General features: G+C 36.5%; 6 protein-coding genes across 13 annotated transcripts; 1 reads left to right on the top strand and 5 right to left on the bottom strand.

The window, feature by feature from the left end:
- Window positions 1-28,018: 28,018 nt before the first annotated feature.
- Window positions 28,019-38,763, top strand: LOC306855212 (speckle-type POZ protein-like B). 5 transcript variants are annotated; one of them, XM_079393722.1, is made up of 14 exons: window positions 28,066-28,227; window positions 29,698-29,813; window positions 30,353-30,401; window positions 30,476-30,605; window positions 31,559-31,683; window positions 31,776-31,897; window positions 32,996-33,147; window positions 33,324-33,451; window positions 33,537-33,714; window positions 33,904-33,959; window positions 36,163-36,285; window positions 36,398-36,540; window positions 36,905-36,958; window positions 37,751-38,763. In XM_079393722.1, the coding sequence occupies exons 5-14, from the start codon at window positions 31,606-31,608 to the stop codon at window positions 37,893-37,895; spliced, it is 1,179 nt and encodes a 392-aa protein (XP_079249848.1). In that variant the 5' UTR covers window positions 28,066-28,227; window positions 29,698-29,813; window positions 30,353-30,401; window positions 30,476-30,605; window positions 31,559-31,605; the 3' UTR covers window positions 37,896-38,763. The 5 variants fall into 5 exon arrangements, with proteins under 5 accessions (XP_079249845.1, XP_079249846.1, XP_079249848.1 ...); XM_079393719.1 differs by lacking the exon at window positions 30,353-30,401 and having other exon boundaries at window positions 28,019-28,227; XM_079393720.1 differs by lacking the exon at window positions 30,353-30,401 and having other exon boundaries at window positions 28,058-28,227; window positions 31,536-31,683.
- Window positions 38,764-38,779: 16 nt separating this feature from the next.
- LOC306855211 (neurexophilin-2-like) lies at window positions 38,780-43,446 on the bottom strand. The gene is made up of 3 exons (XM_079393718.1): window positions 43,377-43,446; window positions 42,719-42,840; window positions 38,780-40,054 (listed from the first exon to the last, which is right to left on the bottom strand). The coding sequence occupies exons 2-3, from the start codon at window positions 42,761-42,763 to the stop codon at window positions 39,308-39,310; spliced, it is 792 nt and encodes a 263-aa protein (XP_079249844.1). The 5' UTR covers window positions 42,764-42,840; window positions 43,377-43,446; the 3' UTR covers window positions 38,780-39,307.
- A 1,381-nt stretch (window positions 43,447-44,827) lies between these two features.
- On the bottom strand, window positions 44,828-52,551 carry LOC306855210 (uncharacterized protein). Of its 2 annotated transcripts, none has more exons than XM_079393716.1 (6): window positions 52,397-52,508; window positions 51,974-52,034; window positions 51,360-51,879; window positions 51,158-51,236; window positions 50,491-50,604; window positions 44,828-46,195 (listed from the first exon to the last, which is right to left on the bottom strand). In XM_079393716.1, the coding sequence occupies exons 1-6, from the start codon at window positions 52,450-52,452 to the stop codon at window positions 45,517-45,519; spliced, it is 1,509 nt and encodes a 502-aa protein (XP_079249842.1). In that variant the 5' UTR covers window positions 52,453-52,508; the 3' UTR covers window positions 44,828-45,516. The 2 variants fall into 2 exon arrangements, with proteins under 2 accessions (XP_079249842.1, XP_079249843.1); XM_079393717.1 differs by having other exon boundaries at window positions 44,834-46,195; window positions 52,503-52,551.
- Window positions 52,552-52,893: 342 nt separating this feature from the next.
- Window positions 52,894-72,888, bottom strand: phka2 (phosphorylase kinase, alpha 2 (liver)). Its single transcript, XM_079393187.1, has 31 exons — window positions 72,505-72,888; window positions 71,547-71,705; window positions 69,462-69,509; window positions 68,619-68,787; window positions 67,644-67,726; window positions 67,486-67,566; window positions 67,311-67,409; window positions 66,935-67,081; window positions 66,797-66,850; window positions 66,582-66,704; window positions 66,350-66,445; window positions 65,979-66,086; window positions 65,692-65,770; window positions 64,679-64,813; window positions 64,424-64,533; window positions 64,160-64,304; window positions 63,999-64,077; window positions 63,762-63,895; window positions 62,784-62,954; window positions 62,592-62,692; window positions 62,365-62,498; window positions 62,074-62,230; window positions 59,390-59,469; window positions 59,198-59,276; window positions 58,986-59,115; window positions 58,794-58,895; window positions 57,988-58,106; window positions 57,460-57,513; window positions 56,760-56,987; window positions 54,639-54,839; window positions 52,894-54,115 (listed from the first exon to the last, which is right to left on the bottom strand). Exons 1-31 carry the CDS (start codon window positions 72,580-72,582, stop codon window positions 53,942-53,944), a joined length of 3,657 nt encoding a protein of 1,218 aa, XP_079249313.1. The 5' UTR covers window positions 72,583-72,888; the 3' UTR covers window positions 52,894-53,941.
- A 777-nt stretch (window positions 72,889-73,665) lies between these two features.
- Window positions 73,666-91,563, bottom strand: LOC306854650 (collagen alpha-2(VI) chain-like). Of its 3 annotated transcripts, none has more exons than XM_079392832.1 (28): window positions 91,389-91,563; window positions 88,585-88,668; window positions 87,397-88,004; window positions 87,195-87,215; window positions 83,956-84,021; window positions 83,777-83,830; window positions 83,601-83,645; window positions 83,396-83,422; window positions 83,273-83,299; window positions 83,116-83,160; window positions 82,977-83,030; window positions 82,838-82,900; window positions 82,668-82,730; window positions 82,534-82,587; window positions 82,411-82,446; window positions 82,265-82,327; window positions 82,010-82,072; window positions 81,825-81,887; window positions 81,153-81,215; window positions 81,015-81,065; window positions 80,800-80,898; window positions 80,605-80,667; window positions 79,624-79,659; window positions 79,502-79,547; window positions 79,267-79,419; window positions 78,620-79,075; window positions 78,485-78,523; window positions 73,666-75,150 (listed from the first exon to the last, which is right to left on the bottom strand). In XM_079392832.1, the coding sequence occupies exons 2-28, from the start codon at window positions 88,658-88,660 to the stop codon at window positions 74,549-74,551; spliced, it is 3,036 nt and encodes a 1,011-aa protein (XP_079248958.1). In that variant the 5' UTR covers window positions 88,661-88,668; window positions 91,389-91,563; the 3' UTR covers window positions 73,666-74,548. The 3 variants fall into 3 exon arrangements, with proteins under 3 accessions (XP_079248958.1, XP_079248957.1, XP_079248959.1); XM_079392831.1 differs by having other exon boundaries at window positions 91,393-91,563; XM_079392833.1 differs by lacking the exon at window positions 73,666-75,150 and adding an exon at window positions 75,312-77,413 and having other exon boundaries at window positions 91,393-91,563.
- A 10,421-nt stretch (window positions 91,564-101,984) lies between these two features.
- On the bottom strand, window positions 101,985-140,569 carry LOC306854870 (collagen alpha-1(VI) chain-like). Its single transcript, XM_079393150.1, has 35 exons — window positions 140,315-140,569; window positions 139,028-139,157; window positions 137,164-137,364; window positions 136,923-137,082; window positions 136,480-136,593; window positions 135,638-135,658; window positions 135,520-135,540; window positions 135,388-135,432; window positions 135,175-135,228; window positions 133,037-133,081; window positions 132,903-132,929; window positions 132,732-132,758; window positions 132,592-132,636; window positions 131,327-131,380; window positions 129,964-130,026; window positions 129,741-129,803; window positions 129,494-129,547; window positions 129,340-129,375; window positions 129,148-129,210; window positions 127,748-127,810; window positions 124,399-124,461; window positions 124,239-124,301; window positions 124,091-124,141; window positions 123,619-123,654; window positions 122,718-122,780; window positions 110,498-110,563; window positions 109,513-109,548; window positions 108,226-108,262; window positions 105,805-105,813; window positions 105,562-105,686; window positions 105,165-105,274; window positions 104,796-104,982; window positions 103,739-103,910; window positions 103,613-103,642; window positions 101,985-103,531 (listed from the first exon to the last, which is right to left on the bottom strand). The coding sequence occupies exons 1-35, from the start codon at window positions 140,400-140,402 to the stop codon at window positions 102,930-102,932; spliced, it is 3,024 nt and encodes a 1,007-aa protein (XP_079249276.1). The 5' UTR covers window positions 140,403-140,569; the 3' UTR covers window positions 101,985-102,929.
- Between the last annotated feature and the right edge of the window lie 3,610 nt (window positions 140,570-144,179).

The raw sequence follows: 144,179 nt of genomic DNA, 5'->3' as shown, positions 1-144,179 counted from the left end.
AATTCTATGGGCCAAGCCCAGATTGTTGTATTCCTCTCATGAATTGTAATTAGAGTGTGCATTAGTTGCAACAGATGAGATCAAATGAGTAAAACGCAGGTGCTATACAGCTGCCTTCAGGTGCATTGGCCAGTAGGTGGCAGTAGGATACAATTATAGAAACCCTAACTGGTTTTTGCTTGATTCTCATATGCTGATATGATGCTCTATAAGTATACAACAATAACAAGGAATATCACGGACATCTTAAGAAATCATCAGAGTTTTAAGCATTAGTGGCCATGTAATTCACAATTAACTGGACTATATTTACATTTACAATTAGTCATTTAGCAGACACTTTTATCCAAAGTGACTTACAAATGAGGACAATAGAAGCAATCAAAATCAACAAAAGAGCAATGATATGCAAGTGCTATGGCAAGTCTCAGTTAGCTTAACGTAGTACACATAGCAAGGTTTTGTTTTTTTAATTACATAATAAATAAAAAACAAACAAACAGATAGAATAGAAAAAGAATAGAGCAAGCTAGTGTTAGAGGCCTTTTTTGTTTTAAAAAAAAAATTCAACATTTGTCATGTATAATATTAACAGAACTGTGTGTGTGTGTGTGTGTGTGTGTGTGTGTGTGTCTGTAAACATATGTTTTTTTTTTAGCCTTTTAAGGTAGATATTGTTTCAATATATTGATTATAATAATAAAATTTAATTATATTAAAAATAAAATAATACATTCAAGTTAAAAAATTACTTCTTAATTTAAAAATACAAAAAAACTATTAAATATGCATCTGTCTTTTTGGCTTAAATTTAAAAAATTGTTTTGGAGCTTAGTTTCCACATCAACTTAAATTTTTCAATTTTTTCAAGTTTCTAATTTCAAAAATGTTGCTGAATTATATTAATACAGGTATAATAATGAATCAAACCCACGATTTCCATGGAACAAAAGAATGAGAAGTTTAGCAGAATGTTTGAGTTGTTTTATACAATGAATATTGTAAACAATGATTTCTCATTCTCTATCTTGTTTGTCTTGTTCATATATAGATTCGTCAGATATGCCTTGACAGGTTTGATGTCAGTGATGCCAAATGTAAATGGTAGTTTCAAATTTTTTTTAAAAATGCATCTTTTTATTTTTGCATCAACTATTACTTTAAGAGTGCCTATAACATTTATATCTTGGCCTCTGGTGGGTGAACCACCAAGCCAAGTGGAAAACAAAAAGTTTTGCAATCTTTTTAGCATCTGCATGCAATTAAATACTGGATTGTTGGCATAAATGCATGACAGAAAATTCAATCAGCAAATGTGATTGATTTGGAAAGTTGTTGATCGAGCGCGAGGTGTTTGAGAGAGTTTTCTTCACACCTCGCTTTGCATCAGGTCACTGATAAGGTTTTCCAACAGCCCAGATTTCGAAATTGGATTCATTGATTTACGAGTGGAGGTAAACGACTTTTTACTACTCTCAAAGGAAAATATTGTAGGTTATTTGGACCTTGAATTATTTTCTGTCTAGCTAAATTCAGCCAAAGATGATCAAATTACCCATTATAGGCAAATGGGCGGCCCACAGCAGCAGTCTTTTTGCATCAAAATGTATTTAGTCTCTCACAATCCGGTTACTGTTGAAGGACGACATTAATTTTACATGTCCGTTTTTGCAACACTGGATCAGATATTCCAAGACCTTTTTTGTAGATATGTGGTTGTTTTAGACACAGTTTACTAATTTAATTTAGTTTTCGGTCAAACAGAAGACCTCTCATCTCCTCATTCCTCCACTCTCGTACCATCTTCTCCCCTCCCCTCCTTTTCGCTCCTCTATCAGTGAAGAAGTGCATTAGAGAGCTCTCGTTCTCGCTCGTGTCTCTGTGTGCCTTATCAGATGAGATAAGCTTGAGTGCTGAGGTTCTAATAGGGTTCCAGCCCAGCGGGATTCTCCTCACGTGCCCAGAGAACAACAAACACATACATCACTGCACCTCGAGATCAGCTCCACTTCACAACAACACAGACGCTGCCCAAATCAACTACTTTCTTAACCATTAAGATCCCAGTTGCCATCTGAGATTGCCCCGAATTTGCACTTAAAGGGATAGTTCACCCAAAAGATTCTTGCCTAATTTACTCACCCTCAAATCACTCCAAACCTGACATTTTTCATGTCAACACATGCATTTTAACCTAAATCGATGCATTATCACTGATTCAGCATGAGCAGCGTTAAAAAAAAACATAAAATGTTACAATACTAATATTGATAGTTGTCTTAAATCATTTCCAAATGTTAAACCATCAAGCTTTTATTTTGCTGGAAAACCACAGGATTACAAGCACATTGTGAATAAATGCAATCCCTCTGAAACATGCAGCGCACATATTTGCTTATTAATTGTATGGAGGCTTTATTTCTGCTACAGAAAAAATATATATATTTCCCCTAAAAAGAAATTGAATTCTTATCTCACATTTCAGACTTTTTCTTGCAATTTTGAGTCTCATTTTATATATATATATATATATATAGTGCATAATATATATAAACTATATATATATATATATATACAGTATCTCACAGAAGTGAGTACACCCCTCACATTTTTGTTAATATTTTATATCTTCTCATGTGACAACACTGAAGAGACACTTTACTACAATGTAATGATTTCAGTTTTATTCTGATTAAAAGGTCTAGTGCACATGGACTAGTTTCATGGTGCTTTGTTTTTTTTATTATTAATTCTAGTCCCTATTCACTTTCATTTTATGTAAATTAAAAATTAAATTGTGTGAATGTTGTTCAAAATATTTTTTGTGTGTGTTCCACAGAAGAACTATATGGGTTAGAAATGACATGAGGATGAGTGTCAATTGTGTCAATTTGTCTCAATTGTGTTCCTACTTGCAAAAAAATGATCTCTATGAAGAATTTCAGTCAGGTTTCAGGCCTCGCCATAGCACAGAAACTGCACTTGTTAAAATTACAAATGACATGCTTCTTGCTTCAAACCAAGGCTGCATCTCATTGCTAGTATTACTTGATCCTAGTGCTGCGTTCGACACTATAGACCATGACACACTCATAGATCGATTACAAAACTATACAAGGGCAGGCTTTAAGATGGTTTAGATCCTACCTATCCGATCGCTACCACTTTGTTCATTTAATTGGGGAGTCATTTCAATTATCACCAGTAAAGTATGGAGTACCACAAGGATCTGTCCTAGGTCCTCTGCTATTTTCAATATACATGTTGCCTCTTGGTAATATTATTAGAAAATACGGGATTAGTTTTCATTGTTATGCTGATGATACTACATCTGAACTATATATCTCAACAAGACTAGATGAAACTTCTCAACTATCTAAGCTAATAGATTGTGTAAAAAAATATAAAAGATTGGATGACCAATAATTTCCTCCTATTAAATTCAGATAAGAAAGAGATATTACTTATTGGACCAAAAAAACAGTACACAGAATCTCTTGGATTACAATTTGCAACTAGACGGATGTACTGTTACGTCCTCTAAAGTAAAAAATCTGGGTGTTATATTAGACAGCAACTTGTCCTTTGAAAACCATATTTCCCATGTTACAAAAACAGCATTCTTCCATCTTAGAAACATTGCCAAACTTCGAAACATGCTACCTGTTTCTGATGCAGAAAAGCTAGTTCATGCATTCATGGCCTCTAGACTGGACTATTGTAATGCACTGCTAGGTGGTTGTCCTGCATCTTCAGTAAACAAGCTACAGATAGTCCAAAATGCAGCGGCTAGAGTTCTTACCAGGTCAAGAAAATATGATCATATTACCCCAATTTTACAGTCTCTGCACTGGCTACCTATGAAGTTCCGTATTATTTACAAAATATTATTACTTGCCTATAAGGCCCTAAATGGTTTAGCTCCTGCGTACCTAACTCGTCTAATACCACGCTACAATCCAACCCGCTCCCTAAGGTCACGAAACTCTGGACTTTTGGTAGTGCCTAGGGTAGCAATTTCCACTAAAGGAGGTAGAGCTTTTTCACATTTGGCTCCCAAACTCTGGAATAGCCTTCCTGATAACGTTCGGGGTTCAGACACACTCTCTCTGTTTAAATCTAGATTAAAGACACATCTCTTTAGCCAAGCATTCACATAATGCATCTTATAATCTTGTACTGCAGTTATATCTGATCAAATGTACATTATTATTATTCTTTAGCTTGGGTTGAACAAATCATTTTTGCTTAGATGGAACAGCAGCTACGCTAATTATGTCTCTACTTGTTTCTCTGTTTCTGCCATGGGATTAACATCCCGTGGTAACTAGGAATTACAGTAGCTTCAGTCTGGATCCAACCCTTAAATGATCTGAGATGACCGAACACCTGAGAAAAGATAATGCCAACCCCTCAGAGGACCTCAGAGGATGCCAATGCTCAGGCAACATACAGAATTACCCAATTTTGCCATAAGTTAAATATATTAAGGTTCTGCAATATATAAATATATTGTGGAAACTTAATTTCCTGTAGAGTTGCTTTGCAACGATTTGTATCGTAAAAAGCGCTATACAAATAAACTTGAACTTGAACATGCGTAAATGACAGAATTATCATTTGGGGGTGAATTATTCTTTTAAAAGCTTGTCTTATTGTCTTTAGTCTTTTACCATTTTAGTCATTTTCCAGTGAAACAGATAGTCCCACCCCCAAACTCACACTATTGGTTAAGTCAGTGTTGCTGTGTTGGACTGGACAGAACACTCAAACAAACAATATCTTAAATTTTACATCCAAAACATTGACCAGGATTTTCCATAAAGTGCATAAAACATTTAAAAAAAGTCTACCTCAGCAACAACGAGCTTCACCAGACACTTTCTAGAGGGCAGCTCACCTTCCAAATATTAGTAAACCATTATAAAACACAACATTAAGTGGAAGCCCAGTAATGAGAGAGATAAAAAAAAAGTGGCAGAGCGGAAAATAAAGGCGAGTGTTGGTGGAGATAACTCCTGTCTCTTCATTACTCCCTTCTCTCTTTCATTAAAAGCTTTTTCCAGCTCCTCTGCCCCCGGCTGAAGACTCTGAAGAGAAAGTGTAATTGTGCATGGGAAATTAAGTCTGCGATTTGCGACACTATTTAAAATACTGAGTCCCCAAGGGTAAGGAAGTCTGCTAGAAAATGACAACCAATCTTGAGGAAGCTACTTGAAAAAATCTAGCTTGTCAAACTAAAAGCTCCTCATGACTTAGTAGTTGAAGTAATTTACTAGAAAATGAAAATTCTGCCATTGTTTACTTACCCATATGTTGCTACATTGCTTGCTTTCTTCCAAGGAACACAAAAGGTAAATTTTTAATAGATATGGCAACTGTTTTGAATTGAGCTAAATTGACTTTAAATGACCAGAAAATTACCACAAAAGTGGTCCTTATGAAACATGAACTGTATATGCTACACTGTAAGTCTTTTAAAAGTCATATGATAGCTTTATGTGAAAAACAGACCTTAATTTAAGTCCTTAAATTTGTTTTGTTTGTTTTTTGACAGAAATAGAGCTCCTGAGAGAAATAGCGATGACATAATAGAGATCCATAAATGATTTATTCTTTTGAGTTTGCCATTTCAATGAATCTGTTGATCCATCTGGAGTTGATTTATTAAAAAATCATTTGTATATTTATTTGTTATTTGGGGAAATTAAACGCAATTAAACGTGGTCTTACAAATGAAGAAGGCTTGCTCCCTTGGTCAAAATTGAGGGGTCGAGGTATTCTAAACAATTCTCAAATTTAACTCACATTGCCACTTCTATGATGAGTTAACTTCCTTGAAAGAAGTGGTCGATCCATTTCACTGATCTTTTAAAAGAAAACTTCTAAATGAATCAACTGCACAAAATTATTTATTTACAAATTAAACACACCCATTTCTCGAGTTCAGTTCATATACCTCTCTTATGAAATGACTTGAGAACCAGATCAGTCAACAAACTTCTCTTTTGAGTAAAATTCTTTCAATGAATCGGTCGATCCACTTCACCGTATGGACTGATCCGAATATCTAATTAAACTCAATTCAGTCACAGAGGTTAACGGTTCATCTTACAACTTGAGAAGACTTGGAATATATTTTTAAGACACTTTATAGACTAACTAGTTATACTCCTCTTCAACACATTGTCACTCCCAACTCGTCACATATTGATGTTTGGTCAGGACCCCTTGGCGTCATTTTTCGATGCACAAGGGTATCCTTTTAGCGTCACTTTTCAACATGAAGGGTCCTCCATCGTTTTCAGTTTTTTGTCTTAATTTAATGGTTTTCATGCATTTGTAAAAAATATAAATAATTTTATATAAATTTATACTTTCATTGGCGCACCTAACCCCACACCTACCCTAAACATACCCACTTCTGAACAATATAAAACAACATAAAAGTACTTATTTAAAAGTATTTATTACAAAAACTGACCATAAAAAAGCAGTATAAAAGCATTACAAACAAGTCCTGTTGCATTCCAAGTCTTCTGAAGGCATACGATATCTTTATGTTATGAAGAGAATAAAACAGTTTTAATCACTGAAAATGATCCCACTCCGTTAACGCGCTCACATCTCATTCAAAAAGATACTTCCGTAGCATGACGCAATCATCACAAGACACAAAAGAGCCAATAGCATTTCACAACCAAGGCTGATATAAAGACTTGGAATATTAATACTTTTTGAATAAATTATGACTGTAGCTGTATCTACCTGTTATATCTTGTGTTTTATTGACAAATGGTAGGTTTAGGGGCAGGGGTTGGGTTACGTGCTCATAAATGTGTAAATAGTGTAACATTAATATAAATAAAACTGTTGTGACTGTTTACATTGAAAACTTACACCCCAACATATATGCAATAATGGCGATATTATTACCCAATATATCATTTAATCATGACGATAACATTCCCAATGCCTTTCGCGTCCTGACCAAGCGTCAATATGTGACGAGTTAGGAAAATGGTTTTGTTTGTGAGTGCAATATACCATTTGAGCAGAGTTTGACTGCTTGGATCTTTGTCCAAGCCATTGATGGGCTTATTTAAACAATCTGCCAGCAAGCTTTTTGGGGGGTTTTTTTTACTCCATAATTAGTGCAAAAAAAGGAAGTACATCATCACATTATTTTCTGTAGCAGTGTGACTCATGAAGCATGAATAAGAAACCTCTTATCTTGATGACAGATTGCTTTAAAACTGCTGTGCTTTCTCCTCCAATCAAATCTTGCATTTGTTCTCTTGTGGTAATTTTAATCAGTTAGTCTGGCAGAGTTCACAGGCCAACATTTTCCCCTTGGAATCAATAATTGTACTGATGACAGTCCCGATAGAGGCAGTTCAAGCAACGCATCTCCACAGAGCCACATCGATTTCATTTTCTGCAATCCATTCGAATCAGGTGGTTGCCAAACGCCATTGTGTTTCACCTCGCACCGGACAGGCATTATCAATCACACACAGAGAATGGCCTGTCCGATCAGGCCAGAGTTATGTGCAGTCGGTCTTTCTCAGGGACATTGTCCCTGGCCTCCACTCTTGAGAGATGAGATTCACTGGGGTGCTTTACACAAATGCAGACAGGTTGCAGTGCAGCTGTTGTGTGCTGGCCATAGGCAGAACTGTTCAATCTCTTGTCAGACTTTTGCAGCGTGATGGTGGCAGAATCTCTCGTCTTGTATGGTGAAAGCTCTACCTGTGCTAATTAGATTTAACAGGAGATAAGGGTATATTCTAACTTGTATCATATCCCCCTTAATTCTTATATTAATTGCCCACTTATATTGAATTGCCATATCAATTGCACGCTTCAATTGCCCCCTTCCAGTACCACAGTGCAGTGATTGTATCAGATGATGGTACAGTGGTAATGAATTATTTTAGTATTATTTGTTTAATATTATGGTAATTATTAAATATTTTGAATTATCTTTATTTTTATATTTTTTATATTTAAAGATTTCTATTTAGCTTTAATAATTTTTTCTTTCAGTTTTAGTAATTTTGTTCTTTTAATCAGTGTTATTTTAGTGTCATTGACATACTATTATAGTTTTTGTTAAAGGGGTCATCGGATGCCCATTTTCCACAAGTTGATATTATTCTTGTAATGAGGAGTCCACTGAACGGCGAGCGTAGTGAGAACCCAAGTGCAGTTTATTTACAGACGTGATCCAAAATACAAACACAACCCGAGACTTGACTTGAAACAGACTTGGCTAGACTCACCGAGGTTACAACATCAACACACGACCAGGAACAATGACAACAAGATGGCTACTTATAGCAGACAATACAGGTCACATAGTCTCAGCCTCAGACGTCACGCCCACAGAACGTTGGCTAAACGTCTGATGCATATGGCACACTTTTCTGGAAACACTTCAGGAATGTCGAAGTCGTCATCTGACTGGTTGAATTAAATCGGATTTCTGGGAGACGCGAGTGTCACATTTATTTTCAGTCCACCAAGAAACAAAGATGCTGTGGCGCCAAACCCCATCACGAAAGAAGAAACCGTCGTGTTTACAAATATGACAACGAACGCTTATCAGGGTCAACTAAATGCTGGATTTTCAAAAGTATGTGAAATATTTCAAGTTCGCGGCATAGAATCTTTAAAATACATCGAAGAGTTTCACACACCGGTTTGTTGTTGTGGCGACATTTCCAAGTCCCGAAACGTGACGCTAAACGAAACTAACTTTGATTGGTTGTTTGACATGTTGGTCAAACGGCCTCATGGGCGGGCCTTGGCCAATGAAAGCAGATATCTATTCCAGACCTTCAGCCGTCAGTCTGAAGGTCTCGCTACGCGAGACTACAGGTCACATGACAAGAATCAACCAATGAGGAAACAGAACTGAGAGTAGCATGACAGGACAATAACCAATCAGAACATGACACAAAGAACAAGAGAACCAATAGGATGAATACAAGAGGGCAAGGGAAGCATGACACAAACAGGTACCATGACTAAATTCCAAAATAAAAGACATGGAACCATGAACATGAAACAGAACCCAAAACAGACCTTACAGTTTTTTATGGTCTTAATGAAAAGTCTATAACATACTTTGGTTAAAATTTCTCAATGATAGTGTAAAATCTCCCTTTTTACCCTGTCAAAATCAGCTGTTTTCAGCAAGCTGTTTTTTGTCCGTCACTTTAAATGCTAATGAGCTCTGCTGACCCCGCCCCTCTCTTCCGTGCGGTGATGAGCAGAGTGTAAACTTAAGCCGCAAAACTGGCTAACTAGAACATTATTAGGAAAGGCGATTTGCAAAGATTCATAAAAAACCCTTATACTCACTTCTTCTGTAGATGAAGCTGGTTTACGAATGATTTTCGTGAACAAATCATTTAGACGCATTTAGGCAGATCAGGATCGGCGCATTCCCTTCAAAAACGAAAATAATGTCAATTCTCTGCGTCTTCAGCGGCTCAGATGTCAGGAGTAAATGACGACTGCTATATTCATTATCAGGGGCAGGGGCAGGGCCGGCGCTAGCTATAGGCAGAGCAGGGAATTGCCTAGGGCAGGGGTTCTCAAAGTCTACGTTCAAAGGTCCAAATCTGAATTTTTATCAGTGTCAAATGTCCGGACCGGAACAATTGGTTATTACAACACTTGTTTTTAATAAACATACTACATAACATGCATAACAAATCAACACTAATTTTTTGAAAAAATAAAGTGCCCTTTGCATTCAAAATACATTAATAACAAGTGCAAAAGTGGCAAAACAATTCATTTAAGTGTCAGCATTATAGGTCGACCGATATGGGTTTTTTTAGCGATCCAATATATGATGCAGATTTTTTGGGCCGATATATTTGCCCTATTTTCTTTTTTCCCCCCTTCATCTCAAAAAAGAGAGTAGAGTAATTGTTTATTGCAGGGCACAAGATGGTAGTAGTAGGAGTAGTAGTAGCAGCCTAATTCATAGTAATAATACATAGCTCAAAACTTGAGCGCCTTCTCAAAACAGTTCTGAAGCTTTTTGTTTATGTTTGCTGACAGACAGCAGTGTTTCCCACAGACTTCCAAATGCAAATTGATTGACTGCCAGCAGGAGGCGCTGTTTTTACAGTCTATGGTTATTACGGTTGGAGCGCAGATATAATGGTTTTCCCTGGTAACAGCTGTAATCAAATGAGCACTGCGCTCACAAACACAGGAAAGACGAAACGACATCGAGCTTTTCTGAAAACAGTTGGCTCTTTTCAAAGATACATTCATATAAAAACCCCTGCGCCGTATTTGTATTTTGAAACGCGTAATGCTCATGTTTCAACGAAGTATAAGCCTTTTGGAAAATCAATTGTGCCGGTCTGTTTTGATATAGTGACAGACCACCACAAATAACTCAATTTATGGGAAACACTTGGACGCTGCTATAAGTCAAATGGCCATATAAGTGATAAAAAAATTTAATTAAATAAAAAAAAATTTAAAAACTCACTCGGTGAAATGTCACCCGATTACGTCAAACATCATGCTCACTGGATGTCAGACACCTAAGACCATCTCCAAAGAGACATTTAACAAAAATAAATAAATAAACAAATGTTTTACAAATTTAACATGCATTTATCAAAGTAGGAAATATAATTAGTGCTCTTGAGATATGAAATGGAGGCGGGTCCGGATTGAATTGCCTCCGGGTCCGGATCCAGACCGGAGTCCGGCCTTTGAGAAGCACTGGCCTAGGGCCTCGGGCTTTGAGGAGGGGCCTCCATAACCGTAACATCCCCTATATGCCAATCCACCAGTCAAGACGGGCAGCAAATTCTAGCCTCATTGTTCATTGGATATAGTTGAATTGTCACTCATCTTCAATTAAACCAATTAATGTTGCAGTTTAAAAGCGGGTCCCACCTTCTGAATGTTTGCGTAACGAATGCATCTTTCAGGTCCTGCGAACCATGAGATGCAATGCAAACGGCTAAACAGGCACGCAAAGAAGTACAGCTCCTAATGCAGGCATGTGAGTTGTTGTCATCTATTTTGGAGTGATTGCAATGTATTGTAAATATAAACTTGTTCTGCCGATCAGCGTCATTTCTGGAAAGATTTATGTAGGATCATGTGAAACTGAAGTCTGGAGTAATGGCTGATGAAAATTCAGTTTTGCATCACAGAAATATAGTAAAATATCAAACCATTATTTTAAATAGTTTTTTTCTTTTTTTTCTGTATTTTTTTATCAAACAGACTGAATCCAGGCTTTATGACCATAAGAGACTTCTTTCAAAAACATTTAAAATAGTAATGTTTCCAAATTTTTGTACTGTATAAGTAAAAATATACAAAATTAAAAATTAAATGTTGTATACATAAAAAGGTTAGGAATCATATTTGTTTCAAGTGCTTTTTATTGGGGGGGTGGTGTCTCCAACATGAATTTTGCCCAGGGCCTCCTAATGTCTAGAACCGGGCGTCATGCACTCATGATTTTTTAGGGGGCACGAGTGGGGTAGTATATTTTATACTAAAATATAATTAGTGTTGCTTCACACACAGCAGCCACAATAGCACTGTATAATTGATATAGGCTTATGTTTTATTTATTATTTCCTTTTTATTTGAACTATTTTCAAACATGTTAATTATATCAGAAAATATCTCGATTCTCAAACGTGTAAGTAAATGCGTTTTGCACCTTTATAGATTTGATCTATAATGGGTGATGGGCAAAGTAGACTAATAGTGTAATCTATTAACCATGCAGAGTTCAGGCACTCTCAAAAACTCCCATTAAAATCACTGAAGCTGTTTACACTGTGAAATGAATATCTTACATTTGTATGCACATCTGCACTTTGTTGTTTCTGATGAGAGATTTTGCCAGATAATTCAGTCAGCGAGCAAGTGAACAAAACACTGCGTTTCAGCGATGACTCATCTGAACGTCTCTGATTGGCCATTGCATTCATAAGCTCAACAGAATCCTGTGTGATTGGTTATAATGCAGTGCTGTACAAATGCTTCTATCTCTGGCTCAGTGCCAGCCAGCGAATGCAGATTTGAATTTAGCAGCTGATGCTGTGCTGCACTGAACGATCTGAACGTGTGATTGTACTGGGCACGTGCCCCCTCACTTTGAATGGGCATGATGCCTCTGTTCATTATTACATCCAACAACTAAACACCTCAATTGCTTAATCGGAGACATTCTTGTCTTCCCCTGCACCGGAGCTGACACAATGTCGGACAGCTCTCATTTCACTCAGGGTGGGTCTAAGGTAAGACGGCCTTGCCAATCAACTATCGTGGGAGGGGCCTGTGCAGAACTACTTCATTCTGACAGGAATCTCAGAACAGCCTGATTTGAGAAATGGGATTTTAAAATAGGGACTTTAAAAAAAACAATGGGTGGATTTTTATCATTATAGGATGGATGTGTACACACACTTTCAACACACATTTATCTTCAAAAAACTTGAATTTGAACATAAATGTGAATTTTGTAAAAGTGAATTTTGCATCTGATGACCCCTTTAAAGGGTAACTAAACCCCTGGTCAGAGCCTAACTCCACCCACTGGCAATATTTGAAAAATGCTGGAAAAGTGGGCAGAGCCCAGCAGAGACAGAGGGGACGTGGTGAGCTCGTGCAGGGGCGTGGTTAGTAAGTGCCATCATACTCACAGAGGTATGCAATGTCCAATAGGAAAATTCAACTGCAGTAGCCGTTCAACCTGAAGAGGGCACTCAGATGTTTTTACACCATATATTGTAGAATTAAAACACTTTATAACCAAATGTCAAAACATTTAGTCCAATCAATGCACAGCACTAATAAAGACACAGTCTTACAGATCATTAACTCAAAAAAGTTGTTTTAGGGTTTAGTTACCCTTTAAGTATATTAAATTAGATTTAATTTTTATATATTCTCTTTTCATTTTCATTTTAAAGTCTTGTTGCTTTTTTGTCCTTTTTTATTAAAATTTTCCAAAAATATGCTTATGTAGTTTAGTTTTGGTTATTTTAGTACTTAAACTAAAACAAACTAAACTAACTTAAACTAAACAAAACTGAGCCTTGTCAACTAGCTAAAATAATATATGTTTGTTTATATATTTATTTTAATCATGTTTATTTTATATGAAGTAATGCAAATGTTTTCTAAGGTTTTAGTTTTAGTAACAATTATAACTTATTTTCAGTTATAGATTTTTTTTATCTAACATTTATATATATTTTTTATATATTTTGTTATTCTTTTATTTATGTTTTATTTTTATAAAAACACTGTTTCATAGCACAGTACATTTTATAAATTATACCATCACAGTAAAAAGTAAGATTACTGTAGTTGATTACTGATGTTGTTTTCACCAATTGGAGAAAAACAAATCCAGCCTATTTTGCAGCATTAATTATCTCATGAATCCATTTTTGTCTGTTTCTGTACCAACACATCTGGACATTACTGTGGTTATGTGCACAACCAAACTAAATTTCCGGACACACTAAACTATTTTCAACACATTTTCAACAAAATAAATAATTTCTAACTTTCCTAAATAAGATTTCTCTTATCGTTTTTGGTTTAACTTCAGACCAGAGGACATGATGAAGCTGTCTGCTGGTTCTTAATGGACACTCTGCGGTATCACAGCCCTAGGCAACAGAGGGGACTCACTCAATGCAACACTCGATGCCACGTGAAGTGTTTCACGTATAAAATTTATCGCTGGACCGCCTCTTTGTCAATAATACCTGCCAATGTGAATGTCAGGGCAACGCATGAGAATCCATTAGACACGGCTGCAGTAGCCTGACCTGTGGCATCGCATTCAGTCACTGTAGCCTACTGTCATTTCTTTAGGTCTCCAAAGAAATATTCGGAATGGAGTGTTAACCCTGGATCATAAAACACGAGAGACTGCCATGGGCCATTTTGACATCAGCCTCTGATGAAGCTCCTCAGACACGTGTAGCTTTTGTGAAAACCTATGGAGTTAATTTAATGCCATATATATTTGCAAGAGAATGGAAGCATTGCAAACGAAAATGAAAGTATTGAGAAAAAATAAATGTGCTTTTTGTAAACAAAAATAAAGAATTGCAAAATATAAATGAAGCAATGATTTTGCAATGCATATTTTCCATGGCCATATCTACTAATTTATTTTCAACGCTGCTTTTATTTTGCGTTTCAGTCAAGTTTGAGATTGCGATACCGTTTTTGCGCTTCACGTTTCTGCACATATCACTTTGTGGCACTGCTTTGACATGGGGGTGGAGTCAAGGGATGGGGAAGTGTGTACAACAGGCCTGGGCATGCCTCCCTGGAAGTGACGTCATCGGCCCGAGACGCAGATCACAACTGATCCAGTCATTGAGCAGTTATATAAAATTATAAATAATAAATTATAAATAAACAAATATATATTACATTATTATATTAACACCACCATGGGGTAATTTTACCCATGGCTGTCAAATAGGCTACATAATATATTTTCAATAAAAAATATCCAAGTCTTACAGTCATTGCCTTTTATTAAAATTGTGTTATTTACAATCCCCTGTTGTTACAAAAAATAGTTTAGATAAAACCAGAATAAAAATGGGGCATTTATACCTATAAGCGCCATCGGGACATAATTCCTTTATTGTTGCGCTGTCATTGTACGCGTTACGCACGTTCAAATGAAGATGTTTTAGATATTTATTCCTCTACTCATAAACGTTCAAACTTTGGATTAATTATTAATTTTTGTTTTGCAATTTGTATTGTTTATGGTTCGCTACTGTGTTGCTTATTTATTCCTGAAAAAAAAATTATGATGTATTGAATAAAACAATTTTAGTGATTACCCCATGTTTATTGGTGTTGTTGTCTTATTCAAATTATAAATGATATAACTAAACAAGTTAATAATTAATTAGGTGAAACTGTGTGCTTGAATTTGTCATTGTATCATACATCCTTTGCAGTGTGGTGAATTATTATTGCTTATAATAGTCTATTAAGGGTATTTTAGTCATTTAAATAACATGGGTTATCTTAAAACATTTTATTAGTTATAATATTACACCACCCAAATATGTATTTATTTCCTTGTAATTCCCGTTGTCATTGCAGGTTGGTGTAGAATCATCATTAAGAAAAGTGATTAGTGTAACCTGCTTAAAAATAGCTGTGAACTTAAAACAACAGGACCAAAACATAGCTGATGACTACAAATAATCTAATTTTATGACTCTAGACTAGACATTGTGAAGACAGTGACATAATACGTTTTTAGCCATATCAAAACAGTAGTCATGGCATGGGTAAATTTTACCTGTTGGCACTTTTAGGTATACAGCGACCTCTGGTGGTTGAAGTGTTAACCATAGGCTACCGGACTGTATTGCACGCGATGTAGACAGCAACAAGGAAACATTTTTATCCATCCCACAAGTCTTGTAAGTCCATGTATTATTATTATTATTGGTAATATTTTTATATTCATTGTTATGTATTTGATTTATTCTCCCTTCATTTCGATCTCTTAACATTCAGGGCTGTATAATAATAATAATAATAATAATAACAATAGCCTAATATACACATATATTACATAAAAAGACACGACCAACGGACTGTGGGATGGATAAATATATTTTATCAATCTCTGATAATCCCAGATTGCTATGCGGGTTTGTTTATGCATGATTAAAATCGTGACATACACGACACGACATACAGGATCCTATTAAGGGAACAACATCAATTATCACAATAATTATTACTTTCCCACGACTTAATATCTCGTGGCCACGACAAAACTAAACCAAAAAGACTCATGCTTCGTTATTTTTAATCTTCCAGTGACAGTCATTTCTTAATTTATGCCAGGAGTTATGTAAATGAAAAACAAAGTCGAGATCGATATGAAGCTTGAGTCTTAGACCTTTTTAATGATGTATAGTTTATGAAGTTAATTGCATTCTTTTACATTAAAACTAGCAGTAACTCTGAACTAATGTAAACAAAGAATGCTGTGCGCTGACGTCCTCTCACAAACAAGCACTGTTAATACACATTTAGTTAACCAAATGAAACAATACACATTTTAATGCTATAAAAGAGTGCACATTGAGAGAAATAAACAGCAGATGTTCATATTAACATCTTCTCGATCCACCCGCATTCTTCTGCTGGATGACTGGATCAGCTGTGGTCTGTGTCTCGGGCCGATGACGTCACTTCCAGGGAGGCATGCCCAGGCCTGTTGTACACGCCCCCCGTCCCTTGACTCCACCCCCATGTCAAAACAGTGCCACAAAGTGATACACGCAGTAACGTGAAGCGCAAAGGGGAAAACGGTATCGCAAGCTCAAACTTGACTGAAACGCAAAATAAAAGCAGCGTTGAAAATAAATTATTAGATATGGCCATGGAAAATATGTATTGTAAAATCATTCCTTTTGCTCTGTTTCATTTATATTTTGCAATTCTTTATTTTTGTTTGCAAAACTTCTTTTCTTCTTGCAATACTTAATTTTCTTGAGCAATTCTTTATTTTTGTTTACAAAAATCTAATTTATTTTTCTCAATACTTTCATTTTCGTTTGCAAAACTTTATTTTCTTTCGTAATGCTTCAATTCTCTTGCAAATATATATGGCATTAAATTGACTCCATAAAACCCACAATCTGCAGTAAAATGAGGGTGTGAAATGCTTTTTTTTTCATTTACTTTGTTTGTTTGTTTTTTATTTTGGGGATAAATGTGTCCTCGACAGGTTGCAGTGTGATTCACCTTAAAATTCATTTCTGCTGCTGGGTGTTTGAAGTAAGAGCTCTAGCCTAATCTTAATTAAAGGGCTTGATGGCAAAAAGGCAGGGCTGAAAAATCCTGCAAAAACAGATTCTTTCACAAGGAGAGAGAGGGGGAGAGAGAGAAGAGAGAGAGACAATAGGTTCCTAAATCCCGTGCCGGATTGATCTTCCAGCTTGTGGTGTTGGGAGTTCTGTAATTATGGCTGAACTGAGTCCTTGACCCACTTTTGCAGTCTTATCTCTCTCCCTCTTTCTCGTTTTCTTTCTTTCTATCTGCATTTGTCTCACTCTGTCTCTCACTCTGTATTTTTCCTCTCTTTCTTGCCGTCTTTCTCCTGCTCGCTAAACTGCTAAAGAAGTGCATGTGAGTAGAAACAGCCGTGTAGATGTTGTTGTGTGAGACGGAGATGGCCGAGTGCCTGGGGTGTTTAAACTGTGAGAGGTCGCTCCAGCGGGGAGAATTACTCTCCTGCTCTCTCTCAACACCACGTTTGACACCTGAGGCCTGCCCTGGCAAAGCACCGCATCATCCCACACCCCAACCCAGACACAATTCAGCATGGCACCGCAATCCGCTTGGTAATGCGGGACCTCAACCGCCGCTGGCTGCAGGGAACCATTTGATCCATTTCTTCTTGGAGACGAGAGTCGATAGTCTTGCTCGGGGCGATGTTTGGTGGTAAAGATGTTCTCTTTTAATACTACACAGCAAATGTGCCGAGACAGAAGACTCAGCTCATCTTTATTCCGGCAAAAGCGGGATGGGCTGAAGGGGTGAAACGCTTGAGTTTAACTCTCAGCCTCATTTCACGTGTCATACTGGATCATTTTTATGGCATTGCGGAGTTTTTTGATTCAGAACGGTTTTGGAAAAAGCTTTATAAAATGCCAAGGTGTCCCACTGTCATCATGTTTAATTTTTAACGAATGCATATCACTAGCTTGAACTGCAAAGGTGAATCTTATGAAAACACGTCCAGGTCAAATATATATATATATACCGGCCCCTGATCACATCATCATCCAGTCTGTCTGGAATTACATAAAAAAACTGAGACTGTCTAAATCCAGAAGAACTGCACCAACTAAGATGGTCTCTTAGATGCTTCAATAAATATAATTATATAATTTATAATAATTTATATAAATATCATTTATAATGATATAATTATCATTATATATCTTATATATAATATAAGTCGTGACGTATTGTCAAGTATGGTGACCCATACTCGAAATTGGTGCTCTGCCTTTAACCCATCCAAGTGCACACACACAGCAGTGAGTAGTGAACAAATCCACACACACACACACACACACACACCGTGAACACACACCCGGAGCAGTGGGCAGCCATGCTGCGGCGCCCGGGGAGCAGTTGGGGGTTCGGTGCCTTGCTCAAGGGCACCTCAGTCGTGGTATTGAGGGTGGAGAGAGCGCTGGACATTCCCTCCCCCCACCTACAATTCCTGCCGGCCGGGGGCTCGAACTCGCAACCTTTCGATTACGAGTCCGACTCTCTAACCATTAGGCCACGACTTCCCCTTCTTATATATTTTATAAGATATATAATTTCTGGTAATACTTTAGTGGGGACCAATTCTCACTATTAACTAGTTGCTTATTAACATGCATATTACTTGCATATTGGCTGTTTATTAGTACTTATAAAGCACATATTTTGCATCACTATATTCTACATCTTTAATCAATACCTAAACTTAACAATTACCTTACTAAGTATTAATAAGCAGTAATTAGGAGTTAATTGAGGTAAATCATATTTAATAGTTATAGTTAATAGTGAGAACTGGACCTTAAAATAAAGTGTGACCTAATTCCTTTTGATTTGGGGATGAAAATCAATCTGGACATGTTATTGGCAGGTTTAAACTGTAAACATTATTCAGATTTGTATAAAACATCTATGTTTTTGTTGTTGTTTTTTTACACTAGAGCATTCTAACCAACAGATTCAGCAGAGTTTTCACGTTCAGGTTGCCAAGGTAATCAACAAGCGAAGACTGCTCAGCTCCAGGAGCCATACATCACTGTCAACCCACCGCTCCTATCCATGACGACCATTCCAAAGCACTATCACGGCTCCTCAGCCAGGATGCTAATCACATCTACATCCTCCGTCTACACATCTTGAAAAAATGGTCTTGAATACATCTGTGTCGTCTCATAGACATGGCTAAGGGCCAGGGTATAAACATCTTTTTTTAGTCCCTCTATCAAGGTTTGTTTAATTATTTTATCTCACAAAGAAAGTATGTTTCTATAGGATACTGAACCGGCTGCAAAATGAGAATCCGTTGTAATAAATGGTTGGAGTATTTCTCATCGTCTTACCCCATGTCTTGCCTAACGTTGGCTGACTCATGATAAACTGCTTACAATGTTCCTCATTTGTAAATCGCTTTGGATAATACCATCTGCAAAATGAATAAATGTAAATGTAAATTACAATATTTGCCCTTCTCTCTTTATCCATTGGGTCTCATAACAGCATAAAAGTTGTTCAAACAGCTCTGGCAGAAAAAAGCACCTTGTATTTTCCACTGTGTGCATTGACAGCACCATTTATTCTCTTCTGATCGTGCTGATACGAAGCCTGATGTTACTGCTGTTTTCAAGGCATCATGCAAAATTCCTTTGCTAAGAAAAAGCACCTTGGAGCGCAAGTCCGTCCGGAGAGATAAAGATGCCTTGGTTTTGGGAGAGATATTTTTAAAGCCAGTTACATAGACGGTTGTTTGTAATTATATTTTTGACAACCACAAACCAACAAAGACATACTAACCTTTGTGGTCACTTTATTGCGCATACTTTCTTTATTGGCATGTTTCTATTTCTAGATCCATATACACTGTAAAAAATACATACATCTAAGTTGTAAATAAAAGTATTATTGGAGTACTTTTTACAATAAAATAGTAAAATAAGCTAAAATGTTAATCCAATGTGATACTTGTGTTTATTTGTCATTATTTGTGAAATTTACTTGCAATTTCTGACTAAAAAACTTTTTTTCTTCAGAGCATATACATCTGACAATTCTATCATGTTCTATCATGACAATTCTTGGAGGGTTTAGCATGGTACATGACAATGCTAATGTATTTGGTCTTGGTGGAATAGATCTGCTACGCTGCTTTGGCAGAGCAAGTACTGTGAGCATGTAAGAGATACTGCTGCTGCACATATATATGAAATTACCCCTATATATATAGCATACACGAATGACCCCGTAGCATATCTATACAGGTGGCGCTGGGGAAGGTGTAGGGTTTCTGAGTTTTCAAGTATTTAAATGTTGAGCAGCAAGCTCATTGGCTGCTGATACAAAAAGAACCAATCAGCCGGGCCATGTGATAATGATGTCATTATGTCAGATTAAGTTAGACCTATCGGACTGCGCCATCTAGAGTTTCGTGACAGGACTTTGGATAAATGAAAATTGATTTACACTTCGTGTTGCTAAGAAAGAAACTGCTACAAATACACTCTTATTTGTTGGACAAGTAGACACACAAATTAAATATCATAACTTAAAGGGTCAGTTCACCCAAAAATTTAAATTCTGTCATTAATTACTCACCATCATGTCGTTCCAAATCTTCGGAGCACATATATATATTTTTAAATGATCCCTTTAAGACTACTTTTGAAGATAACTTCCTCATTTCTATTTCACAGTGACAAGCTTTTATTGACTAGGAAAGAGTCTCATGCATTGAACTGCAAGTGTTCAATGTCTTTCAAGTTTATTTAAATAATTTATTAATTATTATTGAGCTTCTTGTGAAAAGACATTGTAATTCTAAATCAATCAGAGCATCAAGGAAATGCCACTTAATTAATCTTTCCGCTTCATTAGATTTTCCGATCATAATTAAATGATTAGTAGATATGAACTTTGTATTCAAGCATTCCACTCATGCATTTCTCCCCACTGACAATTAAAACAGCACAATGTTCTCATATGATTGGAGGGAGATTGAGGACTTGGGGCTCGAGTGTTTCTTGAGATAATATTAGATGAAATTCATAAGTTGAGTGTGTGTTTCACATGCATGCGTGCAAATGGCTTAAGTGTCATTATTCTCGTGAAATTTCATGTAATATTACAAGGAATATTTTGCTTTTGCAGCCCCCTGTGAGCCGTTCTGCTCTCTCTACAGAGACACCCTTAGCTTTTCCTGTTCCTCTCGCAGGGTTTCACGCGCACCAGAATGTGCCCTGCAGCCACGGTGTCTGAATGTCACAGGAAAATTAAAAACTTCTACCTTCGCCAAGGGCCTGAATCTTAATATAGACCCTTGCTAAATCCAATACATTTGAGATTATGACCAGGTGACAGGGTCAGTAAGTACTGATTAAAATTGAGGTCAGTAAAAGGTGGCCTTTGAAAAAGAGTGAAGAAAGAGAACAAAATACTCTTCTGAGATGCTCCCTTAACAAATGCTTAAGGTTGCTCTTATGTCAAGCGCTGTGGTGTTGCTCACATTTCTATTTCATGCAACCCAGACCTATAATAATTGCTCAGATATGTGTTGATGTCCTCTCTGATATTGCTGAAATATTGTTGGGAATAGAATTGAGTGGTATGATAAAAGCTAGGTTAAACTTGCTATCTCTGCATGGACAGATATCGGATGATATGTTTATTTGGCTCAACGGCTCAATAAGGAAAACACCCAATTTAAACATTTTCACAGCAGTCAAATTAGGCATTGTCTGTGACATTGTCAATAAGTGTTGCTATTAGCATAGATTCAACATTTTAGTGTAAAGATTAGTGTAATGATTACCTGTGAAACATCACTGTTGGCTAATGACCTTCCATAAAAGACAATCCACAAACACACAAGGGCGAAATTTCCCCTTATACAATCCTGTTTTTGTTTTCTCCATGAGGAAAACAGGTGAATGAGTTTACAGTGGTCTGAAAATAAAAGAATAAAATTAAGAAATTTACGATTACAACAGCATTTTCATAGGCTAAACAGAATATGGAATTTAATATTTTGAAATATCATGACACTTTCATAGTACAGCTATATGATTTTACCAGTGATACTAATTGTAACTAGAATTTAGGTGAAATGATTCATATTAAATCTGTTAGGGAGTTTCATTATTACCTGACATAAATAGGTTTCTATGGCAAATGTTTACTGTTTATAAAAACAGATTACATTAATTTCAAATAACATTAGAATTATTTTATATAATAATTAAAACAATAATTTTATAAATAATTATAAATAATTTTAAAAATCACATTTCCATAATTCAAGAAGTTTAACTAGTCGTGAACCACTGAACTATAGGCTACTATACAATTATATTTTTTTAAAACGAATATTATTGATTAGGCTAGTGTTTGAGACAAATAACAAAATGGAGAAAATACTGAATTAAAAACACGTGTCTATTGTTTGATGACTAACTCTTTAAGTCCTTAAATTAGCCTTGTGTGTTGCCTAAGTACTTTTCACCTCAGATCACAGCGAGGCTTGTGAGGTAAAAACAGCGTTTCATCCGTTCCCTCCTTCGCGAGCCCATGAAAACATGCCTTCCTGCTCAGTGACTTCTCATTCCAAAAACACAAATTTAGATTTAAGTACAAAAAGAGCTTTAAACCGCGCTGTCAACGGCGGAGATGAAAGGGAGTAGCGCGTCGGAAGCCTGTCAAACCGTTGACGTTCCCGCGTTATCTGCACAGCGCGAGCTGCTGGAAGCGCGGGAATCTGTGTCTGCTGACCGCCTCGCGCTCCCCTCCTTTCTATCCTTTCTTCTGACAAGCAGTGGGAGAGGCGGTGATGTGTTTTTCTTCTTCTTTTTCTATTTCTAAAGCGAAATAAGGATAATTTCTTGGAAACCCAAGACAAACAATGTGGTTTTGTGTCTGTACATTTTCTCTGAGGCCTTATCATTAAGGCTAATGTTGATTAACTTCTTACAGCTCTCTCTCTCTCTTAAGCTGTGTGCATTTGGCAATACATTCCTCCCAATTAAACCAATGTCTTCTCAAGCTTTTGTGCTTTTGTTGATAATTATGTGTTTTTGAAATAGCCAGCCTGACAGAAGTGCAGACAGGCTTCAAAATTCTGCTATCTGCTCTCTGTTCCCGTCTCTCTCTCTCTCTCTCCATCTCTGAATGGGATATGTACACTATATGCAGAAGACCGGTGAAGCATGAAACCAACCTTTATAAAATGTTATACCACTGCACACATTCATGGTACTTTTCACCTCAATAAATTTTCATTGGTCACATAAAGGTGCCTGCAGCAAATGGTCGTCATCTGAATGAGTGATCCGACATAAAATGAAATAGCATACAAGTTTTGCTGACCTTTGCACACAGGAACATGCAAATATGCACTAACATGCTAAATGTACAAATACTCAAAAATACACAAATCCTAATGCAAAAATAAACACGTATCTCAAATATACAGTCTTCCATCACATCCTACAGGTCAAATGTTTGGAAGATTTTTTTTTTTTTTTAAGAAACTGTCATCTCTAGTGCTCACCCAGGCTGCATTTGTAAATTTATATCTGTGATGGCAAAACTGAATTTTTAGCATCATTACTCCAGTCTTCAAATATGCTGATTTGCTCAATAAATATATATATTTTTAAAAATGCAACCTAATATTTTAGGCTATATGCATCTATTATTACAAAATATTTATAGTTTTCTATTCATCAAACTGCCCTGAAAAAAAATATATCACAAAAATATTAAGCAAAAACTGATTTCAGCAATGATCATATAAGAATCATTATTAATTACTGGGCCCCAATAAAAGCTGATAATAACTGAGGGAGGATCATGTGACAATGAAGACTGAAGTAATGGCTGCTGAAAATTCAGCTTTGCCAGCACAAAATTGCATTTTAAAATATTAGAATACTGATAGAAAACTATTATTTGAAATTGCAATATTTCACGGTATAACCGCTTTTAGTATATCAAATAAAAGCAGCCTTGTGAGCATAAAAGACTTCAAAAATATGACAAAATCTTAATTATCCCATTTTTTTTTTTTTTTACCAGTAGTGTATAGTACAAAAATATATATTTTAAATACCTAACTGAATGTGCATTTTTAGCAGAAAAGAGTTTGAGTGCTTGAAAGTTTTATGTTTGTATATGACGCCATTGCATTTGCAGCAAAGATCACTGTCTTGGTGAGTGACTGAGTCTACTTCTTTTTCAAAAGACTGAGAGAGAATTTAAGAGAGGATTCTGTATTCATATTCATTTTTAACTCTCTTTTGTTGTTTCACTAAACTCTAGTTGAAGAGTTCAGATGCAAAAGCCTATAAGTGCTGTTTTCTTCTAAAATGAGCATTTCCTATGTGTTCAGTTGTTTCACTTTAATGGCAATGAATCGGTTCTTTTCATTTGCCATTAAAGTCAAATAACTGAACAACTAGGAGCTGAGAAAAATGCTTATTTCAGAAGAAAAAGGCTTTTGCATCTGAACTTTGTGATCATGCTGTAGAAACTCAGGAAAGATGACATGAATGAATCTTTTGCTCGAAAAAATGTCTGTGCAGTTTGACTTTGTGGAATCCCTCTTGTAGACCGGGTGTTAATCACTTTTCTCTCTCTATCCTTTCCCCCGTATCTCTCTCCATCCTTCTCTCTGTTGCCAAAGGTTTTAAAACTCATTACTATTTCCCGGATTAGAATTCAGAACTCAAACAATGAAGTTAATTATGACAGATGATTACTGCTGTAAGAGCTCTGGAGTTCTTAAGACATTAGTTGCCAGGGGGTACTTTGTAGGAGTGTGCTGCAACCGAAACCAGCTCAGCTAATCGACTGTGAACTATTTTGCTTTTTGTCAAAACAGAAAAAAAAAAAAATCTGTTAATAGTAGTGCATAATTAAAATTATATTTTATTCAAAATAAGGAAAGAATTCTGGAGAATAGGCTACAGTGTGGCTTCTGCATTTGATCCAGAAATGGCTAATAGGCCTATGTCTAAAATAATTTACATTATTTTTAGGTTGCACTAATTAACTGGCAACCTCACACGGCATCTGAAAATTTCTGAAAAGTCAGTCTATTGATTTTATTTATTTATTAAGTTAGTTACCTGTTTTATATTCCACCAATTTGTTCAAATCACTCTGTGAAATAGCAACAGAATGCTTGGCGCCACATGCACCGCTAATTATAACAGAAACACAGGTCAGAAAAAATGTGTCTATCGCATTCTCATGCAGCATTTTAGGCTGATAAAACTGGCTAACAGCTGTTTCCTTGTGTGTTAACAGCAGTGCTTTTAACATAAAAAAGACAAAAAGGCAAAAAAAAAAAAGACAAAGAAATTCTCAATTATGATAAAACGTTCAAACTATTATTGATGTTATAGCAACACTGATGCTGAAAAATGTGATCAAGCATCTTTTCTGTCAGTCTCATGTGCCGCTACCTGACAGGGAGTTTGTCTCATTATAGGGAGAGCCAGAGGGGCAAACTCAACAGAGACACTGTGCAGCAACATCATAGAGTTGTTTCTCTCTCTCTTTTTACTTTTCTCTCTCATTGGCTGTCTTTCTCTCACTCATGCATCCTTCTTTTCTGTATACTTGAACTACTACGTTCTGCTTTATACCTCATAATATACGGAAAACCACTATAATAATAACATAAAACAAACTGTAAAAATATTTTACTTTCACTGTATTGTCTTAAACTATATTGCCAGAAGTTTTTGGACACAGTTCCCTAGAATATCATTTTATGCTTAAACGTTTATAGATTTGTACTCATGGAAATTACTTAATAGTCAAAACTAGAGGGGGGGTGTCCCAATACTTTTGGCTATAGTGTATAAATCACAGTGAAACAAAGGTAGCTCCAAATCTCTTCTACCATATTGTGACATTATTGTAAACGGAAAAAAAGGCTGGGGACCCAGTTATTCATCTGATTTCACAGTAAGATTGAGTTGTGATGTTTTTAAAAAAAATGACGATTAAAAGTTTTAAAAATAAAAATAAATAAAACATGCCTGCATAAATGATTCACAGAAACATCAGTAAAATACATTTAGCAAATGCACTCTTAAAATAAAGTATCCAAAGCGGGTTTTCACTATGATGCCAGAAAAATGTTGTGTTCTCCAAAGAACCTTTCAGTTCTTAAAAGACCCATTTTTTTTGGTGTGAAGAACATTTAAACAATCTAAAGAACCTGCTTCCACTATATCCTATATAAAGGTTTCATGAATTTTAAAAGTTCTTTATGAAACCATCAATAACACTGAAGTACTTTTTATTTTTTAGAGCAGTGCATGCTAACTTTAACTGTAATTTAAAATGATTTTTACATACAAAAATAAATGAACTTTTTTTCACATTTGACTAATTAAGGTTCAGAATTTCATTAATTAAATGGATAGTTCACTCAAAAATGAAAATTACTCCGCAATAAGCCATCCTAGGGATATATGACTTTCTTCTTTCAGACAAATACAATAGGAGTTTTATTAAATATGACCTGACTCTTCCCAGCTTTATAATGGCAGTGAATTGTGGTCGAGATTTTGAAGCAAAATAAAGTGCATCCATCCATCATAAGTGCTCCACAAGGCTCCGGGGGGTTGGTGAATAAAGGCCTTCTGAAGTAAATCGGTGCAATGATATACATATTTAAAAGATGTAGTATATAAGCTCCAGTGAGAATATACTAGGCTCGTGAGAACCAAGTTTTGTTTACAGCAAAGGAAAGCCAGCCTCCTCTTGGCTTATATGGAAATCTGATATTTTTCTTAAAAAATCCCCTAATTCCTCATTTGCATTCAACTGAAAGACGAAAGTCATACAGGATGGCTTGAGGGTGAGTAAATCATAATTTATATTTTTGGGTGAACTATCCCTTTAAGATTTAGAATCTTTTATTTTTAAAATTACCATTTTTACTGTGTACAGTGTCTTAAAGAGAAGTTGTTTATTTGGCATCTGTTCCATATGAAGACCCTTTAACATCCATGGAATGGGAGCCAAATATTGTTCTTCAATGGCATTGCTGCGAAACCCCCCTTTTGGAACCTTTATTTTTAAGATATTAAACCAAGATCCCTGTTGTAAACAAAGCCCTGTTGTATTTTTTTAATATAATGATTTGTATGCAAGGCTGTTGTACGTGTAATCCAGATATACATTTTACCTCTGACACTGAGCTATAAAAGGCTTTTTATTAAACTTTCGTCTGCGTTTGATAATAGAATATTTTTTCCACACAAATACCAGTTCATCCACCCTCATCTTTTTCATTTAGTTGATAATCCTCTTACTTTCAAACATTGATAGTGCTATGCAGCAGGTCACAGAGCATTGAGACTGAGGTTTTGTCATGGTAATGAAGCAAGTGAGACAGCTTTTAATTCGCAGACGATGAGCTATCTTTTAACAGAAATAATAGTTTTGTTTTTTTAAACCATTCAAAACTTATTATTTCCATGTATATCTCCCCTGGCTTAAAGGATACCTTTCATATTTCATTGAGTGATAGCCTGGATTTGTTGAGGATCATTACCATTACAACAGCCCCTTCAAAAATACTGTTATCTTCTGCATGATATCAAATGATGATATGTATTTCATTCAGTCCTACAGACATGATACGATCAGCATGCCACGAGTTTATAATGATGAAGTAGGATAAAAATATAATTTTAGTCAACCTGCGGGGGGGGGGGGGGGGGGGGGGGGATAGGCTATTTGCTTATGCCCAGTCATATATATACTTCCCTAAAAGTGTAACTTTATTTTGTCATACAGATCTGAGGGATGAGTTATTTTCATCAAGTTTCTATATGCAAAAAAACACAATGTTTACATGCATGTGATAGAATACCTATAAATCTATTATATCTGCCAACTATCTAATGTAGGTTCACGTCTTCGTGTGATTTAATTATTTGGCCTCTCATTATGGGAACTGCTATGTGGCTATGCAGTTTAAAGTAACTTTGCAATGCTTCATAAATGTAGTAAGTACTAAAATGTAGATGCATGTCTTATCGAAGCTGACTTAATTAAAAAACACGATAATTACTCCATCAGTAGTGGTAAACCGCATTTCTAGTCATTAGAATTTAGTGTACGCTGCTAACTAACTGCGCTTGTTATTAGAACAGATGGTTTGAGAGGAAGTTGTGTGCGCATGCGCAGAGCTGTGAAGCGCAGACAGCGCTATGAGAGACAAGAGAGAGAAAAACACCCCTTATCTGTAGAGAAAAGCTCAAAAGTTCACTCGTTTCGCACAAAATCCTTTCTACGACTCACTCAGGTCACATATCGTACCGTGTTTCTATGTCTGTGATGCGGAGTGTCTGAGAGGTTTGTAAAATTATTATTTTTCTTGTATTTTAAGCACCGCTCTGCGCACTGACACAAAGACAGATGCTTACTCGATCTACAGCATTATGTGCTGCTTTGGGACAAACAAATCCGATTCGTGCGGGGTTTAGTAGAAGGATCTTTCTTTGTTTCGGCCGTAAAGCAGCATTGTTGACTCGGCTTTGTTATGGTTCTGTCTCTTGTTTGGGCCGTGCATGAAATTTAGGCCAAACGAGACGAGCCTTGGTTGGCTAACTTGGTGTCTTGACTCTTTTTCTCGTCGTTTTCCGCATCAGTTGCACTGCAAGCGGATCTATCAGAAAAGCGACATGTGTACGGCGCTCACATGTATGTAGAAACTTGCTTGAACGCGGTAGGAAACGCGGTAATCGAGTTACAACACAAACTTAGGACGGATTGGGCTGGTTTCGTAGCGCATTACAGCGATGTCCGATTCGCCAACGAATCACTGAGTCGGATCTTATTAGTGAATCGATTGATCTGGTTCACAAAACCCGATTCGTTCGCGATTACGGAATCGTTCTCAAGGACTCACTCGTAATGACTCGATTGACAATGATTCATTAATTCGAGAACTTCTCTTTCAAATATGAATTAGTATTAGTTCAAATGACATTTGAAATGGTGTACATTTACTAAACTTAAAAACAAAGCTCCTAAACTGAAACAGGAAAAGGGGGAAAAGCGAGAATTGTTTGCTTACTGAATATGGAGAGAACATGTGAGATGTTGTGAGGCTTTCTTGTAATAATCTTAAGAGTGGTGATATGCTGAATCATAAATCGGTCAATATTTTGAACATTTTTTTAAGAGAATTCGTTTCGGCCAATAGCCACACAGGGTTCTTCCTATTTGAAGTTATTCTACTCCAAATTCTGCCAGAAACCTTGTTGGTTACAAAAACAAAACAATTTATTTCATGCAATTTGTGTGATTTGATTAAGCTATTAAATAATTGTTCATTTCATCTGTGGTATGTGCATCTCACTGTACTTTCATTAAGGTTTACTGTATCTGTCATCATTATATCAGCCATCCCCCATGGTCCAGGCATTGGCTGTTGAAACATTAGGGGCACTGCGATGTGTGTGTGTGTTGTGTATATATGTACATTTTTTCATTTATGCATAAGTATTTTGTGTCTGTTTTAGATTTGATGTTCTCTCTTTCACAATTGGCTTGTCCCTTTCTGTGCTCTGCATCACTTAAGCAAACATCATGATGTCCTTTGCACTTTTTTCTTTGCTCTGCTCGTTCTTGGATGACAGAACGTTCCCACATGTTTTTTCAGTTGCTTCTAGATCATCTCGTTCACCCAACTCCACATTTGCATGCCCTTATCAGCGTTATGATGTCTGTAGTCAGAAGTGTAGGCTGCGAAACAGAACGGACAGAACCTGATGCCGTGCCAGTGTAGATGTAGTGTTAAAATGCTGTTATTCCTGCCAGGGTTCATTGAGTCTCTGCTGAGAGTGGCATCCCACAGAACTGCCCTCATCTGCCAAGCTCTCCGCTCTGGAAGGCTCACAAAACTCCCACTAGTGAGATTCAGCATTCTTACTGAGGTGAGTGTGTGCGCTTTTTCATGAGGTCAGTCATGGCGTGTAGATGAGTTAAATGATTGTAGAGATTGGTGTGAATTCTGATTTGTCATGTACAAGTTTCATCCTATACAAGTTAAGCTCATATTATTCGGAAGTAATCAATAAATCATCTCATCAGCTTTACAACTGAAGTAAATGGGGGGCCAGAGAATAAACATTAAAATATTATAGATTATGAGATGTTCTACATAATAGTGATAGAATTGTTTACTCTCGCCTGTTTTGTTTGTGTTATCAGGATTATGTAAAGCTGGTCATAATCTGCATATGTTCACAATATGGAAATATAATAGTTAGAAATCGTCCCAGTGAAATCAGTTTGCCAGATCACATCATAGCAGCATTCACAGATATTAGTTAAGTGACTAATAACTAGCAGATCTTTCACATAGAAAAATAGTTTTCTACCTACAAACAAATTTACAGCTGAATAATGAATTTAACAAATTGTTTGCATTCCTTTCTCTATTTTTGCAAACTACTGGTGAAAAAAAAAAAAGTGCTGGTGGCTGAATATTTTGGAAGCTCTATGTGTTGTACCAAGTGAAGGTAAATGCTGTAGAGTTTTGTTGATTTTCACGACATGGATGCATGTTTGGTTAATTGTGCATCTGTGTGTTTAGGATGGCTTGTTTCGAGGCTGAGGCCAGTATGCACTGTTAGTCATTGTTTCCGGTCACACTGACGGCTGTGTCTCTGAGCTTGAGCCCAGGGATGACATGGAAACACAACCTGCTGATCTCTGAACACAAGGTATTATTTGACATTATATATTCTCATTGTATTACTCCGTTTGTGCTGTTACTGTTGGTCATCTGTTTCTCTTAACTGTGGCCTCTACAGTAGCATTCAAAAGATTTTTTTGTTGTTATTAAAAGAAATTAACGCTTCGCGAAAGTGACAGATTTTTATAATGTTAAAAAAAAAATCTTAAGTGATGTTTACTGAATTTTCTACTCTTCAAATAATCTACAAACAATCTGTTTCCACAAAAAGTTTAAGCAGCACAATTGTTTTCAATATTGATAATTATAAGAAATGTGCCTTGAGCAAATCAGCATATTAGAATGATTTCTGAAGGATCATGTGACACTGAAGACAAGAGTAATGATGCTGAAAATTCAGCTTTGCATCACATGAATAAATTTCCATTTTAAATGTATTAAAATAGAAAACTTCTATTTTTTATATATATATATAATTTTCACAATATTACTGTTTTACGGTATTTCTTGTCAAATAAATGCAGCTTTAATGAGCATGGGAAGACTTTTTGTTTTTTTACAAAACATCTTACAGACGCCAAACTTTTATACAATACTGTAACATTTGAAATGTAACAAGTCACATGATTTGTGGCTTTTCTATGGCTATAAATCACCCTTAACACCTTATCGTATGTTGTATTCTTCATTTGTAAGTCATTTAGGATAAAAGCATCTGATAAATGTAAATGTAGTGGGGGGTTTTTCAGTTAATGCAAAAGTCTAGTTTCTTTGTAGGCTAAAGGTATAATTGACTGCTTTTGGTGTTAGCAAACACTATATATAAACTTTGACCTAATAGTGTACCTCAGTTGTGATTATTTATAGACCTCTGAGAGAGCTGCCTTGTGATTGTAACCAGTTCTCGTATTGGGAAATCATATTGACTCCCAGACCTGTTTTGACAATAGTTGCACAGTTTTGTCTTGTTTTTGTGTGCAGGCCGAGCAGTGAGCTAAATCAGGGACGTGGAAGGGTGAAAGCTGGCCATGTCACGGGTTCCCACACCCCCTCCCCCGGGGGAAATGACATCAGGACCTGTGGCGGAAAGCTGGTGTTATACACAGGTGAGAGTGACTGGCTGAATGGAAAATTTATCTTTACTGAACACAAAAGAGAAGAAACTAATATCCCTCTTTTGTTTTTTTTGTATCGACAGGTGAAAGTTGTAAAGTTTTCTTACATGTGGACGATTAACAACTTCAGCTTCTGCCGGGAGGAGATGGGAGAAGTTGTAAGGAGCTCAACCTTCTCCTCAGGCCCCAACGACAAGATGAAATGGTGTGTTTCATCGCTTTCTGAGTGTTTGTCGAAAGCTCTCAAATGGCCTCTTAATTCTTCTCTGTAATGCCTCACCATCCTGCCCAGCCAAACACACTCACATACACCCAAGAAATCAGGCTTGACCTTTCCAAATATCATTGTCTGTGAAACAACAGTGGCCCATTTTGATTTAGGTTGTTTTTTCATTGAGCCATCTGGGACAAACTTTGAGATTCGCAAAAGATTTCTTTCATCACTGACAGCTGATTAATTGCTTTACGATGCATCTTGTCTCTGATGAAGATCTGACTCTAGCAGACATTTCGATCACAGTACTGCAGTGGCAGTGATTGCTCCTACGATGGCCGTTCTCATACTAAAAAATGGCTGAAGAGCCAATAAAATTACACATTTATGAGTCATAACATACTGTATTTTAGTTGCCAAATTACAGAATTGTGTGGTTAGGGATGTTCAGAAGCAGCGTTGTACATGCTATTTCAGTGGTTTAAAAAATAGATCTATACATGGTACACTGCCGGTCAAAAGTTTGGAATAATTAATATTTTTGTTTTATTTTCATTTTTTTATGTTGTTTAAAGAGAGAGTCTACATTTATTTTATCAAAAGTGACAAAGATTTCCACAAAACTATTAAAAAATAAAAACAAGAAAATGTTTTTAACCATTATTAATAATTGCCAATGATAATTGTGCAGCAGATCAGCACATTAGAATGATTTTTGTGAAACTGAAGACTAGAGTAATGGCTGAAAATTCAGCTTTGCCACCACAGGAATACATTTTAATTACTTTTTAAAATATATTAAAATAGCAAATTGTAGTAATGTTTTACAATATTCCTGTTTTACTGTATTTTTTATCAAATTAATGCAGCCTCGGTGACTATAAGAGACTTCTTCCAAAAACATTAAACGTCATTATATATTTAAATGAGCATTTTATTGCATATGTACACACACAGTATTTTCCAATTATTATACATTATTTTAAATTATTAAATTAGGTTTAGATTTTAAACTTTTTTTTTTTTTTGTAACGCTACAATTTTTTTAACATGCTCTCCTATTTGATTTATTTATTTATTTTTCTGCAGGTGTTTGCGAGTGAACCCAAAGGGTCTGGATGATGAGAGTAAAGATTATCTCTCTCTATACTTATTGCTTGTCAGTTGCCCAAAAAGTGAAGTGAGAGCAAAGTTCAAGTTTTCTTTACTGAACGCCAAAAGAGAAGAAACTAAAGCCATGGGTAAGAGTTTTCTGTACATTCACAGGGTTGCAAAGGGGTGGAAAATTTATGGTAAAGTTTCAGAAATTTTCTGCCCTTTTGCAAGTCCAGACGTTCACAGGATTGAGTTTGGTAATGTGGAATAGCAAATGTTTAATTTGTATTAATACTTTTTATTTTTCCTCCCCACACTTCAGAAAGCCAAAGAGCCTACCGCTTCGTCCAGGGAAAGGACTGGGGCTTCAAGAAGTTCATCAGGAGAGATTTCTTGCTGGATGAAGCTAATGGACTTCTTCCTGATGACAAGCTCACTCTGTTCTGTGAGGTACCGTATCATGTAACGTTTCATGTAAACTAAATGTTTTGGTGTAATAATGTCCTTGCTTCAAACCAGTAACTCTTTTGTTTAGGTGAGTGTGGTCCAAGACTCCGTAAACATCTCTGGCCAGTCAAACACAAACATGCTGAAGGTTCCGGAGTGTCAGCTTTCCGACGACCTGGGTAACCTGTGGGAAGGGTCCAGGTTTACAGACTGCAGCTTGTTCGTGGGAGGGCAAGAGTTCAAAGCGCACAAATCCATACTGGCAGGTGAGCTTAGTCATCCCAACACGCCATTGACAGACGTTTGGGGTAGACCCAGATTTGCCTTGCTAAAAAGACAAGTTGCACAGACAATAGAGAATGCTCAGCAAAATGATAATGAGGCACATGATGAATTTGGCAGTATTTTGCACGGATGATTCACTTGAAACCTATAATTCATGTTTCCTTTGACAGCGAGGTCACCAGTGTTCAATGCCATGTTTGAACACAAAATGGAAGAGAGTAAAAAAGTAAGTGATCAGATATACACTACTAGTCAGAAATGAACAAACCTACCCTTGATTCTTTAGAATTACTGTTTAGCACATTTTAGAATAGTAGTAGTTATTATACAGTCGTGGTCAGAATTATTGGCACCCTTGGTAAATATGATCAAAGAAGGCTGTGAAAATTAATCTGCATTGTTAATCCTTTTGATCTTTTATTTAAAAAAAATCACAAAAATCTAAACTTTCATTGCATAATAAGAATTTAAAATGGGGGGAAATATCATTATGAAATGATTGTTTTTCTCTAATACACATTGGCCACAATTAACGGCACCCTTTTATTCAATACTTTTTGAAACCTCCATTTGCCAGTTTAACAGCTCTAAATTTTCTCCTATAATGCCTGATGAGGTTAGAGAACACCTGACAAGAGATCAGACACCATTCCTTCATCCAGAATCACTCCAGATCCTTTAGATTCACAGCTCCATGTTGGTGCTTCTTCTCTTCAGATCACCTCACTCATTTTCTATAGGGTTCAGGTCAGAGGACTGGAATGGCCAGCAGAAGTTTGGTTCTGTGCTCAGTGACCCATTTTTGTGTTGTTTTTGAGGTTTGTGTTTGGATTATTGTACAGTTGGAAGATCCAAACATGGCCCATTATAAGATTTCTAACAGAGTCAGTCACTTGTTGTTTTTTTTATCTGATGGTATTTGATAGAATCCATGATGGACTTTTAGTTTAGGACTTGGCTTTCTGCAGACCAGTCAAGTTCTTCCACACTGACTGAATCAATCATGTCTTTTTGAACCGTGCCTTACACACAGAGGCACTGTCATGTTAGAATAGAAAAGGGTCCTATCCAAACTGTTGCAATAAAATTAGAAGCACACAATTCCCTAGAATATCATTATATGCTTAAACATTAAGATTTGTACTCATGGAAATTACTAAAGTAGTCAGACCTGTTCATTAGAAGGGGGTGACCAAATACTTTTGGCAATATAGTGTATATTTTTTGGTTTTTCTCATTGTGATGGATGATTAAGGGAATTTGGACTTTGTTTTCCCTCCTTTTTATATTTCTGTGAATCTGTGAAACAGGAAGCCATGGCTGGATAATTTCATGTTCATAATCACCCTAGAGTGCTCAAAATTGTGAATATGAATGGGAATATACTTCAGAGATATTTTACTCAGAAGAATTTCTAGGGATACCAATAATTGTGTCCAACGTGTATTTGAGAGAAATATTTATTTCATAATGATATTTCCCCCCATTTTCAATTGTTTTAGCTCAATGAAAGGTTAGATTTTTGTTTTTAAATAAAAGATCAAAAGGATTAATAATGCAGGTTTATTTTCAGAGCCTTCTTTGATCATATTTACCAAGGGTGCCGATATTTCTGACCACGACTGTATATGTTGTAATAATAATATTTAGTAGAATTTTAAACTTATTTTAGGTTATTTAATTATTTTTAACATTTTTCTTTATCTTATTATTGAAATATAGAATATATAGAATAAAATGATATTATAAAATACACTGCCATTCAGAAGTTTGGGTGAAGTAAGCTTTTTAATGCTTGTAAAGAAGTTTCTTATGCTCAAGGCAGTATCTATTTGATCAAAAATACAGAAACAAACTGTCATTTTGTAAAATGTTATTGCAATTTAAAATGAGTTTTCTGTTTTAATATACTTTAAAATATAATTAATTCCTGTGAATTCAAAAGTGAATTTTCAGCATCATCACGCCAGTCTTCAGTGTCATATGATCTTTCAGAAATCATAATAATATTCTGATTTATAATCAATGTTGGAAACAGTTTTGGGATCTATGGTACTTTTTTCAGAATTCTTTGATAAATAAAAAGTTAATAAGAACAGTGTTTATGCATCACAGAAATAAATTATTTTAAAGTATATTAAAATCGGAAACCAATATTAGAAACGGCAATAATATTTCACAACGACATTAAAAATCTTACTGATCTCAAACGTTTGAACAGCAGTGAGTGTATATATTACAAAAAATACACAATGTGTAAAAATTTTTAAAAATCTGGAAATTTATTATATCTAATGTAATATAGTATGTAGTGACAGTGTGTGTAAAATAAACAAAAGAGATACTTATTTATTTATATTACACACACTATTATTACACACTATAATTCTAAATCCGATTTTGAATTTTTTTTTCCAACCCCGTCACAGAACCGTGTGGACATCAGCGATGTTGAACCGGATGTATTTAGGGAAATGATGGTATTTATTTACACTGGTAAAGCTCCTAACCTGGAGAAAATGGCTGACAACCTGTTAGCTGCTGCAGACAAGGTAAGACGCTGCTGCTCTGAAGGAAAAGCACTTTTGTTTTGCGTTCCTGCTGCTGTTTTGTGTGAACACTTCCTGTGATTGACCTGAAGCTAATTTTCTTCTTTCTTTTTAGTATGCTCTGGAAAGATTAAAGGTATTATGTGAGGAGGCTCTCTGTAACAGTTTGTCTGTAGAGAATGTGGCTGACATCCTTATTCTGGCTGACCTGCACAGCGCAGAGCAGCTTAAAGCACAAGCCATAGACTTCATTAATAGGCAAGTACACACTCCGTTCATACTCACTCAATATTATAAGAATCCTTTGCATACTTTACAATTCTTTGTTTTCCGAACACTTAAACATAATTGTATTTACATTGTAAATATTTGCTAATTTAATGACTCGCAGGTTTAATTGGGCTGTTTTAAAAGGATACATGATGCTAGATGCTATTATTTTATTATTATTGTCTTCCATCAATCAAGCCTTCATGAAAATACTTTTGTTTTTGTATAGTCCCAACTTCACTTTGCACAATGACTGATTTAAAGCCAAGGCAATTATATTAATTGTTGATGGGCTGTTGAATATGTAATAGTGACCGCGGTGGCTGGATTCTGCTCTGGTCTCTTTCCTCAGATGCAGTGTTCTTAGACAGCTGGGCTGTAAAGATGGGAAGAACTGGAATAGCAAGTATGTGTGCCAACATGCTACCATCTCCCAGAGTCCTTTGCAAATAAAAAGCCCCAAACACATCTGTATTTAACAGGAAGATCCAGTTTGCATAGTAATTATGTGACTAAGATATCTGTGAAACAAACTGATTCATGGCACAGCTTATAGTTTTTTTTTTTTTTTTTTTTTTTTTTGTGCCATTGTATGATCATGTTTAAAAAAAAAATGTTCTGGGCTCGATGCGGTCTAGGCATTGTCGACAGCAAAACGTTTTAACTGTGATAAAATCACTGTAACATAAAGCCATGGGAAGCAGTAAAAATATAAAGCAGTAAAATATATTTTATTTAAAAAATACATAAGCAGTATGATTTATTTTTTATTATAACCTTTTAAAAGATTGGCGTTGCTAAGCTTTTTATTTGAATAGATTTTAATGGCAAAACTGTATTGTCCGCATCATTACTCCAATCTTCAGTGTCACATGATATTCCAGAAATCATTCTAATATCTAACATAATTGCTCAAGAAACATTTCGTTTGATTATCAATGTTGAATTTTTTTTTCATTTATATTCTCCAGATCGTTTTGCACCGTTGTTGTACTGTATATGCGGGATTTATTTTTACAAGCCACAGATGCAGTGGATAGAGCTTAACTTGTTTTGAACCCAGAACATTCCTTTAATTAGTATGATTTCCCTGAATTAATAAAATTCCCAGATTATTTTTACTCATTTCATCAGCGTGTGACGAATGTTATGTCATTTATAGTTAGTAACCTTCAGGCTTGTTTTTGCTCATTCGCAGTCATGCCGCAGACATAATGGAGACCGCAGGTTGGAAAGCGATGATTCAGTCCCATCCTCACTTAGTGGCCGAGGCGTTCCGGGCTCTCGCTTCAGCCCAGTGCACCCCTTTCGGTCTGCCTAGGAAACGGCTAAAACAGTCCTGACCTTTGCCCTCACAGACTGCTTAGAACAAAACGCATGTGGAGGCAACTACCCCATTGAGCCCTACTTCCCCTTCCTTTTTGCCCCCCCTCTTCACTCACCCGTCGCCCTTACCAGAGACCGGATAGAGGAGCTAGTTCATACCACAGTGCTCAAAAAGAAATGGACTTCGCCATGTTGTTTACTCTGGGCGTCATTTGAAAAAATGGCCTTAAAGGATCTGCCCCTCCGCTCCTTGGTGTCTCTACGTGTAGCTACGTGCCTGCTGCGACTGATCCCAGACCTGTCTGGATTGCACTAGCTCCCACATAATGCAGTAGTTTTAACATGGTGGTGTTTAGGACCTTATATGTTACATGTTCTCGAGGGGGGAGGGTTGCATTAGACCTTCTTGTGAACTTGTGGTCTGATGTTTCAAAACAAATCAAGTATACACTCACTAAATGCATACCCACGCACACGCATCGAGTGCAAAGATCGTCTCCACTGACACTTTTAAAGTGATGATGTTGCCTATGTTGCTGGCAGAATGTCGCATTGTATGTTTATCATTAAAATTGGCGTAAGTATTAACCGAGGTCGTGCTGTAGAATACTTGGTGCAATGTGATGCAATTCACATTATGAGTATTACACGAAAACGGCTCAAGACATCGATATTTTGCACCACCTTAAACTAATGGTAAATATGAAAATTTGTTTACCGTGTTGTTTACAGAACTTGTTTTCCTCCTTTTCGCACAGTTAGTTCTGACTTTAGTTGAAGTTATTTTCCATGGTTTAACAGGAGAGTTCTTTGTGTTTGAAAAACTGTTTTGTGGTTCAAAAGAACTTTGATTTATTGCTTTGGAAATAAAATGATGAAAAAATGTCCTGATCTTATTGTGATCTTAGTTACTGACAATGTTTCTGTAAACACAAAAATATGTTGGCATGAAAAGGAGGGCATCACAAAAAAACCAGCTTATGTTGATTGGGAAATTTGTTTAGGATCTAAAACTTCACACCGATGACATCACAAGAGTCACTGAGAAAGGGTCAGGGGTCACTGTGGAAACCATAGATGTGTTGGTCTTGTCCAATCTAAATGTCAACCACACGAATCAGCCTTCAGGAAATCAGGTCTTAAGCCTGGATTCACCCAAAAATAAAAGAAAATAGTCACTCGCATCCTCATTTTGTTCCAGACCTGTTTGACTGACTTTTTTCTATGGAAAATTTCTTTTTTGGGGTGAACTCGTCCCGTCATCGACTGCCCAAGGAGGACAAGATAGAATCAAAAGAGTGGTTCCTCATCTGACCTTGCTTCCATTTATCCGGTTCTTTATGGAACAGAACAAGGAAACTACAGGCTAGAGAGGCTGTGGAAACGAAATGACACCTCAGTTACATTAACACATTCAATCTAGGCTGTGCTATCCCACAGAGGTATAGGGAGTGTCACTGTGGTAGTTGTAGTCTGGGCAGACCTTCTGTACTAGCTTGTAGTCAGCACTGAAGAAGTCAATGTAGATGCAGATGACCTTGAAGGGCTTGGAGCAAAGCCAAGACACATGGCTTTGGGTCTGTTCATGGAAACATACCCTGTTCGGGAAGTTGCTGCAAACAGATGTCCTCTTGCTGCGGTCCGTCTTCTCATATTCCACTCGACAATTGAAGGCCTTACTGTCTTTGGGTACCTCTATGGTCTCCTGCTGAGTGATCTCAAAATCGACAGCCTTGGAGGGCGGGACCAGGCTGACGGACACGTTGCCCAGGCCGGTGGAGTTGTGGCGGAAATAGACGCTGAAGGTTCCGTTGCCATGGTCAACGATTTTCCCAGTAATGAGTAGGTTTAGCTTGACCGTTTTGATGTTCGAATGGAAGTCGCCCCAGCCAAACATCTTCTTAAACTTGCCCGTTTTCACATAGGGGCGACGTTTGGCCCTCGAGAGGGTTCCTTCGGGATCAGTGTGGTTGGATAACCAAGCCCACAGATCCAGTGCCCCAGGATCCGGAGCAATTTCACGGCTCTGACTGTTAGATTGGGACGTGTGGGAGAAAAGCCGCAGGGATTTGAGAATCCCTGAATGAGAGCCGTAAGGAGAGACACTTTCCTCTTTATCGCTCTCTCCCCAACCCAGAGGAGACACAGCTGCTCTGAGCTCTGCTCCACATGTCACCTTCAAAGACAAAACCAGGAAGAGAAATGTATCTTAGGAAAAATAAAGATCCAATACAGTACAGTGGACTAACATAAATGTTTTTCCCAAAGTCAACATTACAAGATATTCAAAAACTACTCTACTTCCATATTTCTGCAGAACTTTATCTTTTGAGTTTTAACTGTGCAAATAAAGACATTTCAGACACACTTTGGGGTTTCTCTGATTATTATACTAGTGGGACCCTTTGGAGAACTGCTAGGAAACCTTCTGAAGGTGTTTCAGATATGCTAGTGTGTACACAAGGAACTTTCCCTAATGATGGGGTTTCTGGAGGTTCCACACTCTTAAAAGTTCTTTACTAGCATTTATGATTCCATGAAGAACCTTTAACATCCATGGAACCTTTCCATTCCACAAAAGTCTGTTTACAGTGGATTTTTAAACTGTTTTTCAAACTAAGAAAAAAAAAAAAAAGGTTCTTTGGGGAACCAAATGGTTCTTCTATGGCATCGCTATGAAATCTTTACTTTTAAGAGAGCAATTTGTTAAGAATTCTTGCAGGAACTAATTTTCATTTTGAATGTTCTTCAGAGAACTTCCATTTTAGAAAGTGTGCCTAGAGGTTCTCCAGAGAGTTCCACCAGGAATCTAAGAAACCTTACATAATGCCTCAAGCATCTTTACATGAAAAGTGGTCAATCCATAACAGTTAAAATGAAAAGATGCTTGAGGCATCCTGTCAAAACAGAAAAATGCTCTAGTACAGGAAATTATAGGAACACTTTTCAGGTTGCCTCAAATACCAAGACAACAAATGTGTACTAAGAAAGAAATTATTGTTTTTATGAGTTGCATTTACGCATAAACATTTATATTAGGTTATTAAGGTTTTAAGAATTCCCCAATTACAATAAACTGATGTGCATGTCCACATTCACACCTCACGTGTGAAATTATAAATCTACAGTATAACATGAATAATATAACAGCTAGTATATAGAAGAAATCAAAGTAGATGCATCACTACATAAATAATCAAAACATAAAGAGGGGATGGGAAACTGAAAGCTGCATGAGACAGCCCTGTTTTAAATGATGCAAACAGGATGTAACATCTCCAAAGTATTAAAGTGTTCACTGCAATGCAAGTTTACTACTGATACAATCAACACTATCTACCACAAGCTTAAGACAGTGACACCCACACAGTCACACACCCAGCAAAACTGGTTCCTAAAACACACCCATGACTCCTGCTAGCTTTTTTTTAGTCTGGAGTTTCATATTATTACTACAGCCAATCAATGTGATTACTTTGTTTTGCACTGCAGGCATGGTGAAATATGAATGAACAGAAAACAGCACAGGAAAGACCAAAAGGAGGAAGATCAGGGAGGAGCTGCCCTACTCTCATTCTCTCCATCTTTCAACGAAGCTCAAAAGCCTCTCACATATACTTTCAAAGGCACAATTTGATAGAACGAGATATATGTCCCAAAAGCTGTTTAGTCCCCATCTCCCCAAGTCTATCTTCAGCTTTCTCCATCATTCGTCTTTCATTTTCAGAAAAAAAAAATCCAAGGGGGGTATATTTAGGAGTTACAGACAATTTATGCGGTACACTTCATAATTCAAACCCGTGATAGTGAATGAGAATTAAAACCTGTGCATGAACAAATTTGCTGTTTGTTCATTTCAATATCGTGCAAATTCATGATCCACAGAACAAAATAATTACCAATATCCTCTGGAGAGACTTAAAATGCCAAATGTGTAAAAAATAAAATAAAAAAAAACTGGTTAATTTTGGTCAATCATAATACATCTCTGGAATAAATTAAACAGAAAAATAAAATATAGTAGGGGCCTTTTGGGGCCTTAAACGACTTTTTTTATTTTTATTTACTTATAAATTAAGAGATCAGGGACTTGTATTTAATCTGAAATAAATACATTTTATTACGGTTCAAGGATGGAAATAAATTAAGGGGAAAAAAAGAACTAATGATAAAAATCTGACTTTTTGACTGCAGTGAAAAAGTCTCTTGAGAGAGGATTTAGGGCTGAGCCATCACACAGGTCGTCATTTCATCTTCAACTGGCTTAAACTGGTTTCTGGGATCAAGTCTTAAACGTTATGTTGGGCTTGTGAAGTCAATTCATATGCATTAAAATTAATCTTTGGAAATAAAAACACAATCACACACACACATTTTGTTCTCCTTTGAGAAATAAGCAAAACTGATGGATTAAAGCCCTGCGGAAACTGGATTATTCAAAGATTATTCACAGAGACGACAAAAAGCCAAGGCATATTCTAAAAGCATATTTGGATTATACAAACTGTTTATTCTCTTTCAAAAAATAAATAAATAATATAATATAATGTATTATATATAAAAAAAAAATATATATATATATATATATTTTTTTTTTTTACTCATACCTACCTGTTTCGCAAATACTACAAAAAAAGGACAATGAAGATGATTGGTTGTTATAGAGATAAGTATTAGTTACAGAAATAATAATAATAATAATATACAGTGTCTTTTTCCATCTTTCACCAGTAATACTCCCTGTGAGAAGAACTGGTTAATTAACTTTAGCAAATTAAATACTGCAGTAGCCAAACATAAAACTTTGCTTTAAATAAAATAATTTATATAAAATTCATACCATGTGTAAGCAGAGCATAAGGAGGGCAGAGTAACACTGGCACATCTTCTTGTGTTTTTTGAGTCCAGATCTGGCTTAGTAAAGATCAGGTCGACTCGTGGCAAGGTCTTCTGTCAGTATTCCTAAAAACAAAAAAGCTGTCATGCTTGAAGATATGAGAAAATACGTCAAATTAGTGTTAAGAACAAACAAATAACAAAAAATGGGCATTTACATTAACGATATAATCATGCTAGCATGTCACTGACAAATAACAGGTTTGAAATGTACATGAATGTATACAAGAAAGTAAATAAAACTGGTCAAGTTTACTAGTTTAATTAGGCTTCTACCATTTTATTAACCTATTAACTTTTTTGCAGATTCTGTGGTGTGAAAAATAAATGATAAAATTTACAAACACACCATGAATTGCAATGATGTTGTTTAAATGAGTTTTAGAATGAAACTGCTGAAATGTCAAGTACCCGGCAATATTGTCAGTACTGAGAAATACTGTATTAATGAACACACAATTATTTTGAGAAGAGGATTCTTTGTTATATAAATTAATTCACCAGGGGCAACAAACTACGTAATGCAAAGGAGTTACCAAATAAATAAACAAATAGTAAATTGTTTAATATTATTAACAATAATTCGTTTCAGAGTAACTCACCCTATTACTGTAGAGTTGGAGCCATACATCTCTGTGCGGTGAGCATCCTTACAGTGTAGTTATCGTAGTGCTTAAAGAGATGAAGACAAACATCACTCCTCGACAGTCCAAACTCAAAGTGACCAGCGATAAAAACTTCTTCGCATTTGATTAAAACAATATAATCTTCTTCTTTACTCAGCGTGGCTCGTGTCCAGCTGCATTAAATCCTCTTAGCTCTGCTCATCTGGCTGCATGCCTTTCCTCTGCAACACTCACATATCCTAACACGATTATGCGTGGATGGGATTGTCCATACAAAAGAAAAAAATAATAATAAAATTGCTCTCTAAGCAGTCTGCTGTGTAAAAGTCCAGTTTTGCTGCATCCTTGCCCGCTCGCTCTTCCTAAACTGATGTTGTGTGATGGATCAGTGCGCTTTTGGGTTGTGACAGTGGAGTCACTGAGCCCAACCCCTCAACATCAGCACCAATAACAGCACACATCACACTTTAAAGCTTTTTTATGTATGTAAAGCCATTTAAAACCACTGTGTGTTAACTTAGTGCTAAGAAGCACTTTGATGGCTCATAAAACAGCAGAAGACTTGCCTTGTGGCCAGAGTTTATATTTTTGTGACTAAAGTACTATTCAGAAGCATTTTGGCTCTTTTATCATCATGAGACTGCAAAAAAATAAAAATAAAGCACATCAAATCTTTAGATTTATATATTATTATATTAAGCTTTTTAAAATATTGGAATAGTTTTTGGGTGGTCTAAATTACAGTGAATGTTTCTCAGGGTGGCTTGGCTTGGTAATAATATAAAAAATTAAATTGAACAGACTACATAGTGTGCAACTGGGGCTTCTTGTCTCACTTTATGAGCTAAATTAAAATGATAGTAATCAAAAAAAGAATAAAAACTATGAAACACAGAACTACCAAAAAATGTAAAAGGTAACATTTAAAACTATTGTTTTGCCAAACAAATTATAAACGTTTTCAATTTCACTTTTAAATTTGCACAAGTTCATAACATTTAATTGACGTTAACAACTTGTCCTAACAAGTATGAAAAAACACCAATTAATACAACTCTTCATAATATAGTTGGCCCTTACCGACTTCAAGTATTGTCAACAGCTATGACAAAGCATTATATTAGAATTTTGGTTTGGATAGAATTCACACAAAACTATACAATAAATGTTTGGTGGGGGAAACATCTTTTTACCTTTTCTATATTATTATATTATATTATCCACAACCTCCTTAGGAATATCAGAGAAATGCCAGGACAGTATTTAAAACGGAGCCAATAGTTGTCTAATAATCATTAAATAAAAATTGTCCATTACAGTGAGCATAAATTAATAGCTGTATCTAAATAATTTGCATTATTCCAATAGAGGTTCCAAAACAGGGGTTTTCATAGCGGTGCAATAGAATAACCTTTTTTTTTTTTTTTCCTCAGGGTGAAGAATATTTTAATAATCTCAAAGAACTTTTTTCATAAGGAACATTTTATGCAATTAAAATGTTTTATGGATGTCAATGGTTCTTCATGTAACCATTGATTGCATTGATCCATTGATTCTGAAGGATATGTTTCCATTTAAAATAGTGATAAAACCATTTTTGTTGATGTGCTGAAAAATAGAAAAATAAGGACTGCATTATGCACACTCATGTTAGATGTCAAAATGTGACTAAAATAGGAGAAAGTATATTTTTTATTTATTTAGTTTTATTTCATTTATTGTTATTATAAAAAAAAGAAAAAGTATTGTGTCGTAATAATTTTAAATGTTTTATAAGAAACTAAAATGACTAAAAAAATATTGGGTTTAATATGCAAGTTTGTTTGGAAACAGCTCCACTCTGTGGTTATTACAGTAACTGCAGTTCAAGCCACTCAGGAGTTAACAGCACAGACAAAAAGATGTTTACGCAAGATTTATTTAATCATGAAAATGAAAACGTTAGAACACAAAAAAAATGAACAATACAATAAATATCAGCAGACCTTTTTTTTTCGAAATCAGATCTATTCATTTAAACAAGTAACAGAATGAACATATCTTGACAGCAGCGATGCATGTCTCTTCATTTATACAAAATGACTAACAAATCTAATTACAGAACTTTCATAGAGACTCATTTGCAGGACTCTTTAATAATCTGGTTCTGATTCTTCACCAGAGTGGCTAACATGGTCATGAAGTTGGGCTTCTGCACGGCAGGTTTTGTAACACCAGCGGCAGAGACTTTCTTCTGGTTCCCTCGTTTATTCTTAGGCTTCACGCTGAACAGATCTGTGGGTGTCCTGAACCCATCTGAATCCTCAGAAATCTCTTCCTGCTGCTCATTCTGGAAACCATTTTGGCGAATCTCTCTGCGTTTGTGTTTCTGCCGAGGGCTTTTCCTCTGTTCCACAGTTTCCACAGCAACAGTTTCAGGCGTGTCATCAAACTTCAACACCCGCCGCGTTCCGTCTATGCCATCAAACACTTCCTGTTTGTTCAATTTGCCCCGGACATTAGTCGTCCTCTGTTCGCTGGAGGCATCTGAGCTCTGCTTCAAATCTGCATTTAATCTTGAAATCTTGTCATCTACAAGCAGTTTGTCCTCCTGCCTCACACCGACACTAAGGTCGAGAGGAAAAAGCTGCTGAGATAATGTTTTGTTCAAGGAAGGCCTCCTTTTCACTGAAGATGTCCAGCCAGCAATGGGTGGCCAGACCACAGATCGTGACCTCTTTCGGTGCCGTGGCTTTGCTTTGGTAATGGACAGGTTGGTCTGAATGGACAGCAGATACTTGCAGCGACGTAAATTCCTAGATATATGCATACAAAAATTATTTTACTACATATATACGCACAATACTGGAGTATTTTTATCTTTCCTTGAATGGGACACTTCATTTTTGGCAATACCATCGACTTGTTTCATCGACAGACTCTATTGGAAGAGAGTTGAACTGAGCTGGACAATGATTTAACTATTGTCCTCTTTTTAGAGCTGCTTTACAGCATTTTGTTTTGCACTATTGACACATTATTTTTCTGTTTAACGCTGTAAAGCTGCTTGGACAATTTTGCATTGCATAAATCACTATACAAATTAACTATTAACATTTTAAGATATTGTGCCACCATAGAAACAGTTATTTGTCATTTTAAGTTACTTTGCTTTAAAGCAAACTGCTCTGAGTTCACTTGATATTCACATTTGCTAGTACGAGCAGCTAGAGATGCATCGATTGCAATTTTGCTTCCGATTTCTTTGTAAGTGTGACCTGCCGATACCGATTTTTGCCAATTCAGATTTTCTTTCTAAAAACTATAATTGACAGCATATACAAACAAAAACCTATACTTTTTAATGAAAAAAAATAATAATTACATAATAAAAAATTATTAAACATTACAATTCCCCCAACTTGGAAAAAGTTACAGATGTTCTCTCACTTAAACAACTCTATGACTAAAAAAGAGGTAGAAATAACAACTGAAAAGGATTTGCTGTACTGTTTAACAAAATGGATGTAATTTGTTTCTTAAATTGTCATTTTTTCACTAACCTTATTAAATGTGTCGTCTTTCACATCAAATTTTTATATTGTTTCAATTAATTCAGTTAGAATAACAAGAAACTGTACAGCTGTTACCATTCAACTGAAATCAGTATTAGCAAACTCCATCTTTCCACTGCAGGAAAAAGTGACATTAGATGTATTTACACAGACTATTTGATGAAGCTGAGGTGCCATAAATGCATTTACACTGTAAAATTTTGAATGTGTAAAGAATTTTATAAGATTAATGTTTCAATTTAAAAAAAAAATACAAATAAGAAATGTTGGGGAAAATGCAATGATAGTTTTAAATATGAAACCAAACCAGTAGGTGGCGGCAAATGACTGTTTGAATGAGTGTCATTTAGTCCTTCATTCAACAGATTTGTTCAAATGGCTGATTCATTCAGAAACAAACAAGTGACTACTGTCTTTATGAATGGGTTACTGAATCACTGACTCGATTCGTTCAAAAACGTGGATTCATTCAGTAATGAAACACGCTGTGTTGCTCGGAGACACTAAACAGTTCTGCTGTGGCTTTGATTGGAACTATTTTCATCAGCGAAATCGAGCAAAAACTGTCAATATTGTGTCTAAAATAGGGTTGGGCGATGTCCACAAAATTGGCATCGGACGATGTCTGTAGTGAAACACTGCGATGGACGATGACATCGGGGGGCGGGGGGGGGGGGGGGGGGGGGTGGAGTTAGGGTGTGCGCCTGAAGCTTAAATCTGTATTCAGAACGGCAAGGAGAACAAATAACGATTGCCAACGGTTGCCTGTTACAGTACAGAAAATTTCACTTACAACATAAACAGACAGAGTAAGAAGAGATGACTGAATCTGGTCGCACACTGGACGAGAAGAGCAGCGTTGCGCCACATCTTTAAAATTCAAACACATTTTCTATGAATGAACGCACACCGGCGGTGCCATTCGGCGTCTGTTCGCGGCGCCTAGCAATGATTCAAAACCATGTAAAGCTGAGCTTCTCATCCAGTGTTCGACCAGCTTGAGACGATGGAAAATGATTTGCAGATCCCGAGCATAACTGACAAACATCTGATCTTGTAAAATGTGTGCTAAGTACTGCCTCTCCATAGTATAAACAGAGTATGTGCAATCATGAAACTCAAAAGTGAAAGTGATACTAAAAAGGGATCGTGCAAAAAGCAGTTTCAGTGCCAGGCATAATAGCGGCTCCCTGATGCCCACAATTTAGGCTATATACAGTATAATTACCCAATGATATAACTGCGAGAGAAATTGGGCTACTGAAATATATATTTTCCTCCCATCATGTATTTATTCCCTTTTGGGGTCCCGTAGTAGTCTACATGGAATTTTCTTTCCGAACACGGTACTGGGATGCGGCGGATTGTGGGGGGGAATCACGATGCCGGCTCAACATCGTGATGTCTATCAGCCATCGGCGATGGACGATGGCATCGTCTATCGGCCCAACCCTAGTCTAAAATGTAAGTCACTTAAATTTAACTTATTGTTTATTGAACTACTATTGTATAAAATCACATTGCAATCATGTTGAAACATTTTGGTCATGCAATGTTGCATATCTAAATCATATATTATAAATTTCTTCTTATTTTCCTACTGCAGTACGCATCTATAAGTTTGTGTGTGTGCTGTTGCGTTCATTTGTTTTGATTTCTGCACGAGTCTTTCTCACACACTCACTAAGGCTGTGCAAGCCTCATCTGGCACGACATAAATACATTATCAGTCGCCGTAAGTGTGACGTCAAAATAGACCGGCTCGGAATCGGCAGACTGACCGGCCAGTCACTGGTCTGAGCCAATCATGGGGAAAATCGGCTGATTCCAGTCCCTGGCCGGTCGATCGTTGCATCTCTACAAGCAGCTTCTTCAATGTTCAATAGAATAAAGGCTCCAGGATTTAATCATATCACCTTGCAAAGTCATGCTTATATATATATATATATATACAGTGCCCTCCAAAAGTATTGGAACAGTAAGGCCAATTCCTTTATTTTTGCTGTAGACTGAAAACATTTGGGTTTGACATCAAAAGATGAATATGAGATGAGAGATTAACATTTCAGTTTTTATTTACAGATATTTTCATCTGGATCTGATACACAACTTAGAAGATAGCACCTTTTGTTTGAACCCACCCATTTTTTATGTTACCAAAAGTATTGGAACAGATAGAATTAACAGATTAAATTGAAAAAGTCTTAATATTTAGTTAATATTTAATATTTATATATAATATTTATTTGCTTTCAAAAACTGCATCAAGCCCGTGACCCATTGACATCACCAAACTTTTGCATTCTTCTTTTGTGATGCTTTTCCAGGCTTTCACCGCAGCCTCTTTCAGTTTTGGGGGGTTACTCCCTTCAGTCTCTTCTTTAGCAGGTAAAATGCATACTCTACAGTGTTTAAGTGTGGAGATTGGCTTGGTCAGTCTAAAACCTTCCACTTCTTGCCCCTGATTAACTCCTTTGTTGTTTTGGCACTATGTTTTGGGTCATTATCTTGCTGCATGATGAAGGATCATTCAGTGCTATTTATTGTTTGAATAATCAATTAATAGGACACACCAGGGCAACAAAACACACCTGTCAGTCACATGTTCTAATACTTCTGGTAACATAAAAAATGGGTGGGTTCAAACAAAAGGTGCTATCTTCTAAGTCGTGTATCAGATCCAGATGAAAATACCTGTAAATAAAAGCTGAAATGTTAATCTCTCATCTCATATTCATCTTTTGATGTCAAACCCAAATGTTTACTGTCTACATCAAAAATAAAGGAATTGGCCTTACTGTTCCAATACTTTTGGAGGGCACTGTATATATATATATATATATATATATATATATATATATATATATAATATGGAAATATAATTCTGCAAATGTTTTCAATTTCAAATTATTGTACACACTATTCTTTTGAAATTTCTATTCATCAAAGAATACTGGAAAAAAGTATCACAGTTTCCACAAAAATCAGTGTTTTCAACACTGATAACAATAAGAAATGCTTCTTGAGCAGCAAATCAGCATATTCAAATGATTTCTAAAGGATCATGTAACACTGAAGTGAAGATGGAAATAATGGCTAAAAATGTACTTACATTTTATATCAACATAGTACTACTTTATAGAAGTATTAGTATTTAAAATATATTGAATTGTTCCTTTAAATTGTGATAATATTTCCCAATATTACTTTTTTTAGGGTTTCTGATAAAATAAATGTATCCTTGGTGAGTATAAGAGTAGAGAACAGTATTGTATATACTGTATTTATTAAAAAATAAATTAGATTGTACTACAAAAATCTGCCATACTACTAATAATAGCCATAATGTATATATGAATAAATAATATTATATTACAAATATTCAAGATTCAAAAACAACAAAACAAAACACATAAACTGAATGAAAATTAGACAAAAATAGACCACCATTGATGAAGCGGACAAAAATCTTAGCTTGTTTTCAACCCCAAATCATTATGGAGCTAATTCTGATCATGAATGATATATTGACTCACCTCTGCTGAAACGCATGAGGTCTGGAGCAGCTTGCTTCTGTTCTGTTGACGGCTGCAAAATCAGAGCCTCCTTCTAACAGCTTCCTGATCCGACTCAGGCTTGTCCACAATAATCTGAAGATCAACATTCACACAATTCACATGCTACCTAATTAACATGTGATTATTAAAGCAGTAATTCACCGCTGGCAAGATGGGCTTTAAATAAAACTTGACTATCTAGGCAGTAAAAAGCTTAGCCTATTTTTTTTAAACCCTCATGTTGTAACAGTTATTTTGACCCAGAAATTATCTCTTTTTTTCCTGAAAATGCTAATGTTATTGTACTGGACTAAAATCTACTGACTTTGCTGATAATTCTTGTACTTTTCTGTGATTTTTACCCCCACCTCGTTATATTATATTCCCGGTTGTTGTTTTTTTACTTTTTTTGAATTGATTCAAAACTTTGTGGCTCATTGATCTGAGCTAAAAAAAAAATTGTGAACAGCCAAAATTATCCACAAATAACGTTGTTGTTTTTTTACTCAAGTGCATAAATTCAATGAGGCCTAAGACCAATGAGTTCTTAAAAAAAAAAAAACAACTCTGGGCTTTCTATAAACATAGCTCTATTCTACTGTCTTCTTATTATTACAGTGTTATATTAATATAAAAGATAACATACCCCTTTTCACGATGACGGCGTCTCTTAGGGAGCCACTTCTTAAGAAGAACCCACACATCACAAGATAAAGATGCTGGATCTAATATACAAAGACAAACCAAAAAATATTTTTTGTAACACGATAACAGGTGCTTAATATTACAAGCTTTATGTTAATCACTCAGAGTCTCATTTCTACAAACAGCACATCTGAAATATTTACCTGTATCTCTGCTTTTCTTTTCTGGGGTCGGCTGTTTTCTCATCTTGGCGAAAAGTTTCTCGCATTCTCTGCATCTTACAGTATCGCCAGGATGACAGGGTGAGCTGGGACCCGATACCACTGAGAGATCCAGTACTGATTCATTCTTGGTCTCAGAGGTATTAGCCCTCGACCTGAGCTTCTCTAGAGTGTCCTCAGCCATTGCACCTGGAGCCAGGGAGATCTTCTGAACCGTCCCATGTTCTGGTTCCACAACAGAAAGCAGCCTCTCATCTTCTTTTCTCACACGCCATGATGAACCTGCTCTACTCTTCCTTACTGGCCGCTTCACATCATGAATAACAGACACATGATCTTTGATTTCTTCCACACTGTCTGACTGACTAGAGTCAGTGTCACTCAACACCACAGAGATGCTCTCAGAGTCCTTCACATGCTCTCGGCTCCTCAGGACTGTGCTACGCCGCAGTTTCATAGAGACAGATTTGGTTGTAACCTCCTTGAGAACCAAGATGTTCACCTGTGATGAAAAATTAAACAATTTATCAAACAACATCATATGCAAGTTACTAGGCAAAATATATATTTTTTTTACTTATTAGAGTGATTTCTACCTCACTGTAGTATCCTGACTCTTGTCTTGGAGGAAAGTTAGTGAGGTAGTGGTAATTTGCCCTGAAAACAATAGCCATTAATAACTAAATCGCAGTTTGTTTCATGATTAACTAACGTTAGTCACAAATCCAAACAACATTAGTAAACTAGCGCTAGCACATTTGATTCACTAATGCCCAATATTGTTTTCTAGGGAAGCATATCTTACATAGTGTAACTTAGATGTTATTAGCTCTCTTTTGAAGAAACATTAATACAAATAACTTAATAGGATTGCGTGTAATGTGTAAACACGAAATCTCCTCACAAACAGCATGTTTTCGTCGTTTTATTTAAATTTGTATCGTTACTTTGTTTGTTTTGGTTTGCCTGTCTCGTGAAGCAATGGCACTCTTCGAATAACGATAACACATATTTCTTACGCTCTCTCGAAATGTCGACAGTCTGTTTGCTGTACTAACATGTCCAACATGTCCATCGCTTTAAAACCGGGTTAGAAGCGGAATCTGTTTTTGTTTACCTCAGTACCTCAGCAGGGCTGTTCGCGCGCGACCCGTCATCAACCGGAAACTGTAGTTCAAGTGGAGCAGCCATAAGGGGGCGCTGCAGTTAAATTAAATGATGTTTGCCTTTAGAAAACCAACATACAGTACTGATATTCTGTTTAAACTTAAAATTATTATTTTTCTGACACTTACTCCTCTTAGAGCTTATCAAGCTACCATCAGTCGGCTCAGTCTGCCCTAAAACCTCACAATTCTATGATTTAAGTTTCTCTTGATTAACTTTTTTTTACCTAGTTCTTAAATTAAATCTCAAGGTATTCTCTTAAGACACACATAATGCGGAACTTAAGATTTGTTTAAATAATGACACTTTGTATGTCACATTATAACATTAAAAACAACAACTGAAAATACGGCATGATTAGATGTAGTACATTTTATTTGTCTGTGGTCATACAAATGCTTAATGGAGACTAAAATACAGTACTTTCCTTCAAAAGTAGTAATTTGTCGTAAACATGAGAAACAACAGGACAAAATGAACTAAACTCGACACTCTTGACATCTCTATTGTCATTGTCCAAAATGAAGACAATATCAAATAACCCCTTTGCTCTTTCAATGTCGAAACCTATAACAAAACGTAAAACATTTTCTCTAACAAATCTTAGTCAAGCTAAGCTCTCTTGATTTTCTTCATTAATTTAACTGACCTCTATGAAAAAAACTATTCTGATTTTAACCTGTTTCACCTGAAAACAAATCACTAAAAAAATGATTCAAATGCATGATTTGCCAGAATCGCACATGCTTGGCTTTGCCATAAGTCAGAATGTTGCATGTTTGCATGCAAAGAACAGATTATGAGTTAATTTTACATATGATTTTTATGAGGTATTACATTTTGTATTGTATGTTTCTTTGAATAAGAAGCACATATTAAATAACACATTTCAGAGTAGTTTTATAATGTATAGGATAATATTAAGTCTCAAAGCTTACAGTAATATAGCAGTGTTTTGTTTAACTAGAGACATGGTACAGATCAAACTATAAGTGCCCTATAGACAAACAATTGAAGCACCAATTTAAACATATTTCTATGAACATAAAATTATAAATTATTTAAACGAGTTAGCCAACACAAAAAGTTAATTAAAATAATGTAAAGTGTTTCTGTTTAAATTAAATATATATTATTTTATTAATTAGTTGTATTTTGCAGGTCTTAAATTATAACTGCATACTTAAAATACAGAACGGCACAGTGGTCCATTTCCTGCAGTCTGTTAGCTTCACAACATATCCTGTGGTGTTTTTTTAGTGGCTTCCCTGTTGATGCTTGTCCTTTGCTACTGAGCTGAGGGCAGCTGATTTATTTATTTTTTTAACTGTTAGATTTAATAAAAACCAGTCATAGATCCGTCCTGAAGGTCACCGGTTTTCTGGGAACTGCAGTCATTACTGCATTAGACAGCTGTTGCTTGGCAGGAAGTCTTGAACATATGTGACCACAGCCTTGGAAAGATAAGTCATAGTACCATAGCTGCCGCTAGGAGCACTGTCAAAAAAGAAGTTACAGATTCCTGTGGCAGGATCTTTGTCCAAGAAATACTCATTGGCCCCGTTGGATCTCTGAAATGAAAACACATGAGACACAATGTCCAGAAGTGCAAAATTGGAATCTACACAAAACATGCACACTTTGATGAAGTTGAGATAGTTTTGATACGTTTAACCTTTTTCATCAGTACATAATTACCATAATTCTATTTGTTTTATTTCATAGTTTCGATGGCATTACCATTATGCTAAAATGTGAAAAATTGTAATAATCAAGAACAAGCAAGTGTACACATACATGTGAACATACCAACTGAACATCATATGATTATATATGAAGAGTTTACTTGCAGAAACAGATAACTCAGTTTTTTTGAAGAAAACAAAATTATGTTATCATATTTTTATTGTGCTTTATTGTGTTAGTTAGCTGTATTTTTTAGTCATTTTTTACAATCAAAATAACCCAACTGCGGTTTGATTGAGATTATTTGAAATGCACAATGAAAAAACATGATTATTGAAAATAGTTAAAAATGGAGTTATCTGTTTTTGCAAATAAACTCTTCATATAACAGCATGTGCATGATGATACCTGATCCTGTTGAAAGAGATCGTTGGCCATGTGAACAATGAGGTCAATGTGAATAATTCCCCCAATACTGGGAATCTCCATGTCAGCTACAAGGGTCAACACCATAATGGCCTCCACCAGCAGCTGTCTGTACTCAGGCTGTGGGACATGATTCAGTACAGACTCCACGTGCACTGCAAACTTGATCTCTCCTTCTGTCATCTACAAAAATACACAAGTTACCAAATTAAAGGGATAGTTCACCCAAAAATGAAAATTCTGTCATTAATTATTCACCCTCATGTTGTTCCAAACCCGTAAGACCTTCGTTTATCTTCGGAACACAAATGAAGATATTTTTGATGAAATCCAAGAGCTTTCTAACCCTTCATAGACAGCAATGCAACTACCACGTTCAAGGCCCAGAAAGGTAGTAAGGAGATCATTAAAATAGTCTATTTGACATCAGGGTTTCAACCGTTATTTTACAAACCTAAGATAATACTTTTTGTGGGCAAAGAAAACAAAAATAACTATTCAACAGTTCTCATCCATATCAGAACTCGACGCGTGTTCATGACAGTACCATGACCATGCATTCGACTCTTTGCAAACAAGGCGCAGCACATCCGGGTTCTACGTCAGAACGTCAGCTCCTGCATCAGCAGCACCACCCGCATGCGTTGTAGTACTCTCGCGAATGCGCGTTGAAATCTGACACGGAAGAGAAGAGATTGTTAAATAAAGTTTTAGTACTCTCGCGAATGAGCGTTGAAATCTGACACGGAAGAGAAGAGATTGTTAAATAAAGTAGTTTTTTATGTTTTCTTTCCTCACAAAAAGTATTCTCGTAATTACAACTGATGTCACATAGACCATTTTAATAAAAAGTGAAGTGAAGTGAAGTGACATACGGCCAAGCATGGTGACCCGTGCGAATTCGTGCTCTGCATTTAACCCATCCAACGTGCACACACACAGCAGTGAACACACACACACACAGCAGTGAACACACACACACCGTGAACATACACCCGGAGCAGTGGGCAGCCATTTATGCTGCAGCGCCCGGGGAGCAGTTGGGGGTTCAGTGCCTTGCTCAAGGGCACCTCAGTCGTGGTATTGAGGGTGGAGAGAGCGCTGGACATTCACTCCCCCCCCACCTACAATCCCTGCCGGCCCGAGACTCGAACTCGCAACCTTTGGATTACGAGTCCGACTCTCTAACCATCAGGCCACGACTTCCCACTTAATGATGTCCTTACTAACTTTCTGGGCCTTAAACGAGTCAGTTGTGTTGCTGTCTATGGAGGGTCAGAAAGCTCTCGGATTCCATCAAAAATATCTTCATTTGTGTTCCGAAGATGAACAAAGGTCTTACAGGTTTGGAACGACATGAGGGTGAGTAATTAATAACAGAATTTAAATTTTTGGGTGAACAATCCCTTTAAAGTTCAATGTAATATAGCTGGGGTGGCGAATGTCGGTCCTGGAGAGCCGCAGCCCTGCAGAGTTTTGCTTCAACCCTAATCAAACGGTTGTAGGAAGCTACAGGCAGGTGAGTTTTAATTAGGGTTGGAGCTGAACTCTGCAGGGCTGAGGCTCTCCAGGACCGGAGTTCGCCAAACCTGTAATATAGTATAGTATAGTATACTGTATATATACACAGTTCAAAAGTTTGGGGTAGGTTAAATTTTTCTTAAAGAAATTTCTAAAAGATGCTCATCAAGGCTGCATTCATTTGATCAAACTATAGTAAAAAATACAGTAATATTGTGAAAAATTAATAAACTTTTAGGTAACCGTTTTCTATTTGAATATATTTTGAAGTGTATTTTATTCCTGTGATGGCAAAGTTCATTTTCAGATGCCATTACTCAGAAGCCATTACTACAGTCTTAAGTGTCACATAATCCTCCAGAAATTATTCTCTTAAGAAACATTTCTTATTATTATTAATGTTGAAACATGCTGTGCTGCTTAATATTTTCTATTGAAACTGGTACAAAAGGTTCAGAAGAACAGCAATTATATGAAATGTTTTTTGTTTGTTTTTTTTAATAATATGAAATAATTTACTGTGATTTTTGATCAATTTAATGCATATACTGTATATATATATATACAAATAGGTGGACGCACCTCACGGGTGGTGGAGGAAGGCAAGACATATCCGGCAATGGAGAGGCCATGACATTTCTGGAGAATCTTCCAGACTTTCTGGTAGAAGCCCATGGGAACCCTGTTTATGGCCCCGTCCAGTCTACGTCTCCTCAGCCACTGGCCCTGGCGCTCCTCCCACTGCAGGTGTGAGTCTCCTGTACCGGTCGGAGACAGAATCCCGCTGGGAGTGGAGGGGCTGCTGCATCGCTACAGACACGCACACATTTTCATCGTCAGTATATCATAAAAATATGAGGAAAAATTTGACTAATGGGTCTAGTGCCAGTAATCAGCACATATAACACACTTAAAAGCATGCTTCAGGTTCAGAAAGCAGAAATTATGACAAACAGCTAAAATGTTACAATGTCAGCCCATGCTAAGAGAGTGAAATGACCACAACAAGACAAGACTGACTTGACACACGTTAGAAATGTTAATTGGCTGTTATGGCTGGAAGTTTGTCCCATTTCAAATCGGTCAACTAATCTGAGGCACTGAAAAATTTCATTAGATTAAATTTATATTTATTGAGAACCAATGAACTGAATTCACCCCTCCAAGTTAAAATTATTTTTAATCTTCTGAACTGACTTGTGTAAAAAAAAATAGTATTTGACAGTGGAGAGCAGGTGTTAGTGGAGAGGCTTTTGGTACAGTAGGTTTTTCTGCACGTTACCGTGGAACGAGGGGATGTGAAATTACTGCTCATGGAATGACTGCTGGTAAATATCTATGAAAATAAAAGCAGAGCATACAAACATTTAAAATGGACATAAAAATGGAAAGTAATTCTGATGAACATCAATCATACAGAGAGACATTAACATGACAAACTATCACCTTCACAGTCAAAAAGATGCTTCATATGACTAAAAAAGATGTGTATGACATGGGCAAACTGAATATTACTCAGAATTGTCATGCTAATACTGCTTTCATGGTCTCGACAAATGTGCTGTGACCTCTAGACAGAATGGGCTCTGCACAAAAAAGCTACTCTACAGTATTAGAACAGCATGCCAAAATTACAAACTCAACCCACACTTATGGGTCTGGAGTCATCGAGCTGAAAGCAAAATAATATAAAAGCCATTAAAGGTACAGTAGTGAGGAAATCTGTTTATAATCTTAAACTTCAGTGTAAATTATTTCACATTTTACATTTGATAAATCATGTACAGCCATGTCTTCTCTTTCACTTCACCTGTTTGATTTCAGTCTTGAGTTTTCTGATGCCCGTGCGCTCTGTCTTGGTGGGCCCTGTGTGTCCAAGCTCATGGATAGAGATGGCAGGACTGGTGGCAGAAGACTGAATCGGACGCACTTTCACACAATACAGAGCGATTATTGAAGAACAGACCACACAAGAGATCACAAGAGTAGCTACATTATACCTCTTTTTAAATGAACTGTACAGAAATCTTTAAATAATATTTGTGTAGCTATTCAGGTAGGATGCATTAATTCGATCAAAGGGAGAGTAAATACATTTGTTACAAAAGATTTCCATTTCAAATAAATACTGTTCTTTTTGTGAACTTTCTATTCATCAACAATTCCTGAAAGAAAAGCATATTTTACAAATATGCTTTTAATTCGCCTGTGTCATCACAGGAATATATGGAAGCCCGTTTCTGCCACTGAATAAAAAAAAACAAATTCTGAGAAAAAGTCAGAATTTTGAGATAAAAGTTCACAATGACCTTTTTTACTTTTTTATTCAGTGGTGGAAATGGGCTTCTATAAGAATATATTACATTTTAAAATATAACAGAATAATGCTATGTTCACAATATTACCGTTTTTAGTGTATTTGGATCAAATAAATGCAGCCTTGGTGAGACAAGTGACTTCTTTCTAAAACATAAAAAAAATCTAAACTTTTGAACAGTCATGTAGATATACTACAGAAAATGACTCAAAAATAAAATGATAAACATTACACCTAAAAACCCAAAGAAATACTCGCTGGAGTAAAGAGTGTAAAAACTAAGGTTGATTGATACTCACTGCTCCTCTCTACACCAAACTCTTTCCCGCTCAGGATGTGATGTAAGAGATTCTTCATGTCAAAAGGACTGAGGCTCATCAGGCTCTCTGATGCCTCCTCACCTGTAGACGTCACATGGACAGATTTATTGCACATAATGCAAGCAAATATAAAGATTTGCATTGTAGAGCCAAAACTCTGATTGGCTGTACCTGAGCAGTGTAGACTGCGAGCAAGTTCTGTAGCCATCACTTGCATGATGAGTCCGATGCGCAAACGCAGCATGTCTCCAAACAGAGAAGGCTGAGAGCGCACATACATGGCCAGATACACCATGATCTCCTGAATTGAGAAGTTTAATAGATCAATTTAATGGAAAAGCAGAAGATAGCAACATAACTTGAAGGCTTAAAATTAGAACTACCTGTGTGAGGACAGCAATGCTGATGTCTTGTCCACTGGCCTCATAAATCAAACAAATCAGTTCTTCAGGAGGAAGAGGACTAAAAATCAGAGAATCGGTGAAGTAAAAGGAGAACATTAAAATTATTGCTTTATAAAAAAATAATGATTTAAAAAATAAATAAAATGACTATCAGAAACTAAAGACACTCACAGTGTGATGACCTTCTCTCTGGGTTCGGGAGGAAGACCCACTGTCAGCTGTTTATGATGTGAGATCAGATCTGTGCAAGACTGAGTGCATACAAAAATAATTATTAGAGGCAAAATTGTTGCCACTAAGGGTTAAGCTGATAGAAATTATTTTTACTATTATAATCTCTTTAAATCTATAAATGTATATTTTATGACAATTTTCTTGTAAAAAAAAAAAGTTAATAATGAATAAACAATACTTTCTATTGTTAAATAAATGTTTTTTAAAAAAACTTTCCATTAATCAAAGAATCCTTAAAAAAAAGTATAAAGGTTTCCACAAAAATATTAAGCAGCCCAACTGTTGTAGCATTAATAGTAATAAGAAACGTTTCTTGAGCAGCAAATCATTTACATTTAGTCATTTTGCAGATGCTTTTATCCAAAGCGACTTTGGGGAATACATAAAGCGATTCATCTTAAAGAGGCAAACAGACACAGAAAGTGCTTGTAATACCAACCAGCATATTAGAATGATTTCTGAAGGATCATGTGATCATGGTTATTATGTGAGTATAGGAGAGCATAAGTCTAAGTGGACGGCCATGGCATGCGGAGTCCCACAAGGCTCAATTCTTGCACCGCTCTTGTTTAGCTTGTATGCTAAGTCAAATAATGAGGAAGAACCAAATTGCCTATCACAGCTATGTTAATGATACCCAGATTTACCTAGCCTTATCTCCAAATGACTATAGCCCCATTGACTCCCTCTGCCAATGCATTGATGAACTTAACAGTTGGATGTGCCAGAACTTTCTTCAGTTAAACAAGGAGAAAACTGAAGTCATTGCATTTGGAAACAAAGATGAAGTTCTCAAGGTGAATGCATACCTTGACTCTATAGGTCAAACAACTAAAAATCAAGTCAAAAATCTTGGGGTGATTCTGGAGACAGACCTTAGTTTTAGTAGCCATGTCAAAGCAGTAACTAAATCAGCTCATCATCTCAAAAACATTGCAAGAATTAGATGTTTTGTTTCCAGTCAAGACTTGGAGAAACTTGTTCATGCCTTTATCACCAGCAGGGTGGATTACTGTAATGGTCTCCTCACCGGCCTTCCCAAGAAGACCATTAGACAACTGCAGCTCATCCAGAACGCTGCTGCCAGGATTCTGACTAGAACCAGAAAATCTGAGCATATCACACCAGTCCTCAGGTCCTTACACTGGCTTCCAGTTACATTTAGGATTGATTTTAAAGTACTTTTATTCGTTTATAAATCACTCAATGGCCTAGGACCTAAATACATTGCAGATATGCTCATTGAATATAAACCTAACAGACCACTCAGATCATTAGGATCGAGTCAGTTAGAAATACCAAGGGTTCACACAAAACAAGGGGTGTCCGCTTTTAGCTATTATGCCGCCCGCAGTTGGAACCAGCTTCCAGAAGAGATCAGAAGTGCTAAAACATTAGCCACCTTTAAATCCAGACTCAAAACTCATCTGTTTAGCTGTGCATTTGTTGAATGAGCACTGTGCTACGTCCAAACTGACTGCACTGTATTTTATGTATAATCACTTTCTATTCTTAAATTAATTTTAAATAAATTTTTATATCATTTTAAAAGTTTAAACAGAAGGCTAAAGTAAGTGCTGTGATGGTAAAGAGAATGTGGGCAAAGAAAGACAAGTGTGTTGGTTAATCAGCTTAAAGTAGGACCTCTGAGTTCTATTTGTTTGGTTTCTGGTTAGGGACTGTCTGTAAGCGGAGGGAGTGCGGGACGGGAGAGCGATGGACTCACTCAGACGTGAGTGAGGGACACCAGCAGAAGAAAACTGATATCATAATTAAGGTACACCAGTAATTGTACGAGTACACATCTATAGATTGAGAGATGTGCACAGTCCGGGGGGTGGGGGTGGGGAGCAAAATGCATTCTCTAAGGCACTAAGAGCCGTAGAGGCATATAGTGCATTTGAAGGTATAGGAAATACAGGTTCTAGTCGTGAATCGCTCTACCAACTCTAAATTTCAACCATTACAGACAGGGGCATGCCCCGAGTTTTAGCAAATAGGTCAGATATGATGGTCAAAGTAAGTAGGGGGTGAAGTAGTGGAATAGATTTTGAACAAAGCTTGAGAATATATCTTTTTAAAATTCTTGCTTTTATTATTATTATTACAAAAAAAATATATATACATATATATATTTTTTCTTTTCAATTCCTTATTTTTATTGTTGTGATCAATATTATTATTATTATTATTTTATGACTATTTTACTTTCTTTCATGTAAAGCACTTTGAATTACCATTGTGTATGAAATGTGCTATATAAATAAACTTGCCTTGCCTTGAAGACTGGAGTAATGATGCAGAAAATTCAGCTTTACCATCACAGGAATAAATTACACTTTAAAATATATTAAAATAGAAACCAGTTATTTTCATTTGTACTAATATTTGACAATATTGCTGTTTTTACTGTATTTTTGATCAAATAAATGTAACCTTGGTGAGTATAAGAGACTAAATTATTCTACTAAAATCTGACTCCACACTTTTGAATTATAACATAAACATTTAAAGTTTTAAAATTTAAAAATTACAAATATGTAAGTTTATTTATAAAAAAAAAATCAACCAAGAAACATAAAAGTGTTATGAAACAAGCACTGATAGATATGGGGTCTCACCTCGGCAAGGACTTCCACCCTCTTTTTCAGGATTCCAGAAATGTAGCGGATGAGGCCCCATTCCTTACACGCTCCTGCCCGAACATACAGCTCCTCCAGCAGGGAGCGAACAGTTGCCTCTCCTTGTCCTGACAGATTTACTATCCAATCTGGACCCCTAAAACACACAAACAGCAGGATGAGAATGATTTAATGATTGATTTTATACTTTAATTAAAAAAGTAAATTATAACAGATTTTTAAAATAAATTATAATGGATATGCACAGTCAATTTGTACAAACGTTCTCACTTCATAGCATAGAGGACATAGAGGATATCTGCCTGGTCCTGAAGGGTTGGACAATGATTTAGCTGATTGACCAGATAGGCAAAGTCTGTGTTCCCATGAGAATCCCGTGGCAAGTGCAGGTCAACACTATCGGCCTAGTGTGTGTTTGAAGACAAAAACAGACATAAATCAAAACTATGGGCCATTTATTTATTTTATCCACTTTATGCTGGAGTGTGTAGACTTGCCTTGGTGTGATGAGAAACACTGTGCTGAGAAACATCCAGCAGATTCAGAGACTTCCTGTGTTTGCTCATGATGGGAACAACAGGCAAATACATGGAAGGCTCTGAAAAACATAACAGGATGAGATGACTAGCCGTGCTCTAAAAAAAGCATTTAATCCACTTAACTATTAACGATCGCTCTTGAGAGCTTACTGGGCATGTTGTGGCCCTGAACCTGGGCCATGAATGAGAGGATGTCCCTGGTGGTGTGTTCAGCACTGAAAACGTGGTGCTGCCCCCTCTGGATGGGAGGCAGATGACATTTTGTAGCAGTGCTGTGCAATAGATCTGTGAGATACTGGTCAAACATGTTTCCTGAACCTCCTGTGGGAAAACAAACCACCACTTATTAATTTAGTTTATGTGGAGTATTGTGCATATGTGCATACAGTATGTTGCTTTTTGGATGCTGGTGTCACCAGTAGACTTATTAAACTAGTTTAACCAACAAGATCAGGAATAGAGAAGCGCAGATAGTTTAATTCTAGACGATAATGATTCATTCAACACTATTTTGAAATAATCAGTTCAAAATAATCACAATAATGTACATTATTAAAAATGGATATTCACTTTGAGATTACATTTCAAAGTGCTTTAATCTTTAAATGAGTAGATAACTAATATAGTGTTATTTTAGAATTATTATAGTATTTATTCATATTTTGAATTAGCTTTTTTTTACTCTAAAAATCATATTTTTTTATTTTAACTCAAAAATTTCATGTTTTTGTCTTTTTTATTAGTTTTGCGTTTTTTTATATTTATATTTAGTTTTATTTATTTTTTTATTTTATTTCAGTACTTCAAATTCAACTTATTTTATTTCAGTTGCCAATGCCAAATTTTTATTCACATTTTTTAAGTTTAAGTGTTTAAGCTAACATTTATAATTTATTTTAGATTTATTTCAATTTTAATAGTTTAGTTAACAATAACAACACTGCTGATATGGTACCCTAAGAAAGACCATTCTGGTCCATCAGCTTGACCAACAATAACCAGCATATTGTAAATCAACCTTGAACCATCAACACTTAATCTGGTCTGAAAACCCTGGTTTTCAGCAGGATATGAATACATGTGATTTTGGGGGAGAGATGCTTTCCAAAGCAGCTATATGCAAGAGACCTGAAGGCCCAAAACTCTCTTCCTCTTCCTCTTCCTCTTCCTCTAGCATATTGTCTTCAGAGTCAGCATCCATGAAGCTGAGCTGGGTGTGGAAGGAGGTTGTGAGGAATGAAGAGAGGTTTGCCATCTGCACCCTAAACAGCAAAGGGATTTGCGATGTCAAATAAACCATATTTGTGCCTCAAACATCATACTATATATAGCTCTTTTTATTGTTATTGTCACAATTTTTTTGACCTTGCACCCGCAAAGTAGCCATCTTGAAGCTTCCGGAGGGTGGAGAGGACACAGGGGTCAATACTGTCACCATCCTCAACTGGCCCAATAATAGAAACAAAGAAACTGTCAATATTAATTTGTGCATATTGCAATATCTTCCATCGAACGAGAGGTTTTACCCAGCATGCTCTGTGTGATAGGGAATGTAAGGGTAGGTCTTCCAGTCATCCGCCAGCAGGACGAGAGATAAGCAAGCTCTGTTCGCAACATCTCCACAATCATCTGGTTATCCAGAGCCAGGTAGAAGTGATGCTGGTCAATGAACTATGGGAAAAATGTATTGTTATAATGCTTTTTTAGACTTATACAATATATACATACATTTATTTGTAGAATAGGTTTTCTACCATAAAAGACTACCATGTGAGATAATTTTTATTTACCTGTGGAGTGAATGTGTAAGTACCATTTCTGATCTCATAAAACTTTGATGTTCCCAAGACACCAATGTGCCTGTATGGTCGCCCACTCAGATTCATTTTTTTACAGTTACCTGTGCAATGGAAAATTTATGGTTTTAATTCAATTTTGTATCCCAGAACCTTCAAGGCCTTCTTCTAAATGCAGTTTTACAGATGTAGCCTTTGTTTACACTGTCCGGCTCTGTCCTATTAGTCATTGTGGATCTAAACACTTACCTAGTTTCACGTAAATGTGGCTCAGGATGCGAGCTGGCATGACCCGGATGGGTGAAACGTCAGAGATGGTCTGAACCTCAATCCCTTGGTCCCTCAGCAGCTGCTGGATCTGCACTGACTCAGCCACTACACTCACTAAACAGAACAAATAGAGCTGCTGGTAAAAGGTCAGTCTTCTCTGTTTAGCAAATTATAGTGTCAAGATCTAATACAAAATTGAGCTTCAAGTAATGAGTTGAATGAACTTCAGCCCAACACAACCAGCTGATTCATTCCTACTATGTGGTAGATTTTCATATCTCCTAATATCAAATATTAAAACGATATTAAACTCACCTTTTATAGATGTAAATCATACTACATAGTTTTCATATATAGTTTATGCTATACACTTTTAACATAATACTCAAAGTATATATTCAGTTTATTCTTTCTTTAACCAAAATCTTTCAAAAGATGCTTTTTGGCAGTATTGTGTTCATTGGGATTCAACCTACATTTTTATTCCAGTATATAAAAAAAAAAACAATTGTGAGAAAACCATTGGCTAAATCTAAGTATTATTAGAAATTAATTTAATAATTTTTGGTTTTATTTTTTCTTGTCTCACTCAAACACACTGACCATTGCTCACATTGTTAGGTATTATAGAAATTTGTATGATAATATCATAATTTCAAAAGTTTTAAATCATGTCTGGTCATGAGCCAATTGTCACTCCCTTTAAGATCAACGTCTGCCCTTTATCTTTTTGTTTACCTAATATCTCTCACCACTTTATATCTTGTTAATTTTGTTGTAAAACTATTGTGTAAGTTATACTGTAACTGAAAAAGCATAAGTGACTGAGTTTGACCAAACATATTTCTAAAAAAAAATCTGGCACATCCTTTTCCCATAAAAATTACAGAAATTCAAAAGGTGATAATAACACAAATTAAGAATGGGTCTGAATAGGTACTGTCTATATTCCTCATAAAAAGGCAAAAATGAAAGCAATAAAATTCACAAACCTTGCACAACAACATCAGGCTTGAATTCTTTAGAAAATCGCCTGTTCAGAGGATCAATCTCTCCAGGGGCCAGAAATCCCTAATTAAAATCAATAATTTGTCAAATATCAGAAAAAAGGAGCAGAATAGATAAAACAAAGGATTGCTTAAGAAACACTGGGACTACTCTGTTTTGACATTTCACATGTGCACTTAATCAACAAAGATACCAAAGTTAGCGCTTTGACACCTGACATCATATCTGATTATATACAGTATAACATGGAAGTAGATCCAGGCTTTAGTACCTCTGCCAGCAGACAGCCCAGGATATACAGAGACTGGCCCCACATGTGTGGGAGCTGGCCAGCGGCCACACGCTCCACGGAATGAGGGTTCCTGTACTCCTCTTCAATCTGAACAAGAAACAAACACACAGATGAGCAACAGATCAAATCATTTTACCCAGGATTGTTTGTGTCACAGTTACTGAGCAGAGTCCAAACACTCATTCAACTTGAATTGATCTTCAGAACTGGCATAGTTTAGTGCATATTATGTATTAGTATTTGAGGTGATAAATGTGCATGCTGATTCAGAATGATAAATGATCATTTGTTGCTGATGAAAATTAGACATTGATGGTATTGATCAGAGTAACAAAATGGTTTAAACTCACTTTGTCAGCAGGTACAGCATAGAGTTCAGGCACCAGACGAATCCCGTGTTTGCCTCTGATCAAAACTCCGTCAAGAGCCTCTTTGTATTCCTGCACCTGAGGAATGACACAGCCCTTAGTCATTACTACATACTGCCTCCACGAGGACATGAGTGGGAGTTATTATTTATTAAGAGCTACTGCCACTCCTTTCAGAATCCAAGTGAGTATTTATACAATGGCCTGTTTGTACCTGCTCATGGTCTTCACTGAAGATGCCATCGAGTATAAGATAAGTCCAAAACACTGGCCACTCACATTCAATGTTCTCAAAGAGCTTCAGCTCAGCAGGATCATAGTGAAGGCGAGTGGGGTCCTATCACAACCATAAAAACATAGAATGCAGTCACACTATGAGAAAATTAGCCACAAAATACTTATTTTGTGTAAAATCGAGTGTCTGATTACCTCTTTTGGGGTCCTGTATCCATCTCTGATAAATCGACAACATCCATAACGTCCCTAAAATGATTGCTTAAGATTGTTACAAAATGTAGCAACTGCAGTTTACAGCACAGCACAGCTGTTTCCTCAATGGCCCAGTACCTGCAGCTTGGTGATGATTTCACTCTTGGTGATGTTGACCAGATCTGCGTCCTCCACTGCAAACGCAGGAAAAGAGATGACAGAGAGCAGACCGGCATCTATCTCTTTGGAGGTGGAAGCTCGAGGAAGCATGGAGCACAAGATAGACTAGAAACACAATGAGAAACAAGATGTTTGACTCACGGATAACTTTTATTGATTGATTTGGAAAAAAAGATCACTTACTTAAATACTAAAGAATAAACCTTCCCAAAACCTTTGTAAGTATAAGTAGATCATACAGTATACCATCGGTGCCAATGATGCTTTTGAGAAATGCAGTCCTAGTCTGTAAAATAATAACCAACGAAGAACCACATTCAATTGATTAATTCACCTGACAATGTTCTACTTCATCTGGGAGAACATGAATCACCGATTTTGGGCCTCCATGAGCTCCAAACAAGTCAAGCTCATCAATGGCCTCCAAAGCTGCCTAAAACATGAACAACAAACAAAAGTCGATTTCTGAATGAGCAGAGAGACTAAATGAGACCAGATGACTCTCCTACCTTAGCCATTCCAACAGAGCTGCCGTTCAGTTCAGGAATTCCTTGATTGGTTTTGTCTCCTCTCTCCCACATCCCATAATCCTGCAGGGGAGAGTGAACTGTAATGGCAGTTCAGTAACTCTATTATCTAAGAACTTAATAAACCAATGAGAACTCACAGCCACTTTGTACGCTGCCTCGATGTAGAACACTAGGTTCTGGATAAAGACCACCTCGTCCAAGTTAGATATGATACGTAGACCTGCAATGTAATTTCAATGGTAATGAAAATGGTTGCTAAAAATAGGAAACCCCACAGCACAACCCAACCAATGGAGGCTAAATTTAAAACCCCACGAAAGTTTGTGAGCACGTTTGATTGATTTGAGGCAAATCCATACACACTCTGTAGACTATTTTGACATATTCATCTCTAGTTTTTGGGGAAAATCTATTGAATTCTGTGGAATGGAATTGCTAAACTGTGTGCTAACTATACTTTGTAGCTGAAAACATTTTTAAGTGTACCACAGTAGTAAATAAACCAAGTCGTGAGTAATGTGGAGAACTTTATTTGTGAATGATAGACATTTCAAGTTAGCAGAAATCTGCATTGTTTTCTGAAGAGTTCTGTAAGGACAGATTCAGTGAAGACTTGGCTATAAATACAAGTAAAATAAGTTACACAATTTATTTTTACCACATATACAAGTTTAAAATTTGAAGTAATTTTCAGGAAAATTAACTATTTTGATTACTACATATTTTTGTCCAATCAAATGTGCTCTAGAATGAAAAATTAACTACCTGCATCTGACAAGCAATAGCAAGCAGTAAATCATTTGATATCATAAATCATAAAACCCACCTGAGATTTCAAGGAAATTATCGCAGAAAAGAAAACTGGGCTGGTCAAGAAATTTCAAGGGGTCTTATAAAAAATAAAATCATTTTTTCACCTTCATGTCATTCCGAAACTGTATGACATTCCTCTGCACAACACAAAATCATGTTGGAATGTTGGAAACCAAGCAGTTTTGGTTGATCACTGACTTCCATCAAATAAAAAAAAACAATTCATTTTGTTTTCAATTTCATTTTTGGGTGAACTATCCCTTTATGGGTGAATCCACTCTATAGATAGTTCGTCTCACCTGAGGCGGTCATCTGCGCCAATGTGAGCAGGTACAGTGATGTGGCATCAACCTGCAGGTGCCCCCACTGATCATCTCCAACCACTGTGGCACAGGTAGGTGTGTGATATTTGGCATGCAGGCAGTCCTTTGTGCTCTGTGTGTGTTTGAACTTCTCCACCTTTGCCACCTGCAGTAATATATGCACATGCTTAGACAGGCCGGAGAGGTGTGTGTTCAGATATCTGCAGACATAAGCTCAACAATTAATAAATTAAAAAATATAAACTATATAGCTCAGCAGATGGGTTTAGAAGAGTCTTGCATAGTCAGACTGACGGCTGAAGGTCTGGGAACTTTGGCCACTTTGAATGGCCAAGGCCCGCCCAAGAAGCCATATGACTGACAGGTAAAGCAACCAATCACGTTTTGTTTTGTGCTGCGTCATATTTAGGGGAGTGGAAATGTCGCCACAATAACAGACCGGTGTGTAAAACTCTCTGACATATTTTAAAGATTCGCCACGAAATTTACATTTTTCACATACTTTTGAAAATTCAGTGTTTAGTTGATCCTGACAACCGCTCGTCGTCAGTTACACACACAATGGCTTTCTTCTTTCGTGAGGGGGTTTGGTGCCACGGCATTTTTGTTTCCAGACGGAACGTTAAAGAACGCAACTCACACGTCTCCCGGAAATCCTGTATAATCTAACCAATCCGATGACGACTTCGAAACTCCTGAAGTGTTTCCGGATAAGTGTGCCATATGCATCAGACGTTTAGCAAATGTTCCGTGGGCGACTGAGGCTGAGGCTAGGTTTAGAATAACAAATGAGCAAGACCATAGAGTTAAATGCCGTACCTGTCTCATCATACACTGCAGCAGTCCCTGCATTAGTTTAACCACACTCTGAAAAACAAAAATGTTGTTAAAGGGATTGTTCACCCAAAAATTAAAATTCTCTCATTAATTACTCGCCATTATGTTGTTCCAAACCCGTAAGAACTTCATTCATCTTTGGAACACAAATTAAGATATTTTTGATGAAATCCGAGAGCTGTCTGACCCTGCATAGACAGCAACACAACTGCAATGCTCCCAGGTCCAAAAACGTAGCAAGGACAACGGTAAAATAGTCCATGTGACATCAGTGGTTCAACCATAACTTTATGAATGAAGATCTTAAGGGTTTGGAACGACATGAGGGTGAGTAATTAGTGACAGAATTTTCATTTTTGGGTGAACTTTAAAAGTACAAGTATTGATTTCTGGAAATAAACCAGCAGCACAATATTCTGGATAAATGTATACTCACAAATAATTGCCAGAAACTATATTTATATACTACACGCAGTACAAAGAGATTTTTTTGAAATAAATACTTTTATTCAGCAAGGATGTATTAAACTGATCACAATGTACAGTAAGCCTTTTATAATGATATTTGTATATTTTTTGGGGGGTTAGTAAAATTAAAGGCTTTTTTTCTTTTTTTTTTACTATCCCCGAACAGCACATGTGACACTGAAGACTGGTGAAAATTCAGCTTTGCCATCACAGGAATAAATTACATTTTAAAATATATTCAAATACAAAATTATTTTAAACTGTAGTAACATTTCACAATATTATATATTATATTACAATATTATATACTGCTTACAGTATATACAGTAAATAAGTATTTGATCCCCTATCAATCAGCAAGATTTCTGGCTCCCAGGTGTCTTTTATACAGATAAGCAGCTGAGATTAGGAGCACTCCCTTTAAGAGAGTGCTCCTAATCTCAGTTTGTTAACTGTAACAAGGTAAGAGGGAGGATCTTGTCAATGATCTCAAGGAAGTTTGGACCAAAAAAAACTATTGGTAACACACTACGGCGTGAAGGACTGAAATCCTGCAGCGCCCGCAAGCTCCCCTGCTCAAGAAAGCACATGTACAGGCCCGTCTGAAGTTTGCCAATGATTTAGAGGAGAACTGGGTGAAAGTGTTGTGGTCAGATGAGACCAAAATCGAGCTCTTTGGCATCAACTCAACTTGTCGTGTTTGGAGGAGGAGGAATGCTGCCTATGATGCCAAGAACACCATCCCCACCGTCAAACATGGAGGTGGAAACATTATGCTTTGGGGGTGTTTTTCTGCTAAGGAGACAGGACAACTGCACCGCATCAAAGGAACAATGGCATTGAAGCCAACCAGGGCATTGAAAATGGGTCGTGGATGGGTATTCCAGCATGACAATGACCCAAAACACACAGCCAAGGCAACAAAGGAGTGGCTCAAGAAGAAGCACATTAAGGTCCTGGAGTGGCCTAGCCAGTCTTCAGACCAAATTCCCATAGAAAATCTGTGGAGGAAGCTGAAGGTTCGAGTTACCAAACGTCAGCCTCAAAACCTTAATGACTTGGAGAGGATCTGCAAAGAGGAGTGGGACAAAATCCCTCCTGAGGTGTGTGCAAACCTGGTGGCCAACTACAAGAAACGTCTGACCTCTGTGATTGCCAACAAGTGTTTTGCCACCAAGTACTAAGTCATGTTTTACGAAGGGGTCAAATACTTATTTCACTCATTCAAATGCAAATCAATTTATAACTTTTTTGAAATGCTTTTTTCTGGATTTTGTTGTTGTTATTCTGTTTCTCACTGTTCAAATAAACCAACCATTAAAATTATAGACTGATCATTTCTTTGTCAGTGGGCAAACGTACAAAATCAGCAGGGCATCAAATAATTTTTTTCCCACTGCATATTATTGAGCATAAGAGACTGAAATATCTTACACATATATACACATGATTGCTTCAACTACTCACAACAGTTTATATATTTCAGTCTTCTTTTATGTGTAGTTGAAGCAATCATCCAGCAACCTGTTACAGTACTCAATGACATTGTGCTACTGAACAATGCCACAACAGGTGGTCATGTTTTGAAGTTCTAGTTACCTGTTCAAGCTCGTAGGCTTTAGCTTTGTCCTCATCACGGTCTGCATTTTTGCGGTACGCCATGCCAAGCCCCCACACTGCCAAGATGCTGTAAACATTATCTCTGACCCAGGCATCCTTCTGTTGTTCGCTAGCTGGCAGTAGACCTGTCACTGGATTCTATATGGAGAGGTCAACCCCATCTTTATCAATTCAAATATACACCATTTCATTAAATACAAGCTTGATCTGATTTGTTATGCTTATTCTCATTTCATGTTTTAAACGCCAGAAACATACTGAGAAAATGTTAATTCATTCAATCAAATAATAAAAAAAAATCAAACATTGATCACTTATTATTCCTTATGCAGTTTCTTGTGTTATGCATAAAGCATCAGCTCTGCTTTCAAAGGGGATTTACATGCTGTAGATAATACAAATATTTTCCTCACTCATGGGTTATTTAAAGGTGACCTTTGTTCAAGCCTTATTTATTTTTAGATTTCTCCTGTCAGAATGGCCCCAATGGTGCAGAAGAATCTCTACAACAAGAAATTACTGTAGACAGAGGCCTATGTTTTTATTTGAGCTGGATTTTTCTTTTTTAACATAATATTTTAATAATTCATTACGAGCAATATAGATTGTATAGAACAGAGATTTGCAGAACACATTAGGATTAGAATAGATCAGAATACCGAATTATTAGAATAGATTAGAATATATTAATTAGAACAATGGAGTAAAATAGAATAGTATGGAATTATATAGTACATCCGAACAGAATAACACATAGAGCTAAATAGAACAGAATAGGCTGTATAATAGAGCAGAACAGAAAAGAATGGAGTAGAAGAGAATAGCATGATATATGTAACACACTAGAATAGAATAGAATAGAATAGAATAGAATAGAATAGAATAGAATAGAATAGAATAGAATAGAATAGAATTCTAGATTATGTTTTGAACAAACCTGGTGGCATAATATTGTTTCTTGGACAAGTCTGGCAAATCCATCCAACCTCACTCCTGAATTACTGCGGCTCCTCATGCTGTCATCTATTTATGGTCTTGATATAGAATTGAAGAAGATATGAAAGAGAAAACCTGTTTCCTGATCGATTAGAAGAGAGCCAGATGCAACTGGCAACCAGATCTTTACTGTATTACTTATTCATAACGGCTTGTCAAGTCATGTCAATGTTGTCCATTCATTTACTACATAATATCAAATAAACAGGCCCACAACACAAACAGGCTATTCAAAGACAATATACGCCCTTCTACCATTTTAAGGAATCTGTAAAGCTCTGTATTTTAATTAAGCATTGTACATCCCGCATGAATTCCGATGTTGACAGGAAACGAGAGCCCGCCCACATCATGACGTACGGCTGTAAACCCGGAAGTTCAGTAATATATCGCCAGCATCCAGGGACTGACGGAAGATTTATAGTTATTTTAAAACAAGCATTTTTTTGTTTTTGTTTTCTAATCGTTCACGCCTGTTTCTCGTGCTAAGCGCTACTAAAACGTTAATTAAAACGTCTTGTTTGGGGGTTTAAAAGGGAAACGGCAGTGTAGGGTTCTGCCTACGGTATGCGCTCTGGACCAAACGCGATTTGTTTTCACGTAGAAGCTCGTCTTCTGATTGGTTCAACATGAGTGCTTTGGACTGGAGTACATTAGGGGCATTGACACTAAAAGCCAAATGTAAAGTTTCTCTAGTTTTTACGAGGCCACTGTGATGTTAAGGAACAGTTTCATTAACATGTTTAACTATTTTAAATAATATTAACTTTTTTAACAACAAAAGGGCCACTCATTTCTAATCTGTAACATTCATAGACTTAAACCAATAAACTGAAGTATTTCTACTTCTACTCATAGACCAATCCAAAGTACAAAAATCCATTTGCATTTAGTGATGCTAGCCCCCCAAAAACCACAGGCAGCTGCTTCTCTAATGCATAATATAGAAGAGAGCAGAATAGCATAGAATAGAACAGAACAAAACGAATATACTAAAGTAGAATAACAGAATTAGAGTAGAAATGAATAGAATTCTCATTCATTTTAAACAAACCTGGTGACATAACATCGCATAATAAACAAAAACCACAGACTCCTCAATTGTGTTACCACAGCTTGATTTATTGTACTACAATTTCTTTTGACAGCAACTATGGAAAGCTTCATTCAAGTGTCCAACAGCATGTCAAATATTCAAATGCTCCTTTTTGGTTCTTAGAATTTAGAGACTGATTGTCGTACTAATAATTATCATAATTGTCTCATAATTATCCTGTAAATTAAAGTGTAGGCGAAGAAGCATCTATATTTCACTGTTAAATCTGAAACACTGGATCTCTAAGCATGTGTTGGCTCAAGAGTAAATGTGCTGTGGAAGTGACATGGATTTATTTTAGCTACTGCAGGCACTTTTAAGTCAATGGCAATTTAAATTTAACAACGTTTTTAGACAATTTTATCTTAAGTGATACAGAATGAATGTGGCAAGTGTGTTTTTTCAAATTCTTGTACCCCTGAATCAGTGCACTTTTTACAAATGTGCATCTGATAATGATATGCAGGAAAAACTCCAGTCTTACTCTGGTTTAGCACCTTGTGTATAGGAATATATAAAACAAAAAATCAGCCAGAGGCCTTTCAGAATAAAAAAAAATACAGTTGCAACTTTGTCAAAATACACATTCAGTACATATTCTTTGGAGTGCTACTAATAACTTGGCCTCTTGGTTTACTGCAGCGTCTTCCTGTACCCAAAGCCCATCCCCACTGGTGAAATCATTGAGTTAAATCCAATGAAAGAGTTGCAGGTTATCCTAAGCAGTCATAACTCTGTATAACAAACAATTTTTACCACAATACAAGTGCATAAATTGCATAGATTTAGTGTAATAAAATGCATCAGTTCTATTCTAACCATTGTGCTGAACCCTATGACACACCAACCCCCCCCCCCCCCCCCCCCTTACTAAAAACCCACCCACCCCTCAACAGATCCACCGAACGAATCGCTCAAAAAAGCTAGCTTTGTTCAGACTAGCAAAATCCTGATCCCTGAAAATGGCCGTCTGGTCTCCCAGCGAAAGTTTCGCTATGATCTCCTTGTCAACGTCGCTGCCCATGGCAACCACAGTGGGAACACCCTCTGCTCTGCGCATGGCGCTAATGCCTTCCTCCAGGTTCTTGTTGCTGGTGACCCCATCGGTGATGAAGACGAACGCCAGCTCGGCATTTCGTCTAGCCAATCGTGTGCCTCTGCTCGTGATGATGTTGTTGACAGCGTAGATAATACCGCTACCCACACTGGAAGTAGAATCCAGGTACCTCAAGTTGGCCAGGCCATCAGTGATGAGGGTGAAGTTGTTGGTGAATTTGAAAGCCAACTGATGTTGGTTTTCATCACCATACTGCAGAAGAGCTACCCTGGCATTGCGTTCATCGTTGTCTCCCTGGGCGAGGGTCAGGCGGTTAGCGACGTTCTCCACAAACTCACGTGCATAGCGGAAATTCTCCTGACCCATGCGCTCTGAGCCATCCAGCATGAAGATGAGATCAACAGGCCGCTGGATGCAGTTGGCTACAGCTGGCTCTATAAGATACAAAAACAGCAATAATTGTCTAGGTTGACATGCTTGATTTGTTCGGTGGAAATTTCCGGAATTAAAATAATGAATTGTGCAAAATAAATGCGTTAGTTTACAGAGATACGGTTCATTTAAGAGCAAATAAAGCTAATGAAAATAAACATTTAATTGCTAAAGATATTTATTTGTCAGAAATAATTCAAGTTACATTTCTTGCAGTCCAAGAGCTTGCCATTTTTTCATTGCACATTTCTGATATACAGTATACATATATGTGACCCTGGACCACGTCTTAAGTCGCTGGGGTATATTTGTAGCAATAGCCAAAAATACATTGTATGGGTCAAAATTATCAATTTTTCTTTTATACCAAAAATCATTAGGATATTAAGTAAAGATGATGTTCCACGAAGATATTTTCTAAATTTCTTAGCGTAAATATATAAAAACTTTTGATTAGTAAAATGCATTGCTAGGAACTTCATTTGGAAAACTTTTCTCAATATTTAAATTTTTTTCCACCCTCAAATTCCAGATTTTCAAATAGTTGTATCTCGGCCAAATCTTGTCCTATCCTAACAAACCATACATCAATGGAAAGCTATTTATTCAGCTTTCAGTTGATGTATAAATCTCATTTTCGAAAAATGGCCAGGGTCACATATAATACTTACTACTAAATATACATAATCTTGCATTACCAAGAAATATCTCATTATTGTCTATAATGGCAGACTGAAAAACATTCTTAGTCCATTTTTCTTTCACTCACGGATAGTCAATATCAGGATGCTCATAGCTAATTCACATTGATATGTATTAATCATCAATCATAAATGGCCATTAACATTTATATAAGGAGGCTACAAAAAGTATTACTGAAATGCCATTGTAGTACATGAATGATATTATAGAGATATGTCAGACACTATCAAAATCAGATGAACTTTTGGGGGCAATTTAGAAAATAAATTTAACCAGAAAAAATATTGAATAATTTTTTTTAGGAATAAAACAATATGCTATAGCAATGGTAAAGCAGGTTATAATTTACAATACCAATTATTTGTGTAAAATGTAGTGGGTATTTGAAAGTCGACCATGGTAAAGCAGCACTAAAAAGCTGATATTTCACTAAACCTATGCGAAGCTACAGCCTTGTGAATTCAGCCTTAATGTGCAAAGTGCAAAACTGATATGAATATTATCTAAAATGAATTGTTCATTAATTTACAGATCCTTTAAAGGAATAGATCAAGTAAAAAACTAAAATTCAGTCATCATTATCTGGTTCTGTCATTAAAAACCTGTATGAATTTCCAATTTTCGATGTACTACTTTACGACACGTTTATGGAGTTTTTACTATCCTTTCCGGAGTTTGACAACCCCTGGTTTTCATTTTTAGAAAAAGATCACTGTTTAAAACATTTCCTTTTGTGTTCCATTGAAGAAGAAAAAAAGTCATACAGGTTTGGAACAATGTGGGTAAGTAAATGATGACCCTTCATTTATCAGTTACCACTATCTTTGATATTCACAACACTAAAGCATTTATAAAGATTAAAATGCCTTCAAATCCTAGAAGCCCTGAGGAATCAAGCAAAACAGGATAAGCTAATGAGAGCATGCTATGCAAGCAAAGTGTCGCAAAAAACGGTTCATCTATTCAAAACGTGTTCATTTTGCATATTTGAATGCAAAACATGATTACAGAGCAGCAGGCATTGAGGTCAAGAGGCAAAGGTTGCCATTTCACATTTTCGTAGCATAGAATTGCTTTTAGCAGAGGCTAGAAAACAAATGTAAGTGGTTGATAACTGGCCGTGATGTTAAATATTTTACATGCTATTTCTTGCAAATTAAATGTTACATCTTTATTAGCAGCATTCGATTATTAACGCAAATACTATATTCATGCATAGACCAGTTACCTTTTTACTTAAGCCAAGTGTATTTGTTTGAATATCAGTTTGAATTTTTGGAAATGCCCAATCCCATGCTTCCTAACACAAGCCAAGAGCTTTGTTTGGGTCTCCCATCATATCGGAATAGATCACTCTAAACGAGTCAATGAACAGATCGGTCCATCTCTGTTTGTCAGGTTCAGAGGACAGTTTAGCCATCTGGGCTGCGTAAGCCAATGTAGCTACAGCCTTGGTGTAGGAATCGGGGTGTTTGGCCTCTTGTGGATTGTTGAATAAGTTTGAGACGCTTAGTACAGTGGTTGGGATGGGACTGTCCTTCCACTCCTCTGCAAGGGCGTCATCTGCAAGTGAGTGTTGAAACAATAGTTTTAGGGGCCTCCTAGCAACTGGCTCTGCCTAGTTGCTGTTTTGATTGACTTTAGTTTTTGATTTGATATCTTTTGCATTGATCATTGTGCATTTTGCTGACACACTCATAAGGAAATTTCCATTGTGGGACTTGCTATATCACACATAACAAGTGTATGATTAATATTCATAACATATACATATGTGATATATAACTCAACATACGTATAGTATTTGTTGTGTACTGAACCATTAATGTATTAAAAATGGCTTTTTATAAATACAGTATTTTTATAATTTTCCTTGCAAATCTAGACAGTTCTGTGGATTTTATATTATTTTGCAGAAAAAAAAATTATTATTATGACTTTAATAAGCCAAATACAACCTGATTTTTTTCTTTTTTTAATTAACATGCTGGCTGTTATGTCTGACACAGCAACTATTAGTGTCATCTAATAATTGGCCATGAACAATATTGTATGCAGTGTTGTTATTGGTAACTTAAAGTGAAAAATAAATTTGGTAATTGAAATAAAGTGAAATAAAAATTAGATGAAAAACTTAAATTGAAAATGTTGCCTTAACAAATAACTGAAATAAATGTTTGTTGAAGTACTAAAATGACTAAAACAAAAATGCAAAAATAAATTAAAGCTTAATAGAAATATTAAAAAACACAAAAACTAATAAAATGACTAAAACCGCAAAACCGCATAACATGACTAAAACTAAAAAATAAAAAAAACACGAAAACATAAAAATAAAAGTTAAATATGAATGAATGCTATAATTGTATATAAATAATATTAAAATAACACTGATTGTATGCATCGTATAGAGTATTTTCCCCATATTTAAATCCATATATACCCTGTGAAAAAAGAAAATTATAAAAAATTATAAAAAGATTGCACTAATGTAAAGAAAATAATACAAACCATAAATACATGTATTTTACTGTATGCATTAAGTTAACTGAAAGAAAAAGATTCAGAATGTTTTTTCAGCAATTAGGAGAGTTAATCATACACATCTTTGTGTATATTGACAACAACACTTACCACTTTTACATGGAAGATCAGGGCAAACGATCACTGGATCTAAAACAAATAAAGAAAATAAAAGTAATTAAAAGAAAATTATTTCTGGATTTCAAGACAGCAAGCTAAAAACAGTAAAGTCAGGGCAGGACTCACCTGGACAAAGTACAGTCTCAATCCTATCGATGAAATCCTCTGCGACCAAATCAGCGAAACGTCTCATTCCCATGACTCTTCCATCTTTTCTGCAAGCAATGGACTTGAGGCTTTCGTTCTCCTCCGGCTGGTCAAACATGTCACCAATACCGATGGCATTCACATCAATGCTGGTGTCTGTGCAGAGGTAATTGAGCAGTTTGTCGTCATCACGGGGGTCGTACCGGCCGTCTGTGATCACAACCACTGTCACATTAGCCTTCAAACGACGGCTATCGCGAATCAGGTTATCGTAGGCGAACTTCAGGGCAGAAGGCGTCCACGTTCCTCCAGCGATCCACTCAAGCTTCTTCACGGCGTCTTTGAAGGCGGACATTGAGTCGATCTTGGAGTCGTTGAGGCGAATGGCCTGGAATGTTCCATTGTGACTGTACTGGACAACGCCGACTCGAGTCCCTGAGATATTTAGCAAACACAGGTTTTGTTAGATTACATCAAACCACTTCTGCATTGCTACTTAAAGTATTTAAAGCTAATTTGGATTTTTTTACAAAAGAGATTCCAGAACAAACTTTAAAAAAACAATTTGACATTTTCTAAAGTAAATATGAATGGTGCTTGCGTTGGCCCTTCAATGTCTTTTTTACCTGTTTCAGAACTGGGATCTTTTGCTATTGAACCCAGTCTGTTAATGGTGTTGATCACGAAGTTCTTCTCCAGGGTGAAGTTGGTCAACCCCACACTTTCAGAGCTGTCAATCACAAAAACAATATCCAGGGCACCACACCTCTTTTCACAATCTGAAACAGACAAGAATGTTTACTGAATATACTGCAGCAATACATTTATTTTTACAGAAAATTTACCGCATGAGAATCTTACCACAGCATCCACAGGTCTCTCTGATGTAGTTCATGACATCACATTCCTGAAAAAAAAAGAAATGATAAATTCAACATTTTTCCATTAAGTAATTTTGAGCAATTTAATAACTTAATGCTTACAGTAAGGCCAGGGTCTCCCTCTGATCCGGGGTCACCCTGTTAAGTACACAATTTGAAATCATTTAATAAAAAATTCACTTAAATCACACTACCAAACATTCAGAACTTGGTTTAATGTTACAATTTACTGTTGTTTAAGGACATTTTTTATAGACAAAAAAATTAAATACATCCCAAATATAGGGCTGGGTGATATAGCCGAAAATGTTTTTTCCATATCAACGATATCATGATATTAATTTACCATTAATGGTGAAGGAAATCCTTTCCACATGTTTGTTAGACCTTGAGAATGAATGTAAACATAACTTCTTAACTGTTCATAATTAAACTCCACAGATTTAGCTACATTTTAATTTAGAGCCCTATTCAAATCAATTTATTAATTTTTTTCTCTCTAAATTATGTGTTTTCCATTATAAAATGCTGCTCAACAGCCTCTGCAGTCTCAATATATGAAGATATGAACACATGAACTTCATCTCCAGAGCTGCTCCAAACGTCAGAGAGTATGTGTGTGTGTGTGTGTGTGTGTGTGTGTGTATTCAACAGTATTTTTTTCTCAAATGTAATTGTGAAATGACTCTCGGAGCAGCTCTAGAGATGTGTACATGTGTTCATATATTGAGACTGAAGGCTGAAAATGTATATACTAGATGAAAGAGAACAAGCAGGCTTATTAGCAACATGCACTGACTGACTGTTGTTGCTCTAATTTCTGCTGTGTGATATACTGTTAGCCCAGACAGCAACATAGTGTTGGCCCAGATCCGGCCCACATCTGGCCCGTGTGAAATCCATGCAGGACAGATGTGGGCCGGATTCAGGCCGACACTGGTTGCTGTCTGGGAGGTTAATCCATATCAAGAGCTTATCATCGTTAGACAAAAAATTGATTGTGATTTTGATAGGATATCGTTTATCACCCAGCCCTACCCAAACATCATTTAAACATTAATATGCACTAAAAATTAAACTTGCATCTCTTCCTGGGTCTCCTCTAGGCCCCCTTGTTCCAGGTTCTCCTGAATGCCCGGGCTCTCCCTGAAATACAATGAAAAAGTATTATCACATTATGAAAGTAAAACTGGTTGGAAATGGCATTTCATTTTGATTTTACAAAAAAAAAAACTTCTGAACAGCAAACATGCAACAAAAATGAGTCAATTTGCTGACCGGCACTCCAGGAGTTCCCTTTTGACCTGGGTCGCCCTTTGAACCGCAGTCTCCTCTACTTCCCCTGGGACCAGGTGTACCTTTATCACCCCTGTCACCCTGTTAAACACATATTTATTATATTTATTTGTAAAATATAAAATATGATGTGATCTAAAGCTCTGAAAATTGAAATTTCTTTATAGTACAAGTACAAATTTAACTCATTACGGTACCGTAGGTCCCCTTGGTCCAGGATAGCTGAATCCAGGTCTGCCAGAATCACCCTAAGGCAAAAGAATCAGCATCTTGTATTTACAACAGACATGCAAGCATTGATTCTGAAACCATCAGATTTGTTGTGTGTGATGTACCTTTGGTCCTGCAGAGCCAGGATCACCTCTAGGGCCAGAATCACCTGCGTCACCTTGGGAACCCTATAAGAGATTATTATTATTATTATTATTTAGTCATTCAGCAGATGTTTTTATCCAAAGCGACTTACAAATGAGGACAACAGAAGCAATCAATTGTAATATTAAAACAACTAAAAACAGATCCAAAACTAAAAGCTAAAACTTTATAAATACTACCTATACACATTTTAAAAATAAAGAAATTAAATCAAAATGACAAATGCATACAACAAAATTTAAAAACTTAATATTTAAATGAAAAACAAAAAATAAGATGGTCTTTACACTCTTCAAGGAGGCCTTCACACGACAACTGCAGCGGTAAACTAAGCTTTTTTATACCCATCTATCAAAATACTAATTGAATTTAGCTGGACACACTTTTGTTATTTTTCCACAACAAATGGCCAAGCAAGCACAGACACTGACAAGATACGCGAGACAGAACGAGACCAAAATAAGATATATAACACGTTCTTTGCTGGCTATTCATCCAGCTAAATAAGTTCATCATCTGACGTAAGCAGTGAGACAAAAAGGCAGCTGTTTTTGGTTTTGGAGATTTTCAGCCAGTGTGTACTGTGAAATGGTTGGCAAATATGGCATTTAGCAAAATGTTGTCATTTTTACATTTCTGCCTGGTTCTCCAGAAGCTCCTGGTGGGCCTCTTGGTCCTGGAAGTCCGTTATCACCCTAAAAGTTAGTAACGAAAGCCAGAAAAATATTTATGTTTTCAGTGATATTTATCATAAAACCAATAAAAATCCATTTTCAGCAATGGCCTGTTTTTAAGCAGCCAAATCAGTGACTCTTACCTTGGATCCTTTGTTGCCAACTTCACCCGAAAGACCCCTGGGTCCCTCAGAACCTGGTTCACCCTGTCAAACATTATAAATATTTTAATCAATCAGGGCATGGATAAAATATTTGTTAAATTAAATAACATAGTCTCCCCTCACGCAATCTGAGTTTACAATACAATAAGAGCCACTTACTAAGCACATTTTTTAACTGATAACTGAGAACCAATACTTTGTAAAGTTATAGTTTTCAGTGAACCCAACACTGACCTTTTCTCCTTTTGGCCCATTACTTCCGGTGCTACCTTTAGGCCCAAAGTCTCCTCGCCTTCCCTAAAAAGACAATGGTAAATATCACCAAAAGTCAACCTACTGTAGTTTTACAAGGGGAATATAACAGAAATAGAATTCCTCACAGGGTCGCCTTTAGGTCCAGGTCCTCCAGCTGTACCCTATAAAACAGAACAAAGTTCTCTGTAACACCATCTCTAATTTACAATGGTAAGATAACAATAATGATAATTAAAACAAATACATACAGCAGATCCTTTCTGGCCAGGAATTCCAGGTGATCCGGCACTTCCTCTCTCTCCCTGTAGGGGGTGTCAGAGAGCACATTAAAATATGATTGATAACTAATGTTAGTGTAATCTCTGTAGTTACGAAATCTTACTTTGGGTCCAGGATCTCCAGCTGGCCCAAGTGGACCTGATCTTCCTGGACGACCTGGATCACCCTGAGAAGAAAGTGACAAACCATGACACCTCAAACCACAATGCCTAATTAATGGCTTTTACGTTCTGTAAATGCCAGTTTGTCTTTTCTCTACAATTTCTCAGGTACCTTTTCTCCCAGAACCCCTGGAACACCAGATTCTCCAACGTCTCCAGGATAACCATCAGGACCCTGTAAAAGCCACATTCATCTGTTAATGGACTTGCATAATACCAGTATCTGTTACCCCAAAGGAAAAGACTCGCACCTTGTCGCCAGGGTCACCTTTGCAGCCAGGAGCGCCGATCCTGCCAATTTTTCCCTGTTAAAAAGTAGTTATTTTTATTAAATTTTTGTATTTTCATTGCTTACCCACACTTCACTACCCCACATTTACTATTATTTACCTTCTGCCCATCTGTTCCATTTCGGCCCGATATTCCTGCAACACCCTGTTAGACAAAGAAAAAAAAAAATGTTTTATAAATATTTCAAAATAGATGCAGCATGAAAGATTATAAAATTATAATATAAAATGATAAGTAAACAGTCTAAGGAACTTACCTTCTTCCCTTGTGCTCCAATTTCTCCCTGAAAACAGATAATTTGCATGTAACGTTTTTAGTGCATTACCAATAAGTCAACCATATTTATTAGATCTTACAGATAACATTGAGAAAATCATACCTTTTCACCTCTGAGACCAGGCTCTCCCTAAATGAGAATAAACAGGAGAGTGTTTACAAACAGTAATCTGGACAAATCAAGTGCAATAAGTCTAAATAGATGTACTCAGAAACTGAAATGAAATGCTTCAAGTGAACCAAGCATTTAACACGATATTTACTTAAAAATCAACAAAAAAAACACAGCAGGAATGTGAAGAACTTACTTTAGGTCCAGGATGTCCAATGGGTCCCTCAATACCTGGATCTCCCTGTAGGTTTCGACATGAGTTAATACAAATAGTACTCGTGTGAGAGCCTCACTGAATACGTATTAGATTTAGTATAGTCTTGAAATGCAGTGTTTTACCAAATGCATTCAATAGAACTGGTTTGTACTCACAGGACGTCCTTTTTGACCTTTAAGACCGGGGTTGCCATTATCTCCTTTAGCTCCCTGTAATAATCAAGACGTTAGCTCAAGTGTTAAGCAGAAAGAAAAAGAGAGTGAAATTACTTGATAGTTAAGATTTCTGTCAGCGCTGTCTTTTTAAACCCAGTTTCGTTTTTTAAGATACTCACTTTCTGTCCCCTGGTTCCTGGTGGACCTGGAGGTCCTGGAGTCTCCAAACATTTAGTAGAGTAGCACTGGAAAATAATGATGAAATTGAATTAGAATAGATTGTAATGTAAAAAGAGTTGGAAAAAGCTTCTTCAGACTTTAAAAATGTTCTTCTGTTTCCTTGCTGAGAAAACCTCCTTTCGTATTTAGGCAAGGCAAGGCAAGGCAAATTTCACTTGTAGAGCACAAGTTTAACATAACCATAGTTGATCCAAAGTGCTTTACAATAAAAATAAATCAGAATTTAAAAGAGAAAAAGAGGGGAGAACTATATAAAAAAAAGTATCAAAAACAATTAAAATGTATATCACTGGTTCTTGAGACATGGGACAAAACATGTCCAGCAATTGTAACTGCTATTAGGTTTAAAAAATAAAATATTTTCAGTTGTAAATGTTATGGGGGGTTAATGTATTTAACACAATTATCCCCTTCAGTTTATTTTTTTAATTATTACATCAAACCTATTTTCTTCTCACTACATCTAAAACAGTGTGTCCACAGAGAAGGGTTCAAGGGTTCATTTTATGCTATAAAATGGATTCAAATGTTTTTTAATGATGAAAAAGAGCTTGTTTTATCAAAGACAACACTTAATAATATCTCATGTCAAAGCGAGGTTGTTTTTTAATGAAAAATGCATTTCATATGGTTTCAGAATTGTGTTACCACTTTTTGTCAATATCGTCAGACATTCATTAAAATGTAAAAAATAAATAAAAAAAATAGGGAATATCAGGGACAGCTGACACTCTAATGGACCCCCTTGCCACATTGCACCTCTGCAGAGTACATCAGTGTCAGACAGGCTCTGGTCAGTTTTATAGTTTTGTAATCCTATAATCCTAATGTTAATATTTCCAGTGTTAGATAATTTTATTCTCCTAAGCAGGTTCTATTAGCATCTAGCATCAACAGAAAAAACTAAATGGCTACTACAAGAACTCATTTGTTTTGTGAACGGAATGGAAATTTGTCAACACCTTCAGATGTCACCACCGTAAGATTTTCTGTCTGATGCTGGACAATGACGGAGTTGACATTCAACGTGAAGTCATCATATTTTTTTGTGGTTTTCAAGTCATTTTTAATTACATTAAATATAAAATAGAGTTTAATATTAAATACTAATACTAAAATACTAAATATGTGACCCGACGGCATTTATTGCTTTTGTGGGTTGATAACCATCACTTTTGTAGAGTTGAGGGAACATAAGATTCAGGGAACCTAAGGATGCGGGAACACATAACACTGGATAAATCATATCTATACATAATTCAGTTTGTATTCTGATCATATGTGTTCTGATCATTTTTGGATCATTGGTTAAGATGTTTAAATCTGAATATTAAGATCCTGGTGAATGTAAATGGATAGAGGTAAACAACTTATTGATTTATTTGTTCATATAACTGTTTTTAAAAATTACCGTTACCATAGCAGATGCACAGCAGACATACTGTTCTGAGATGAGAGAAAATAGATCATTTGTGTTCCAATAATATATCAAAATACTTAAATGTGAATCTTGAATAAAAGCTTTATAAACAATAACATACTCACCATTTGTTGTTTGTTTTAATACAATAATTGATTGATTGATTGAATGTATGTATGTGACTACAAATTCAGGTTTTTGTCACCACTGTAAAATGTGTCAACTCTGTCAGGTCTGTCACCTCTGTCAGATGAATATTTTGATAATATTTTTTTATTTATATCTTAATGACCTAGAGACTGTATATGGCCTAAGAAGATCACAAATATATTCCAGGGGCAGAATTATGCAATGCCTTGTATGCAAAAAGAAGGACTTAAATTTTATAGGGAGCCAATGAGGCAAGGACAGGGGAGATATGATCCCTTTTCTTAGTTCCTATTAACAATCTGGCTGCTGCATTTTGGACCATCTGTAACCGAGGCAGTGTAGATTGAAGTAGGACAAAGTACAAAGAGTTACAGTAAATTTAAAAGTAAATAAGTGCATGAATTATGATTTCAAGGTTTTTACCAGAAAGAAAGTCTTTCATTTTTGCCACCGATCTGAAACGACAAAGCTACTCTTTACAACTGCATTTACATGCTTATCAAACATTTTTTGCATGATTGAGTAGGTTATAACTGTCACGAATCCGGTTCGTGGTCTTTTGTCCAACTGCCACAAGAGGTCGCCTCTCCATCATATTGGCTCTCACACCACACAGACTGTCATATATTACCCTGGACTGCATTTCCCAGCATTCATTGCACACAAGTACACACATCTGTCTCAATCACATGCTCACACCTGAGAACCATCTCACAATCACACCCCCTTAATAAACCATGGACTTATTTTCACAGATCGCCATGTATTGTTCTGCATATAACACTCCCCAAGTGTTAGCTGCCTTACCGAGCAAGTCTGTGTTTATGTGTAGCTCCGAGTCTGGTTCTGCATTTAGCATTCTCCAAGTGTTAGCTGCCTTACCGAGCCATTCTGTGTTCTCTAAGTTTAATTTATTTTGTTTATAGTCTCGTTTCCTGTTTCCCGGCATTGTATCGTGGATTTACCCTTGTCTCACCGTTTCGGACTATGTGTTTACCTCGTTTGGATTATTGCTCAGGTTATCGGACTACTCCTCTTCTCAAGCCCTCTGGATATTGTTCACCGATCGAGGACCCACGCATGCTCTAGGATTACTCTTGTGTCTTGCCCGTGCCATACCCGTTTGCTGGTGTTTTGACCCTGTCTGTTATTTGACTATGTTTATTAATAAAAGCTTGCAAATGGATCCGCACGTCTCTCGTCTTGTCGGTTCCGTTACAATTACTTAAGAAACCTAACTGTGTTTTAATGGAGTTGCAAGTAGCAGCACCTTATTTGTCATCAAGGTCTTGACTTCATTAAGGCATAAAAAAGATGATCTAATGCAGAGTAATTTCCTGGTTTGATTGGAAGATATAGCTGGAGATCGTCAGTGAAACAATGATAATTTATGTTATGTTTCTGGAGTATTGAACACAAAGGGAGCATGTAGAGGGAAAACAAAGAGGGCCAAGAATGGATCCCTGTGGAATACCACAATGGATAGGTGCCGTATATTTTAGGAGTATATAGTGAGAGCTCTGAGGAAAGTGGTGCAACATGTTGGCAACCAATGAAAAAAAAAATAATTGAAATCAATAGATGGCAGTACACTGATATGGATCTCACCTCTTGATAAGCCAGATGAAGCTGTAACAAAGAACAAGACCAAAGAAAGATTATTATAATAATAGCCTTTAGCTCACAACAAATAGAAAGTAATAAATAGTGTCTTCGTCATTAAAAACATCTGAAAATCATCCAATATCTTAATTTTAGGGTATTATGCCACTGCATATCCAAAAGAAAAGTATTAAAGGCATTGGATTACCATTGTGTCATAAATGCGATCGATTGTTGATTGCACTATGAGTGGCCGCACTCCCGTGAGATCAACCGCCATATATTCGTCACGATAAACTCCAGCAGGTGAGTTAGCGATCTCCCTGAGTCCCGTCTCCTCTAGGTTCCTTGATGATGCGACAGAGAAGATCTTAATTAATTCGTCACGTGCTCGTTCTGCCGCCACTTTTATCCCACCACATGGGTTTCCTGTCACGTGACCATCAGTGATGACCACCGCAAAGCGTTTGGCATTGGGTTTGGACGGCGAGCGGACCAGTTGCTGGGTCATGTTGGTGATGGCGCAGTCAATGTACGTGCCTTTGCCCAGGTAATTTATAGCTTGGAGCTTTTTGATGAACTCATCTTTACTGGTGATGGCACTGATGATCTCCTGCCGCTGGGAGAAGTGAAGGCCTCCTACAGACCAGCTGATCTGAACTGAATCTTTGTAATTAACATCTTCTAGTTTCCTAGCAAAAGCGGCGGTGAAATCTTTGATGCTTTTTACCAAGCTGCCAGGTGGGTTCTCCTGCAGAGCTATGGTCTCAGATGTGTCGATGACAAAGTACAAGTCGATTGGGCATTCGCTTGTTTCTGGAGAGAGAGAAAACACATACAGCGAAATCTCGTCACTAAAACTAAACTAAAACAACATAAAAAAATATTAAAGAATCTTTATATTTCTTAAAATAATACACTACCTTTCAAACGTACGGGGTAAGTATTATTTTTCTTTAAAGAAATTAAATTAAATTAAACTGGTCACAAGAATTTACAATAAATGCATTTATAATGGTACAAAATATATTTTAAATATATGCTTTTTTACTTTCTATTTATCAAGGAATCCTAAAGAAAACGTCAGTAAGTTGTTGTTTTTTTTTTATGAAATTACAAACTTTTATTCAGTAAGGATGCATTAAATTGGTCATAAGCGACAATAAAGACATTTTAATAGGGCACGCAAATGTGTGATTTTTTTAAATTGATTTATTTTATTCTTGTGATGGCAAAGCTGATATACAAAATCTTTTGTAACATCATGAATGTTTTTACTGTCTCTTTTGATCAGTTGAATGCATCCATCCATATTTTTAAATAAAACACGTGTAATGAACAATGCATTCATAGAATACTACAGAATAATCAGTTAGTGAAGTAAGCATTTCCTCACTTGTGCAGGATGTCTGGCCCTGTGTGTGAACGCCCACAAACAACAGGAGGAGGATCGATAGTCTCATCATCCTCATTCTCCTTCCTAAACACACAAACAAACAGGATGCTGATCATGATCACCTCACAACACGCTCAGAATCTGTACCCATCTGAGGACATCTGTTATTTTCTAGCAGGCCAATTACATTTACAAAACATCAGGAATTTTGCAAGAAAGGAAAACATGTCTCTCCGCTGCCAGAATTTGGGGAATGTGACTATTTACCACTTTAAATGACTCTATTAGCAGTAAAACTGCATAAATTGAGTTTCACAAAATTCACAGAATCTTTTGCATCAGCCCAGTTGCATTATCCATCTAACAAGAGGCATAGAAACTGCTAAACTGGTAAAAAAGATTAATATAAGACAATATTTCATTAAGATCACAAATTATTATTGAATTTGTGTTAAATATATTATAGAAATGCCCTTTAAAATGTTCAAACAGAGTTAACTGTCAAATGGAAACATTTGAACTGAATTGGCCACACCCATAAGCAGCTGAACTGAACATTGAAAGATAGGAATTCAAGAGGCAATGGAATTCTGGGAAATGAAGTCTTATGCCACTTTAGTCCATAAATCTGTCTGCCCTACAGACAGATTTATGGACCAAAGTGGCATAAGACTTAATTTCCCAGAATTCCATTGCCTCTTGAATTCCTATCTTTCAAATTTGAATTTTAAAGTTCAAATTTGAATTTCAGTTCTAGCTCCTGTTTGCCTCCTCAATTCAAATTCACCACAAATTCATATGAATGCCACAAAATCTTACTATACAGTATACGTCATACAAACTAATTCCATTGATTTTTAGGCATATCTATGATACAGTTTATATATATATATATATATCAATCTGCAAATTAGCTATCATAATTGTGTAGTCACGTTAATTCATTTGTTTACAATATGTATGAATACTACTGGAGCCAGAGATTCATGCACCGTCTGTAGAATAAGAGCTTGTCTTGATTCTGAATGTTGTTGGATGGCAATAAAGTTGTTCAGTTTGTCGTTTTAAAACCCAGAAAAAAACAGCATTTTGTTTCGTGAAATCCAATGGCTTTTTACAATGAATTTTTAACGTTTGGGTAAAACAAGGGCGTGGTCGATATTACCTGAAATGAGTGTCTTGTATTGTCCTACAGCATAAATTACACAGTTCTATTTCAAACTTCAATTTTGAAAAAAAAATATGCAAGTTGCTAACACTTTGCTAAATAAATGCTGACTATAATAACCTCAAAGATGTGTGTTTGCATGCTTGATGAATCAGACAACCATTCTTCAAATCAAATCAAACCTTCTTCACATCTTATAACTCTTAAATTATAAAGTCTTTTAACTCTAAAGCCGTCTCAAATGTTTTTAAATCTCTGAAAAAAAGTGAATGGGAATTACTCGTTGTGAACCACTACTTGTACTTCCGGGATGAAGGCAACTTGAAAAAAATGGGCAGTTGCTCTATTATTTTGAAAGAAGGGTGTGGCTTACCTGCCCGGAAGTTGTTTCTAATTGTTCAGATACAGTGTCAGTCTCAATAATAATAATTTACTTTTCACTGTGTAGTATTAATGGAATTAATAAAGTTTCTCAATGTCATTATTCATGTGTGAATTATTGTACAGACTGCTGCTAAAGTACCATACAGATGCAACTGTTACTTTTCACAGCATTGGTCAAGAAGATGGACCGATCACAGCCCTCAAGATTACTGTATATAGATTTTCATCCATATTTAAGATATCAATCACAGGAATTAACAAATTTAAACAATTGCACAGTTTAGCATATCAAATGTGTGCAATAAAACAAAAGTGACTCAAGGTGAGTTTCGGGGCCCCCAGCCGTCCCCTAAAGTAAAACAACTTTTGTCTCAGAGGAGACAGATATTTGTTGCTCGGTGTTCGAAATAGATAATCTGTTCAAATAATCGGAGGCCATATTCTCTTTGGTCCATATCTCAGTTTTTCTGATGCCAAATCATACTATCATTTAACTCATTACTACTGAACTGTCAAAGCATCTTCACTGATTCATCTGAAACAATCCTCAACAATTAGTAAGGTTTTACTAGCATTTTTTATTTGAAACCATTATCTCAGCTATGCCTTCATGTTTATAAAAAATTAGCTGATCTGATATATGCATGACGTTAAATAAATACTGCAACAAATCAGAAATATGGCCTTTTGCCACAAACGCCTTACATTCAATCAGCACATGTGATCCACTGACATGACTAATTACTAAATAATTATAATACACATATTATTATTAAAACAAAATTGTTTAGTTATTTTACATTTTATTAGGTATCAAGGTTGTTTGTTCATCATGCTGATTACACCATGACTCCAGGTAGGCTACTGTATTTTAGGCCCATTCGACAGTATATGCAATATACAGTATGAAAATATATAGCCATAATCTAAACTCAAAATATCCAAAAAGAGTTTACAATCAATCAAAAACAGCAGCCGCACGCATATGTGACATATAGGACAAACAACGACATTAAATACATTGATTAAGTACATGCAACACACTTTGGGTTAAATAATAAATAATAAAGCATGCAAAACCGTTCATTATTTTCATTAAATCGTTTTTCGGCCAATTTAAGGAGCAAGCGACAATTTACAGTTTACTGAACAGCCGAACAATGTGCAGCTAAGTGCCTGAGCATTTCCAAACTTCCACTCTTCAGAAACAGAGACGCACTGCAAAGTTATATAAAAGTCAGACATCACATACCCACCCAAGATCAGGAAATCTGAAGAACTTTTCGAGTGCTGATTTATGTTTAAGGTTACCAAACATGCATTCCGAACTCGGTAAAGCAGAAATCAGAATAAAGTCCAAAATAAGTGAGTGAGTGAGGAGCCAAGCTGCAGGAGAAGTTTCCTCTGCGCTTCTCCCAGCTTGAACAGAAGTCTCTCGTCCCTCCTTCATCAGCGCTAACGGACCGGAGCATCTGTGCACTGCCTCTTCTGTCCGCATGGCGGCGCTGTGCATCCACACTGAAGGACTACACTCCCACTCCTCACGACTTTTGATGGATATCTGGTGATAAGAGGAGGGGGTATATGGATCACCCACACACATGTTCACAAAGTCCAGAGTGAAGATATATTATTGAATTGTATTTATTTTTTGAAGAAAAGAAAAAAAAAAACGTGTGCTGAATTAATAGGATCTCTCACTTGGCTTTCTTCTGTGGAAGTGCTCTAATGAAATGCACATGGTTAGCATCTGTCCGCAAAATGACCAAGAAAACAAGAGTTATGGCATCTTTTTGAGTTCTATTTGCAGTTTTCTAGAGAATGCATGGGAAAATCACTGCCAGATGTTATTAGTAAAGACGTTAAATACTCTGTGTATAGCTACCTATATATATAGGCCTATAGCCTATCCTACAGTTGTTGTTGTATTTCCTATTGTTTGCAAAGTATAAATACTTTACCCTTTGAATAATAAATCATGATTTTTTTTTCATATAACGTTAAAAGAATGAGATGATTTTGCATTACAGTAATGTGAATTTGTGCGTAATTATGAAAAAAATGTCAGAATGCCAAGAATTTTAATAAGCCTATAAAATATGGGCATATGCAAGATATACTTTCTTATTTATTTTTTGTTATTTTAGGGAGAAATATAACCTGGAAATGCTCTCAAGGGGCTTCATAAGCTTCGGCAAGTTGATATCTATGGTTACAGTCGTTTCCTTGGTCAATTACATGGACCAGCATAACTAAATATTTCCAATTGTAGGCATCTACCAGTCATGACTGACGGAGTTACTCCACTGAGTCACCTTCACCAAAACATATCTACATAAACATTCATATTCCAGTAAACTCTCCCATAAACATGAGTGTGTGCACACCCAGCACACTTAACTCACTCCTGCTGAACTATATGCCAGCATTCATACTACAAAAAAGTGCATGAAACAACTAAACCTCAAAAGCAATCATACGGCACCACCTGAGCAGAGGAAATTACTGATCATCTCTTCATTCCGCCTGTAGCCTATGCCATATGTGTCCTGTACTGCTGGGTGGGGAGAAACGGGGGGGCAGGATTTGGGATTTCCCCATGTGGAGAGAGAGAGGTGAAAAATAAAGTGTGAGAGAAAAGATATCTTCCACATCCTTTCCAAAGTTCCACAGAATTTCATATCACTTGCACGAATATCCCCATGAACCCAGATTAATAAATTATTTATATTCCAAATGCAAGAGGAAGAGAAAGGGAAAGACGCATACTTAGATGCTGTTATAAATTATTTTAGATCTAATGGGCTACAATACTTATCTGGTTATTAATAATAATATTCACAAAATATGCACAAAAAATGATTTATACACTTTTCAAAGTTTTTTTAACATTTCAGTTGGACGTTCAGCTAAGTAACATTCCTTTTATGTCTGCAAAGTGATAAAATACCACTGTTCCCTGAATGTTCGTGTAACAAAGAAAAGAAACATTTTTAAAAACTCAAAATTTTGAATGTTCAGGGAACACCGAGGTATCATTCAGTGCAGCATGTGTTACACATTTAAGTTTGTTCCAATCATTAATCCAAAGTCTGACTTCACGCATTGAAGTACAGTTTGTAGGTAATACTGAAAAAAGCTAACTTTAAAGCAACTGTATGTAGTTTTGTGTAGGCCTATTTCTGCGACTTTGAAGCTCCCTACAGTAAGTGAGTGGAATTCACTATAGTAAATATATCACTATTATAATTGCAATGCATATCTGTGCATGTACATTTGTTGCATTTTCATAATTTCGTACCTGCTCACCAAACAACACCTGAAACAGATGTTTGGTGGGGAGCGTGAGAAACAAACAGAAGCCATTCTCCTTTTAAGCAGACAGTGTACCATCAGAATGTTTTTGAAATTGCTATTTCAAGGTAAAAAAGTTGCTTTAAGTCATACCTATATGTAAAAGTGTGTATATTGTGATGGCTCCTAAATGCCTTCTTTTTATTTGTCTGTTTTGTGTGGAATAAAACAGGGCCATTAAAATCAGTTCAAATGGAGCTGTTTTATTTAAGCATTTAAGCAAAATAAACATGAAACTGATGCCAAAGTGATAATGAAGATTGGGCAGTAATTCTCACTTGGTAGGTCTGCTATTTGTTAACAAATCAGATGCTCAAACAGTAACACACTCGACTGCATACACACAACAAACAGCACACAGATATTTCTGTGGTCACACTCTTACAAATGTGCATGCACTCTCTCTCTCTCTCTCCCTCACACACGAATGACAACAGCTTCCAGCTGGATTTTATCCTTTTTTGCTACCCTTTGACTTTTAAGCACTTCGTGTGCGGCATGTTCGTATGCATACATTCATGTACTATATATCAAGTCCAAACACAGTCAAAAATATGTTTGCACATTGATCTGCTTCAGAGCCATCGCTGACCTTGAGCTCTATAAGTTCTATAGTCCAGATCACTACTTAGAATAGCAGATGAAAACAAACCTGTTCCGCAGTTAGGACTGAAATCACCTCCCTTTTCTTAATTTAATGTCTATGTCTAGATATTAGGATCTGCATCTCCCTGTTTTTTAGTACTAGCTTGCATCCAAGCTTTGACTCCCTCATCTGATCAGCTTAATCGGTACTCTGGAAAAATTCTGACTGAAAACAATTCTGATGTGAAGCACCTGTTTTTTTTTGGGGGGGGGGGGGGGGGGGGGGTTCTTTGTTTCTTGGCAACGCTTGCATATTTCCTTAAAAAGGAGAGAAAGGGATAGAGGAAAAAATGGGATGGGGGTTTGAATGAGGGGGGACTGAGTCTGGTTTGTCTCAGAGGCACTGGATGACTAACACTGCAAGAATGATTCCATACTTCCCTCCAGTTACAAGCACACAAACGAAAAACTACTTACTCCACTTCATCAAGATCCCGCTGAACAACTCTGCTACAGGATAACCTATACATGATCACATTTCAATACTGTTTTGTTAACGCATAAGCTGTTTTTGGAAGCCCATTTGTACTACATGAAAATAAAAGTAAAACTTAAAAATCATAATTATGACATAAATCAAAATTATGAGATATTAAATTGTAATTATGAGATTAAAAGTCCAAAATATGAGATACTAAGCTATAACCATGAGATAAAAAGCTGAAATTACGACATAAATATGTAATGTTAAGATATTAAAGTCGTAATTTGCAAAAAACTTTCAAAATTATGAGATAAAAATGTAATTAACAATGTTGAAGAATTATGAGGAAAAGTAAATTATGACATCATAATTGTGACATGAAAATCTTGTGACATCTGTTAAAATTAGGAAACAAAAAGTCAACTGACATGAAAGTCAAATTTGTCATAAGAACAGTTATTACAGAAGTAGAATTTCTAACATGAATAATCAAAACTATGAGATATATATAAACTTTAAAGAACATAAAACTTTAAAATGATAAAATAATTATGACATAAAAAGTCTAAATGATGAGATAAATTATGAGACATAAAACAATTGTGAGATTAAGTAATAATTATGACAAACTTTTTCAAACTCAACTGTCATAATTATTGTCGTAATATTTTTTATTCTTAATCTCATAATTATGGCTTATGTCATAATTATGATTTACCAAAGCATGATTGTTTTCTTATGTGGTGAAAATGGGCTTCCAAAAAACTCCATTAGTCATTAAATGGAAAATTGGACTCATTCTGTAATTCTAAAGAGCTCACAATAACTCTTTCTTCTGAAATTTGATATTCCTGCTTGTGTATAACTAAAAAAATGTAAAGGTTAAATTAGAAAAAAATCATGTGAGCAACTGATGAATGATGTTGTGAGAAACCCTCAGAATATGTGTACGTGTTATCGGTCCTCTCATCACAAAATCATGGAGCCCTGTGTTTGACTCCTTTGAAATCTTGGAATTAGCAGCAGAACCAATCTCCTTTCAAACAAAACCACAGGTTTAGAAAAAGAATATTTTAGTGCACCCGTGCTGACTGTGCAGATCTGCTTTTAATAAAACCAAGGCATAGCAGCCCACTCATAGTTTACAATGACATTTAGCTTAAGATAACATTTAGTCTGCTTTTTAAAACCAGATATGTGATATTGCAATCGGCATATGGCGCGATTCATGATAATTCCAAGTTTTAGTCAGCATAACATGTTACGTAATGTACCCTCGTTCTCCCTAACGATTCGTGCTGGACAGACCTTCAGAACAGTGAATCCCTTTGAGAACATGGGCTTGCCCTCAACGGGGAAAGATGACCTCAATGGGAAAATAGAGTAAAACATATTCATAGAATATTCCTTATTTAAATGTACAGTGTGTTGACAGTTCCACTGAGTCATCTACTTGTGTATTGTAAATACAGTGTGGTCTGTTAGACGGTTGGGCTGCGCTCACATCCTGGCCAGGTTAAACAGAGGAGAGAATTTGTAAACCGTCATTTGATGAGGCGTTTTAACCAATGTCTTGGCTGGTGCAGGTGCAGATCTGAACAAGACATATTCATTAGCCTACTCATTTGCTCTTGTTTGTCTATAGGACCGGATGATTTTTAGTTGTGACCTTTAATTAGTCTTTGGAGAATCAAAGGGAGTCGGTGCAAACATTTACATTTCTCAGCGGGTGGGTGGCCTTTGGTATTGACAGTGACCAATGCACAACTTCTCAAAGTGGAGAAAAAGACTATTGTCCTGCTCAAACATAACGACTGCTGACTTTAACTGTATCTAATGGGACTGTGTCGTCAAAATAGTTGTGCAATTTTTTTGGTTCTCTTTACATTAACAAGTGCAAATTTTCATTAAATTGGCTATGGGAAGTGAAATTGGGAAATGGTTCTAAAAGTACTTTTCCTATTCATTTTTTCCCATTCAAAGTTTCAAAAGTGTGTCAAGAGTAATAAGCTATATGAACTAAACCAACCCGCAAAAAGGTGAAAATCAACATTACAAACATATAATTGAAGTAAAAATATTTGAAAATGTTTAAAATAATAATAATAATAAAGTACAAGACTGTATCGTGACTTAAATTAAGGAAAGAACCACAATCCCAAGAAGCATTGTGAATGACAATGAAATTAAAAATGATGGAGAAATACAGAATGATTGATTTAAAGATTAAATAATGCAGAAACAACATATTCTGTTTATTGCAAAATATGCAAATATTAAATATTGAAGTAGCTTGAGAACAACGGACTCTATTACATCATTCACATTGCTTCATTGAAATAGACACTAAACAGTTCTTTTAGTGCAATTTTCTTTTTCTCTGATTCTTGGAGATTTTGTTTTTGGCAGAATCATGGCTAATGTAGTTTATCACAAGAAATTCTGGTTTTAAACATGATCATTATAAAATTCATTTAAAATAATGCAGACAGACAGCTTCAACAAAAACATATTCCATCCATTAACCACGTTGTAGTTGTAGCACAAAGTTTATCTGAAAATGATTGATACACATTGATACACTCAAAATACACTTTTTAAATAGTATTATTATTATTATTCATAGTATTTCAATATCAACTCTCGTTCATGTTTGCTTCTTCAGTTCAAATTGAGGAACTGAGTCGGAATTTACAAAGCATTCTCATTTGTTTTTCTGGGATTCACCTTTGCTTAATAAGTAAGAGATGCATTTCCACGAATTACAGTTATTCCATGAATTGCATCTTAATCAAACTATTTATTTATGTTGTCAAAATTGAGTACTTTCAAGTCAGCTAATGAGATGCTGCCTTGATTCTTTCATTAATCAGGATGGCTGATTTTCCAGGGAAAAGTTCAGTTCGTTAAATGATTAATTCGATCACATTGTAGTGACTCCATTATGTTAGTGAGGATCCATGCTTATAATAATATGAAGTGTTTTGATTCAAGTGCCCCCCCCCCCCCCCTTCCTATAATTTAAGACTGTGACTCAGCTTCTCCTACGAGCTGTAACAAGATTGCGTGTGTTTAACCGTGGTTTTGGTATCCCGCTCCTGCGGTTGACTATTGGTCGGAGTTTGTTTAAACTAAACTAAACTCCCACGATGGAGCTCTCACAGCTCTCATTGCTCAAGCAAATTACAGTGCATTGTGGGATAACCCTGCTGCGCCATTCAAGCCAATTCTTTCCTTCCCCTCTCCCACCATTTTTTATCCCTGTCTCTGATCTGATCTCATCCTCCCTATCTCTACTCCTTCCGTCTTCTCCCCATGTGTGCAAACCCATTTCTTTGAACTAAACTTAAACAAAACAGTTTCAATTTCCTCCAATATATTTATTTAATCAGTATTTCTGCCCATTTTGTTTTCACTCTATATCATAGCTCCCTTCATAACTTTTTTTTCTGCAGGCGACTTGCATCCTTTAACCGAGATATTTCTGTGACCACATGCCTCCAAATGTTGGCCCTCAGTGCTCAAAGCCAGCTGGGAGTCATTATCTGGGCATGTTGTACCAAACCTCTCCACCTCCTCTTCAAAACCCCTCCCACACCTCCATACACCCCGTTTCCATGACCACAGTGCTGTTCTGTGGGATTTCAAGTGAAGTGAATTTGGAAAATGGGTTTGGCATGTATGTGGTGCTCCAGGCATGATTTGGCAGAATGTACTTCTAGCATACTATTGAATTTATATTATTGGGAAGCTCCTAAAGCAAACTTGTTGTACCACTTCCAGTATGAAACAGACTGTAACGCAAAATCTGGCAAGATAAAGAATTGAATATGTTGAAATCAGTCAAAAGGCTCAATGTCTTTGTGTTCTGAAACTGCTGAATATCTGAAGGTTTGTAGACAATAAACAGCAGACCTGGTTTACTTAAATATCCAGGCTCCTGCTGAGTTAAGAAGAAATCGTAAAATCAGAGACTGAATTTGCCAAATGAGTGGGGGAAAAAAGTTAAATTTGAATAAGGTTTGGATGTTTTAGCAGCTGCAGCTTTTATTCCGAGTAAAGCTCCAACTGGGAAAGTTTTTCTGGAAAGCAAGGGGTACATTATTTGAAGCAACAAAATAGAAAAAAGAAATCAAAGCTAGATTTTATTTTCCCCTGGTGAAATAATATTGAAACCATACTGTTCAAAAATTTGGGGTTACTAGAATTTTTAATGTTTATGAACGTGTCCTACTTTTTTTTTTTAAATCAAAAATACAGTAGTAGTCTTCCTGCACAATATGATTTTTACCCAATCAGATGCTTTGTATAATTACAAAATAAAATGCCATCATAATCAATCCCTTTATGTGCCCTAAACCTCCTGTTTTAATAGGAAATATATAAACACAGGAAACAAAAAGCAATTTATGGCATCTTTAAGAACTCCTGAGTTCACATGTCCACATAATCTATGACAGGGTTTGAGGTTTGGCTTACTGAAAAAAAGGGACTAACTAAGTAAATCTCTCCATTCCTATCAAACCAAATTATAGAAAATAAAGTTGAGATGGTCTCATGCTGTGAAATATCACAATATGGGAGCAACGTTGCTCTGAGTCTTGCTGTCTAGAGGAGCATGCAAGTAGTATGGTCCTTTTTGTAAATTCAAAGATGTGGTCACTACAAGGAAACACCAGAAGCAACAATATCATTCATTATCGGTTAATGGCTGATGTGGTTGCAGGCTCCTGAGAGTTAAGAAAGGAAACAGATGCCATGCAAAACCTCAATAGATGAGGGCAAGATTAGACCGCTGCTACTGAATCCCTTACCGGAGATGACCTTGCAGTTTAACAAGCTCTTGCTGAGAAGGTGTCAACAGTAGCTGCACATCATGTGGAGCACAGGGTCTTGACATGGTGTTTCTGTGAGATATATTAGAAGCAGAGGCCACCTGCTATCAAGGAATAATTTTTCATTTTCATTCAGTCTGCTGTTGTTGTTTTTTTTGTGCAGGAGTCTTATTTAGCATAATTTCACAAATCTAAAATCAGACCATTCTGTTTTTGCTTTAAATCCTGAAATTATAATCTAATTCAATTCAAAAACAACTGTTCAGGCCACTGCTTTCTATTTGAATATATTTTAAAATGTAATTTATTCCTGTGATCAAAGTTGAATTTTCAGCATCATCACCCCAGTCTTCAGTGTCACATTATCCTTCAGGAATCATTCTAATATGCTGATTTACTGCTCAAGAAACATTTATTACTATTATCATTCTTATTATCAATATTTAAAACAAATGAGTATTTTTTTTCAGGATTCTTTGATGAATAGAAAGAACCAAAGATCAGCATTTATCTGAAATAAAATGGGGGGGGGGGGGGTTATAGAAATGAATACTTTAATTTAGCAAGAATGCTAAATTAAAAAACAGTTATTTTAACTAGTAAAAATATTTTAAAATGTTACTGTTTTTACTGTACTTTGGATCAAATAAAAAAAAAATCTTACTGTTCAAAAACTTTCGACTGGTAGTGTAGCACTACTGTCTGTTCGAAATAAAGAAAGAAAGAAAGAAAGAAAGAAAGAAAGAAAGAAAGAAAGAAAGAAAGAAAGAAAGAAAGAAAGAATGCATTTCCTGTTGTACCGAACTCATATCGAGCCATGACCCCACAATCACGCTACATACCAAACCGTGATGTACCATTAGCCTAGTACAGATACAATCCAAAACGGTAACAAATTCTGACTAAAAACAAACCAGACCTCTCATAGACGTGTATGAATATGTTTATTACCTTAACCATCAACAGAAGCTAACGATCTGCTAAAGGTAGTGTATATGGATGGATGGAGCGCCAGACATTAAGCTATGCTTGCCAATGCAAATGTTAAGTGTTCTGTTTACTTGAAAGGAATCCAGTGAGACTATTAATTTAATGTATCACAGTTGTTCGTCAATGTCTTTTCTAGGAGAAAAATAACATTAATGAGAAATCATTCAATGGCTAAAACGAATCCATATGTGATCTGTTTACAGCTAAAGTGAATCACACCATAGCTTCCTCTTCATGCTTTCTCACCTTGGGGTTTTAAACTGAACCAGGAGTTTACTTCATTCACCAATCTCATTCACCTGGCTCTTAAAAGAGAAGAGAAATGAATGGAAAAGTTAAGTAGGTCTGCAATGAATGAATGAATGAATGAATGAAGATAATAATATATATACAACATTTTTCTTTTTTTAGAAACTAATATTGGATGTAATGATCAGCAAAGAACACCATAGACATTTATAATGTTAACAAATATTTCTATTTCAAATAAATACTGTTCTTTCAAACCTTCAATTCATCAAAACGTCCTGAAAAAACTGTTACTCCCACAAATTAGCATAGTAAATGATTTCCGAAGGTTCATATGACACTGAAGACAAGAGTAGTGATGCTGGAAATTCAGCTTTGCATCACAGGAATAAATTATATATTAAGATGTAATAAATAATTATTAAAATTGTAACACTACAATATTTCACAATATTGCTGTTTTTGCTGTACTTTTTACTGATTGAATAAATCCAGCCTTTCTTGCTAACCGCAAATATAGCTTATATACAGTCTGAATGTAGTGTCAAATATGTTAAATTCTACATATGTTTTCCCTCTCACCAAAACAGAAGAATGTATCCTGAAGTCTAGCAAGTGTGTCTTTGTTCTGTTTCCTGTCTCTCCTCTAACTAGTAATTGAGTGGATACGTTTAAATGGCCTTGTCAGATGAAATCAGTTCTTTGGGGTGAGGAAAGCATGTTGCATAGCAAAACCACAGGCAGATCTCTAATGACATGTTGCATGTTGTCAGAGGTTTGTGGTTGTGGATGTTTTCCATTTGGAGACTTGGCATTATATACATTGCCGTTAGTATTGTACAAATGTATAGATAATCCTATTCACTGTTCAACAAGTGAACAAGCGGTGCTCTTCCTTTCCAGAATTTATTCCCTATGGGATAAACAGAATATCTCATGTCAATATCCAAAGGGACAAAAATGGAGAATACAAAAATTACTTGATTTATTGTTGCATATTCCTTCCTATATTTAATCATATTTAATCACTTTACTTAAGGAGTTTTAAGGGGAAAAAAGCTTATAAACTGCAAAACTGAAATAACTTGTTTCAAGTTGAACCATATTTCTTTTATCACTGTTCTTTTTGGCATTCATTGGCTTAAGTAAAAATGTAAAATGTACAGTAGCCAAAAATTGATGAAAGACAGTAAATACTTCAGAATATTTGTGGCGTATGCAAGGAGATACATTAAGGAAAAATTCACAACATTCTCATTTAACAACTAAACTGACACTAATTGTTCACAGCATCTTTTGGTGTGTTGTGGAATGCAGATGTTTTTCAAGTCAGACACATGACAGAGGCCTTAGAGGTGGGGTGTAGCATCCTTTATTTCAAATACCTTTACAATAGCCCTGAGGCTGGTCTCAAATGCATTTCTGACATGAGAAGCCTATTGGTAAACACTTTGGATAAAGGCATAAAGAACAATTTAGAAGAAACCTGCATTTGAATAACTAAAGGAGCTAGTGTAGTGTTTACATTGGTAGCACCAAATTTATATTCAAGTTTTATTTTTAATGCTAACAAATACGTTTACCACAGACTAATGCAAATAAAGAATTGCTAGGACTTGGTTGCAAGCAGGGTCCAAAATATTTCCTTTTCAATTTCCAGGTATATTTGAGAGTATATACAAACATATATTGGCGAAGATAGATAGATAGATAGATAGATAGACAGACAGACAGACAGACAGACAGACAGACAGACAGACTGACTGACTGACTGACTGACTGACTGACTGATTTGACTAACTTGATTGATTGATTGATTGATTGATTGATTGATAAGAATGTGTTCATTTTGGACCCTGGTTGCAAGATTGTTTTTTAAATGCATTTTAAAGAGTCTAAGTCTGCATCATCAAAGAGAGATGACATCAGAGATTTCAGCTCCTTACCACTGAAAAAAAAAAAAAAATTGTGCCCTCAACAGTGGATATATCATTTAATGCTAATTTCATGGACAACTTAATACAGTCATATAGTCATAAAGCTCTAGAACCTACTCCAACATTGACGTAATCTGTGAAACGACTTGATTAATCCCTTTACTTACAAAGAAATGTGACAAAAATATTTTTTAAGAATTCTGACACAATCATTTACTGTCCTTTATGAAATGTAAGAGACTATGAAAAACCTTTTAATTTCAGATATATCATTCACACGAAAAACAGACAAAAACAATCAAAGCTTGTGCTATACTACCGCCCACCCCCTTTATTCCTGATCCCCTCCTGCTATCCAATCACCCACTCGACTTCAGGGAAATCTTGCGGGATACAGTTTGGTAAAAGACCCCAGTGACCAATAAGCGGTAGTCGGATACTTTGAAAAGGTGTTGGTAGGCGTATGTATTGTCATATGGCCGTCCTCGGCTCACCAAAGTGCGCAGGTGCACCTCGTTTACCTGGTTGCCCGCAGCCAGCACGTACAGCTCAATGCCCGCGTTGCTCACCTGCTCCACGGCTTTTTCGATCTGGATGTTGTTGACGCCTTGGGAACGACCATCCGAAAACACCAGCAGCTTCTTCTTCCTCGTCCTGCCACCCCTGAAGCGCTCAATGGCGAAGTTGAGAGCATTTGTTACCTGTGTACCTGCATTCTGGAACTTTGCTTCTGCGATTTGAGCAACCACCTGGGTGGTGTTTGAGGAAAATTCGGCCTCTAAGTTGGCATTGTTACTGTACTGGCCAACGCCAACCCGGACCTGGAAGCCTCCTCTTTCTGCTGACAAAAAGCGCTTAGCTAGCAATTGTGCGAACTCCTTGGTCATCTCAAAGTTCTTGGAGCCCACGCTGGCCGAGCTGTCCATCATGATGAGGACATCGGTGTTGTCATTAAATGAAACTGGACAAAGGGAAGAAGGTGTAACCGTTATTATCTCATAGTCAAAACAGTGACAATTGGGGCTCTCAAATCAGTACTTACTTGGACAAGTATAGGTGGGACACTTCTTGTCTGTGAAGAAAGCACAACATTGTAAATATCTCTCAAAATTAAATCCAGAACTCTCGAAGCACCTTAAATCTGCGGCAGATGCAGTATTTAACCTACCTTCACAGATCCTCTCAGTCAGGTTTTGCAGGAAACTGTCATCCAGAAGAAGACCAAAGTTGTTTAAGACAAAGGAGAAGCCTGCTCTGGGATCATCTTTACACACAACCTCATCAAGCTGTTCTGGATTAGGCTGCCTTTCTGCATAATCTGTCACTCCAACGCCACCAACCTGCCAGAAATCATAAGAGAGTCAAAGTTTCCGTCTAATGGTATATCCTTTCTGGATGTGGACTTCATTTATCTCCATGTCATGGGACCATACTTGGATGCCAATAACATAAAATGTCATTGGATCACAAGTTTTCCCTAACCAAACATCACATCTGCAGGATATTAGATTCATATCACTGAATAATGAATTCAACTTCTGTGGAAGCAGTTTCTGTACACCTCCTCAAAAATCCACACAACTGCATTAGTTCATTAGCTCAAAGTTCAACACAGGGTCAATGGAAAAATGTGCCAAAATGATATTACATTGCTTCCTGCATACTTGCATACACTTTCAAACTTAAATATCCAGTAAGAGGCACTTGAAGCATGCTCAGCTTAATCTGAAACAGATGGCCGTGAATTTGGCAATGTTTTATGTTGGTTGCTGTACATATTGCAGCAGCAACCTAACCAGTGCTCTAAACAAAAACAAGCAACAAAATCTCTTTTAATGTGATTTTTATTTCAGGGGACTTGTACCTGAGTGAGTCCGCATTGCAAGTGCATTGCTGTATCAGGTGCGTTACCGAGCAAGTTTACTATGTCAGTATAGCCGTACATATGGAGCTGGTTATGTGATCCAATTGTCGAAATCATATGCTATGGTAAAAGTACTTTGAAGTAATATGTAGTTTTGAGCGAGTAACTGTGCAAAAACAAATCCAGATTAACCGATAATCTGCATAATTTGTGTGAACAGAAATAAAAATAGTTGGTGTTTTACTGTTGTTGTGTTTATATCAACTGGAAACTGCAATTATACTGTATGTGTAGGTATGTTTTTTTATAGTTTTTAACTTTTTTCCAAAAAGCCTATGTTGTCTGAGTTCATTAGTTTTACCTTCAGTCCCTTGCCGCACAGCACGTTTAGGGGCACAGGGTCTCTTTTGGTGTCAGAGCGTCCATCAGTAAGGACAATGACCACGCTCCTCTCCGTCACAAGCTTGCTAATCATGTTGTTTAGCGAGAACTGCAGAGCTTCTCCAGTGTATGTGGCTTCAGCCAGCCAGCGCAAGTTTTTCACAGCTCTAAAGTGAAAAAGATCATTTTTCTTTATTTCTTCAGACACAATTACAGACATACACATGAAATGCAAGCTCATCTGAAGAGGAAGCAAATTCCTTCAAGCCACAGAAGTGTATCTTGAAGTTGTTTTGCCATATTGTGTGCAGACTATGGCTTTTAACAAAAGAACATTGATATTTCATACTGTTTTAGGTCTGTCAAGGTCTTAATGTTGGCGTCACCAAGCTGTACGACCTCCTGAGCATTGGCACCACTGTATTGCACCACACCAATACGAGACTCATTGGCACCAAACTGAAATAAAAATAAAAAACTCAGCTTAAATACATAATTGAGTGAAATTCATTCAGATGAGCCCATGCATCTTGTATGTAACCACCATGCATTCAAGATTGGAGAAGACCAAATGTAATAATTTATTAATCAATCGTTGAAAAACCCAATTCAGTCAACCACTAATCTGAATAAGATTGGAAAAGTGTCTTCCTTAGTGTCTATGGTGGTTACAACTCTAATAAATCAAAGCTGACAGTTAACTGAAATGTTAATGAGTCTCTTGGTGATCTAAAAAGGAAGGTTACCTGTCTTAACTTGAGCCTGTCCATTACCGTCACAATGAAGTCTTTAGCGATGGCAAAGTTAGAAGCTCCAATACTCTCAGAGCTGTCCACAATGAAGGCAATGTCCAGGGGTCCACATTTGCATTCTTAATAAACAAACAACAACAAAAAAACATGCATCAAGCAAGAAGATGGCATTGCAAAATGCTAAATAAAAACACTGTTTGAAACATTTTTAATATACTTCAAAGTCTTGGGACTTACCACAGCAAGCTGAAAGAAAGAAATGAAGAAAGAGAGAGAAAACACATTACATTTGCATCAAATTTGACAATATGAGGCAAATCAGAAACGTATGTTCTAACAGAACATTCACAGTAAGGGATCCACAATTATTTTGCTATTTCACAGAAGGAAGAATCTAGTCTGGAAATAATAAACGTTCATAAATGTTTACTCATTAACACTTACAGTGGGAGGAAAAATTATTTGATTCCCCTGCTGATTTTGTACGTTTGCCCACTGACAAAGAAATGATCAGTCTATTATTTTAATGGTAGGTTTATTTGAACAGTGAGAGACCGAATAACAACAAAAAAATCCAGAAAAACGCATTTCAAAAAAGTTATAAATTAATTTGCATTTTAATGAGTGAAATAAGTATTTGATCCCCTATCAAACAGCAATATTTCTGGCACCCAGTATACAGGTAATGAGCTGAGATTAGGAGCACTCTCTTAAAGGGAGTGCTCCAAATCTCAGTTTGTTACCTGTATAAAAGGCATCTGTCCACAGAAGCAATCAATCAATCAGATTCCAAACTCTCCACCATGGGCAAGGCCAAAGAGCTGTCCAAGGATATCAGGGACAAGATTGTAGACCTACACAAGGCTGGAATGGGCTACAAGACCTTCGCCAAGCAACAAAGGTGACAACAGTTGGTGCGATTATTCTCAACTGGAAGAAACACAAAATAACTGTCCATCTCCCTCGGACTGAGGCTCCATGCAAGATCTCACCTCGTGGAGTTTCAGTGATCATGAGAACGGTGAGGAATCAGCCCAAAACTACACGGGAGGATCTTGTCAATGATCTCAAGGCAGCTGGGACCATAGTCACCAAGAAAACAATTGGTAACACACTATGCCGTGAAGGACTGAGATCCTGCAGCGCCCGCAAGCTCCCCTGCTCAAGAAAGCACATGTGCAGGCCCGTCTGAAGTCTGCCAATGATTCAGAGGAGAACTGGGTAAAAGTGTTGAGGTCAGATGAGACCAAAATCCAGCTCTTTGGCATCAGCTCAACTCGCCGTGTTTGGAGGAGGAGGAAGGGGTCAAATACTTATTTCACTCATTAAAATGCAAATCAATTTATAGCTTGGATTTTTTGTTTTGTTATTCTGTCTCTCACTGTTCAAATAAACCTACCATTAAAATTATAGACTGATCATTTATTTGTCAGTGGTCAAACGTACAAAGTCAGCAGGGGATAATAAAAAAAAAATTTCCCCGCTGAACAAAAGATCAGTTAATGCTCTGACCTAATCACCTGACAGTTTTATTATTTTATGTTTGAATTTATAATCCTTAAACAGAATTTCAAAAAGACCATAATCTGTGTTTAATCTATGGTGGCAATAATGAACAGAACAATGGTTTATAGTACACAGACGTAAAATAAACCAATCTGTGAAAATCTGGACAGAACCAAGCAAAAGTAATATGCTTAGGAGTAAAAATAAATTATAAACTCTAAGAGACACAAAGCAGCCTAATCTCAAATGAATGGTTGGAGCTATTTGTCTTGATGGCTGAAACAGTTATTTTTTTTATTTTGGACAATTTTGTCTGCTTTTTTCTGGTCCCTGAGGTTTCATTCATACAGTAATACATTTCAAACTCCGCTTTTACTCATTGTGTTTAATCTCACACGACTAAAGTAATTTATAAAATTAAATACTAACACAACAAGAGTCAAGTTTTTTTATTTTATTTTTTTATAATAGCAACTCAAAATGAATGCACAAGGGCCGGACAGGGAGAACCTTCATATCCCAAAAATGTGGGCCATATTAAGTAAAACAGCAGCCCACAACACATTATTTGCACCTGATTGGTTAATACTGCCGAATCCCATTCCTTCAAACTAATGTGTAACCATACACTGAACTTTTACACATTCTGCTCAAAGCATCAGTGTTTTCTCTCTCTTGGATTATGTTCTGCTTTCACATGCCCGGATGGTGATATTAAATATCTAAGTTAAGCTTCCAAAACTAATATTTATGATAAAAGTGCACATATGATAATTTAAATGAATCCATTCTGGGAAAAAGGCTACAGCTCCAATGAGAGTTATGAAACAAAATAATGAATATCCTTTCAAAAGCAATAAAGACATAATTTGATTAACTTAACTAGACATATTATACATATGAATGCATGCCACAGTGTTTAGGGGAAAAAACCCATTTATATATGAATGGTGGTGTTATTTCTCTCATGCATTACCCAACTTTTTGCATGTTTTCCACTGAGCTGGCTAGGTGGATTGCTGCATCATCACTTCATGGCATGAGTTGACATTACTTTGTTAAATCAGTGTGGGTGCCAGGCAGTACGCCATTTATGGAGGCAGTGAAACTGAGTAGTGAGTCATGGGTAAATACAAAAACAGGTCTACTCACAGCACATCTTCATGATGATATCCAGAATCTCACATTCCTACAAATAGAGAGAGACAGTAATACAGATGGCTGCTTCTGCAACTGGTTTTCTCTGTCGCCATTTTGTATCACAAAATGGAGCCACAGGTCCATGTTGTATTAATTATAGGAAATTCTGCTGCACAACGCTCCCCAAAGACTCATAGTAACTGCAATACACTTTTTTTTAAAAAGTGCATTTTCTCTTGTGCTAAAGGAAATATACACATACTACATAAATATACAACATCAGTCCTGATAAAGGGGTAATTTATTCAGGGGAATTTAATTTCCCCTGATTTTTGGATAAAGATTACTGTACTCAAAAAATTACAAATCTTTCTCTCAAGTAAAAGAGAGACCATTTATTGAAGCTAACAACTAAAAAAAATGACTCATTCTATACGATTACAATTTTTTTTTTTAAATCAGGCATATACAGTACTTTGTAACTACCATATTTACATAACTATATATTTCACATAACTAACATATTTACATATTAACGCATATTTGTTATTAAGAAAAATAAAGCCACAGTACTAAAAGAGAGATTATAATATTCCTAAATACCAGGATAAACCATAATAAAAGTCAAATGTGGGGCACTTTGAGCAGTTTCTGGTGGTGTAGCACCTACAGCTCAGCAGATCCTTCTGAAGGACGTTAATCATTAGTCTGATTTTAAAAGTGTATGTGGCACATTTAGCACAGCTTGCTTGGATCATTAAAAACTACATTGAACTTGTATCTTAAAGGCACAGCAGCAAAATAACAGCCCGTTCAATTCTATAATGGTCACTAAATAATATATATATATTTTACTTTGCATTATGCATTATAAGTGGCCCTTGGCAAAAAAAAAAAAAAAAAAGTACAAAACGACCTCTATAAATGACACAAACTGCACATCTATAGTGTCATGCATTCATTTCAGTTCACGCAATTGGAACAAGGCAGCTGTTGTGTGCTATTAAAAGATGCTTTTATCCCTCAAAAGGAGTAGTCTAGTATGTGCTTGGGCCTTGGCTAGAGATTTCCATCGCTACTGACTGTCAACAATGTGGAATTCACAAAAATAACAGAAAGTGAATTGTGGAATGTCCAGGATCATTTATCAAGAGCACTGTCACAATTTGCGTTGCTCTTTGTCTCTTCATACAGGAAACTGTGCTGGAACATTTGTATTAGACTATATCCATTAATGTGTGCCTTTCTTTGATTTGTGCATTCAGTAAAACTCAGCTTATTTAAATTAAACTCACTCACATCAGCTCCTTGCGGCCCAGGTGGTCCTGGTGGTCCCTGTGCATGAAAACAAGACAAATGAAATGTACAATGTGCAAACTGAATTCCCACACCGAATGCAAATATGACTGCTTCTGTAATATCGAACAACATAAAAATGTCTGTGCAAAGGCCACTGTCTGCTTTGTTACATGCTACACAGATGTAGTTCTGCCAGAGCAAAGAAGCTCTGAATCTCATTCCAAATAAGAGCATTTTTGAGACCGTCAAGTCTCCTCCTCTCTGGATGTCATCCAGTGGCAAAGAGGAACATCACAAAATCGCAGGCTGAGAGAAATTTCCCTTCCCACACTCCTATAACTCACTGCTGCTCAGCGGCGTTTCACATGACTGAAGATTTATACACTTAAAAACTTATCTTGGCTCCTCTGGACAGTATAAGAGCCTGGTTGTTTACTTCTGAAAATATAATAATGCCAGTCATCTTTTATATGTATCTGATTTGGAGATATATATTTTTTTAGATATGTAACCAGGCTCAGGTCCAGGTTTTTGACATATTTTAGGTTAAGTGAACATGTCATACGTGGCCAGTGGTGTTTCTGATACTATATCAAGCTAACAATAAAACTTGTTTTTCTAACTTTTATTTGGCCAAAGTTTTGAGGTTAGATTTGTTGATCACATTCCATTGAATTTCTCAACAAAAGGTCGAACTGAACATCCACGCGCCTTTGGACATCGGAAATTTGGTGCAAACATTTTAGATCTCAAAAGTTTCAAAACTCAAATCATACAGCAGATCAGTATGTTTGTCTCTCTGATCCAGAATACAAATACAGTGATTACAGTATACCAGGATACTGACATAAGCACCATAATTGGTGCAGAATATCATACTCATAGGAACCTTCATTTGAGAACATGAATCATGATCTAATATGTCAACTTTTATCATACTCCAGTAGGGGAAACACATGCTGAATACACGAAGCGGTGCACTTACAGATCTTCCTTCAGGTCCTCTGTGACCTTTGGCTCCTTTAGGCCCAGATGGTCCTGGTCTGTTATTCTGTGGAACACAAAATAGGAACATTCAGCCTGGAAAATACAATGCTGTCAGAATCATTAGTAGCTATACCATTTTAATATGGTTAATGTATGTCATTTACAGCGTAAAAAAAAAAAACATCTATATGTTGTAACAACAATTGTCTGTATGTCCTACTTGCGATTACATTTTATACAGTGGGATCAACAAGTGAAAATGCATCTACTGTGCTTTTTTGTAATATAATATTTTTTACATTACAAATGAAATTATCAGCAAAACTTCGCAATAAGACTTCATAAAATAAAACATCATTTTATGTCAATATTTAAAACAAGTTTTTCAAAACCCAAAACATCTGTTAATTTCTAGGTTTAATTTAGACTCTTACAGGGATAGTTCACCCAAAAATGAAAATTCTGTCATCATGTACTCACTCTCAAGTAGTTCTAAACCTGTATGAATGTCTTTGTTCTGCTGAACACAAAGGAAGAGCAGTTCTTGGGCACCAGAGCTGGGTAGATTACTTACAAATGGTAATCCGTTACTGATTCCAGATTACATGACAAAAATTGTAGTCAGTAACGTAATCTGTTACATTACAAATTTTAGGTAATATAATCAGATTACTTTTAGATTACTTTTGATTTAACTTGTTTATCACATTGATTTAAATAGCATTATCTTGTACCATAATGATGTAAAAAATGCAAAGAGTAAGAAAACTTAACATGAAGTGCATTAAACATTATATTACGTCAAAGTTTACGCATGCCATGTGATCATTAATCAACATCAAAGAAACTGTGAACATGCAAATGTTATACTTAATTATTGAAATATTTATTTTAAAATCTCAGGGGTAATTAAAGCAAATATATTTGGTGAATAAGGTTTAGATGACAAAAAGTTTTGGAATGCCTGCCTTACATGTAACTAAGAAATAACGTGAATGTGCATTTTAATTAGTTAAAATTAATAATTCATGGTTAAAAAACCTACAGAGTAATAATTCAAATAAAAATGAATGTGTTCATCAGTAGCTGATGCAATGTTGAAACCCTTCTTAAACCTGAAATGATTTTTGTAAATCCAGTGGTCAAATGCTGTCGCCACCTGAATAATGACTGATCTTTGTGTGAATGTCCACAAAACTGGACTATATATACATATATAATATGTTTGTAATCGGTAGGCTATTTTAGAAAGGGAAATTTAAAAGATGAAAAATAGAAATTAGGGTGAATCAATAAATTATGAATAATTTCTTGCTATTGTGTGAATAATATGTAATCATGTAATCAATAAAAAAGTAACTGTAGTCTGATTACGAGTATTTTAAAATGTAACTTATTCTAATTACAAGTACTTAATTTTTGGAATCTGATTACGTAATCCAGATTACATGTAATCAGTTACTACCCAGCTCTGTGGGGCACCATTGGTTTTAAACTTTCTTTCACAGTTACAAACTGTGTTCGGCAGAACAAAGAAATTCATACAGGTTTGGAACTACTTAAGGGTGAGTAAATGATGACAGAATTTTCTTTTTTGGGTGAACTATTCCTTTAAATCCAGATTTTCAGACTGTTATATCGCTACTATAAGAATCGCAAACAGCTGTTTAAAACTCTCCCAGACAACAATCTTGCTTCATATAAACAATTTAAATGGTCAGCAATAATTCAGCTCCCTCTGCACAGTTTTGCCTCCAGCCCAGGAGATACATTCATCCCTTCATGTGTGTCTTGTGCCAGATTACGGTTAGGCGGTGAGATAATACTAACCACCTGTCCCTATTTTCAAGCTCCCATGCTGCTTCAATTACCTTCAAATTCCTCACTTCAAAGTCCACAACTGTCACAGACGTTCTCCTAGCAAGCTCACAGTAGGGACGAGGTTAAATGATGCCATCGTGCCAATATAGTTTTGGTTCATTGTGATTACCTTGACAGATACGAGAGCAAGTGTGGGCCCCTCGGGTTTGGGAAAGACCGGAGGAGCCCAATCAATTGTTTACAAGGACAGAAAAACATTTCCAAACACTCTTGGCCAGCAGAAATACAGTGTCAAACATAAGTGAAGTGAAGTGACATACGGCCAAGTATGGTGACCCATACTCGGAATTCGTGCTCTGCATTTAACCCATCCAACGTGCACACACACACAGCAGTGAACACACACACACCGTGAACACACACCCGGAGCAGTGGGCAGCCATTTATGCTGCGGCGCCCGGGGAGCAGTTGGGGGTTCGGTGCCTTGCTCAAGGGCACCTCAGTCGTGGTATTGAGGGTGGAGAGAGCGCTGTACATTCACTCCCCCCACCTACAATCCCTGCCGGCCCGAGACTCGAACCCGCAACCTTTGGATTACGAGTCAGACTCTCTAACCATTAGGCCACGACTTCCCCACCACGACTTCCCCGGAAGAGCATAAGGAAGAGCAAAGCACCTTCATGGCTCGTATGGAGCAGATGTGAGGCCCTGAATTTCAATGTATACAAAATAATGTATACACCATTAAACCAAACATATTAAAAACATCAATTTTTTTAAGTAGTAACACATTCACCAAGAAAAATACATGTATATCACTGTTAATATGTATAATCAACAGGAACCAAAATGCGAATGCAATTATGCACGCTTCAAACAAATGCAGATACTGTAAAGTGTTCAAATCACCTAACAGCTATACAAGAGAAATCTTAGGAGAAGCAAAGTAAATAAATATTTAAATATTTTCTATAAAAATTTGATCAGAAAAATCTGTCTGAATTCTGAGATAAAAGGTCAGAATTTAATCAAGTGTTTTTTTTGCTAGTTTCAGCTCGACGCAGTTATCATTTTCACATCCAGCGTCATGTTGTTTAAATAGCAAATGCACTTGCACCCATCTGTTCGCCCATGGACATACTGGTCTAAAAATGAGGTGTGTTCAGGCGCACTGTTGGCGCGTTGCTATTTTGAGGCAGCTGACCAACTAAAACCAGGTCTAAAGTCAATGGCGCAGTATTATTTTTTTTATTTATTTAAAGGGTGCGTTAATATGCGCCTAAAGGCGGGTGCACAACGCACATACACTCTGCTTATTACACACACGCGGCGCAGCACACAAACATGCCAAATATTAAAAATTATCCATTTCCTCTCTGGAGAAGCATTCAGTCTTTGCTCTTGCAAATTCCGCCATAGATAATCCACCATGGTGCAAGCGCAACTGGCATTCAAAAGAAATGGGAGATGAGACTCTGATTGGTTTATTGCATGTTACACCCAAAATACACCCATGACTCAGGTACAACCTGAATAGGTACAACCCTTTTGGACTATGTGCCTGTACCATTTTTTTCATCGTTAAACAAGCAAAAGTGGATTCGGACATGCCCTAAGTGTACCTGCGCCATGCGCTTCAGACCATGTGCTTATAGGGCCTATAGTGTCAGAATATAAATAATAAAAAAGTCATTTACAAATGCAATAAGACTTTTCTTCTCAGAACTGCGAGTTAACATCTTGTATTTGACTTTTTTATTAAGTTAATATTTTGCAACTCTGAATATATCTTGCAAAAATTGCTATTGAAGAATAGCTTTTTTCCACCACAAAATAAAATATAAAAAAGGTAATTGCGACTGTTTATCACACAATTAAAATTTTTTTTAGCATTTGCACATTTATATCTCAAAATTCTGACTAAGATTTGTGAGTTTACAGCATATCTCCCAATTGCAAGTTATAAACTCGCAATTATAAACTTGCAAATCTGACTCTTTTTTCTCAGACCTACGATTTTATTTTAGTCTTAGTTTAGTTTAGTTTCTTGCTATTCTGATAACCTTACAATTGTAATGATGCAATATGAAAAAAAAATTACCTTCAATTACCATATTTATTTATTTATTTTATTCCATAGCAGAAATGTCTTGTTGCTATAAGCTACTATTTTTTTCAGACACAGTTCAGTTTGACTCTGTATCAACAAAACTCTATGTATCAATCAACACAAACTAGCATGTTAGCATTCTACAGTTGCTACTATATGTGGCTGCTACGGTGTTCTGGTGGTTGCTATCATGCTTAATTGATTATAAAAGAAACAAAATGTTCAACGAGTTGCACCCTAAGTCTGACAAATAGTAATGGTGATCTTCTTAAAAACCACTAATAACAGAAGTCTTCATAATAAATAGAAAGATCAGCAGCATGTAAAGTTTAAACATCTAAAGCACATATGATGCAAAATGTTTGGATATCATGTAAACAATTTGTTTGATAATAAAGGCCTTTCTGTAGCCAACAACATTCAAGTGTGTGTTTAATCACAGCAGTTTAACCTTACTTTAAATCAGTCTTTGTTTCAGCGTGTTAAATTGTTCTTCCCTCCGTGTTATTGTGGATATTATTCCCTCCAAATCTGATGATTATTATGAAGAGCCTCTGGCCAGGCTTTAAGATTCAGTTGTAAAACACATAGTAAACATTTTAATTTATGGCCTCTGCAATTCTGCTAATGATTACTTTTGGAATTTTAGTCAGTTTGCTTTGTTTTGATCTTCGCGCAACCAAACGCATGTTTCCATTGTCTAGATGAACATAAGTATGGTAAACTACTCAAAACTTTTACAGGGGGTCTTTAGCCAGTAAAATTAAACCCTCCAAAACGAGCACTAGCACAGGATCTTGTGAGCAGTTGAAGAGTGTTACAGAGAGGTGATAAACACAAGGGTACGTTTCTAATTATGGTAAAGTGTGTGTGTTTGAACTTTGAGAGCATCTGTCTGAAGCCATTGCGTTTTCATCTTTTAGGTACCAGACTAAGTGATCTCTTCTGCCTAAACAAATGAGTTGTCTTTCCGAAATGTGTCTGAACACTATTAATAACTATGTTGCATTTCCAGCCTTGCCACATTAAATAACATATAATTATAATAATTAAACAACAAAACAACATATACTGTATGCTGCTTACTTAAAAAAATGCTTATGCTTACCAAAACTGCATTTATTTAATCAAAAATATATATAAACGGTCGAACGATTGATCGGTTTTACCGATTAATCGGGACCAAAAGTTGATTTCCAAAAATCGATATTGGTGGTTCCCTTTCGAGGGAACTTTGAACTGCGTCGTCTAGGGGTCGCTATGGGGAATGCCGTCAGCGTGACCCGTGTCTGAAGCATATATACAAAAACACCACATGTTGGCCGGCGACAGCCCATGACGTCACTACCGGCGCGTCCACAGTATAAAGGGGCGCTAGGAAAATATATCATTCTCTGCTTCGTCTTCAGTGGCTGTTTTGTCTGAAGCGTGCATTTGTTTAAGAGATGTGAGCATCTGTGTCCTCGTTATTTGACACCTGATGACACACACGATCTGTGCATCTTTTGTTTGGGCGAGGAGCACGCACGCGATGTCATCGAGGGGGCAATCTGTGTGCACTGTGAGCTTTTTTCCATTAAAAATCTCCGCTCTCGTCTGTCTCTCTTTTCGAGGAAGGAGGGGCAGCCGCCTGCTTCTCGCGGTTATAGAATGAGCTCGTGGGGCTCGCAGGCGGAGCTGGCTGATGAATTAGAGAGGGGGCTTTCCTTCTCGCGCTCATCGGCTGCGAACGAGAGTGAGTCGCTGGATGATGATGATGCGATCTCTCTGACATCATCTGATCCAGCGGCTAGTGCTCTGCTGGATTATGCCTAGCAAGAGCAGGAGATGTCTGAGGGCGAAGAAGTTGAGACTGAGCCCTCTCAATCCTTCTGCCCTGCGTATGATGAGTTGTTGGAGGTTATGGAACGTGCCACGGCGAGGTTTGACTTGCCGTGGAAGCAGGCCAAGGTGGTGGCGCCGCGGGGTCGTCTCGATGAGCGTTATCTTTCTGGCCATTGCTCCCCAGCTCGAGTGAACCTTCCTTTTCTTCCTGATCTCCATGCAGAGGTTGAGAGGGACTGGAAAAAGCCGTTTTCATCTTGCATTCTTAGGTTCCAGCATACTAGTTATGCTAACATTGAGGGGATGCGGTTATGAAAGCGGTTATGAGCAGCCTGCGGGTAGGGCTAGAGGGAGGTTAAAAGTTAAAGTTAAGTTAACTTAACTTAGAGGTGCGGTTAGAGGTGCGGGTCAAAGAGAGGTAGGCAAGAACTGAGGGAGGTGATCCAGACGAGGCATTCTCAACACTCTCTTCCGGACCAGAGTAAGACTTGAACATCTACTCCCTTCCCTCGGGGGGCCTGTCATCTGCCCTCAACTTCCCCTCTCTAATTCCCCTGCAACAACCGTTATTTCCACCTGCCCGAGGTTAGGTGGGAACCTAGAAACCAGCGCTTTAAGAACATTGCAGTCTCTATGCTGGACTTATGATGTTTTGGTTAGCTTTTATGTTTCATAGAAACTACCTTACTGATGGTCCGGACTCGACTCTTCGGACTTCACCTCCGGGACTGATCTCATGCGCAGGAACCATGGATGGGTGAGTACGATCCAGTTATACAGTTCACTGGTATTGTGTAGCCATTCTTTGCATTCTGGGACCTGTCGTTTTGATGTTTTCACCTCTTTCCTTTGACCTCACTCATCGATACTAGATCCAGGTTAGGATGAGAGCCCTGTTCCTGGCATCATACCCCTGGATCGCGTGGCCCAGTCGTAGGTTTCTGTGGGAGCCTCCTTGGTCATCAGGTCTCCAGCACTGCAATGCCTGGACCTGCGGGTCTTTTAACATCAGTTCTTGGAAAACATAGTGACGCCTCCTTTGAGGAAGGTGCATGGCTATCTGAGGATATCTATGTGTTAGCTCAGGGACTGCTCCCCTTCCGGGGGTTTTTAAGTAGCAATCTCCCTGAGCCCCTGTGCTAGGGTGTAAGTAAACACTGTTGTGTCAGCTCTCTGGAGTTTTTCAGGCAGTGGGCTAGCTTTGCTCCCCTCACCATAGAGGGTCACCTATGAGCATGCTGCTCCCTTCCTGCACCCTATGCTCTCCTGGCTGGTCGAGCTGGCGTTGCTCCCCTCACTATAGAGGGTCACCTATGAGCATGCCGCTCCCTTCTTTCAGCAGTCTCAGGTTGTTAGGCCTCTCTATGCCTCCCTGTTAGGTTGCTCTCCTTGTCCTATAGGCATGCCGCTCCCTTCTGGGTGTCTTATGTGCTCTCATTGTTGGTCGAGCTAGCATTGCTCCCCTCACTATAGAGGGTCACCTATGAGCATGCCGCTCCCTTCTGAGCGTTTGGTAGAGCTAGCTTTGCTCCCCTCAGCATAGAGGGTCACCTATGAGCATGCTACTCCCTCCTGAGCTCTCCTTGTTGGTCAAGCTGGCATTGCTCCCCTCAACTTAGAGGGTCACCTATGAGCATGCCGCTCCCTTCTGGTCTACCAAGGTAGAGCTAGCATTGCTCCCCTCACTATAGAGGGTCACCTATGAGCATGCTGCTCCCTTCCGATGCTCTCCTTGTTGGTCGAGCTGGCGTTGCTCCCCTCACCTTAGAGGGTCACCTATGAGCATGCCGCTCCCTTCTGGGCGTCTTATGTGCTCTGCTTGTTGGTCGAGTTAGCTTTGCTCCCCTCAGCATAGAGGGTCACCTATAGCATGCTGCTCCCTCCTGAGTTCTCCTTGTTGGTCGAGCTGGCATTGCTCCCCTCAACATAGAGGGTCACCTATGAGCATGCTGCTCCCTTCTGAGCGTCTGAAAAGAATTTCAGCTCTGTGAGTCAGCAACTTCAGGTTGTTAGGCCTCTCCCTCTTAAGTTGCTCTCCTTGTTGGTAGAGCTAGCTTGCTCCCCTCAGCATAGAGGGTCACCTATGAGCATGCTGCTCCCTCCTGAGCTCTCCTTGTTGGTCGAGCTGGCATTGCTCCCCTCAACTTAGAGGGTCACCTATGAGCATGCCGCTCCCTTCTGAGCATCTGAGTTCCCTCTCACGCTGAGAGTTAAGTTCTCCTCTCTCCAGAGCTCTGCCAAGGTAGAGCTAGCATTGTTCCCTCACTATAGAGGGTCACCTATGAGCATGCTGTGCCCTTCCGATGCTCTCCTTGTTGGTCGAGCTGACGTTGCTCTTCTCACCTTAGAGGGTCACCTATGAGCATGCTGCTCTCTTCTTTCAGCTTCTGAATGCCACGTTGTGGTAAGATCGCACACCAAGTGTTTTGCGGTCTTTCTAAAATCCTGTACAGTATGGGTTATGTGCTGCGGCTTCATGCCCATTCTTTGAGTCAGACAGGCCGCGTTTTTCACCTTGGGCCTCACTCTATCTATGTATGTGCTGAGAGTTAAGTTCTCCGCTCTCCAGAGCTCTGCCAGGTTAGAGCTAGCATTGCTCCCCTCACTATAGAGGGTCACCTATGAGCATGCTGCTCCCTACCGAGCATCTGGAAAGAATTTCAGCTCTGTGAGTCAGCAACTTCAGGTTGTTAGGCCTCTCCCTGCCTCCCTGTTAAGTTGCTCTCCTTGTTGGCAGAGCTAGCTTTGCTCCCCTCAGCATAGAGGGTCACCTATGAGCATGCTGCTCCCTCCCGAGCATCTGGAAAGACGGATTTACAAATCCATGTTATGGTAAGTGTGCATGCTAGTCTCTGTGCACTTTCTTAAAGCCACGTTGTGCTAAGATCGCACACCAAGTGTTTTGCGGTCTTTCTAAAATCCTGTACGGTAAGGGTTACACGCTGCGGCTTCGTACCCATTTTTTGAGTCGGTCAGGCCCCGGTTTCACTTTGGGCCGCACTCTACCTATGTATCCCCAGTGATACTACTTGAACAGGGCGTTGCTACCAAGGGTGTTGCTACCTCTAGGTTCGGTGCCATGCTTCGGACGCAAGCTTCAGACGAAGAAGTGAATGACGTATTTTCCCAGCACCCCTTTATACTGTGGACGCGCTGGTAGTGACGTCAGAGATAATACTAATATGCCTATTTGATGCTCAAGAAACATTTATCATTAGTATTATTATTGTTATTATTATTATTATCATTATTATTGAAAACAGTTGCTACTTATAATTTTTGTGGAAACAATGATTCATGTTTTCAAGATTTGTTTGATGAATAAAAAGTTCAAAATAACTTATTGTTTCCTTTGGATGAGCCAATTGCTTAATCCAAAAAAGTCTAACAGCATGTGTTTACTTCATTCAAATCACTAAATATAAGAAATAATAACAGTGATGCTTGCCTTAGCAAACACAGCCAGTATCCAAGTCTGCAGAAAGGGTATAGGCCTACTGTATGACTTTAACAGAAAGATCACTATGTGTAAACAGTTTACACCCTGCTGCAAAATGTGTGTGGCATGTAAACATCCCGTATGATTAATAAAGGCCTTTCTGGAGCCCAAACATTCATGTGTGTGCTCAATCACTACTCAACAAACAAACAAAAAACTCTCTCTCTCTCAATGTTCCTCTTTTGGTGTGATAGAACGGTAATTTTAAAATTAGAACATAATTTCTAAAGAAAGGACCATGAAAAGCCAACAGCTGCAAAACAATCTTTCCACATATGCATGTCTCCACCACTTCCTTGAAGTTTTTGGTTTTGCATGGACTAAGACAAACACAGTGATGAATAGTGAAGCAGTCTGGGCGTTAGATCACCAAAAATCGACTCCAGATGACTGAAGATGAAAGCTTGCGAGCATGTGTAGTTATTGCCATTTTGCATTTTGCACCACAATGAAGCGACTCAGATTGTTTTGATGTAAAAATTAAACATGAGCTCAGAGCTCTGATATAAGCATGTGTGATATGTTTACAGATGACATTCATCTCGCCACTCAAGGACATTTTATATCACAGTATATATCATGATATCATCCTTTTTTAGTCAGAAATTTATTATACAGTATGGGGTCATACTGCCCAGTGCAACAACACATATGTTCCAGATGTAAGGAAGTGAAATACATTGTGTGACATTAAAAAGTTTGCAGTCCATGCTTTTGTGCTCTTGTACAATTTATTCCATTAGAATCCAAGTTTGGGATTACAAAACAAACGGCTCAGGATATACCCGCTGAGTGTTAAAACGTTGTCTCAGAGGAAAATACTGCTATCTTAATCCTGCAGATATGCAAAATGGCCAGAATGATCAAATAACTGAACGTGTGGGCAGTTTCCTCTAACATTTGCACTACAGAAGCTCACAGCTAGACAACGTAAACAACAATATTAGCCATCATATCTGCTGTGGGATTCCTGTCAAGTCCCCGCTGACTTCCATCTCTTGATGGGAATAAGTCTGAACGATGAATGCACAGGATCAAACTCTTTGCTTCCAGGCTAATAGTGTTTTTTTGGCCACCCAGATGGATAGAGAAGTTTATTTTGGAATTAAATCAGATTATTTCCACTTGTAAATACAGACAGGGCAGAGAATAATTGCATCTTTCAGATGTTTGTACATGTGTGGGATCAGAAAACAAAAACAACAAAAAAACACAGCCATAGATGAGGCTCAAGCACAATTCACATGCAAGTCTATGGCCTTTTTCTCATATGTTTTATTATCTGTCACAAAAAAAAAATTAAGTCTACTTATAAAAGTAATAGCACACCTTTCTTTCACAAGTTGTATGATTTACGGCATTCATATACAGGTTGTAGCACATATGGACTGCCAAAATGTTAAACATAGGAGCTGAATCAAATACTATGTACTAGCAATACACCTAAAAGTGTACTAAATGGACGTTGCATCTTCTCAAAGGGCTGTTTTTGCAGTGGCTAAATCAAGCATCTTGAAAATGTTCATTGGCCAAAAAAGGTGCAAGATGTTTGCCAATAATGCCTCCACTACAACAACTGTCCTATTAGCTGTTCTAAAACAACATATCGAAAATCTCACCGGACAGCAGGAACCTTAATTTAATTGAGCAAATCCAAACCGCTTAATCACAATTTCCACCATCTAAAATCAATCATCAGGCACAAAAAGCAGCGCTGTGCCCAAACCTGTGACTTCTGCAGCACATGTTGTTTTGTGAGAGTGCTGTAGATCTCTCTGTTGGCTTTAGAAAAGTGTTAAACATGAACTTCCAATGAATTTCTGCTCTCAAGCGATCTTGCTTATCCAGATTGATTTGAATTATTACACGCCTCTAGAAAGATTTGTTCATTAATGCATGCATTCAAAAATGACTAAGTTGTTTACCCTGAGTAAGTTTACTGGGGAAAAAAAAAAAAAAAAAGGCTCTGATGTGATTTTCTCATGAAAAAAAGGCAAATCAACTATCTTAAGGCTTCCTTTCTAACTGTTTAAAACTAATGTAAATAAAAATAGTCTTCTTAAAAAAGATCAAGACCTTAAACTTTGCTTCCTGAACTCAACATTGGAGACAGCGAGCAAAACGCTGAGAGAGGCTCCAGGACTCTTCATGACATATGTGCTTCATTGTTCACTATGAAAATTATGCTATCACATTATTCCAAACCTATAATTCTTTGGCTTATCTTTGAACAAACATGGATTAGGATATTTTTATTAAATTTCTGTCCCTCCACACGGAAGCTAAAGCTTAAAGGTTTCATTAAAAACATATGAATTAGTGTTTTGAAGATTAACCAAAGTCTTATGGGTTTGGAACAACAAGAAGGTGAGTAAATGATGACAGGACTTTCGTTTTTGGTGAACTATCACTTTAACAAACACAAAACATTTCGTAATTTTTTCCTTTTTAAATGCAGAAATAAATAGTTCCATTTTAAAAATGTGTTTAAAATGATGTACAACCACATAAAATGAAGAGTAGCCTAACAAGCAATTGTATTTAAGGTGCAGCAGGTCGCATCATGGGGCAGCCATGTTAAAATCACATGACCTGCACAATATTGCTCACTTTATTATTATTTTTTTATTGCAGAAAAACTGAGAATTGCACAATGGTGTATGCAAATTTTTTCCTTTGCATGACTCTGCATTTATGCCGCCAAGTATTTTAACAAAAGAGTTGCATATGTCTGATTTAAACCATTGATGATAGTGCTTTGGACAGTGTTTAACTTGTGTGGAACCCAGAACATTCCTTTAGAAGTGAAGAATTTCATGAAAAACAGGTCAAAATGGAAGGAAAACAGGAGAAAAGTGAAATGTACGCTATGAAAAACTTGGACTTCTCGAGGCTAAAGAAGAGAAAAGAAAGAAAAGACAGTGATACAAAGTGATAAGCACAAATGCATCTAACGTGACTCACATCTGATCCAGGGTCACCTGGCTCTCCATCATCTCCCTTGGGTCCAGGGGTTCCTTTTCCACCCTTGAAAGTGAGAAGTTCAAGAAATTGCAAGAGAGAAGAAGGAGAGGAAGGATGAGAGGAATTGTCTTTGCTGTGTCAGCTCATCAACTGTCTCCTCTTAACGTCTGGACTCGGCTTCAGTCTAGACGATTTACATCTGCTAGAGATGAGCTGTTGTGTTTCTATTGCGATACACAGTCCCTGCTGTGAGTCACACATGCACTAACCCCTGATGAATCAAGACATTGTGAATCAACAGTTAGGCATGCTAATAAAAACCACTAATAAATCATATGAATCATTCTCAAAATTAACATCATCTTCCATATGGAGGATTTCTTTTAATCTGTAAATAATTTTGATTTTCATGATAACCACAGACGTGAATTATAAACTCAGTTGTGGAGGATTTTTCCAATTCATTTTTTTCCATAGGGATATGTGTGTGTGTGTGTGTGTGTGTATACACATACTTAACTAATTAAGACACTGATTATAAGTCTAAAGTATCATGCATTTAAAGTTTCTTGCAAAATATTGAAACATGCAAATATTTAACTGTTTGATAGCATAAGGAGATTGGATTACATCATTCTCAATGATTTATGAGAGTGGGAGATTTTTCTGCAACGGCAACTCTGATTAATGGATCTCTCGGCAGAATAATTTGATTCTTTACTGGAAAAATTCTTTTGTTTTAAATGAAATGAGCATGTATCATCACATAACAAATTAAATGTGTTATTCATTATCAATCAAAATCAGTTTCTCAGTGGAAGAAATAAATGGGATTTTTACTTTTGGAACACTATTGGGTTGTGTTCAAAAACAAATCTTCTGTAGGGTTCAGGATACTTACAGGTACTCCTTGATCTCCCCTGGGCCCAGGATAACCCTAAAATTACACAAAACATGCACGTAAACAATACAGATACTCCACTAGATATGAGTTTAAAGTCTGCATTAAATCTAAATTTACAATATTCATTTTGTTAGCGCACATTACTAGTTTTAAAGTGAACAATTATTCCATGCAAAAAATTAAATTCACTGAAAAAAATTAAAATAAATGTTTGTCTTGGTAATCCTTAATCAAAATCTGATCATTTTCTTCAGCTCTGGAATGGCACTCCTGTTTGAGGCTTGGGCAGAATATGCTTAACCATGCCCCTCCAACCGTTAGTTTACTGCGAGTGAGAGATGAGAGGAGGAGCACAAAAATAAAACCCCTCCCTCTATTCAATATTCCATTTCAGTTTGATGTCGGCAGCAACTTCTTGTTCACACGGACTTTAAAGGCAAGACGTTAAATAAACTTAGAGGTCTTCTACCTGGAAACCATGGCAGCCCTCTGTTCCATTTCCTGGTGGTCCATCTTCACCCTAAGATGGTAAAAAAAAAAAATCACTTTATTAAAACAATGAACAACTGGCTTTGGTTAGTTAAAACCAGTTCTAGTGATCAACAGGGTCAACTCACCCTCTCTCCCATCAGGCCTCTGTCTCCTGGGGCCCCTTTGATTCCTCTGGGCCCTTTAGCTCCCTAAAGCACAGACATGCAACATGGGAAATGTGGGTCAGTCATAGATGCAGCAGCAAGTCAAGTTAAAAGGTAATCAAGACTAGTTGAAATCACCCACCTCTGGCCCACTAGCACCCTCATCGCCACGATAACCTGGGGCCCCCACCCTTCCTGGCTCACCCTGTTGGAAATGGGGAAAAATTATATTCCTGAAGGTATTTGAATATATTAGGATCCCTCTGTTTGGGTCGAAAAACTCTTAAACCATTCTAAATTAGTTTTCTTAGCTGGTTTAAGATGATCTCCCTGCTTGGTCAGGATATAAGAACAACATTATATATTAATACTGTATACACTGCCATTCAAAAGTTTGGATCAGTAAGATGTTTTAATGTTTTTAATGTCTCATCAAGGCTGTATTTATTTGATCAAAAATACAAAAAAACAGTAACATTGTGAAATCTTATTGCAACTTCTAATATTAGTTTCCTATTTTTATATTCTTTAAAGTATAATTTATTTCTGTGATGCAGCACTGAAGTGTTAAAACTGTTGTTGTGTAGATAAATATTTTTTTGGAACCTGTGATACTATTTTCTTTGATGAATAAAAAACGGAAAAAAAGAACAGCATTTATTAAAATCTTTTCTAACAATATAAGTCTTTACTCATTTTTTTCCATTTAATACATCCTTGCTGAATAAAAGTATCAATTTCATTAAAAAAATAAAATCCTGACCTCAAACCTTTGAATAGTAGGGTATATTGTAACACAAAAATTCTACATTGAATAAACAAAGTTATTTTTTATTTTTTATTTATTTAAAAAATCCTGAAAAAAGTATCACAGGCCCCAGAAAATCTTAAACAGCATAAATGTTTCCAACACTTATAAATCAGCATATTAGAATGATTTCTGAAGAATCATGGGACACTGAAGACTGGAGTAATGATGCTGAAAATTAAGCATTGATCACAGGAATAAATTATATTTTAAAGTATATTAAAATAATAAACTGTTATTTTAAATTGTAATTGTAAATTGTAGTGTCATATTTATTTATTTTTAATTTAACGCAACATTATTTTATAATAAACTGTAATAACTGTCTGTTTTAAAGGTGGAGAATAAAAGTCACTCCAGAGTTAAGGGCCTGGAGACTGAAGACAGAGAATCATTCATGACAAAATGACCACATACAGTTATCATATCACATTATTGCATTTAGCTTGTTGCTGGCCTTAGACTTCTGAGTCATCAACTAAAAATATACTTTCGGAAAATGACTCAGTAAAGAAAAAATATTTTGTTATATATTTGTTTCTTTATTTACTGCAGCATTACATTTCGAAGAGGGGAATCTGACACATGGGCAAATTAAATCAGTAAAAAAACAGGCTTTGAGAAAGCAGTGGCTCATGAGTTCAGAAACACATCCAGATTTCCACCCAGTTGAACACTCGGTTCTTTCCCATCCCACCCACTCAACTCTACTGGAAAATATCTCTGCCAGGAAAAAAAACAATAAAACCGAGAGTTACTCATAGCGAAAAGTAAAACTTGTGATTCGCTGGTAACTTTGAGCACAACACTGAGCATTTTTGGGATAACGGCAGTCCTCGCTAGTCACTAACGAAGATTATGTGAGAGCCTACAGAGCAGCTGTTTTTGAGAAACAACAGATGACTTTGAGAAAACCATGACACTGAGGAACCATTCGGGCACGTATATGCTCTGAACGCTCTCACGTAAGCTGCACAGGAAATTTAGAGTCCTGAGAAGCAACGGAAATTTGTTGGTCTGTTCGCAGTTGGCCTGGCAGTTTACAAGAGCTGTAGAGAGAAGTCAAGTGCTGACAGAACTAGCATGCATGGAGTTCTGTGGTGCAGCTGCTGATGATGTTGTAAGCCTCAAGACTCCTAGGTCCAAATCTCAGCAGATTAGCTTGTTTCAGCAGGAAATCTTGAGTCAGGTCTGGCATGTGTAATCATTCTTAATGTCCTTCCTAAAGTTGAACCATTCTAGTGAATGTTACTCAATGCCTCAAAACTAGCCAAAACTTTGTTTGAGACAATAATTTTTGTCTTGTGATAAACACAATTTATTCACGTGGTCCCTGTGTAAAAAAAAAAAAACTGCCTTAAACCAGCTCAAAGCTGGTTTGCTCATCTCAACTGGTTTCCCAGACTGGCCAAGATAAGACCACCAAAACTGTTTTTTAAAGAAGATTTTAGGTAAAGATTTTTAAGAATTTTTTTTTCCACAAAATTAGTTTTCAATAAAAATAAAATAAAATCACAAATTAATTTAATTTCACATTTATTTTTTTTAAGAAGCTGTATGGTAAGTTGGATAATTAACAGTCAGAGAGTCATTATTGTTAAATAAACCCCTTTAGAGTAATACAAGACCCCTCTGATTTCTCTCAGTGTCTATGGGAGGGAGCCCATTTCCGCCAAGTAAGAAAAAAACATGCTTTAGTAAATCATAATTATGAAATAAATAGCAAATATAATGAAAAAAGTTTAAATATCAACATAAAATGTCCTAATCATGTGTTGAAAAGTTTACCAGTCAAAATTTTGACATGACATTATGACATTAAATGTTACATTTTTCATGTCACATAATTTCAAATTTTCATCTCATTATTTTGACTTTTTATCTCATAAATATGATTTACCAAAGTATGGTGGAAGTGGTCCAGATCACCTAGTCAGGGTGTAATTTATAATAATGACTGTACATTATCTTTTACTGGTTATACTTACTATGATCTATGTCTTCCTTCTTTCTGCAAAAAAACGATTTTGCAGTGCTTTTCTATTTGAAATGATCTATGTTTTTATGTGATTAGGGCCTGGGTGGAAGAACTTACAGTTTAAATTATTTTCAGACACTCAAACAACGTCATCTTTTACTACAAAGAGTGTAAGATATTCCTGTTAGGAAAGAACATTTGTATGATTTTATGTATTAAAATACATGTGTTGAACTGTATCTGCTGCTCAGTTTTGAACTCGCCCAGCTGGTCTGACATCGTCCATCTGGAGTCCATCTGACCTTGTCAACATATATAGCTTTCGTTCTTTCTCCTCCCACCGCCCAAACCATCACAAATGGCAGAAGCACTGGCGGTATTTCTTTGTTCCTCAAGTTACCTCCTAACACAGCCCAGAGGTCCAATGATCTCAGAGATTTCAGAGGGCCTCTCAGAATGCCTGTGTCCTGAGGTCATAAGCTTTCATCCTTGTACAAGCTCTTATGCCTTACATACTACACAATTCTGAAATGTATAATAATGGATTCACATTTAAGAAAGTGTATAAAGATGATAAAAGGATTGAGTTTAGAAGATTGAACTCCTGCAATGTCTGAGTTCAAGCAGGATAATGCTGAAGGACCCACTCTTACACACTCAAAATCTGTTGTATACCACTCATGATGGTTTTCGTCACTCACTCACCGGATCTCCGTTTGGCCCTGCTGACCCCTCACGTCCTTGTTCACCCCGGGGCCCAGGTTCACCCTGTCAGAGTTAGAAGTTTGTATCATTCTTTCACAATAGAGTGCATAAATACTGAAGGCATAAGTTGTCATACAATTTACCAAACAGAACATGCACAATTAATATCTATTGAACTTGTATGAAACAGACATTATGTACAGTGGTGGCCAAAACGATTAGAACGCTTGTATTTTCACCATCTAGACGTTGACAAAGTTCTTCTGGATTTAGTCAGTCTCAGTTTGTTCTGTTTCTTCATGTCTTTCCAGATAGACTAGATGATGATGAGATCAGATCTCTGTTGTCAGACTCCTTGTGCAAACAAAAATCTCTCTGGATTATTACAATTAATGGCAAAATGAATGTTTGGAAATGTAAACTGATATGTCCTACTACAGCAAAAGATAGAAATAACTGACTTAAAACCATTTTTGAGATGGTGAAAATACTAGTGTTCTAATCATTTTGGCCACCCCTGTACATCTGTGCATATATTGAATGTCAGATATGGTTGATTTATGAAAATGTGTATTTGATTAACAAGAACCACTTATTAATGAGAATACTGTGTCTCAAGTCACTATATGTTTCCATCCACCTATTTTTATGCACATTTTAGAATATCGCATAAACAAATGCTGGATGGAAACACCAAGATGCGCATTAATTCTAAAAATGTGCATAAAAAACATATGCGCACATTTGAGTAGGATAAACTTTTAATCCGATTAGAAAAAATGTGCATAAACTACAATGGAAACACATTTACCGAATAAATGCACATGGAAAAATGCATGTGACTTTGCTCTATGAGGCGGTATAACTTGACTAGCAGCTGACCGATCTCATTCACAGCATCTAGGCTATGTAGTTATGGTCGTTCTGAAATGTCCGTCGTCAAAGTATTTATTTATAATTGTCTTACACGACTGCCTTCCCAAACAGCTGGCATCCACCTCCGAAAGCAATGACTGCATTTATTGTGTTTCGTCTGCTCGCTCTGAGGTGCAACTATTTTTTCATATATGAAAATGATCATATTCAGTGGCTTCTCCTAGTTTTCTTAGTGATATTTAGTGCCAGTTTACCGGGAAGTGAGTTGTTGGATGGAAACGGTGCTTAATTCACAAATGTTTTATGCGATATTCCATTTTTGTAAATAAGTTTAATTTGAATCTTTGGATGGAAACATAGCTACTGTGGAATCAAACAGAAATGTACTTTATTGTGAGCAATTCATTTATGTGTTATTTCAATGAAAAAAATATCTGGAAAATATTTCAACCTTGCCAGGGTTTTACCATTGTGTTTGGAAGAGACGCATTGTGGGATATTTTCTAAATGCGACATATACTTACAGGGTCGCCTCTGGGCCCTCTGTTACCACGGGAACCTTGTTCACCTTTCTCACCAGATGTGCCCTATAACAGAAAAACACATCAGATCACCTGCATATTTTGACCCTCACATATAAAACAACCCACATCTGCAAACAGCATAAAACACAACCATTCACACTAAAACAGAAGAAAATATAAATGCTTGGTTACTCTGTCTCCTCTTGGGCCATCTGGTCCTGGTAGTCCCTAAAAACGAACAGGAAATGGAAGAAACTGTTAGATAACACTAAAAGCAGGTCTGTCACACATTACTCCACTGAATGTAAAGAATCCAAGTCTGTGAAAAAAGAGTGAAAACACTTACGTCATCTCCTCGCTCGCCTTTATCGCCATTTGGTCCACGAGGACCCCTGTCTCCCTGAAACAACAAACAATAAGACTGCAGATGAGCCAATGTCCATTGAAACTAGTTATACTGTAAAACCCCATAAAGTCAAACAACAGCATTAGTGAATCATAACTAACCTATGTCAAAGGCTATGTTGCATTTACTAGTCAGAAGTCATGATGTAAAACTGTGTTTAATGTAAGATCAAAATCTTCCTCTGTACCTTCGGCCCTGAAGATCCATAGTTTCCAGGTCTTCCTGGTTCACCGTCTTTGCCAAGATCTCCCTGAAAGCAACAATCAAACCCAGAAGAAATGTTTCTAAGCTTAAAGATGTTTTACTGCTGGAAATTACTTACAAAAAGCTAATATCACACATTGATCTCTTGATCTCTTGTTGCTGTCTGATCATGATTTCTAACATAATCTTAATTTTAAAACCCTTACTCTTTCTCCTTTGGGTCCATATTGGCCGGGGTCTCCTTTGGGACCTGGTTCTCCTTGCAAGCCCTACCAAATCAAATAACAAAGTTTATTTATGAATAATGAAGAACAACCAAATATACTACTTGTCTTTTAGCATATTCTTCACAACAGAATGTAAACAAAGTACAAACTCTGTGCAGAGTTCTGAAAGCAGCTTGGATGTCAAATTTGGTAAATGTTTGGCTGCTCAAGAGGCAAACATCCCACTCCCTGGCCTCCAGAAGCAGGCTGAGTGGAAACAGACGCTTGTGAAACTGACTGACACACTGCACAGCCCATAAACATTGCTCAAAGGGGCGGGGACATCTACAGTCCTATCGAGGTGGTGCTTTATATGAGAATGAGATCCAACTCAGCCAATTAGATTCTGATATCTAAACATGTGGATCTATAACGAACATACTTAATATCTTATAATATAATAACTTCATATCTATAAATCTCAAATGCATTTGGATCAACAGAAGCTTAAATGCATCTGGATCAAAGTAATCTGATGTAAACATGCACTCAGCTGGTAGACAGTCATGTGAGTCCATATACAAAACACCTGTAAACACTCAAGTATAAAACCTTCCATCCTAAAAGCATGTTTATGCACAAAAGGACGATTTTGCAAACAACTAGGTAAAATATTTTTGCACTCTAACCTGCACATAGTTCACTTTATGAATCCTGCTCAGCAGATTTATAAACATACATGCACAAGTGAAATTCTTTTGCCAAAATAACCATAAATGGAGTTTACAATGTGATTTTTTTATGCATTATTTCATCTGCATATAATCTCATTATGCATATTGCCATCCACACATGTGATACTAATACATTTAATGGTACAAGAAACTAGAAATATAGGAAAGAATAAAGATTGTAAATGTTGCTTGGCTAAAAATATTTTCTTTATTACAATTTTGTCTTTTTTTCCTTAGAAATATGTAAACAAGATCATTTTAAATGTAAGAAATATTAAGAATTGTTTTCTGAATATTGAATATGAAGAAAATTAATATGCAGAATCTAGGATTAGATCAACACAAATATGATTCTGACACCTTTTAAAAATTTCTATTAAATTTTTTTTAATGGTTTAAACTATATGCCTCATGTAACCTATGCAGTTGAGTTTTTATGGAATTTTTTACATCTGATTTCAACTCCAAATAAAATAATACAATACAATTTTCAGAAACTCAGAATGTGATTTCTGTAATATAATATAATATAATATAATATAATATAATGTAATATAATATAATATAAGAAGTGCAGATGATGCACACTTTTTCCTCTAAAAAATATATTTTTTAACAGTTATACTTACATCTGGCCCTGGTGACCCTTTGCAGCCTGAAAGGCCAGGGAATCCTGCCTCACCCTATGAAATACAATATAAACACACAAAACATAAACACTTTTCTTTATGGTGGGAGTCAAACATCCTTAACTGCATTTAATTAGCTCGAGGGTGACATCATGCAAAGAAAGAGTGAAGAAATAAAATACTAAAGAGAGCATTACAAAACAAGATTGCATGCAAAGGAGACTGAAAATAAAAACAGCAAGAGATACATGTTGTAAATCACACTATGATAAAGTTTTAGTGTGATCTGAGATGTTTCATGTGCAGATGGGGGAGGGAAGTCAAGGGACAGTGATTTGTTGAGTGGAAAATGCCTTGGAAAGTGTTACAGTACATGTTGAGAACTAATTGAGGAGCAAAATGACCCGACGATGAAGACGAAGTCAAGCCAAGGGTCAGAGACACAAGACTAGGCTGTTTCCCAAAGCACAGTCACACTTAAGAAAAAACACAAAGCCGAAATAGAATAAGTGTCACATAGATGCATGCAATGTTTTTGGTATCTATTGTTCACATACTGTTAACCTGAAATCTGACACAGGATGCCAGAGAAAGCAGTGCAGGAAGATGAGAGAGAAATAACGTCAAATCTAACAGCAGCGTATTATTCTTCAATATTAAATTCATTTATTGACCCTCATGTAATTTGAAACCTGTTCAACTTTTATGCTTTCATGGAACACAAAAGGAGATATTATGCAGAATATTCACACTGCTTTTTTATGCTCAATGAAAGCAAAGGGGATGCGGTACTGACAACAGAAAAAATCAAAGATGTACCATGCAATTTGTGTACTATATTCCAAATCTTCAAAGCTTTGTATGAAGGACAGACCAAAATGTAAATCATTATCTACTAACATCACACCTGGTGAATAAATGTACATGAAAACAAGTAACATTTGAAAACTATGAACAGTTTGAAAACTATAGAAAGATTTTCAGATTTAAATGATCTAATTTTCAATTCTTGTCTCTAGCCATTTTATTCATACATTCATTAAGTTTTTTTTAGCCATTCTTAGACTTTGGAGGTCACTGGCTCCATTTACTCTTAATATATGGAAAATATCAGCGAACATTATGCAACATTTCTCTTTTTTGTTCCATGGAAGAAGAAAAATTATACAGGTTTGGTAAATGATTACAGAATCTTAATTTATAGGTGCACTATGCCTTTAAAAGGCTGTTTTTGTGTCCTATAGGAAGAGGACATAAGCACTTACCTTACGTCCATCAACGCCATCAAGACCATGTTGACCTTTGTCTCCCTAAAAGTATAATTGAGATTCAATTCCGTACGATAAACAACTGGGAAAATGGGTAAGACTCAACAACTAAAGAGACTGCTAATAAACAAGCTCACCTTAAAGCCTTTATGACCTCTCTCTCCCTGCAGATAAAACAAAAGTGTATTTGTGACATATTGCAGTTCCAGAATGAATTATGAGATAAAATAATCGACTGCAGACACTTGGAATGTGCTTTTGATAAAAAAAAAAACGTTGAATCTACAAGGAAGCTCTGTTTCTTTTACCTTATCACCTCTTATTCCTTGGTCTCCCTGGAAGGAAAGGAAAAGAGTATAGATTATCGTTTCAGCAACAGTGAACAAATCAACTGTAATATAAACAGAATGTAAACATTTGTGAGAGAGAGCGGAAGACAGACCTTCATTCCTTGGTAACCGACAGGACCGGGATCACCAACATTTCCCTAATAGGAGAAGTAAAGAAACATCAGAGACAAAGCCAAAAAGAGCTCTGCTGGATGTGGTTGTGATATAAATCACTAATGCAAAGAACTCTAAACCCCTAAACCCCATTTAAGATCAACCAAACGAGGCAAAACAAGGCAAATTAAAGTCATCAAGATAATATCTTGAAGAAAAACATTCCTATAGGGCTTAATGGAGTCAACTGTATGCTGTAATTATTGTTATGTCCACACAATCAGCAATTGCTGTAAAATAACAGAATAGCTGGCACAGTCACCATACACTGTTTAATAGCATAGCTTGATGTTTTCCAGTGTGTGGGTGTGTGTGCATCTTTTATGACACTTATAAGGGCCAAATCTCTTAACAAACATTGTAAAATTCTGCGCATATGGCAGACAGGAAGTCCACCAGCAAAAAAAAAAAAATGGACAGATTGTTGAGACTGTAACAGCTGCAGAAGATGAAAGACCTCGGGGTCAGTCGAGGGTTTTGCTTTGATTGGATTATCAACAAAATTCCAGGGACACATGGAACATTTATTTGACGCAATGATCTCATAGCCATGCGAAAAGTATTAATCAGCACAATAAGAGGCACATGACTTTTCACCTGTATATTTTGACTTGTTCTTAAGGTGTGTTCTTCGTTAATTTTTCACAGGCAAAATTCATTCATTTAAATAACGTATTTATCAAATCCGAGTTTTGTGTGAGGGTGAAAGATTTCCTTATGCAGATTTCGCAAACGGTTCAAGTTGGCGTTGACCAACAGAAAACTTCTTTGCTAATGCTAATGTGACCACACATTTCGTTTAAGATGAAAAATTCTTAGTATTAGAGAAAAGCCCGGCCACACCAACAATAAAAACTAGAACGATATCTGTTAAGATAACTATTTTAGAGTCCACACCAGCGCATGATATCGTTCTGTTTATAATAAGCGCACACTGCAGTTTTGAAAGTCAGGTGGATTCTGATTGGTTGTCAATGTTTATATCATTCATCAGCTGGAAAAGAAAGTGACCCTGGACCACAAAACCAGTCTTAAATGTCAATTTTTCGAAATTGAGATTTACACATCATCTGAAAGCTGAATAAATAAGCTTTCCATTGATGTATGGTTTGTTAGGATCGGACAATATTTGACCGAGATACAACTCTTTGAAAATCTGGATTCTGAGGGTGCAAAAAAATCTAAATACTGAGAAAATCACTTTTATCACCTTAGCAATGCATAATACTAATCAAAAACGAAGTTTTGATATATTTACGGAAATAAATTTACTAAATATCTTCCTAAAGCATGATATTTTTCTAAGGATTTTTGGCATAAAAAAAATTGATAATATTGACCCATACAATGTATTTTTGGCTACTGCTATAAATATACCCGTGCAACTTAAGACTGGTTTTGTGCTCCAGGGTCACATATGGTTATAGTTGTGGTGTGAACATCCCTATTCTTATAGAATCATAGAATGATTTTTAAAACATTACCTTTTTGTATTATCTTTATAGTTATCATCCTTGGTGTGAATGGGCTTTTAGACATGAGTTCTGACACCTCACTTCTATTAATTCTGTAAAAAATAACCAGATTCTTGTAGATCTGTCAAACGATTAATCACGATTAATCGCAACCAAAATAAGTTTTTGTTTACATAATACATGTGTGTGTTCTGTGTATATTTATTATGTATATAATATGTGTGTATTTATATAAACATACACACACACACATATATTATGTAAACAAAAACTTTTATTTCGGATGCAATTAATCGTGATTAATCATTTGACAGCACAAAAATTTGGCATCTTATGATCTGCCAGTTGAATATTTTAAGTCGAAAAGTTCTATGCCAAAGTTTAATAGTTAAGATTAAGAGTTTTTCAAATCCCTACATCTAAATATAAGCAATAATAACATTAATGCTTGCTTAAACATCAAGGTTCAGCATTACAATTGATCTTGAGTGTTTTCTGGATCAGAAACAGAATGGAGGAGGTCAGAAATGTCAGATGTACTACAAACACCCACTATCACTTCTGAACAGGAGTATATCTAAAAGCAGATAGTAGATACTTACCGGAGGACCAACTTCTCCTTTCTCTCCTGGCATGCCTGGTCTTCCATCCTCTCCCTACAGGAAAAGGAAAGGTTAGGCCACAGTTGTCTGTGCATGCTGAGAGTGAATTAAACATGAACACGTGTAACATTTCATAGGGATCAACAGGTGGTTTCTATGCGTATGGATGAAGAGGCAACATAAAGACATAAAAAATTATTTTTTAATACTCACTCTTTGTCCCAAATCACCAGGGAGTCCCAGAGGGCCTCCAGGAGCCTTTGAAAATATTGCATGAAACAGTTAAAAACCGAAAACATCCATACAAGATCTGTTTGCATGGGTTAGGCAAGTAATGTTACTTACGTTGCAGTCAAAGGAGCAGCACTGAAGGAAAGATTGAGAAGACAACATTAATATCCTAATGTACAAAATAAAAATAAGATGCATAAAAATGTACAAAAGCTATGGAAAAGCCACATACCACATCCTTTGTTTCGTTTGTCTAGAATGAAAAGCAAAAAAGGGGAGAGGACAACATTAGATAAAATCTACACACATAATTGGCATGAGCTCAAGGTTGAAAAACCCTCAAGTGTTTAGTGAAATCTGAATTAATAAATAAATACTACATTGAGCGTATAAATCGAACATAGAATCGATTTATCAATATACACTACCATTCAAAAAAATTGAATATTTTTGAAAGAAGTCTCTTATGCTCACCAAGTATGCATTTATTTGATCAAAAATGCAGTAAAAATATAAGTGAAATATTATTACAATTTAAAATAACTGTTTTATATTTTAATATGTAATTTATTATGCCAAAGCTGATTTTTCAGCAGTCATTACTTTACTCTTCAGTGTCACATGATTCTTCAGAAATTATTCTAATCTGCTAATTTGCTGCTAAAAAATTAATTTTATAAATACTGAAAACATTTGTGCTGCTTAAAACCAGTATTTTTGGGATTCTTTGATGAATAGAAAATTCAAAACAACAGCAATAATTTGAAACAGAAATTAAAAATTATAAAATGTCTATAGCAATTTTGATCAATTTAATGAGTCCAAAATACAAGTATTAATTTCTTTCAATGAAATAATAAGAATAAGAATAACTACTCAACCCAAATGTTGGACAGTAGTGTATATAGTTCTTTTCTCAAATAAAAATATAATTATGCAATTTCATGCAAAGTTCCTAATCCTTTATCTTCAGACAAATCAATTCTGTATGTGTTTGTGTCAGTCTGACCCATAAATCCACAGGAAAACCACGTAAACATCACTGCTGTGGTGAGTTTGTGTTACGACACTCACGATCATGTTGATGATGGATTTTATAGTGCTCATTTGTGTGGAGCGGGAGTTGTCTGCAGCGGTGAAGTTCTGTCTGTAGCTCACATCTGTGGCAATGACAGAGAGTCTGGTGTCCTGAGAAGAAGACGATTCAAAGAAAATCATTGTTTGTCCCAATACAATTACAATATATTTATCATAAAAAGCATCACATTTCGTGTTTTCTTGTGTGACCAGACTTTTGACCATCGGCATGTCTACTCCACACTGCTGCTTATTATGGTCGCCCACTTACACAGGAAAAGGATGTCTGAGTTTTTTATATTGTTTACTTGCTATGTGTTTCAAATCAAAAAAAGTCACACAGTATCTAACTAAAAACCCATTGTATGCTTCAATCTTATACACGTCAGAAAATATGATGCAATGCATTTGAAAAACTTGAAGTAGCATCTGGACGGTACCTCCTGGTCAGGTGAGATGGCCACAGCGAACACTTTGATGGCATGTTGTCGTGCCTCATTGGCAGCCTCTTGGATCCCACCACATGGCTCCTTGTAGCCGGTCACAGGGTGGCCATCCGTGACCACCACTATGTACTTATTCTCATGATAATGGGAGCCCCTGCAGACAGATGCATGTGACTTGTATTTGTAAAAATCATATTTTGAAATGACGTTTAAAGTAATAGCGAATTTCACATACGCTCGGAGCAGCTCAGAGATACCCTCCTTGATGGCACAGTCGGTGTACGTTCCTTTGCCAATGTATTTGATTTTGTCAATGGCCGCCTTCAGGTCAAGACGCCTTGTGTTCAGGTCAACTAGTCCCATCACTAGCTCGATGTCGTCACTGTAATGCAGCGCTCCAGAGTTCCACGTCACACTGCGATCACATGGTTGTGGTCTGGCAACAACACAACAGATATTATCAGATTGGTAAGACTTTATTTCTAGAGACCAAATCTCACTATTAACTAGTTGCATATTAGCATGCATATTACTAGCATATTGACTATTTATTAGTACCTATTATACAGATATTAATGCCTTATTCTGCATGACCATATTCTACATTAATAAGCAGCAAATATTAATAAGTAGCAATTTAGGAGTTTAATGAAGGAAAATTCTTAGTTAATAGTGCATACGTGTTCCCTAATCTAAAGTGTTAAAAAAGCAAGCAAAGCAATAAAGTAAAAATGCACGTAAACTCATTTTTAAAGGTTTAAACATTGACCAAGCACTGACCAAAAATATTATCGATAAGTAAAATAAAACCAAAACTATTAAAAACATTTTGTTTACTGAATAAAGCTGAAATAAAATTAATTTATAATAAAATTATAAATATAATTATTTAAAAATATTTATATAATTTATTTAAAATAAATTTTTAACCTAAAACAATAATAATTGAAAATAATAATAATAATAGTAATAATGACAAATGCACATGACACAACTACTAAAAAGTCGAATTAAAATACAAACTGAAAATATAAAAAAATAAAAGCTAATTTAAAACATTAATAAAAACTATAATAGCATGCAAAAATGCTAAATAACACCTCTTGTATGGAGTCAATTTAATGCCACATATATATGCAAAAGAATAGTTTTGCAAAAGAAAAATAAAGTATTGAGCAAAAAACTGTTTTGCAAACAAAAATAAAGAATTCCAAGAATTAAGATATAATTCATTGCAAAAATCAATGACAGTTGTATAAGAAGCTTATGAACTTTGATTCTATTTTATCTCTGCAACATATTTTCCATGCTCACACCTACTAATTCATTTGCAACGCTCCATTTATTTTGCGTTTCACTTTCTGTGCGTTTCACTTCAAGGCACTGTTTAGACCAGGGGGGGCGGAGTCAAGAAACTGGGGCGTGTTCAGCGGGCCTGGACACACGCAAAGCCACGTCATTAGCTGGAGATGCAGATCGCAACAGGTTTGAAAGTCAGCATGGCAGAGCGGAGGCCTGCGGGTGGACTCCAGGTATGTGAAGTTGATTGCTTCCTTTTATTTCACTACATTAAAATATATGTTGTTTTGTAAACTAAATGGGATTACTATTAACGTAGTTTGCCAAAGTTTAAGAAGTTAGAGATCAGTTTAAGCAGTGGTTTTATTAGGTATAGGCCTACTCATGCGCACAACATAATGTAAACAAAATCAGCCTGTCCTTCACAGTGAAGGACAATACTTTATTTTTCTTTTGCAAAACTTTATTCTTTTGCATATATATATATATATATATATATATATATATATATATATATATATATATATATATGTGGCATTAAATTGACTCCATACTCTTGATAGTATGCAGCATCATGCAATTAAAAAAAAGTAAATAAATATTGTTTGGCCTGGTCATGTGATCTCAACATGGCAGCCACCAAAGGGAGGCTCCATATTATGAATCCGCATTTTCTATGATATACTTTGTTAACCTTTTAAAGCATATGCTAGGTATGATATAAATCGATAAATGCTCAATTTCTTGGTCAAGATATTTTAAATACATCAATCAGAATATGTCATTTAAAGATAGCATACAGATTTTTTAGCTGATCAATGAACATCTTTGTGAAGGACTTGATCTGGTTGATGTAAAACTCTGGAGGTTTGGCTCTGAGGGCCACACTTTCAGACGTGTCCAATACAAAGAACAAGTCCACAGGACACTCTGCAGGAAGACAGAAGGAGAATCACAAAATGATCTGTTCTTAATGGGTCCAGTCAATCAGGACTTGATTTCAGGAAAAATATCAGCTAGAAAAAAACAGCATGAAAATAGTTGTGTAAACAGTAGCAATGCATTCATTCATAATGCTATATAAATATTAACTTTCAATGTTTACTTACTTTTATCTATCACCTCCTAGTCATGATAATTATGGTTAGTTAGGTAAAATAATGAGCTCCCCCTATTGGTGGGTGATAAAGTTGTTGCTCCATTATCAATCTGAGAAATTAGCATCACCTGACCTAAACCCTGTAGTCATGTGACATTATAGATCATTTGAATACAGCATGAAAATGTCTGATACTGTATACAGGATTTACAAATGTAAAAAGATGTCAATTATAAAATAAACTGCCCAACAAAATGTTTACCTAACCAAATTAACCTCAAAATCCATTTTTGGGACAGTCAAATAAGATTTACTCAATTATAATAATGATTTTATCTTTATCTTTTTCTCTTTTTTACCAACTTAAGTGCCGATTATATAGGAAGAACCATAAATGTGGCCTAAACCAAGGCCTTTCTTGCAACGATGCACAAGGGTTCTTCATAAACATAAGTTGCATCTCAAAAATAAACTCACTACCCTGATTTCATTTGCTTTGAAGCATCATTTTGGTCATTGTTGGTGCATCAAACATAATAATCTCCTGCATATACTTTGAAACAAGCAGCATCACATCATCATAGGTATCTCCTGATGGATGGATACGTCATTTTCCATTAATTAGATTCAATCTGGGAGTTGCTATACTATTGTAACTCATTAAACTATGGCACTATAGCCTATACCTTTCTATGATTCCACTCACAACACAATATCACATACTTTAATTCCAAACACCTCTATATAACTTTTATAACGTTTTTCTATGCTTATTAGCTATAACAAAAGAGCAAACGTTAAATGCATAGAAAACCCATATAGTGCAGAATGTGTCCATTGATTATTTGCAGCTGCATTGAGTATCATGTAACTTATAACCGATTTTTACGCATAGCGACAGCATTAATACCGAACATGCAAAACATATTTATCGTTTACAAATAAGACAATCAATGCAACATGGACGGAAAAAAATATTTATAATTACCTCTGAAGGAGACTCTTTGGACATCCTGAGCGCTGATCCCTCCCCAAAGTGCGCACAGAGCGGTCAATATATATCCATTAAGCGTCATTGATCCTGATGTTACTGCACGTTAACCGTGCAAACTGAGGTTGAGGGACACACAGAACAGAAGGAGCGATATGATTGCAGATGAAATATGAAAATAGGCTCGGGTAAGATGTAGTGGCGGACAGTGGCACGGTGGCGCGTCCGCTCAGAGCGCACAGCAGAATGAAACGCCTTACAGCAAGAGGGAGGAGGAGGAGGGAGGTTCACTCTTCACTACTTCAGGGCTTCATCCTACTGCTGCACACCGATGTAAGGCCCTGAAACACTTGAAAAAACGAGAGGTATATTCAAAATCAATACGTACTTGATTATAGCCTATTTAATCCTTAAGTATCTTGTTTGAAAACGCTTTGTTTGAATAATGATAATTTGGAAATACCCTAACCAAAATAAAACTTATTGTTTTTTTATTATATTTATATATTATAAATTAGGCTATAAATAAATATTTCTACTATTATAAAATCATAAATCAATTTGGGAGAAAATATATTTTCAAGACTTGTTTCTTTCATTTATTTATTTTTTTTCTTTATTGGATCTGTATATCAATTACCAATTGTGTCCAATAAACTAACTAGTTTTTTTTTTTTTTTTTTGGTTTTTTTTCATAAAGTTTGGTTACCTTGGAAACTAAATGGGTTACACTCTGGTGTGTGTGAACGTGCAAGCGACATGAATCACTGCGGTCTGGATGTGTAGAAGCAGAATGATACTCTGTTCGGAGTCGTACTGTGGGAGAGAATGAGCCATCTTAATGAGGTTATGCAGAAAGAGCCGTGCTGTCAGTGATGTAGTCTTTGTGATGAAATGTGTGTATAAGAGGTTATAAAAGTGCACTCAAAGATACACAATTGTCAAGAGCTGAGAGGTGAAGAGTTTGAAGGAGAGGGAAAGAGAGAGAGAATAATGAATAAGCGAGACATCTGACATGTCTTTTCTCTTCCAGAGGGGGAGGGTAAAGGTCTTTCCACATCTGCATCTCATCTACTTGTAGACCAATTGATGAGAGGACAGGGAGAAAGAAAGAATTAAGAGGAACATACGAACGGCAAAAATAGCGCCACTCCCTTCTTAACGTTTGTTTTTGCTAGAGAAACAGCGCCACCCATGTGCGGATTTTAATAAGTCACAGTCACACTGTCTTAAAGGGGTAATCGGATGCAAAATTCACTTTTCAAGTTGTTTGAACATAAATGTGTGTTGGAAGTGTGTGTACACATCCATCCTATAATGATAAAAATCCACCCAGTGTTTTTTTTTTTAAATTCCCTTTCTCAAATCAGGCTGTTCTGAGGTTCCTGTCAGAATGATGTAGTTCTGTACAGACCGCTCCCATGATAGTTGATTGAGACTAGCGTCTTACCTTAGACCTGCCCTGAGTGAGCTGTAAACAGTCCGACCGACTCTGGTGCAGGGGAAGACAAGATGTCTCAGATTAAGCGATTGAAGTGTTTAGTTGTTGGATGTAATAATGAATATAGCAGTCGTCATTTACTCCTGACATCTGAGTTTCTGAAGATGCAGAGGATTAATGTTACTTTGAAATGCGCCGAACCCCAATCTACATAAATGTATCTATGTTCGCCCGAATCATTCGTGATCCAGCTTTATCTACAGAAGAAGTGAGTATAAGGGTTTTTTATGAATCTTCGCAAATCGCCTTTCCTAATAATGTGCCAGTTAGCCAGTTTCGCGGCTGAAGTTTAATATGCTCCATAGATATATATACCTAGATGCCTGATTATCGACTGTTTCTATGGGCTGCGATACGTAAGCCGTCTGCCATTTTTGGAACGGTCTGCGAATCTTTGAGTGCACTGACTGTGACTACAACAGCAAGTTATGCGCTTGTTTATCTTTGAATATTCATTGATTATTATGGTGAATGCGAGATGGCTGACGCGTCAACGTATCTGGAGCGGTGAATCTACACATATCTATGGATGGTCTGCTCGTCACTCCATGGAAGAGAGGGGCGGAGTCAGCAGAGCTCACTGGGATTTAAAGAAACATGGACTAGATCAGCGTGCTGAAGACAGAGCTGATTTTGACAGGTTTAAAAATTTGTTTTTTACACTACCATTGAGAATTTTTAACCAAAGTATGTTATAGACTTTTCATTAAGACCCTAAAGAATCATATCAACTTGTGTAAAATGGGCATCTGATGACCCCTTTAATTATTTTAGAAAAGAACATGAGAACATGCTTTGCTCAATTTTAGCTCATTGAAATCTTGATTATTATTATGAGGTTTTTCATACTTCTCTATAACTGAATATTTCCATCCACAGAAGTTGCGTGGCTCATAATCTAGCCTATATTATATCTATAAAAAATATTTTTATTTGTGTATGTCAAAACATATTTTATTTTAAAATGGGGTGGGGGGGATTACGCAGCCCAGACTTTTGAATGGTAGTATATGTATGTATATGTAGCCTATAGGTATATGTATATGTAGATAATGTAAATTTAAAAGTAAACATAATTGATGAGTGGATACTTGTATGATTGAATATCCATAGAGATACATATCTATGTGAATTAAACTATATCTATGTGAATTGAACTATGTCAATTAAAAAACATAATTGGTTGACCACTAATCTGAATATTGGGTGGGGTGGGTTCACCATAGTGGTTACAGGCCTAATGCTACTAGATTGAGATCAATAACATGAAGCTGATGTAAATCAACACACCAAATGATGTCATCGATTGAGATAAATGATGATCTATACTTTTATGTTCATATATTTTTCCAGATCGATGACAGGATCACAGTGGAACAGTATTTTACACGGGACATGAATATCTGGAGTTAATGTCTCCCATTAGCACTACAGTAAATTCAAGATGACACTCTGGAACATTATAATTACAACATTGTGAGTGAAGAACGATATCATCATTCATTCACGTAACAACAGACTCACATGTGAGAGGATGGGAAAACATCTAACCGCTTTGAGAGAGTCCAAGCAAGAGCAGCTTCATTTTAAAACCAGGAAAGAGTGACCGTAAAGTCAGTAAAGTGAAGACACTACATTCATTGTACATCTAGCAGTGTTGCGTAAAATAGAGGAGGGAAAAAAGCAGTATGGTTCACCAATAGAGGGATATTTTTTTCCTCTATCGGTCTGTAATGAACACTGCATGAGCTGAAACGTCACAGAGGGGAGATCAGGGTGGTCCTTGGGGAAACCTAGTCATGGTTCTTTACAAAAAAAAAGTACTGTGATGGTACTATAAGGTACAACTGTGTGCAAAATAGATGTGGTAATATCATGATTATGCTTCAGAGAGGGAGGGTGAAAGTGTGAAATGGGATGTTTACTGTATGTTTTGGATCAAAATAGTTGCCTGGTGGCAACTGAAGGGAAATGGGTGTGTTTTTCCCCCGAAAGAAAGAATTAGTTTCTCCTTGAAAATACTACTTACAGGAGTCCAATGTTTGGCCAGAGCTCAGCAAGCTTTTTCCACTGATCTCATTCTCTTAGCCTTTTTCTTCCATGAAAGAAAGAAAGAGAAAAAATAAAAAAGACTGGGAGGAAAAAGGGGGGGAAACCATCTGGTAATAATCAGGATTTAATAATGGAGGCTTACTGTAAATCTGCAAAAAATGTGACAGCTGCGCTGGTTCATTCGGCCTTCATCGAGGTGAATGACATCAGGATTCTTCACTGTTGTGCACCTACTGTAAGTATATCTCAGTTTTTTGCTGAAGCAGAACTGCAGTCGTGGGCAGTCGTGGCCTAATGGTTAGAGAGTGG

Source organism: Barbus barbus (assembly GCF_936440315.1).
Source record: "Barbus barbus genome assembly, chromosome: 35".
NCBI classification, from domain to species: domain Eukaryota; kingdom Metazoa; phylum Chordata; class Actinopteri; order Cypriniformes; family Cyprinidae; genus Barbus; species Barbus barbus.
This window is presented reverse-complemented; position numbering and strand designations above follow the sequence as displayed.

Excerpts from the sequence above, each read along its gene's own strand:
- LOC306855212 (XM_079393719.1), top strand. The coding sequence starts at position 31,606 with ATGTCACGGGTTCCCACACCCCCTCCCCCGGGGGAAATGACATCAGGA. Across the intron at positions 33,452-33,536 it reads AGCTCACTCTGTTCTGTGAG|GTGAGTGTGGTCCAAGACTC; the intron begins GTACCGTATCAT and ends TCTTTTGTTTAG. Across the intron at positions 36,541-36,904 it reads GCCATAGACTTCATTAATAG|ATGCAGTGTTCTTAGACAGC; the intron begins GCAAGTACACAC and ends CTCTTTCCTCAG.
- LOC306855211 (XM_079393718.1), bottom strand. The coding sequence starts at position 42,763 with ATGTGCCAGTGTTACTCTGCCCTCCTTATGCTCTGCTTACACATG. Across the intron at positions 40,055-42,718 it reads TTATGCTCTGCTTACACATG|GTGACATGTGGAGCAGAGCT; the intron begins GTATGAATTTTA and ends TTGTCTTTGAAG.
- LOC306855210 (XM_079393716.1), bottom strand. The coding sequence starts at position 52,452 with ATGGACATGTTGGACATGTTAGTACAGCAAACAGACTGTCGACATTTC. Across the intron at positions 51,237-51,359 it reads AAAGAAAAGCAGAGATACAG|ATCCAGCATCTTTATCTTGT; the intron begins GTAAATATTTCA and ends TTTGTATATTAG. Across the intron at positions 50,605-51,157 it reads CGCCGTCATCGTGAAAAGGG|ATTATTGTGGACAAGCCTGA; the intron begins GTATGTTATCTT and ends GTTGATCTTCAG.
- phka2 (XM_079393187.1), bottom strand. The coding sequence starts at position 72,582 with ATGAGGAGCCGCAGTAATTCAGGAGTGAGGTTGGATGGATTTGCCAGA. Across the intron at positions 64,534-64,678 it reads CCACATTTACGTGAAACTAG|GTAACTGTAAAAAAATGAAT; the intron begins GTAAGTGTTTAG and ends TCCATTGCACAG. Across the intron at positions 63,896-63,998 it reads GGCTACTTTGCGGGTGCAAG|GGTGCAGATGGCAAACCTCT; the intron begins GTCAAAAAAATT and ends TTTGCTGTTTAG.
- LOC306854650 (XM_079392832.1), bottom strand. The coding sequence starts at position 88,660 with ATGAGGATGATGAGACTATCGATCCTCCTCCTGTTGTTTGTGGGCGTT. Across the intron at positions 83,646-83,776 it reads AAGGTCAAAAAGGACGTCCT|GGAGATCCAGGTATTGAGGG; the intron begins GTGAGTACAAAC and ends CGAAACCTACAG. Across the intron at positions 82,901-82,976 it reads AAGGTGACCCTGGCGACAAG|GGTCCTGATGGTTATCCTGG; the intron begins GTGCGAGTCTTT and ends TGGCTTTTACAG.
- LOC306854870 (XM_079393150.1), bottom strand. The coding sequence starts at position 140,402 with ATGACGCTTAATGGATATATATTGACCGCTCTGTGCGCACTTTGGGGA. Across the intron at positions 137,083-137,163 it reads ATCTCTGAGCTGCTCCGAGC|GGGCTCCCATTATCATGAGA; the intron begins GTATGTGAAATT and ends ATCTGTCTGCAG. Across the intron at positions 132,759-132,902 it reads AAGGAATAAGAGGTGATAAG|GGAGAGAGAGGTCATAAAGG; the intron begins GTAAAAGAAACA and ends TTTTATCTGCAG.